The sequence below is a fragment of the Erithacus rubecula genome (genome assembly GCF_903797595.1).
Source record: "Erithacus rubecula genome assembly, chromosome: 11".
Taxonomy (NCBI): domain Eukaryota; kingdom Metazoa; phylum Chordata; class Aves; order Passeriformes; family Muscicapidae; genus Erithacus; species Erithacus rubecula.
Genome location: NC_136663.1, coordinates 14,632,748 through 14,776,926, shown reverse-complemented (window position 1 = coordinate 14,776,926; position 144,179 = coordinate 14,632,748). Strand labels below are relative to the sequence as shown.

At 41.6% G+C, this 144,179-nt stretch overlaps 1 protein-coding gene across 3 annotated transcripts; it reads right to left on the bottom strand.

Annotated features, from left to right (window-relative positions):
• Positions 1–61,597: 61,597 nt before the first annotated feature.
• On the bottom strand, positions 61,598–143,722 carry PID1 (phosphotyrosine interaction domain containing 1). 3 transcript variants are annotated; one of them, XM_079315629.1, is made up of 3 exons: positions 143,620–143,722; positions 111,062–111,208; positions 61,598–63,212 (listed from the first exon to the last, which is right to left on the bottom strand). In XM_079315629.1, the coding sequence occupies exons 1-3, from the start codon at positions 143,647–143,649 to the stop codon at positions 62,736–62,738; spliced, it is 654 nt and encodes a 217-aa protein (XP_079171755.1). In that variant the 5' UTR covers positions 143,650–143,722; the 3' UTR covers positions 61,598–62,735. The 3 variants fall into 3 exon arrangements, with proteins under 3 accessions (XP_079171755.1, XP_079171756.1, XP_079171757.1); XM_079315630.1 differs by lacking the exon at positions 143,620–143,722 and adding an exon at positions 139,995–140,205; XM_079315631.1 differs by lacking the exon at positions 143,620–143,722 and adding an exon at positions 112,974–113,062.
• Between the last annotated feature and the right edge of the window lie 457 nt (positions 143,723–144,179).

The window sequence follows — 144,179 nt, the reverse complement described above, 5'->3', positions numbered from 1 at the left end:
CTCCTTCCATGGAGTACATGGTCCAGGAGTAATGCTATGCTGCTTATTGCTTTCCACTAATGGCACCCAGTAATGCCCTGCACACTGTGGGGCTCTTTCCCCATTTTTCTTCATTAATTTCCTTTTCTACCTAATTAACAACACTTTTTTCTGATGAGAAAGTTTAGAGAAAATGCCTTGTCCTAAATTGTATATTTTCTTTGATTTCTCTCAAAGTTATATCAGCATACCAAAGGTAGTTATTTTTCCTTGCAACTCTCAGTGAGAATTCCTTATTTCAGTGAGTGCAACAGGATTTCAGTCTGTTTGCATTTGATCTTGACATTTTTCTGTGCTTTCCCAAAACTACTGAGAATAGAGCAGAAAACTCCAAATCACTATTTTCAGTATTTACAAGGGGTTTTTTGTGTAAAGCATGTGTGTAAAGCCCAGCTAAGCTTTCTCCTCTGTCATATGCCCAGTTTTAAGCAGAGAATTCAGCTCAGGCTGTCAAGATGGAGTGAAGTAGATGCCAACCTTTGGCTCAGGTGGATTGGAGAAATACCAATGGGCAAAAGAGAAAAGCCACACTATCATGGCTTTTGAAGTTAGAAACTAGCAGGATATTATTTGTCTCATGTACTTTTAAACACTTCACTTTGCTTACTTTTAGAATGGCTATTCCATTTTCAAAGGATGAACGGATTCAATTAAAAATTAGATTTTCCTGCACCTCTAACTTGACAGAGAAATTCTTAGTTTCAGCACTGGCAAACTTTTCTGCCTAACAAAATAATTCATTACAAATTATTTCATATAACCTGAGGAGAGTTGTAAGACAGTAAAAATCCTGCCTTGAAAAGTACAGTGTAGCATCCTCTCTCCCAAAAGATTACACCAGGATGTGTTTGACAGCCTCGGTTTATAAAATCATTTCTGGTAACACTTATATGTACAAGAATTGTCAAACTTGATGTTACTAGAGGTCAATTGTCATGTTCTCACTTAATACAAGTGTAAAAAGAGGTGACAAATTTCATTGTAGCCTGACAGTTTTAGATGTGCAGTAGATATAATATCAAAAGTATGTCTTACATCAGAAGTGGCATTTTTAACATTTCTCAACTGAATACACATCCTTCACAATGTTTTGATCTTTTTGTAGAAGGACATGAAAAATGCACATGAGAAAACTGTCTCCTGCTCTAGCAAGCTATTTCCTATGAGCCAAATATTTTAAGTGCTGCATTCTTTGTTATTTTGGATCAGTGCAGTGACAGGAACAAGCCTCAAGAGAGCTCTGGCAGATTTTGGGACAAAGAATATTTCAAGAAACTATCAAAATACATGGTTTTTATGTTAGTATCACATTTTTTTATTTCCATTTTTTCCCTCTTGCATTATGCTGTAACCCTATTAAATGGTATCCTGGCTCCAGTTTCTTGTTTTCATCCCAGCAGCAGGCAAGGATGAGCTCAACTCTACCTGTATTCATTTTCATGATGGTGCTCTAGTCACCTAAAGAATCAGGAAATCCAATAAATTCTCAGACAGGAGGGATCTGAAGAGTCCTTGCATGCTATGTCTGCATAAGCTCTCCAAGAGCTGTGGAAATACCAATGATAAATAGATATCTTCCCTTAGAGGCTTTTTCAAGGCAACACCATTCTGTGAGTCTAAGGCAAACTGCAGAGCAGTGGCTTACAGATAAGATTCTGTAACTTAATCTCTACTATATGTGATGCACTTGTGTATACACACACACACACATATTAAAGATTCCAGAATTATTGACACAATTAATTACTTGTCATATTCTAAGTGATTATGACTTGGACAACAATGTTGTTCCTCAGAAACTTAACATAGGAGTGAACAGTATATCTCCAGGAATGGTTAAAGAAAAAGGTTAGATATTTCACCTCTTAGATAGATGGAAATCATGCTGCTACCCAAATCCCAAAATCTTTTGAAAGTTCTAAAGGGAAAGAAATGCAAAATCAGTTGTACAGCAGTATGATATTCTGTTTTATCTCATATTTTTACTAGCAAACTGTGAAGAATATTTTTTTTCATTTTGTGGTGTTTTTGCATCTTTCCCCACGTCTATATTCCAAAAATAGTCAGTAAAGGTCTTAGAGGAGCTGATTCCTGCACAGGGACACAGAAAGGCCCAAGAAGCTGCACTTTACACACCCTACACACTCAGAGCCACTCCGTGTCTGCCTGGGGCAGAACAGGCAGGGAAGGACAAGAGAAAGGGGCTCTGTCCTGAAAGAAGTGTGAACACTGTGAGTGTCCTTCAGAGGGGTGGCACAGCAAAGATATACAAAGGATTACTGCAGTCTTAATGGAGACAAATCAGGAGTTGGGAACTGTGAGCAGCAAAAGAAGACTTGGAGGCAGGCACACCTGGGTGTTCAAGCTGTGAGGCACCAGTTACAAATGAAACAACCCTCTTGTCTAGATTATTGCTGGATATCAGGAAACATCAGTCAGAATGAATTATTTTAGTCTAGAATCTGGGAAGGATTTTTCTTTTAACTACAGGGTTTTTAGCTAAAGTTGTCCATTAAAATTTCCAGCTTTGCTATTAATTAAATTATGTCTTTGTTATTAATTACAGCATGTGGCAGCAATTTACACTGTGGTACCTATATTTTTCAGGGAGGAAAAGAAGTCAGGTAATCCAGCAGAGCAGTGCAGTCACGTCCCCAGCAAGCAGCACTGCCTCAAGATTGTCTGTCTTGGTGGAGAGTTAGGGACCATCATTCAAGAGTCAGACAGTGGCTAAGCAAAATCCTTTAATCTTGTAAGAGCAAAGCAAACTTTTCAAGCTAATATTTGAAATAACTTTACAGAGAAGGAAAAAGAGGCAACAAGAACATACTAGCATGTTTTTGATATATATTTGCCAAATGAATGATTTATCTTCATGCTTTTTAAAAAGGACAGTGAGTACCACATCCCATTTTCACATTCAAAAGAAGTGAAGCATAGAAACTTCCCTTTGGAGCACTGAAATGATGCATTAATACTTACAAGACTGTTTTTCTAATTTTCCAGAAAATTATTTATAATACTTTGCAATTTTTCTCAAAAGAAGTTCCTTAGCCATTCACTGAGAAGTTATTACACCGAGGGGAGTCTTTTTGCAGCAACCCTGTCCCCTCAGCCACTGAAGCAGTGAAACCTGCCCTCCTTTTCAGCAGCCTAGCTCACTCCTTCCTCCCAGCTGAGGAAAGCTGTGTGCTCTGGACTAAGGAGTTCAGTGCATTTTTCAGTGTGAGCATTTATTTTCTGGTCTGTGCAGTTCTAACCTGTCTGCTCTCACGAACATTATGGGACTCTGACAATTTCTAATGATGACAAAGTAATTCAGCACTGTCTGTGTTTATTCCTCCAGGAATACACTGCTTTAGCAGAAGCACATTTGCAATGTGCATGACCCCTGCTCTCCTTCATAAATCTTTCTGACAAAACAAAGAGATGGGGTAGCATTTGGAATAGGAGCTGTATCAACTGCTATCTATCATCTTCCTGCTTTAGGAACTGGTAAAAAAATTCTCAGATGTATTTAATCCTGTATAAAAGACATTATTTCGATTTTTTAAAAATCTGAGATTATATAATACAGTCTAAGAGACATTATTTCATAAAGCTACCAAGCAAATCAGAAAAGCCCAAGAGAGCCAGTTCATTCACGAGGGAAAGCTAAAGTCAGGGCTAATTTCAAATGGAATTGTGGTCTGAGGAGGTCTCAAAAGAAACACAATCACTTGTACAAAACTGATACTTCCAGAAACATTGGCTCAGGTCCATGGGGCCACTGTGCCTGCAACAGGAAGGGAAGAAAAATTTCCTTACCATTATGTGTCTGTCTTTCAGAACTTCTGGGGTGGGACACTTCATTACTGGTGAAATACAGAATAGTCCCAGAACACTTCTGCCTCTCATGTCCTTTTAGACTTTCTGAACAGCCAAGAACAACTGAGGGACTGAGTAACAACCAGTATTTACAGCAAAATAAAATTGAATAATGTAGGTAAAAACCTTACACTAGTGAGTGGTACATGCTTGGAAATAATGGTTTTTGAAAATGCCACCTGCCATGAAGATCCAATCTGGGTCAATTTTGCACACCCATCTCTGCCACAGTAGGACAGGGATACAGCTGCTGCCAAGAATGCTAAAGGCAGCTTCTCTGATCTCCTGCATGGAACCTCAGCACCATTCCCTGGATGTTTCTGACATCATTCTAAAAAATTTCCTTTGTATCTTCCTGTTGAAAAGCTGAAAGGCTGAAAAGAAAATGTAATTTTTTTCTTATTTCTGCATGTCCGAATTTTGTGAGTGTGCCTTTCCCTGTTCCTGATGGAGCATGGGCTGGAAGTCTTCCCATCTCTTTATTTATCTGAGCAGAAGCAGCATTCATTCTTTGAGCATGAATCCAACCTCTTGCACTGAAGCAAAACAATTGCTTTTCTCTGCATCACAGAGAGAGTCATATTTATTCAAATTCATATTTATTTATTTATTTATTTATTTGGCAGGTAGAATAAAACTGAGAGAATAAAATAAAAATACAAATCTAGAGCCTGCAAAGCACTTCTTAGCTGAGGAGAGCCTCCATTTGTGTTTACACAGCGTTTTTTTAAAAGTATTTGTTATTGCTTTTAAAAAGTACTATTGATAAAAATTGCAAACTAAAAAATCAGACTTGAGTAGATTTCTGATTTTAGGGAAGCTTTGACTGACAATGCAAGATGTTGTAGACTGTCAGACCCTGTTTCCTTAAAACATTCTGAGAAGATTGAAGCATAAAAGCACTTTCAAGTTTGGATTCTTATGTTTGAGTTCTGAGCTGAATTTTCTTTTATGGATTTATCACTAATTACTATACTGGTGAGAGAATTTGAGGGGAAAAGGGGAGAAAAAAATCCCCATACATATTGAAAAACCAAATGCTTTGTGTACAAAAAGAACTGCAGTTTTTTAGCAACTCCTGCTAGTACAGAAGTATGGCTAATAGTGGAAATAATGTCTACACTGTGGTTACAAAAGCAAGCTGTTTTAATTGTTGCCATTGGAAGACAAGTATCAGCATACTACATCTTAAATCATCTGGAGAAATGTATTCCTTGGCTTTTTTTCCATTGAATAAAATGTTGTTTAAAACAGAGAAAACAATTTTACTTCCTGATATGTTTTTAGTGTGTCTTCAGGGCATTGCTATTTATTTTGCAAGGTCTGAGTAACTGAATGCTATTCATTTCCCTGAATTTTTGAAATAGGGCCTAGCATCTATCAATTAAAGTGACAGATGGACTTTTGTCTATTGTAAGCTACAATCACTGATATTTCAGAACTATTTGCTTTTGCATCAGTTCTCTAGTTGGCTATTTTTCTTAATTATGGCTTTAGAGAGAGAAACTTATATAATAAATTCTAAAATTCAAAAAGCAAGAAAAGGTCCAGATTAGAAAGTAACAATTGAGTAATTATTTTACAAAACGTAATGAAAGCAATTAAAAGCTAAAAAGCAACATTCGGGTTCACTCTAATGTCCCAATAGCAATAAAAAAATGAATTTCTCAGTTAAAAACATCCCCAGGCTTTTGATCTGAGCAAAATCTTGATGGCTGCACACTGAAAAAATGTATTTTGTTCATTTTTTGGCCAGGTTGTGTGCATACTGGAGAATTACTGAGAAAATGTTTAATGGACAAAGACTGGAAAGGTAATGATATCTCCATTGCATATTTTTTTAACATTTGGTCTTGCTGTGTTTGCCATCACAGATATTCAAATTGCCATTCTGATGTTTTTGTTCATCTAGACCTGCATCCCAGTTACTATTTTCAGGTTCACTATCTCAGAGATATGACTAAGAGAGGGCAAGGAGCCTGTCAGGAGACAGTGACTTGTTGGGGAATTTCTGGAAAAGCTGTCTCAGCAGAAACCTATTGTGCACATTTGGAGGATGTGGTCACTGCCAGCCCTGTGGCAAGTTCCCCTTTCACATCCTCTGATGTGGATAGTTTGAACCATTTATTTTAAGACTTATTTCAGTGTATTTTCCCCATCCTCAGTGCCAACAGCCTCCCCAGCCTTTAGTGACTGATAATTCCATAAAATTCCATGTGTGTGTGTAAATGGGCACAGTACAGAGGTGTGTGGGGAGGTCTCATGGTCAGCAATGCTGTGCTGCATTTTCTCTGGGCTAACAGGAGCCACACCTCTGCCCTAGATCCAGCAGCAGGGCATTTCAATGGGCTCCTCTGAGAGACACAGCCCATATCAGCACCCCAGGAGAGAGCAGAGCTGCAGATTGCTGGGCCTGATAGGCCATTAAAGGATTTTGTGTCCTACTCACACCTAAAACCTGGATTGTGGGTGCCAGCCACGCTGCTGATTGAGTTAGCCCTACCCTGGACAGATGCAGTAGCCCAGTTCTGCAGGTCCAGCTCCTCCTCCTCTCTACAGACACTGTATTTTCAAGCTTAACTCTGGGAAAAGATGAAACACAACACATTTGAAATAACACTTTTATCACAAAATGAGATTTCTTTTTTAGCACAACAGGTCCAATATCTGGAAGCTCCCTTTCCTCCAGTGTGGAGGACAGCAAGGGAGTGTGAACTGGATGAAATGGGAGGCTAGGCTCATGTAGTTCAAAAGGCTCTCAAATAACAGCCTTGCACAAATCCTGCCTTCTCCTGAGAATTTCTGCCCAGTTAGGATATTTGAAAGTTATATCTAGTGCAAAGATAATTTTAGAATGGTTTAACCGCCTGTGGTTTAAGCTCTGTTAGCCAGTCTATTAACTAACAGTGCTGTCACTGATGCTGAACATTTAATTAGGAGAAATTTCTGATTACTTAATGCAGTATTTGGGACCATGAAGGAGGTGATGTCCCTGCATTCCAACATGATACTTTAGGCAGTTTGGAAGCTGTGGGACCCATCCTCCAATTACACAAAGCAGGCTGAACAGCAGGGTATGAGAGCAAAATCCCCAAACCTGGCTTACACAGATCATGGGTACAAGATTACAAAATAATAAAATAGATAAAGAGGCAGAAGAGATGGCAGGAGAGCAGGAAACATCCTGAAACAGACAGATGCTGCAAAATCCATATTTTAATGTGAATTATATAATAAAAGGAAAAAGAAGCAGGAATAGAGTGATATAATGGAGACAGTGCACAGCAAATAAGGCAATAAAAATCCATACCAAAAACCAAATTAAGACCATCTAAAAGATGCTCTATATCTGACAGCTACTCAAATGCAACAAGATATGGGATGCATCTATGTGTAGCTGTTGGGATTAATCCCTGCATCTAATGTCAAAAAGGATTTTTCCAAGTGTGAATTGCTTTTGCACCAAGGCTGCCAGTGCATGACTAAATAAGTATTCACATGTTATTTAAAAATATGTTTTCTCTCTTGGGTAGCTCTATCCTGTATTACCATATGAATGTAAACCAGCTGACATTGTGATGGGTTGGAGGAGGTTTCATAGACATTTATTAGGTATTTAGATACATTTCCTATTTGAAAATATTTTCAGTGTTGTGCCTGGATTTCTAGGTAGCCAGAGAAATAGGCAGCAAACTAAGTCTAAAAAAAAAAAAACCAGTCCTCAATAACCTGTAAAATCCAAAGTACTACAACCTATCAAAAAACTCTACAGAATTCAGATGCAAAAGAAAATGATTTTTTTGATACTCAGGTTCTCACAAAACCAGCCACTTTAAGCCTACCTGGGGAGCAAATGATGACCTAAATGACCTTAACATTTCATAAATGGTAGCAGTGGACCCTGCAAGGGAGTCAGTACATTTGTAACACTTTTCCTTAGTGCAATATTGAAATTGAGAGTTACTGTAAAAAACACTGCTGGACTGGCAACTGTGCAATATTTTGATGGATTTAGATGAGATTTAGATTTAGAGAAAGCAAACTGGGAAAAGATGCCTGTGTAATTTAAACTGTGTTTGCTAAGCAGAACAACATCCCAGCTATAAAGCTGTAAAAGGAAAAACAAAGGTTTGGTTTTTCCCTCACTAGAAATATGAGTAGCGTGGGACTGAGGCAAGGAAAGAAACCAAACAATCAATTCAATATTCACACAAAGAACAAACAAATTAAAATTACTCTTTTCATGACACAGACCAAAATTTCATGGCAAACATGCTTTTATCATCTTGAAGTGATTTGAAGTCATAAGGTTCATGAAGATGAAGATGAAAGACAGCAATAAAAGCAGTTATCACTCAGACTCTTTGCAGGGGTGACTTGTGCTCTTCTCCCTCCCAGCTCCTTGTAGGCTTTAGCACAGCCAGCCTGGCCAGAGCACCTGCATGGAAAGGTGGGAAGAACTAAAGCCAGCTCAGACTGAGGAATTTTGCAGGTTACAGGGTTGTGTCAGAAGCCTAAGAACACAGCAACTGTTGTTGCTTGCTGGCCTGGGAACAATAAATCCCTGTCTAGCTCCACACTTCTAGCCATTGCCAGCCTGGATTAACAGATCCATCAGCAGTTTCCATAAGGCACATCCTCTGCTCCAGCAGAGGTGAACACATATGCCTGAGCTGGAATTCTAGCAACAGTGGAGGTGGTGGCACAGCAATACAGAGGAGGCTGAAAAGCAAAAAAATGCTCTTTATTTCACCCCATGCAGTGCCCCAGGCTGTCATCCACAGCAGCACAAAAGAGCATACACAAAAGAGCATACATTTTTGGCCTGTGTACTGTATATTTGCAATCCCAATTAGATTTTTTATCTCTGATTGCACCCAGATAAAACATCCAAGATGCAAACACCACCACAACAGCTAAACCTCCCTAACTCAGCAAATGGTAACATAACAGTGGACAGAAGAATAAATAAATTAAGAGAATTACTGCATAGCTTCCTTGCACAAAGACTGGGGTAAAAGTGCAGCTGACCAGTCTGCCACAGTTCCTGGGTTTTCCCTTGGCAAATTGGAAAGGGCTTGTGCCATGCCAGGGACTGGCTATATGCAGGCACCCAAGCTATTAAAGGAAATTCTCAAACTCAGAAATCAACAGCTTCAAGCAGTTGGCACGAGCCACATTTTCAATACATGCTGCTTGGAAATGAGAGCTATGAAACAGTGATTTATTGTCACGGGAAATTCTGCCTCCATGTCTCTTTCATTAAATAACTTATTCTGTCATTCTTTCTAGCAAGCAAAATAAGGCAAGATCAAATTAAATGACTTCTGAGGCAAAAATTTGTGCTAAAGTTGGGGGCTTTTTGTAAAGTGTGGAAATGTCCACTAAAAAACAATTGTTTGTCTGTCCAGCACCTTCTGAAGAAGACCTGCTTTCCTGCACATGCCAAACCAGCTAAGACAGTGAGGATCTGCTGAACCCTAAAAGAACAGAATGTCTTGTTCATTTACATACAGTAAACACATGTTTCATCCAAACACAATTGTGAAATAGTTTTGAAATCCTTCTTTCATTGCAGTTTGGAGACTGTTGGCTAACAAGACTCCCAGAGGTTTTATTGTCTCTTGTTTACATGGGAAGATCGAATTAAAAAAAAAAAAGTTTTGGAAATATAATTTGTGTTTTGTTTCCTGAGTACTTTATTTCTGTTGAATTAGTATTTCTAGGATTAAGCATCAGGCACCTCCAGGACCCTTCCAGCATAAACTTATGCTTTAAAGAAAGACATGCATAAAATCTGGCACACATAATGATAGTCTGTCTTTATCGCCACAGTCAAGATAAAATTTAGAAGCTGGAAACACGGCTGTCTAGCAGTCATAAATCTGTCTACATTTATCTGGCACCAGCTTCCCTTACTCTTTATTTTGATTCATTCTGTATTTTATTCTCCAAATATTTTCTTAGATTGAGTACCTGTAGTACTAATGCCTGACATGCTGAGTAATTCTATTTCTGGCCACTTAGAAGAGTGTGTGGAGACTGTGCAAGACTTCACAAAATCAAATCCAAAAGACAAAGCTGGCACAGATTGTAAAGTCATAATGGTAGAAGCAAAATTAATTTCCATGGAAAGATGTATTGGAGAAAAGTCTGTGTACATCAGGGAGTAAAATCTCGAAGTTTTCCAGCAATGGATGCTGCATAGCATTCCAGGAATCAAAGCATGCCTCAAGGAAAACCAAAACAACCCAAAACAAATCAGGCTAGATAGTAAGTTTTTCCTTAAAAAACAGAGTTTAGTTTTGAAATAGATGTAAGTGTAACAAGCTTGGTAGTGTCTCCTGGATGCCTGGGGTGAGGGAAACCCACACCATCAGGATCTGGTTGGACAGAGGCTGACCCTCGTGTACTCTTCTGAGAGTATCACAGCACAAAGAGAATAGAACTGGGAAGGAGGCAGGAAAGGACAACAAACAGCAGGAGATGCAGAAGGCACATTTTTCATCTTCAGAAGTAATGCTTTGTAAGTCCTGTAATGAATTTCACTGATGAGCTTGAAGAGATCTGTTAATGAATTCCTTAACTCGCATGACATCTTTCTGTCATAGCAATATTAAATTGATACATAAACAAGTAAACTGAAAGCTGGGGAAGCCCATTCCTGGCCAAACATGAACAGTCCAACGGGATGAGGGATGCAGCAGCACAGCATGGCCTCAGAAATGTGCTTTCCAGTGCTACCAGGAGAAAGACAACTGGGCCAATGCTCCCCTCTCCCCTTCCAGAGCTCTCTTGTTCATCTGCTCCCTTCAGGTCCTGCAAAGTTCCAGCTTTTGCTTTTGCATAGGCCAGAGCACCTGGTTCAGTGAGAATGGCACCAAGACTTTTGAGCATCAATGGTCCCTGAAGTATGTGTGTGATAAGGAGAAAATCCCCAGCCAATTATCATAATCAGCAATCATGCAAAAATCCCAAACTAGAACAATGTCAATGTGGAAAAAGAAATACTTTTATGATTTGTCTTTACCCAGATACTATGTCATGAAATAGGCATCAAAAATCATTTGTTCCTATTTAAGTTTTACTCCTGTCTTCCTTTTTTTGTAAATAAAGCATTCATTAAGTATTTAAGGAACATCACGAGTCAGAGGAAGCTTGCATGAGACTCTCAGTGTGCAGTACAGTACTATTGTTATAAAGTCATCAGCTTCAGAAGGATATCACCAACTTCCAACAACTTCCAAAGCCACAAAAAGTAGAATTTAGCCATGACTAGCCCTCTCTATCTACTAAAAATAATTGTTAAACTGGATTTTTTTATTCTAATAAATAGTAATCAGGAAACCAAAGAAATGATGGAAGCAGTAGCAATAGTTATGGTGTAAGCATAGTCATTGATTGATCAGATACAAAAATTATTCTGATCATTCAAGACAAGTGGGAGCCAAACAAATCAAAAAGAAATAGGAATTTTCAACACTTAATCTGGATGTGCAGGTCCTCACATAAGAATAGCAATTTAAAGACCTGTTACTCTCTGCTACAATTTCAAACTTGAGAAATCGGTGTCATGATTTTTTTTTTTTTCTGGAAAGGACTCTGTGTTGTGACTCAGTATTTGGTTCAAATTGCACTTAATTAGAGTAAATCATTACTCCAAATGTCAATGAGTTGTAATTCAGATAGAAATAATAAAACTCAATAGTAATTTGATTTACAGCTCATGATCACCTTTGGAGGTACTTTCTAGAAGAGGTCATTCCACAAAGTCCTTAAGGGAGTACTGGGGTTAAAGATTGTCTGAGAAATTCTAAAGGGGTTTTTTATTGGCAAGAGGTAGAAAGGTCAAATCAAAGAGGCACTTTTTGTCATAGAAATATTCTCAGTACAAAAGCTTCACTCAGAGAAAATAGTGTGGCCGTGTACTCATTCCCTAGCAGATCAGATGTATGGAACTGGCTCTACTGTTAATAAAAAACCAGTTTCATGACAATGGCTGCAATTTACTTCTCACAGCCAAGAAGCAATGTGGCCAGAGGCACCACTGTGAGCAGATAGAGCTCCTATCTACATACTTTCAAATTATTATTTTACTGCACCTATATTAAACAACCCCAAAATTTCAACCCTTGTTGTAGTCATATTTGACAGATAATGTTCAGGCCCTAAATTTAAAATTATTCTCAAAGAAAATAAAAGTTGGGAGGTTTTTTTCATACCTATCTTGCTTTACTTTTTAGACAGTGTTAACACTGTACAGCCACTTCACCATGGACTTGCTGAACCATGTACTCATCTGCAATGCAGCAGCTCAGCAGCAATTCATTTTTGCCTTACTTAAAGTCCAACGGTTTAATTATTTTTTTAGCCTGGCTGGACAGAAATAGAGCTCCATTCTATTTTAGAGACATAACAGAAAAGGCCACTTATTGCTCATACCTCAAAAACTGGCTAGTTTTGACTGACACCATAATATTGTTCAAATCTAAGTATTTTATCTCCCTTACTGGAATTCAGATTTACCTTTAGTTGATCTACCACTCTTGAAGCCTTAACTGTGCAGATAATTGTAGCATGTGAGCAAAAATATAAAACAAGGTAAAACTACATTGTATGTCAACCATAATATGAAAGAAAACCTCCAACTTATCTTACCATCTCTATGGCACATGAGAATACCTTATCCCTGAAGGGGGTGTGACACACACCCTGTACATCAAAGCCAAAGACAGGTCACCCGCAAGGTTCTGAAATGAAAGAGGTACCATATCGCTGATTGCTCATGCTCACTCCACAAAAACCATTGCTCAATATTATCACTTTTATTATTTTTATTGTAAGAAAAAGAGAGCACTTGCAATATCCCACTTGGCGAACAGCAGGCCCATGGGTGCTGGGTGCTCATGCTCACCCAAGTCTGAGCCTTTCCAAGTAACCCCTGCCACAAGCTTTCCCAGCCCTGCTTTATATAGAAATGTTCAGTTCCTTCCCTGCTTTTTCAGCTTCTGTTTGGTTTAACAGGCAAGCACCCTAACCTAACTCAGCTGTTTCACACCACTAGGGGCACAGAGCAGCTGGGTGACAGTCAGGGGGACACCAGCCAGAGCAGGTGTGCAGGATCACTCTGTGCCTGTGCCCTGGGGAGGCAGGCAGGGCACAGAGGCAGTGAGGCAGGCTCTGCTCTGCTCTGCTCTGCTCTGCTCTGCCCTAGCAGCTGAGCCATGTCTGAGAGTGGGCCAAAGCTCTCACTCAAAGGAACTCATACCAAGGAGCACGGGCAATTGCTTTTCTTGGTACATGATGCTTGCTTCTTGTGTTTTTTGGGTTCAATACCTATAATAATCTCTTCAGTAATTTGTTAGAGTGTCCTCTGAATTCTCTATTTTTTTATGGTTTTACTTATTTTTCCTCTAACTCTTTTCTCTTTGACTGTCTGTTTTTCAGTGTTTGTTATGGTATCGCAGGCGTCACCCAGAAATCAGTGTCTCACTCAGGCGTTACATAACAGTTACACCAGATATTGCTGAGCTTTCCCACTGTTTACAAAGCAAACACAGTTTGCTCTTCATGTTTTCCAGTACACAATTGTCAGCTTACAAATGAGAACTGAGTCATTTTTGCCGAGCCATCGTCTTTCCACCCGCTGTATCCTAGTCCCAGGGGACAGGGAGCACACAGCAAGAACAGCCTGACCAGAAAGGGCAGATAATCTGCTGCTGTTGAAGAGGGAAGTTGTTTTAACTTGATGTAAGTGGTTATAAGGTTATTTCAATGCTACTAATAAGTCTTTTAATTTAGCAGGGTTGATGCAGGGTTATTTTTTTAACTGGTTGTTTTCCTTTCAATTTCCAACATTCATGACTAAGGCCTAAATCTTTGGCCAAGAGACTCTAAAACTCTCTCTTCTCTGACTTCCCTAAAATTACACTGAATTACACATGCTGTGGCCTCCACCCCAAATCCATGGCCATGGATTTATTAAGGGTGCTTGCAACTAAAGTTTAAAAGTGAAAAAAGTTTGGTTTTGCCTCCCGTATCCTAATCTGAAGATGTGACAGAGCAGTCAGGTAGTGATCCTGAGCAAGATAGACCTAACTTCTGGACCAAATCCCATCCCTTCCCTGAAGATTTCCCTCTCTTATTCTGTCCTTTGCCAGCCCTGTCATGGTCCTTCTATGTGCATGTGCTTTGGAAAAGGGGCCACATGATAGACAGGGGAAGAAATTTATTCTTCAGAGAATTATTCTTTTGATGTCAGTATTTCCCAGTGTAAGCTGTAGAGACAAGTGGACCTGTTTCTCACACATCACAGCTCTCCCTCTTAAAGTTTAAAGCCATGAGCAATAATTTTCTCATGCAATACTTTTCCAGGCCACAGTAGGAGTCAGTCCAAAGAACCAGTGTGTGAATCTGCTCTCAGACAGCTCTTCACTCTGTCCTGTGTGTTTCCAACAGGCACAGAAATTATGCAGCACCAGCACCACTGCCATGCCCTTTGGGTGATGGATGTTAGCAGTCATGAATAATCACTGAATCCATGAGAACTAAGAGGAGCTCATTCCTTTGCTTTCCCAATAGTGTGTCACACCATGATCAAACTCTGTGTCTCAGAGAAATGAATTGGCCTTTTCTCTCTTTGTTCCTCCACATTACCAGCCATTAGCATTTCCCTGCAATGGATTTCATAACCAGGTTAGGTGACTATTCTTCACAGAACTGGTTTCAGACTTTCCAAGGCACAGTGGAGGAGAAAGGTTGTCACACAGACAGCTTCACTATAGCTGTAATGCCTCCTGGGCTACAGTGAACTGAAATGTCTTAATTTTAAAGACTAGGCTTTGAAAGAGAGATTTCACCTTCTGAGCTGCTAATGAAATAACTACATTCATGCCAAATAGAGACTCTGGTACTGCACACTAAAAAGAGACAAGGAACAGCTGTGTTTGACATTATGGCAAAAGGGTTTCCTTCTCAGCTCCCAGATCTTTGCACAAATAAGCAAAGCTGCAATTGCACAGCTTTGAGACTCCCAGCATCCTTGTCTGTTATCCATTTTTCTCAGGATTGCCCTAAGGCTGTATGAAGGAAAAATAAAGAAGCAGCAGATAGAAATAGATGTCTTAATTGATACTGTTCTTGAAGCTGATGACCAGATGTTTGAAGTTAAATGTCACTCCACCTGAGTGCTTTGTTTGGTTAAGTGCTTTGTTTTCTTTACTTTCCAAGAACCCTTGGATGACTTCATAAGATCTTACAAAAAATATATATAATCACAAGTAAATAAACAGGTCCAGTTTACACCCACACAATAAAAACTATATTAATGAAATTGTTCCTTTTTCTACTGTGGTAAAATTTATCAGCATCATTCTTATAAATTTCCATGTTGGACAAAACTACCACAGAGGGGAAAAATTATTTTTTTATAATTAATTAAGTATTTTGCCATTAACAGCAACCATATGGGGCTTTAGGTCATAGCAGTGTTTTATCTGGGTGACTCATTTCAATCTTCCTGACACACACTTCACTTTCTTCTCTGTTGTGTCTGAGCAGAATTGTTAATGGGCCTTTGCAAAAGGCCTTGAATATTTCCTAATGCATTTCCCAATGCATTTCCCCTGCTCCTCACCTCACTACTGCCCATTTTATTCAGCTTCAATTTATTTTTTTTCTCATACATGCTCAGAACATATTGTGAACCTTTGGTTTCTGTGTTCATCAGTGACATACATGGCTGAAATGCACTCATTTGACACTCTGCCCTGACCACTAACATCCAACAGGCAGCCATACCCTGCTGCATGCAGCTGTTGGAAGATGATTAAATTGCACTGCCTTATCTTTTCTCATAATCCATGTTGCAATTTTCTTTGTGGCACAGCCTCCACTCCAGCAGCTCCACCTCTGTAGTAATCCACTTTGCACTGCCCCCAAACTGCAGCCATAGCAAAGTTTGATTGCTGCCTGAGGTAACACATTAGGCAATGAAAATTGTGCCTCTCCTGAGCACTTCTGCCTCAACATCAGCAGTGTGTCCAGAATATTCATTTTTATGGCTTCATCTAGCACCAGATGAGATATGGTCAGTGTTTGCACATGGTCCACAGGGTTTCAGCTGACATGATGCTCTCAGGCAGTGTCACTGCCCATTTGCAGAAGCCAGAAGAAAGGCCAGCCCTGGTACCCAGCTGTATCACAAACAGGGTTGGAGGAATTTTTCATGTTTCATGAGCTGTGTTCAAGCTGCTTGTTGGATGGAAATGGTGAGCCAGCATTGGGCAGTCTCTTTAGGAATATCCAGGAACCTGAATACACTTGGATCAGAGGGTGGCTTGGGTGGTGTGATCATCATGTGGGCACTCACTGCAGTCTATCCCCTGTAACTGAGTCTGTGACCTCACAGCAAATGACTTTCAACTTAGTCTTCTCCTTAACTCCCATGAAATCATCCACTGCTTCTTACCAGTGTTTCCTGAAGATGAAGTAGTTCAGTCTAACAGAGCAGAGACTTTAGGCAGGAAAAAATATACTACTCTTTTTGCAATGGGTTATTCATCCCTTTACCTGCTTTCTTTAGGTACAATGATGGTCTGCAGAGCAGGGAGTGACAACCCCAGGTTTGGCAGAGAAGGCAGGAAATATAACCTGTGGTTTCCTCAAAAAAACGCCACTGGGAGTTGGGCATCAAAGCTGGCTGTCTATTCAGGCTTGCAGGCAGAGCCCATCCCCAGGCTGTTCACTGCACTGAGCCCATGTGGAGCAGCTATTTGATGTATGCAAATGGAAGCCCTTTTCTGAGTTCTGAACTTGATCTGTGAGTCTGCAGTTAAGTATCTTTCTCTTACAAAGGAAATTTTTCATGAAGTTTGCTGGATTTGCTTCACAGTTAAGTGCTTTTCATTTAGGATGTCTTTGTGTGTTGACAACCTTGTCTGAAGGTTATTTCATTGTATTCTCCTTGATCAAGTGTTATTCACAATACAGTGGATGTCATAACCCAGTAATCCCATTTAATAAAATTCAAAGTCTCCTGACTAGCTAGCAAAAGGAGGTCCTACTCAAATAATTACCAGACCTTAACATTGAACTTGTGACTAATATCAAATCAGAAATGGCTTTTATTTTTCCCCTTCTTCTCACCTTGAGTGAATTTGGGTTTGATTAATAGATCTAGATATCATCAAAGTCCTGAAAATCTGCACACACACGATAATAAAGGCAAAAAATATTTTCTAATGGATGCATTTATTTACCTCAGAAGGCATCCTGTTAATTCCCTTGTCTCTTGAACTATCTAAAGCTGATGGTGTTGCACATTTTTCTCCCTAAAATAATTAACTCTTATCAAAATCCACTATGCTTCCTTTACTCAAGTATAACAAGCTTGTTGCTCACAACGCACAGTTTGATATCAGAAACATTAAAATAAGGTGAAAAAAAGAGGCTCTAGATCCATAAAGGGCATGGGTCTTTGGACTGTTATCTCCTATTTCCCAAGGGTATTACTTAGGCCTGTGAATTTGTCCAAGAGCTTGGGTGCTGAAACTCCTTGATATGGCTTGTGCAGGACTAATCTGACTGTACTGGGAAAAGTGGAGCAGCTTCTGTGGTAGAATGAGTACCACAAGATTACCTGTAAGGAAACACTCTTCTCTTTAAGCTGCTGCACTTTGCTGAATATTAAATATTTATGGAGCTATGTTGAAAAATACAATGATACATGAGCTGCAAGGTGGGAGATGGGGGAAACTACTGGATCAGCAGGATGCTCTCTGGACTTCAGCAATAGCATGTCCAGTTTACAGAAGAAATGAAGATGCCCAGACACCCCTTTTTTATAGGAATTTAAGTATTCCAACAGGTGTAGGAGTTTTTGTGTGAGTTTCATGCTTACCCAGGTAAGATCTGATGTGGGTGAACCATCTGACTAGAGGGGATAACCAACTCTTTGCCATCACTACAGCAAGAGACCCTAGAGATTGCTCATGTTGCAGCCTCTGAAATGAGCAAAGGCTGCTGACTTTCCTGTCAACAAAGGCTCCAAGCATTTCTGGATGGGGAAAATTAGAAATGATGACAGCACAACATGTGTAATTTAATGCAGCCTGCCTTAAATACCCTGAAAAGTCAAAAGAAAAGGCATCTTGCACTTCCCTTTCTCAAGGATCACATACAGCTGCTGTGTGTTTCCAAACAGCTGCAGCATTTGTCTGAGGAAGATGCAGGAATCTGTTTAGTGTCTGCATATTTTTCTGAAGAGTGCTTAGCAAACCATGGGGATGATCAGCACTTTAAAAATGTACCTTGCTATGAGCCAATTCCTCCATGTCACACACTGCAGAGACCTCAAACCCACATCCAGTGTGATTTAAACCTAAATATGCATTAAGGATAATATATACAAATATCTAGCAGTACCCAGAAATACACTCACCACTGTGGTAAAAGGTGATAAAGCAATAAGGTTACTATGGGTTTTAATGAGAGGTCACAAATATCAGCAAAATAAAACATTCTTTCAAAAGTTAAATAAATCTAAATGTGTGAGATTTGAGTGCTTAAATGAAGACTTCTAACCACTTGGTGTTTTACCCTTTGGGTTATGTAACTGACATCTATATTTTACAACTTTAACAAATCTTTTAATGTTATGGTAGTACCTAAATGCAGCACATAATATAGATAAAGAAATAATTATCCTTGTATGTTGCAAACCACCCAAAACAGCTAAAACTAAAGCAAGTAATAAAGATATTCAAGATAAACACACCCAAAATAAACCAAAAATAAGGTTATTTATAGACATTAAGAGTTAGTAATGGCTTGATACAAGTTCCAAACTCTTAGTTAGAAAGTTAATCTGTAGATTTATTGTCAGCCTCCTTCCTCCAGCATCGCCAGAAAATTAATGGACATTTGCCTGATAAAATCATATATCTGAATCAAGCAGTTCCATCCATAAACCTGGTACAATGAATTTATATTGACAGGATCCCTGCAGTGTGACTTAATATTTCAGTAGTTCTCAAGCTGTTACAGATCCATACCTACAAAGTCCCTCTCCATCCTTCTTGTCAGCTCCCTTTATGTTTTGGAAGGCCACAACCAGATCACCCCAAAGCCTTTCCTTCTCCAGGTTGAACAATCCCAATCCTCTCAGCCTCTCCTGTTAAAAGAGGAGTTCCATCCCTCTAATCAACCTGGTGGCCTTCTCTGGACTTGCTCCAACAGGTCAATATCATCCTAATCTGGCTGAATTCTGGTTGTTGTTGTTGGAAGAAGGGATGGGACAAACTGGCTGGTGGAGCCACTCAGAACCAACCCAGTCCTTTCAGCTCAGTCCCAAGTCCTGGTGCTGAGCTAAGGGGGCTGTGCAGCACACAGGATCCCATGGCACAATCCTTGCACATCCACTGGCACCATTTCAGGATGTGCTGGGGGCTCCCAGCTGGGTGGGAGGCAGAGGGAAAGGCCAGGAGTGAGCATTTGTCCAGGCCAGCAAACTGTTCCTTGAGCAGCTCCAGCCAGAGCCAACACCACAGACAGAGGAAAGCATCCCAACTATCCCAGCTGGCAAACATTACTTTTTTCCTTTTGAGGAAAAGTAAAATACCATCAATTAGAGCATATTTAAAATATCATTCAGCATTTGTTTGGGTTCATTGTTATAGCAGCACTGTGTGGCTGATGGATCCCTGGAGTGAATGAGTCTTGCTGCTGTAGAAAGGTATTTCTGCCCAGCCATGACTTCCTGCTCTCTTGAGTGTGCTGACAGATCTAATCAGATATTTAATTGTGTTCTTTCAAAAGTGAACAGGAAAGGCATTCAATGGCCAGTAAAGATATTTCCAAAGGAAAATACTCTCTTTCTCCTGAAAAAAATATAAAGGATTATCTCTCCTTGGAACTATGTTATTGAGAATGAATGGCTGTAAATGTGGATTGCAGATGATTTGCTGTATATCCCAGGATTTGGGGGATGAGTTGTATTACTGTACCAGACAGTGGCTGGACAAATAAAAAAAATCTGCTTCTATTGGGAGAAAGAAATATATAGTGGGGGAATAAAAAGTGTTCTTCTGTACAATGCTAAAAATAAATACATATTCAAAAGAATTGTAAGACTGAATTTATTTATAGCAGAAAAAGAAAAAAAGAAGATGCTTTCATGTCTGGATTTTCCATACTTGTCTATGTAACAACTACATAACATATGCACATTATGTTTGCATTTTATTTGTCTGTATGCATATATAAAAACAGTACAATTTTGAAAACTTATGTATTGTCTGGCATGCCCTCAAGGCCTAGATCACTTCTGGACAGAAAGAAGGCAAACCCTAGAAATCTGCTTACTTTGGATCTGGCTTTTGGCACTCTTTGATGGATAACAGATAAGCGTGTAATTTTTAAGAGGCCTTCAGCTGAGATAAAAACCTGTATATTAACTGCCATATTTCTGTACTACATCAGAGAATATAAGAGACAGGGTTTGGGGAAAAAAATAATGACCCCCTTGCCATGTGCTGATATCAAGGAATATTAAGTATTTTCTTCCAGCTCACTGAGCCTTCCCAGATTTAAGGCAGACTAGTGTAGCTGTCCACAGCAAGGTAAATTGTGGTGCAGCCCTTTGTGGAAGAAATCAAAGAGACAGACAGCCTGAGGAAAAATGCTGAGCTAAATTCAACACAATGGTACTGTGCATTTCTCTGCTCATTGAAACAGACTTGGAGAGGAAAGTGAATTTAAGCTCTGCAGTGTGTGAAGTGTATATTAAATAAGAAATTGAGTCAAGTGACTGCTTATTAGAAAGTACAGCAGGTTGCATGTACCTAACACCTATGTACCTATGATTCTGTGTATCCTAAAAGCAGTCTGAGTGGTAGGAATGCCACTTCAGGCAGCCATTAAAAGCAAAACCTGGGATCTATGTTTCCAAATGTAAAACTGGGAGGGGGGGGGGGTGGGGAGAGATCAGGATGCTTATAAAAAAAGTAAGGTCCTTAGTATGCAACTTCTTGAATTATTCTTCCCCAGTGTGAAAATTGCCATGTCATTAGAAGTAATTCAGATTTGTGAACAACTGCCAGCCGTGCTTCACTCAGAGTAAGGAAAAGCAATGCAGAATCATACTCCATCTTTCACCAGACTGTTTCAGCTCTTTTACTTAACTAGGATCCCATCATGGTATTACAGAATACTTTAAAAATGTTCTGTAATTAGTTTCCAGAAATAAATTATCTAACAGTGAATGAATCACACTTTTTTTCCTGCACACACCAGGCTGATCAATCCTCAGAGATACTTGAACCTGGAAAAGTCACAGCTGAAGGCAGTGTTACAGCCCTGTCAGCCTTGTACAACTGTCAGGTCCTGGCTTTCATCCCTTCTTCTTGCTGTCTCCAAAGAGATACACTCCCACTGGCATGATACTTGTCTTGCTTTTTCAGGAGTGATGTGGAAGTAGAGCAGAATTGTGCACAGCTGAACTGAGCTTCCAGCTCCCTTTGAAGTCAAGGAACAACAGACTGTTAGAATGTTAGAGTATTTCTTTTATTGCATTTCCCAAACCAGCACTGCTTGTGAGCTTGCCAACACAAAGCAGTTGTTAGTTTGCTGCACAGGAGAGCAGCAGCTGCTGGGCACATGCCAATTCTTTTTAATATCCACAGCACAGCAGAGCTAAGGAGGAAAATGCCACAAACTTGTCTTTGCATTTCTATCCTGTGCTGCTGTGGGCAGGCTGCAATAAGCCCTGCAAAACAGGGCTGACAAGAAAGTGACTCTAAACATAGCCAGGAGCAGGGCAAGAACATTGCTGGGGCAGGGAGAGGGGCCAAGAGAGATTTCAGAAAGCATTTATGTGCTTGAACTTAAAGATAGGAAAATGCTACTCATCTGGGACATTCAATTCTTGGGAAAATCCAGGCTTAGTTATCTTTCTTTTACTAAGTTTGAAGATGTTATTCTGACTATTTGGTTTTGGTTTTTTTTTTTTAGAAATAAGGTCACATCTTCTATAAGAATTTGAATTATCTGTGTGCCTAATTTGTTTTGATTATCTGTGTTATGCCATGAAAATGGATTACACATTCAAAACTCCCCAGAGAGCCTGCAGAGTTTTATGAAGGTACAACTGATACGATGCTGCAAAGGCCAGCTGGTTTCCACAATAAAAGATGATCTGAGATGAAAAAAAGTATTCATTTTCCTGAGCTCATTCCTATTTTGAAATAACTATTAAAAGGCAGCTCCAACACTGTGTTAGAAAAGTGGATGGTTGAATACCAAAGCCATTTTCCTCTCTTTATGAAAGCCTGTTAATAAAAGGAAAAATGTAGGCAGTAAAATACAATACAACCTAAATAATATCCCTTCCCACCCCCCAAAAAAAAGATGTTCCAAACTTATAGACAGTCATGCACAGGTGAGGTTGGCTTTATATGTGAATGTCATGATGGTACAAAAGAAATGTCATACAGAATAGGTGATCCACAGGTTAAGTAGGCTGTTCTTTCAGGGGGATTAAAAATTAAAATTGAATTGAAGAAGATACAGGAAATAAACGGGGCAATAGAAATTCCATAAGTGAAGGTAGTGAAGCAATAAGAACAGACACTGGCACCCTCTGCACTGTTGGCAGCAGTAGGGACAGAGGACTGAAGTCCTTACTTGGCATAATAGTCCATATCTGTCATGCAGAATCGAGTGGTGGGAGTGAGGAGCTGGGCTAACCATAGTTTGAAGTTTAAGGGAACAAAGAGCCTTTGGACAGCTGGGGTGCAAGGGCCCATCTATGGTGTGTGTCCATCCACGGGTGCCCCCCTGTTCCTCCAGCCCCCATCAGGAGGGTGAGTGGGTGCTGTGTGTCCCCAGCCACAGGCAGGCTGCACAGCCCCAGCTGCTCATCCTTCCCAGAAGGGCAGTCAAAGCCTTCATGGAGCACTGACCCTGGAGACTGCAGGTAAATATGTCTTTGCATCCCATCCCCCAGCATTTTTCAACCCATTCTAGGTAATTTCCAGACATGAATGTTCAACTAATTAAGAGAAAACAAGACCTGATTTGATTTCCCAAGCTGAGACTGCAGCCTTGTCAGATTTATTCTGCTGTTGGTAATTTCTGTTTTCTTTTGGGTTGTTTTATTCCTTTGTCTGGTTTGAGCAGTCTGCAGGAGGGAAAACAAGTCCACTTGGAGGCTGTGTCTGAGGTATTGCCTCTAATAGTCTGGATCCAAGTCTGTTTACTCTAAGAGGCACCTTATCTTGTTTTAAAGGCTGACACGTGCAGCAGATAAAATCCTAACTAAAGCCCTTAACTCTTTAAAAGTTTGTCTACTGTGGTGTTGAATTTACTGTGAAGTTTCTGAGGTGTGCTGCCAATGATGGATTCAGGTTGTAATCTCAGCAGGGGAGATTTTTTGAGATTTTTTCTGTATGTAAATTGCTGACAATGTTAACGGCCATCAGCAGGAAACAAATACTCTTCTTCATAAAGCCAGTTTCCTGTCTTTATCACAAGCCATGCTTAGAAAAGTGTTGTAAACTGAATAAAACAGTCTCATCTCCACCCCCATTTATGTAGAAACATTCCTCTTGAAGGCTTTACTCCAATTAAAAGGTTTTTTTTTTTTCCTTTGTAGAGAAAAGATGTTCTACCTAGGGATGTATGTGCATTATCAGACTTGCATATTTGCATGTCTTTGTTCTTAACTTTTTTGATTAAAAAAAAAAAAATTTCAAAATTACTCCATTTGAATAGGAATTTTAGGCACTTGAAATATATTTTTTCATAGAGTTGAACTCCAGAAACACTGGCCATGTAGTTATATACACAGCAGGACAGATTTTTGTCTCACAGCACTCACCCTGCTCACTAGCTGGGAATGCTTAAATCCCTGCCCATCACTAACATTCCCCAGCTTGTGTCACTGACTCGTATTACAAAGATCACTGTCTCTCTTCATGGTCCATCAAGTTTGAAGGTACCACACTGAGACTACAGGAAAAATAACACCCTGCACTAATCCTGCTCACTTAAAGGAGATTGCTCACTGGGAGAGAGACTATTGGTATTGGGATTATGCAAGTAAGTAAACCCATCTGTTCTCACTAGTTTGGTAAAACTTACAATAAATAATAGTCTCAAAAAAATTGAATGTCCAGAATTTGATACATATTATTGGATTTTCTATGCAATGTTCACAAATACTGCCTGCTTCAGGTAATTAATAGTGATTTTCTGAGAAATGGATTGAAAAGGTTATGTTTCATGGCAACAGGCTGAGGTGCAGTGATCTGATTTCTCTGTGTGCATTTCAGCTCTGCAGTGGCAGCTGAAGGATAGAATGAATTCTTAGGTGGTTGTTTTGGTACCAGCAGCAAGGCAAAATTTATTGCCTGCTGTCATCCATTAAACCATACACATTTAAATAATAGAAAGTACCTGAAGATGATTAGCAGAGTAAATTACCTAAAGTAATGTAGTTAGAACAGTTCTGCAGTAGCTCTACAGCATGTCAGTGTCACTGAGGAGAGTGCTATGAAAAGGAGTGGAGTTAATGAAATGCCACTTCACTGACAAGTGCTGAAGCACCATGAGAGGAAGGCTTGTCAGCACAAGCTGTGGTGGTGGTGAATGGGGAAACAGAGAGAATGGCACTGACACACAGGACCCAGCTCTGGCTGTGATCTGTGCCACCAGGAAAGATCAGATGCCACTGCAGTTCCTGGTGGTAGCCTTCAGCACATTTTACCAAAGCACCCCAGGTGACTATCAAAGCCCTTCTTGGTCACAGTGGTGGCCAGAAAACATGGCTAAGCACGGGAAAATAGTCATCCATGTCTGCAGTGGGCTTCCCTCTCCCTGGCAGAGCTTTTCTCCAGGATTTCTTGCCATATGAACCCCATGGACTCCCACAGGCTCCCATCTGCAAGTTTGGCAGTATCATTTTTTATACTATTTTCATTGGCTACTTTGTGAAATGAAGACCATGAAATCACATTTCTGGGCTTATGTTGTCAGCAAAATACTCAATAATGACACAAACTTCTCCCTATGTAACAATCTCAGGCTCCTCCAACCCAGAAGACAGTGACTTCTCCTCAAAGCTGACTTGCTTTTCTGGCAGGTAGCAGAAAACTCCCAGTGAGATAAAGAATTATTTCTGTGCTCCCCACAAGGGGCTCTCTGAGACTCAGGGAAAACAACAACATAACCAGACCTCTGAAGGTTTGGACCATGTTATCACAGATCCCAGGAAGGGCTCAAAAATCCCTCAGAGAATCTCCCTGTTTAAGCCTTTAACAATATTTCAACAACCTATTCTCTACTCTTACAGAATAAAATCCTCCATCAACTAATTTTTGGATACATACTTAGGAAATGTGCACCACATCCCATCAGAGAGCTGACAGAACTTTGTTTTTAGCATGAAAAAATTATTTATATTAACCCAGAGTGGTGCAGCATCAGCAAGAAGAATGAGTTCTGCAGGCTGGGAAGGAACCTTCCTGAGCTGGGCTTCAGCAGTTTATTCATTCTGCAGATCATTTAAACATTAAGTTATCAAGGACTGTAACACTGGCTGTGCTATGTAGCTACATTCCTCAGAATGGTGTCACCTAAAGACATAAAATTGCATAATTGTGTGCTTACTGTTCTAGGTGCTACATTGACAAGCAATATACTTTATCTCCAAAGGAAAAAAAAAGAGAGAAGTGATCATAAATGACCCCATCAAATCAGGTAACGAGCAGCAGGAGGACAAAGCAAAGTGTCTGTTTTATTACAGTGATGGAGGAAAAGCCAGAATTCCCATGACCAGCCAAATGCCACTGGTGATGAATGGAGGTAACTCTGGGGCAGGTACCCAACAAACCAGGCACAGGGGTTAACAGGGCATTCCAAGATAATGAATGTAGTCTTTCATTTCTCCCTTTATATAATTTTTCTTCATCTCTCAGTAATTTTTAGTTGTTTTTTTTTTTTTTTTTCATTTTGTTTTTATTTAGCCTTTCTGCTCTTTCTACACCTTGATGGACTGGTGAGAGTGTGAAAAGTGACCAATCTGAAAAACTCCCATAATTTCAATAAATTATGGACATATATTCTGTATAGGGTCTGGGGATTTCCTGTTCACTGTAAGTAGCATTTTTTGGTTTATTCCTGCAAGGCTTTACTATGCCTAGAAGCAAGAATGCTTTTGTTTTACAAGACCAAAGCCACTCCTTGAGAAACTGTTTGGAAACAATAATATTAAACTGCAAACCAACATGTTGCCTTCCTATGTTTAATGAGAGCTTCATTTTTCTTACCTTGCCAAGCCTGGAAAAACGCTTTCAAATTTAAATGTCATTCCTGAGGCCTAGAGATGTTCAGGTTGGGTTGGAGCCAGACCTAATTGAATCAGAAATTAAAATATTTATTGAGATGTAGAATTAGAAGTAGAAATACACAAATTCTTCCAAAACCATCAAAAGTCTTTCCAAAGGGAGCATCAGATTGTAGCAGGCAGAAGCAGAATATGGCCAGAGTGTATTTAAACAAAATGCAGAAAAAACCATAGAGAAAAAAAATCAAAGCTTTCCTTGAAATAGACCTTGTTTGATTAAATACACAGCATGGTTATTTTGGCTTTAATTCACTGTGATGTTGAAATCTGAGTGGTTTAAATCCTAATGCAGGCTTTCCACTGCTGTGTGCTTACAGAGTTATTCACACCTTTGAGAAGTATTTTCAGGGAGATAGTAACGTGGCCCCAAATTCAAATGTTTTTGTTACTTCACCTCCTCTGTTAGCAAATGTGAATATGTGATCACAGAATTGTGGAATCACAGGATGGTTTGGGTTGGAAGAGACCTTGGATGTCAGTGGGTTCCGTGCCCCCTTCCACCACCCCAGGCTGCTCAGAGCCTCCAGCCTGGCTTGAACATTCCAGGGATGGGGCAGCCATGGCTTCTCTGAGCAGCCTGTTTCACCACCCTCACAGTCAAGAATTAGTCCCTAATATCTAACCTAGACCTCCTCTGTTTCAGTGGAAATCCATCCCCCTTGTCCTGTCCAAGCTGTTCAGCCCTTGCATGGTGCTTTGCTGGCAAGGCCTGGCAGGAGCAGGGGGCAGAGCCACATTCCCTTGCTGTCCCTGCTGTGGGACAGGCTCGGGATGGGGGCACCTCCCCAGCAGGGAGAAGGAGCCAGCAGCCCCTCTGCAGGACAGAACGAGCAGCAGCAGGGAATAAAGCACACTGGGCCTTGCTCCTGTCTTTTCACTGCACTGTGAGCAAAGCCCTGCTCCAAGAGAAGGCAAAGCTCACCAATGCAACACAAAACATTGGTGTTTTCTGATGGTAAAGCCATTCTTAAAGTCCCGTGGGTGCTGCAGAGGCTGCTGTTGGCTCTGGCACAGGCACGGTGCCTCTGTGGGGCTGCAGCCAGGCCGGGGCCTGGCACCCCACAGCTCCCTCCGGGCTCCAAGAGGCTCCTTGGCTATGAACACGTTGGAGGCTTTCATCCTATATCTGTCCCTGCTTGAAATGATTTTACAAGTTTTGAAAGTCTCTGTATAACCTTTATCCACAAAAAGGGCTACAAACTTCCTCAAGTGCAGCACACTCATTGATTATTCCCCTCAGTATCTGGCAGCAGCCAGCTGGAGGCCCCGTCCCTGCTCTCTGCTGCGCAGGTCACTCAGTGCCCTCAGTGCCACACAGCTCCCTGACACTGCCCTTCTCCGCCACACAGATCCATGGGCTGTGCCCAAAACATAAATAGACAGAGAAAACAGACTACTGAACACCATGGGAGTGCAGCAGTTTAACTCTCTGTTCTCACACCCCACGGCTCCCAGGCTGTCCTGGTTCTGTGGCAGCACTAGAGGAAGAACAGCCTTCAGCAGCTGCAAAGCATCAGCAGATATGGAGCTGCCAGGGCTCTTTCCCTTTCTGTTTTATGGAAGGACAGACACATAGCTGTGCAGTGAGAAAGCAGGACATTCATCCAGCTACTTTTGCAGAAGAATGAAGACAGCTCTCAGATGAACTCTGTAACATCCAAATATTAGCAACCACCACATAACCACTATTCAGGCATGTCTTGGAAATACTGGTTTAATGGCAATGTTTTAAAAGAAAAGCTGAAGGTCTTTCTGTCACAGAAACAACATGCTTCAGAAGCACACAGCATCCGGAAACATGCACAGGAACACACAAAGGGGGTCCCCAGTGCTGCTGGCCAGGGCTGGAGGGTGCTCAGGCTCTGCTGAGTTACATATAACACATCACATTCACCAGGTCAAGTGCTCCAAAGCCCCAGGTGAGATCAAGAGCCAAGACAATGCAAGCCAAGGGCTAGGTAGTTCCTACTCTGGATGCTGCCAGATCGGGGAGCAGTGGAAGCATCACTTGTCCTTAACCAGTCCCCAAAGAACCATGACAGGGAGAAGGGGATGGCAAACTCTATTTTCCTATGTGGAAAATCAAAGCAGAGTGAATTACTGAGGCTTCCAGGGGAGAAATCTGGGAAAGAGCTCAAAATTGCCACCCCATCTCTGAACTCTTCATCCTGATTCTGAAGCAGACAGCCACAAGGTCTGACTGTCACACAAGCAGGGACAGACAGCACTGCTCTCGTTCAGTGCTGCCAATTGGTTTGATACAACACTTAATTTATTTTCAGAAACTGAATATTCTAGGAAGAAATTAGCTGTCAAGTAGAAAGAAAGGATGATATTCCCTCCAATACCTTCTGGAATCTGGAAAACACTTCCTTTTTTTTTTTTTTTTTTTTTTTTTCCTTTTTTTTTTAATTACTGTCATTGTAGCTCCTTGAAGATTTACTGCTAAATGTTCAAAAATCAAGAGCTGATCCTTAGACCAGACTCAAATATCTTGTTTGTGCAAGACTGTGAATTACATTGGCCAAATTCCCTCTTTCTGATACAATTCAGCTGACTTAGAGAGAGTTACTCACACTTTACAGCAACAAGAATGAGAGGAGATTCAGGTTCAATGCTTCATTTTCCATCCACATCAGAAGTTAACTACCAGCTTTATTCCCTGATCCTGCTGAAAAAGCTGATGATGGTGGGACACAAACAAAGGCGCCTTGACATGCAAAGAGTTGGGTATGTTGTTGCTAAACAAACAAGCCCATGTTAACTTCAGCCTCATTGAAAATACAAGACAAACATTCATCCTGGGATCCCAGGCAGGCAATTGGTAATAAAGGATGTGTTCTAAGCATCAAAAAACACACAAAACACTCCAAAACAAACAGGAAAAAACCCCACTGTAATTCCATGGTAGGTAAACACTCAAAATTATAAACCCTAAAAAAGAAAACATATTTTCTATGTCCTGTCCAGCATGTCTTGAATCTTGGATAAAAAGATTTAAAATTCTTTTCATTCTATCCACTTTTAATAGGAAAATCCAGGTGCAGATGTGGACTTGATTCCAGTGCCAAGATCCCTGCTCTCTTCAATAAAGAGTTTAATGCAATTTAATTTAGAGAAGTAAAGAGCCCTAAGATACCAGTAGTAGAGATTCAGAATCCTAATTAATTTTCTGCTGGTCAGTTGTTACAGAGATTCCCTCAGTTGTGCTTTTGCTAACATGGTTTAAAAAATATTAAATCTAATAAACTATGAATAACTGTGGATAAATCAGTTGCAATTCTTGGTGAATAATTAATATTTATACAAGAAAATAGAACATAACCAGCCCAAATTATGCTGTTATCTCCTCCCTCCCCTCACTTCACCCCTGCCCATGAGATTGTTCTATCATTAATAAAGGGATAACCATAAATGTATGGAAACAGCACCAGCTGAGTCTGTCTCATCATACACTGCTGTGCAGGAGCAGAAAGCAGAAGCAGATGTTCTCACCATGCCAGCAAATCTACAGGGAAACATGACACAGGGACCTTTCCACCACAGGAGGTTAAACAACTTTGGGTGGCTTATGAAGATGAGCAGTTGATTCAAATTTCACAGAATCACAGAACGGCCTGGGTTGGAAGGGTCTTTAGAGATTATCCAGTTTCAACCCCCCTGCTATGGGCAGGGACATCTTCCACTATCCCAGGTTGTTCAGAGCCCCATCCAGCCTGGCCTTGAACCCTTCCTGGGATGAACTAGTGACATTATTTTACAGGAAGCAAGTGCAAGCCATGCTCCCCTTGGCCTGGAAGGAGTAATTGGCAGAGAAGCCATTGATTATTGTACATGCAGCTACCCAGGGTCTAAAGCAAGCAGCAGCAAAATGGCCTCAGTGGGACATGCAGTGAAGGCACCAAGAAATTCACAGCCCAAGATGTGGAAAAGTTAACTTGGACATTAACTATCGTAGCTACAGGAGCTTTATTGCCAAATTCTAAGCATAGGGAGAAACAGCCTTTCATGGGGGGCTGTGCAAGAGGCTGTTCCAAAGAGAGGAACACATCTGCAGTCCCTCCAGGTCGTGTCTCTCACTCTTTTGGAGTGAGCAGCAGCTGCCTGCCCTGATGAGACTCAAAGCAGGGTCCAGGGCAGGGCTGGCCACGTGTCCAGCACACCTGGAGCTGCCCCAGTGTCCTGGACCCACCCCGAGGACATCAACATTTTCAGAAGCACTTGGTTCCTAGGAGCACAGACCACACATTGATTGCATTTCCTTCTGGACTAGGATGAAATTCTGATTAAGAAAAGCACTGACAGGAACTCAGATAATGCATCACAAATTCAATATATTCAATACAAATGAACAAACACCAGGATTACTGACCTGTAGCCACAATATCACTTTTGTAATATGATGACACCATACCAAGCTATTTCCTCCTGGTTCAAGAGCCAAATGCTATTTGCTGAAAGCCAGTTCAGTTTGTCTGAACTTAATAAAATATCCTTCTGCAACAAAGCATAAGGATTTTCTTCTCAAAGAAATTAATAAACATTTGACATCTTAAACAAACTGAACCCTGCTGAAACCCTTTAAGGCTCAAACATATTGATTTTTTTTTCTTCCTCCCAAATCACAGATTTTAATAAATGGCAGGAGTACACCATGTTTTACAAAGGATTGTTATTAAGTAGATTTGGGAAAATATTGATGTTCTGTGTCTGCCTGCTCAGTAAAACTGTTCCAATTGCATTGATGGGCTCTACCAATATAATTTTCACTCCCATTTAAAGACACCTGAGACAAAATGAGTAAATGAGTTCCAGTGAAGGCATTGATAGTGATTATATGGTATTCCAAGCCACGAGCAAAGCAAGAGCAAGAGAATTTATGCACAGGATGCCCCCAGAGCTGGAGAAAACAGTGAGACAGTGGTGGTCCCATGGCTGCAGCAATTCTCTGCCTTGGGGGTTTGGATATTCAGATGTTCTTTGTTTGAAATTGTTCAGCTCTTGTATTTGCTCCGTCCTCTGCTCTCTACCTTCCTGAGATGGCTGAAGAGAATATTTTTGCAAAGATCAAGACTACCAATAGTGTCATAATTAATTTGGCATTAATATTAAAACTATTGCAATGTGGTTTTACAAAAAGTTTTTTATAATGGTTTTCAATGTGAAAACAGAGCAAGTAGTCAAGCAAAAGGCAATTATACAAGCTGATTTCCACTACTGCAGCAAAGAAGCTTAGCAAAAGAGATCACCATATTCATATTTTTGTATAGTAAATTACACAGTTAAAAATAATAATAATTAAAAATCAAAAAGCCGCTTAGGTAACTGATTTCAAAAATTATGCTGGGCCCTGAGGAATTTTTTTAAAATAATGCAGTCTTTCACAAAGATGAGTTTTAACCCAGCCTCATGTAAATGCTGAGGTGTTTTTTAATGACCACAGTAGTGGAGCAGCCTCTGAGTGAGGCGACAGCTGAGTGCAGTTGAGCTGCCCAGCAGTTCCTGTAATCACTTAGAAAAGTGCCCTTGAGACTTCCTTCTCCCGAAAAGAATGTACCTCTACAGAATGGCAAACTTGCTTCTCTCCTTGTCAAAGGGAAGAATTATTCTGTTGGTGACAGAAATCAATGTTTTCATATTACTGAGACAATTATACACAAGGATAAAGTAATTCATTTTGAGGTTTCACTTAAGAGACAAAACATATTAAAATAGTTTTTTCCCCACTGATGTCTGCAGCCCTCTGCCAGAGCGTTCAATGTCAGCAGGACTGTGTCTCTCTTTCTTGCAAGGAAAGACTCACTCTGTGATGATTACAAGTGGAAAGACTGAATAATACACGCTGCTGAGAAAGTCCCATGACTAGGAAAAATTCCTCACATCTCCTGCTGCTGCTGCTTTCCCCATCATCATCGAGGCAGTTCCATAGCCCAGCGGCGCTCGCAGGGCGGGCAGTGCCCAGGGACAGCACTGCCACTGGGGGGAGGACAGGATTAACACAAACACAGCAGAATCAGGGCTGGAGGCAGCAAGGGACAAACCCTTGCAGTGATGGAGTTATCACAGCTTGGCTCTTTCCCGGTTGTAATTTCCTGCAGACATACAGGGACAGTGGGAAAAATCAGCTTGTGTGTGTTCCAGTTAAAACCACTGTTGTGGTCTTTATGCCTCTCAGGATGAAAAAATAAACCTCAGAGTATCAGTATCTGAACCCAGGAATGCGTTTTCCTCCTAATTGCACAAGATCTCCAGAGCTGCAATTACTCCTGAGAATGTTTGTTTTCTTGGTCCCACCTAAGGATTCAGCAGCATTCACAAGCACATTGAGTACTTCACCAGGTTCTGTCTGGGCTCAGTGACAGCATCCCCCAGATGCTGGGGGGAGCTGGGACAGGCTCTCAAGGAGTTGTGATCTCTGTTAAGCTAACCTCCTCCACAGAGTTTTTCAAATAATCACTGTTTTAAACATGATATTTCACCAAGAGTTCTTTGTAGTGATCTAGTGCTCTAAAACATATCAGCAGATGAGAATTATCAGCAGAATGCACTGAAGTGCAAGAACCAGCCCACTCAGTTGCTTTGAGAGCTGACAGGAAAGTGAAGATGCAGGTGAGTAAGTGACTTGCCTAGCTCTCGGGTCAGAGGTGAAACCACAAGAAATCAGGTGCCTGGGGAATAAAAGAATACACTGAAAATAGCACCACCTTGACATGTGGGTGAGGATGTCTGAAATGTCTCCTTTCATTTTGATGTCACTTTCCTGGGCAACTGATGTTTATATGTTTAGGAAGAGAAGAGTCACAAGAGATTAGCTATTGTTTTTTCACAGGAAGAAACAAGTCTAACCCACAACAGAAATCTTTCTCTGTATTTTCATCATAGTGACAAAGTGAGTCCTCTCTTTTCATTAACAATATTGTAGTTGTCAAGCAAAAGTCAAGTCAACAAATAAGAGTTTCTTGAAATGTAAGATCTTGACATGTGAGGTCTTCACTTCCAGTTAATGGAAACAGGCCACCATGAGAAAACTTGACTGTATCCTCCTAGTGTCACTCACCTCAGAAACTGCTGAAAGACACCAATCTGTGTGAGTGGGAATTCACAGCCTTTGGCAGGCTGTGCAGGCTTGGTCCCTGTGGTGTCTCACAGGATAAAAGACATTGCATTCTTGCAAATTTATTTGCAACATTTTGTTTGCTCCCTATAAATTTACTTTTGTTCTTTCACGCTTACCCACTAGTAGCTAAAATTTACCACTAAGGCTTATGCAAAGGTTTGCTGTAAAAAATTAAAGGTACACGTGAAAAAGGGATAAAAAGCTATTTTCCCATTGCTATAGATATTCCATTCCAGTGCTCCCCGAGCCACTTTCAGGCTTATCAAAATGGGATAGAAATGGTTTCATCAGTGCTCCCTCAGTCACACACTGACCTTGGGCAGGTAATTTATCTGCTCTGTGCATCAGTTTTTCCTTCTACGGAAAGGAGGAATTGAATTTTACCTTATAGGGGCATGCTGTGAAGCTGCAGAGTTTTAAGGGTGACAGGAGCAGACCTAATAAAGGGAGAAGATACAAGACCCTGAGACAGATCCAGCTCTTGGTTTCATTTCCCAGGACATTGCCCGTACAGTGCAAGGTCAAAAGGATTTATTAAAAAAACCCACAAAAAACAAAACAAAACAAAACAAAAAACAATAGATAAGTCCTCATGAAAGTTAAGCATGAGATTAGCTGCCTCTCAAAGTCATAACATTAAATTTAAAACTTCTAAATTACGAGAGCTTTCAGATCAAAGTGCTACACAGTAGCTGAAATGGAACAGAAATAAAAGGCATTAATATCCAACTGCCCTCCTGCCAACCACTCCTGCGCAGGCTGGGCTCAGCCTCAGTCAGCAGCTGCAGTAAACACAGTGATTTTCCAAGCTGCAAGAAACTCTGCTCAGGAGCTCCCAGCAGCTGAGGGTCCCTGTGCTGTCACCCCCCCACTGCAGCTGCCAGCCCAGCAGAGCTGCAGCCCCTGCAGAGCACTCTCAGCCAGCAGGGGTAACACTGGCCACTGCCAGCACATGAAAACCCAACTGCACTGCTCTGGCCAGCCCAGACTGCCTGCTCACTGCTGGACAAGGGCACATCAATGCACTCCCCACAGGAAAGGAGAGAGCAAGAAATACAAACTGGGTTCAATCCAGAGAGCCCCTACTCCTGATTTGGGTCCATTCCTCCTCAGGACTATGGGTATATGTCCACACCCCAGCTCTGCAGCCAGGGAAACAAAATGACTCTGAGACATCTGTCAAATCCCTGCCCTCCTCACTGGTTTTCTGGAAGATTTTTTTTTTCTAGATTTGTCTTTTTTTTTTGTTTTTAATTTCATTTATTAAAGTCTAAATTCATTCAATAGCTTCTTTACTTTCTCTCTGAACAACAAGTCTAATTATCAAAACTGCCTTTTAGAAGGCAAGAGGCCCTCGAGGTGGGTCCTGCAGGTGTGGGACATTGTCTGACAAGGGCAGAGGGCAGCACATGACAGATGGGATGTGCCCATGGCCCAGAACTGCCAGTGGGACTGCACAGCTCTCCTACTGCATTTCCTACAGGACTGCACAGCTTTCCTACTTCCCTTCCTCCAGCAGCAGCTACTGGGACATGCAGAGCCACAAATCCCAAATTTGCTCCTCCTCCTGCCATCCCTCTCCTCTCAACTCTCCGGGTGACCAAATGCACTCTCTGAGACAGCAGAAGATTCATTTATGGCATTTTCTCAAGCAGCATAGCTTGCAAGGTATTATTTGTGTTAATTAAGCTTTTTGGCTGCTTGATATGCCAGAAAACTCACAATTTTCTACACTTTTTCACCTGCTTTTGAGTTGCTGTATTTATTCAAGATGAAAGCCAGATGTTATATTAATAAGAGAACTGCCTTTCCTATAGGGAAACATTCATCAGGGCAGAAGCAGACGTTGTAGCTTTGCTGTGAATTATTTAAATTCCTCCTTTTTTTTTTTTTTTTTTTCTTCTGAACAGGAAATCCAAGAAGATGTATTTGAAAGCAATAGTATTGTGACTGCAGAATAAAAGCCATTTGCCCTAATCCCTTTAAAAGCTTTAAATAGGGATTTAAAAGAAGTGAAGTTTAAAAATGTTTAAATTAGAAGGAAAGACAAATATAAACCCAAAATATTTTGGGGGGAAATGTTTGGATAATTTTTATAGCAAATACTTTACAAATCCAACAACAAATAATTGCTATCAAACTAGCTGGGTTTTTTTTATACTCAGTGGCAGTTGTTTTTCCTACAGAGGTTTTTTTCGCAAAGCCAGGGTTTTAGCAGAAATGGACCTAAATGACATTTTGCTTTATTCTGAAAAAGGACACATTCACAACATCTCCTCTGATATTGTGCTGAATAGGTACACTGTGATTATTTTCATCAGGAGGACTGGTGAACAAATCATTTGTGCAAACATAAACTTCCCCATGGTACTGCCCAGGTGGTTCTTGGGCTGTTTCGCATACCTGGGTTTGGCAGTTGTGGAGCTGTGCTGGCTGTGACTCCTGATCCTGTGCTGGAGGTGGGAAATGCTCAGTCTGTGCCTATTTTTCCTCTCCTCCTCAAATTTGTCTTCACAGTGGCTGGAATGACACCCATAGAAAGAAGGAGAATGCAGTGTTTTCTCAGTATTAAAATTCAACTGCAAATAAATGACACTTTTCATGGAAAAAATAGACTTTGCAACAGCCTCTGGCACTGCCTGACTCCTTGACTCTGCTGTTGTGGGCATGTTGCTCACACTTACTTGTGATCTGCATCCTTTCTAGTGCCAAACGTGGCTTAGAAATCTAACTTTAGCAGCATAACTTTTTAAACAAAGATCCGAGCTTCTCACACATCCAAATAAACCCTTTGAAAACATCTCTCCCATGTATAAGCCATAGTCTTTGATATTCAAATAAATTATGTATATATCAGAGATTTCTAATACCATATATTCATAAAAATAATAATAATCCTGAAACCTCATTTACCTAGTCTTGAAAAACTTTTTAAAGTTGTAATGAAATTATCTACTTGTATAAAATGTTATCTCTTTATTATTAAATATTTCCATTATGCCATTTCTAGAATATTTTTAGAATCAATATAATTTGCTGTAATAAAAAGAAGAGCAGTGGCATAGCTATTTGACAGAATGTGTTCCAGTTGAATGAGCTAATTAGCTTTTAATAATGAGATCCAGCCCATGGACTTACAAAGCAAGCTACTGGAGCCTAATGATTTCAAAAGCTATCACATTTACAAGTTAATGTAGTATAAATTATTCATGAGCATCTTATAAATAAGTGTAATAAGTTATTTGCAGGGCCAGTGTTGCCTTAAAATCAGGTTATTCTGGAAAGTGTCTTTAGAAACAATGTTTCTTTGTGATCCACCCTGTTCTTTGGTACCTCCACATGAAGCTGCAGAAGTTGGGATGTTGACAGTCATTCACCATTCCCTCAGCCCTCCTCTCTGCTGAGCCCTGACAGTGCCCATGGTTTGGGGGTGAGCAGAAGCATCACAGGCACTCAGGGCAGTATCCAACTTTCTTGAACTCTGCTCCACTTACTCACTGGTTACACAGAGAAGATGTTTAGTATGAATTTGAAGGAGCAGATGTTCATTAGGTGTGTCAAACTTGAAAACCACAACTATTTCATTATCAAAGTTCATTTGCACGATCAGAGGAGAGAAGCCTGACTCAGAGGATCTCTTGCAAAGTGGGTTCTGTTTACCCTGGGTGTCAGCTCAGGAACATGGAGTCACTCCTCAAGAGATGCTAATTATTACCAATAGGCTCTGCAGCTTCCTGTATCCCTTCAAACTGCATTTTAGCCCTGCTTTCTCCATCAGGAGTATGTAGCTACCATAGCAATCTGGGACAGAAAGGCAGATATGTAGGCACAAATATCCACATATGCATGACTTGCCTCCCCAACACACAAAATGTTACAGAGGTTCAAAATGTCTCCCCACAGGGAAAGGAAATAAGAGCAAATATCAGCCCACTATTATTTAAGAAAATTTTACCTTTTTTAAAAGGGGAAAAAGCAGCACATGAATCTGTGATGTCTTCCACTTGGGGATCTTCCCTCAGCTCACCTCAAAGTTCATCCACAAAGTTAAACCCCAGTTTTGCAGCAACAGCAAACAAAGCTGATGGGCCAGATGGTCTGCAGGAGGCTAATAGGGATGGCAGCAGATAATATACTTCTCTGTATTTGTGTAAGAGGTATGAAAAAATATTCAATGCATACTCCTCAAATAAACCAATATGGATATTCAGTACTTTATGAACACTCTGCTGTCAGCTGGGCTTTCAGAGGGCACCCCCATGAAGCTCCAGTTCAAAAAGCAGGTTGATGTGATCCACTTGCAGGTTTCAAAGAAATCCTACCTGGACAAGCTATGATGAGGTCCTTGAGGAAGAGACAAGGGGCATTGTCAGTATTTGGAACCTATCAAAGAGTTTTCCATAAACACCCCACACTGAAAACAAAAAATTAAAAAAAAAATTAAAATTAAAAAAAAAGGAAACCATTTTCATGAATCATTGAAAATTACTTAATTTATGAAATGTTGAAAAAATTGCAGATGTTTGCAGACATTTCTGTGCTCTGTTTCTTTTTCTCCTTTAATTAGTAATTTATTGAATCTTTTAAAACTATTAGGGTTTGGCAAGCAGTTCCATGAAGATAAATCCTTCAATGAGTCCATGAGTTTTCAGTGCAGTGAAGAACAAATGAGCAATGTCAACAAGACCTTCAGCTAACAGGAACCAGGTGGGGTTCCACACAATATTTTCAAGTCATGCGTCATCATTGCATTCTTGAGCCTGGTGTGACTTCCTGGGAGCAGTGCCAGGGTCAGGCAAATCATTATTTACAATTAATGACATCTTGAATATTGCACACGCCTAAATTTATCTTGTCCTTTTTTCTTATGAACTGCCTCTGTCTTCTTTTGATTCTGACTGCAAGCTCTTTGGAACAAGGGTTTCCAGCACCTTGCAGTGTTTGGAGAAAGGCTGGAGTCTCCTGAGATCAGCCACCAGAGCTGCACTCAGCAGCAGACAGTGCTGGCTTCACAGGCACACGGAGCAGCACTTTCCCCTCCCCAGCGAGTGGTTTTCTGTCACCCAGAGTAAGGTCACAGGGAGGATGAGGGATTCCTCACCCTGCAGCCTGGCTGTGGGGTTCATTCCCACAGCAGCTGCTGTGTTTCTGCCCAAACTCATCTCTCAGCACTCAGGCAGTTCCTGGTGCCTCTCCCCCGTGCAGAGCCCTGCCGTGCACAGCCCAAGCCCTCTGTCCAAAGCTCCCTGGGCAGGCTCAGTCTCAGCTGCATCCAGCGTGGTCCCTGGGGCAGACAGAGCCAGGACCCGAGCACAGCCTCCACCTCCCCTCCCCAGGGTCAGGGCACAGCTTCATTTCCAGATTCCTGGTGCATTGTATCTGTAAGATGCAATTTTCTTATGTATTGAGCCATCAAAAAAATGTCACCAGCACTACATCTCCCATCTGATACAATCTTACCTCAAAAACTCAACCTTGTAGCTCATCCTCTTTCAGACACCTTCAGTGGATCTCTGATGACACATACCAGCAAATCCAAACCCACTGCCAGGTCACTCCACTCATCATTCCCACTCCAGGCAGAAATTTTGGAGCTTCACAGGCAGAAACCTCTGTGGTTTTTCCCCTTCATCTCCTTTGTTGATTTAACATCTTGTAACAGATAACTTTAAGAGCCTTTTGGACTGAAAGGCTTCCTGGGTGCCTGCACCATTATCCATTCACAGTGAGCATCCAAAACCATCAACAGACAAATTAGACTCTTAATTACTGCAACTGGAAAATGAGTTTTACTATTAAAAAATGACAATGATCTCTTGGTGGAATAAGATCTAAGAAACATTCAGAACATAGAAAAGCACCAAGTGAACATAGAATCATAGAATCATAAATTTATTTGGGTTAGATGGCACCTTAAAAATCATCTATTTCCAACTCCCCTGCCAAGGGTAAGGACACCTTCCACTAGACCAGAATGCTCAGAGCTCCCTCCAACCTGGCCCTGAACACTTCCCCACATGCTTCAGTGTAATTTCCCTAATTTCTGGTCAAAGATGGACTGTTGATACATGTTTTCCTTTTAAAAAGCACCTCTTAAAAAATTTCTCCTTATCTTTCTTCCTAAAAGTCTCCAACAGTTTGCCATTTTGTAATTATTTTGTTATCTCCTGCATTTGTAGTTCATCAAATCTCTCATTAGTTGCTTATCCACCAGGAATTGGAGATGATTATCGCTCTGCTGCTTTGAATTTATACTTTGATATGATAATTTGCTGTCTGGATTTTATCAATAAGAGCCAGAGGAAGCAGCCTGAACACCCTGGCTGTAATTTGATGAAGGATTTGTGGCCTTACTTGGCAGTTCTTTAACCATCGATCTTGCTCTGCAGGGACTTCGCCTAATGCCCCCGTCTGCCATGCAATGAATTAGGTTCTGGTGCAGGGGGAGAAGTGATTACTCCAATATATTATCTCCAAGTCAGAGTGTCTAAACAGTGTCTACAGTATGTATGGGTAGGGATGGTTATAAACGACTTTTTTACAGCCCTGGATGCACACTTCTCTTGGAATTTATTAAGTAAGTAAATAGCCTGAGTGGTAGTCAGAGCTTGCGTTTTGTGTCCAGTTGTAATTCAGTTGTAACTCCACTAAAAACATTGTCAGCAACCTTTGCTAGTTCATTGTGTATATTTGAGGGAAGAAAGGGGAACTTGTTCTTCACTATTGTTCATTCAGTTATTTATTTAATAAAAAGCTAACTCCAGACAGGCCTCCCTGCTAGCACTAGAACTACATCTGAGCAGAGCAGCAGCAGTTTGCTGGTTGCCCAGTCTTTGGGAAGACAGACACATTTCTTTTTTGCAGAAAACAAGAGCAAAATTCAGCCATTCATCTGAGCAAACATTCACCCCAGGGTGATGGTCCCTGCAGGGCCCCTGGAGCTGCCTTTGGTTTAGGAACAAAGGCAGTGTGGGATGTGCCTCTGCACAGCTGATCCCTGCCAGCCTTGGGCACAACCTCCCGGTGAGCTGGCACTGCTGCAGAGACACCCCAGCCAGCACTGCACCCACAGGGGACTGCTCTGGGCCCACTGCAAGCCTAGACTAAAATAATTAAAGTCCCTTTCAGCTGCCTGGACAGAATGTCACTGTCACCAAAGCCAAATTCCCATAGTTTTACAGCTCCCCAAACAGGCTGCCAGCCTGCACGTGAGGCAGCATTTCTATGAGACTGCACCAATGCTGACTAAATAAATTCAGAAGGAAGATGATGACAAACACAAAAATTGGAAGCAACCATAAAGTTCTGCCCATTTGTATTTTTGAAGACAATTCGTGTTTGTAAAAGTTCCCAGTTCTTGGACTCCTTGGCTCAGCAGCTGCTTGCCTGTTGCATAGCAACTTTCTCTCTGCTTCTGCTTGCCAGAATCAAAGGGCCATATGTTGCATAAAATAATTAGAGTATTTCTTGGCTCAGAGGGACTGAAGTTCAAGCAGGCTGGCTGGCACCTTGCTGGCTACACTGCTCTCTGACACCAAACTCCCACCTTGACAGTAAGTGATATTCATGGGACTGAAATCACAGACCTATCATTTGCCTCTTTTTATTCCTAAGGGCACAGTATGGTCCTTCCTGTCCCTGGCCATCTCCTGCTCTGAAAATAAAGATAAAAGGGGTCTCTGAACAAGAAGAATATTATTCAGCAACCTTGTAAGAAAACATGGTTTCAGTACCATCAGGATTAGAAGAGCCAACACTCCCTTGGTCTTCCATAGCGAGATGTATGAGGCTATTTAATACTTCATACAGATGCAAGACCTGACTGTGACAGCATCTCTGGGTGCTAGTTGTGAAAGTGGTGGCAGTCAGCTCTGGACACTCAGTCAGAGCCATGAAACACACACCAGCCCTGGCTACAGCCTGGCATGGCCACAGCCCACTGGAATATTATTGACAAAGCCTTTGTTGGCTTTAGGACAACACCAGCTGCATTTTATCAGGAGGCTGAAGCAAGGTGAGATCTCAGGGTGCCTCACCAGCCGGACTGTGTTCTGGGAGGTTGCTGAAGGGACACTGTTCTGGTGGAATTTCGTGTATTTCTGTTTACTGTGCATTTCCTTCAGGGCTGTAACCAGCAGAAAACATGGCCTTTCTGAAACAGAGACCCAAGTTGTGCCCCACATCACTGCTCTGTTTTATGCTTTGTCCAAAAAATCAGTAAGTCTAGGCAATTACCCCAAATTCTTTCCAGCTGCCACAAGCATAACCATCTTCAGGAGCAATCCAACTTTCAACAGAAAAAAAAAAAAACCACTCTAAAAAGAGATGTTTTATAGGATCTTTAGGGCAAAAACCCACTCAAGCTTAAAATGACAAATGAGTGCCTTTGATGGAAATGTGCAGATACACACACACAGGGATCCAGCCCTGCTGTCCTGTATTGCTGCTGTTACTGGGAAATGGGTGCATGGATTTAACACAGTTCTTTAATTGACCATAAAACTTCCCCAAGTATTTTTTTTTTTTTTTTTTTTACATCTCATAATTCGCAGAGCACAATGTCAGCAGGAAAGAAATCACAGAGAACAGTCTCTCCATCTCTGTGGAGCAGCTCTAGCTCTGGGTTACATGGGCAATCCAAGAGGGTCCTTACTGTGCATTTGGGCCAGGCCACCCATCAGCAGTACCAGGTTTTGCTGACAAGCAACAGGAAAAGGCTCTGTCCTGGCAAGCAGCCATAAGAGCTCAGAGCAACCCTGGTCAATGCCCAGCACTCTGTGGGGTCAGTTGGGCTGTGCACACTCAAAACCTCCGTGGCTCAGGGAAAGCTGCTCAGTGGATCAGCCCAGCAAAGTGCTCAGCAAGCAGCTTCTGAGCATCCTGACACTCCCTAACAGCTGAGACAGAATTGTCTCTTTCTTCCTCTTTCCAAAACCCCACACTCCCCAGTTCTTCTCTGAGAGTCCAAAGTGGTGGCTCAGATATAAAATATGGGAAGAGAATCAGCCATTTCTTGCATCTACCCATATCCTCTGGTGCTGGTCCTGCACCAGCCTCAGAGGAGTCATGCTTTATCTACATGACCCTGAAGGAAAGGAGAAAATCTGGCTATTTTCATCATCCATCCCCTTTCCTAGACCATAAAAAGCAGCTTTCCTTGCTGGAAATATGTTGAAATCTCAGGTTTAAAGGACCTAGGAACTTCCAAAGATAAGACCAGTGCTGCATTTGATCCGAAATGTGCAATTAAGAAAAAAAAAAAAAGGGCAAAACTCAGATCTTTCTTCTCAGTCTCTGTACAACACAAAAATAAACATTTTTGAAGATGCTGTTTGCATTGGTCTCATCCTAATTCTAATGTCTTTTCCCCTTAATCACCACAACAATTTCCAGTGAAAAAAACACTGTCAATTTCCCCAGTCCCATAAAGTTATCTTCAGCCCTCTACAGATTAAATCTGAAAAGAGTGAAGGCAGAGACAGGTCACCTACTCACCTTACTGCAGGGTCAAACACCCACAAGGGAAAGCCCAGCTGTGTCTGGCCCTAGAACAATTGGTACTCAATAGCACCAATTTAGGATGCTAATTGATCTGCAGGCAGGTGCCTCCACAACTGCTCTAGTTTCTCAATACTGTCTGGAGACCAAGGCATCTGTTTGTGCAGGGCATCAGAAATATGCAAATTATGTATATATGTGTGAAGATAAATACATGCTAATTAGCAAATACTGGTTTTAGGGAGAATGAGATATTTAAAATTTTTTAAAATTTGGCCTCAGCTGAAGGAAGTAGTAAATACTGTGCTCCAAATATTTAGCAATACATAAAAAGCTGGTTCCTGATCATTCTGATTTGAGATTACCCCAGAAAGAGTTTGTTTTACTAAAAGCCAATCTCCTCCACAAGACTCTTTCCACCCACATTTCTTCCTAGCTGTCTGATGCCTGTAGAGTGTAAGTGCACACACAGAGAGTGGGCAGGAGGCTGGCTGCAGCTTCTTGAGAGCTCAACATTTAAATGAAACATTTCTGAAATCCTTCAGTCATCTTTCCAACTCAAAAAAATACAATTATCTTTCCTCTTGCTATAAAGCTTCCCCTCCCAAAGAATGCTTCAGTGCTCCAGTGCCCATGTTCCCTTCCTGCCATCCCATGTGCTCCCAGGCCCCCCACAGCCCTCCAGCCCCTGTGGTGCCAGACTCTGAAGGAGGAGCACACTCAGTCTGCTCTCAATCCCTGTCCCAGAAGGTGCAAGGATGGATCCTGCATTCCTTTGGAAACTGTGTGCAATCTGATGGAGACTCACACACAGGCTGGATGCTTTCCTCATGTTGTGATTCTACCCTAAATCCCCCTTACCTCCTGTAAATGCCAGCATGATCCAGCCTGGAAGGTGTGCTGCAGCTCCTGCTGGTCCAGCCAGTGATGCCCAAAGCAGGTGACAGCAGACACAGGTGAGGAGATGCTCAGCTGAAAGAATCCTCAATTTTGGCTCTTTCACTGGAACAAAAACAACCACTGAGCAATTTGTTGCTCAGGTGAGCAGCTCCTCTCTTCACACAGTCCATCTGAGGAAGAAAAGGGCTTTTTCTCACTCTGAGAAAAAGACATTGTATTTTCTGTGTCCCAGATTTTCATCCCCCCATGCTCACACTGACACAGCTGCTGGGTTATGGTGCTCAGCATCCACAGCCATACTCTGGGCACGAGTTGGGGCTCTGGGCAGTGAGCTGGGCTCCACTCTGCTGCTGCCTATTTGCAGTCTAAAAACCCATCAGGGAGCAGCCAGACCCACCCCCCAGCTTTGCCATTCAAACACATGCAGAGGTTAAGTGGGGAGCATCACCTCTGTGCTGCTGAGCCCACCCAGTGTCACGGGCAGCTCCGAGGTTTCCGTGCCCCTGCCTGACTCTGAGCTCCCAGCCTGTGTGGGATCCATCATCAGAAATGAAGCACTGCCTGACCAATATAATTTCCCTCCTTTTTTCTTCTTTAATGAATGCAACAATGACAGCACAGTTATGATAAAAGGTTCCCTCGGGCAACAGGATCATAAAATAAGAATATGATAGACCTTCTGTCTGCTCTGAGCTGTATATTGGCTCTGGCATTTTTATTTTTTAAAAATTCAACTCCAAAGTACATAAACTTGGGCTAAAGCTTTTGGAAGTTGGTTTAGTGATCTTGAATAGGATTTGCTCCCATGAGAAGTTTGTTGCAGCTCCTCCTACTTCACATTGTAGAAATAGACACAAAAATTGCCATTAAAAAATACAGACACTGTGAATTCTTCCTAAAAACTTTCCCTTGATGACAAACATTGCTGTCCTTCGGGTTTTTTTACATTACTTTTAGAAAAACCAAGCAGTCCAAAGTTCAAGAATGTGAAACCTAAGGCTACCTGGACAACTTATACCACTGAATGACAGACATACTGATTACAGACACATTTGGTGATATTAGCACCAAATGTTCTTGAACATCACCTCAATGCTTCAAGAGAAAACATCTCATTAAAATCCCTATGACAGTGTGAAATGGGAGCTTTTTACCCTCCATGTGGAGTCCTCTGTGGTGGCAGCTTTTGGCACAGTGGCAAGTACAGCAGAGGTCAGGGAGGCTTTGGCTGTGCCCAGCTCTGAGGATGGTGTGACCTGCTCCAAGAATATGCTGTGGAGATGGTGCAGATGAGCACTATCACCTTTCCATCATGTCAGGTTATGATGGAAAAGACTTTTTAAAGCAAAAGGCCTTCCAGGAGAATATAAGAACAGCTGGACCCCTGGTTTTCTGGTATTGGTGTTTTCTTCACCAGCTGGATCCTTTCAGACAGAAATGTCTCATCTTTGGCTTCCATCCAGTCATGTGGAACCTCATCAAAGCCATCAGTATTACCTCAGCCACTGAACTGGACCTGAAAAGGAAGTGAAAACCCCTCCACACTCAGGAAATAGGTCTTTTCTGTAGGACTGTGGAAAAAGCCCCATTTACCACCAACAAACCTGGGTACACCTGAGAAACTCATCCCAAAAGCAATGCTTGAGCTCTGTTCCTAGCTGATGGAAATAATGAATATGTGATATACTGATAAATCTTGTCTATGGTGCAGTAAATATGTCCAAAAATTTTGTAGGAGTTCCCATGCAGTGAACTCTTTGGCAATAAATCATTTCAAGTCATAGAAACAAGACAAAGCACTGAAGATGCTGTCACTGAAATGCAGAGAAGAAACTAATTTCCAGCAAGTATTAAGTTTATAAAATTATATATGCATAGTGCATATAAAAATACATATAAAATATATATTTATATAGAATGTCATTACAGGATATGCCAGGCATGCAGGTTTATGTGTAGAGTACACATGCTACCTAACTAAAAAAATGTTACACAGTGATTTGTTGCTTTTAGCAAGTCTGCTCTTAAAACCACAGTTCATAACCTTGAATATCCATGTTTGGAAATGGAATGTTTATAGCAGGTTTTTTTATATGGTAGTTTTCTCACTTGTAAAACTATCTGTATATTTAACATGCCTATGAAAAAATATTTTCTTCCATTGCAATTGAAAATGGGTATTCTTTCACTAATTGGGAAGAGCTATCTATCTGAAATACATTAATTTAATTGGTTTGGCAATTGTTTGTGAATTTGCACTCTGACAGAATAAGTAATTTGCATAAATAAATACTAAACCTCTGTCGACTTGGCTGACAAAAGTATTCTCCCTTTTTTAATTCTAAATTGCAGCATTTGCATTAAAAGGGACAAGCTTGATAAAAACAAGCCATAAAGAGATAAAATTGCCTTGGAAAGGAAATTTGGAATTCACTTAAGCAATTTATTTGTGTCAAGACCACTCTTTGCAGGGTCTTGTGTCACTTTGTCATGTTGGGTTTCTGGTGTGTGCAGGAGAGTTTGACAAGCACAGAGGTACCAGAGGGAAAGATCCTGATTCTCAGCATCACAGAAGCACTGCCATGTCATACCTGCCAAGCAAACAAAGAGATTTGCAGTGAAATCCAAATGGGACTTGTCTGGGAGATTTAAAAACCTGACAGAAGAGTAGCAATAGTGCCAATACAAGCATTAACCTTCTGTTGGGGTTTCCAGCCAATGTCAAATGGGGTATTTGGGATATGAACTCTGATGTGAGAGGGTGGAAACTTTCCACTCCTTTCTTAGCCCTGTCTTGGGTTGTGCACGGCATTGAGAAAGAGCAGATTGGCTGTCAGTGGCAGGCCCCCATTTGGGAGTGAAGAAAAGCCTCCCCTCCCTTTTTCTGTGAGTTAATGAAGGGATGACATTCTGGGCTTGGTGGGCAGCTGCTCAGGCAGACAGGGCACTGACCAGCAGGGCATTTAGCACTGCACAGCCAAGGGAGCCCTTCACTGCTGCTGCTCCCCCAGCACAAGCATTGTGTGCACATCTACTAATTACAAACTGAAAGCACACACACACTCAGGATAGCTGCAACATCTTCCCCAGGAATGTGGGAGATATTTGACATTACCAGCTTCAAAGAGGGGGAAAGGGAGAGAAGGAATTTGATCCTGCTTGTGTATGAGGTAACATCAATTCCTTCCAGTCAGGAGACTGGGGCTTAATTGATATCATATGGCTAACAAATGCACTCCAAAGCCAGCCTCATTTGATTGCTTTTTAATAACTAATAACTCTCGGTGGGAGTCCAAAATATGTATGTATGAAAAAGAGTACTGGAGCAGCCTGTGCTGTCTGCCAAGATCACTGTTACTGAAGCAAATCTGTACCTTTTGCAGTCCTGGAATAGATACCAGCAGTGGCTGGACACGTACTCTCTCAGCCTGCCAGCCAGGAGTGTCTGCAAGAGCTGCAGAGAAGCTGGAGGGCAGGTCCCTGGTGGTGGCAGTGGTTGTGCACCCTGAAGGAAGGGTTAAATGCCTCCAGGTGTCCTCCCTTGCCTGCCCAGACCAGCTCCACATGGGCACACTTGCCCTTGGCTGCAGGGCACATAAAGTTGTTGCCACTGGGCAATAATTCTATAAGAGATCATTTTTCCCATGGAGTTCACTGCCTTGCCAAATCACAGATGCCAAAGCAAGGAACTGTGTCCTCTGTGATGGGGCAGGAGAATCACCCAGGTTTGGGCTGCTAATCCCCTTTGGTGGCCCCACATCACCTCCCCTGGTGCTCAGAGTCTCCCTGCTCACTCCCCAGCCTGGGCAGGGTCAGCAGACACCAGCAGTGTCCCTCAGTGTCCCTCAGCCCAGGAACTGCACAGAAATCAGCTGGATTGCCCTGAAAAACCCAGGGTGGATAATTAATGATGAAAACAAAATTATATCCTACTTAGGAAGAAAACAAACACATTCAAAGAGTCCAGGGGTACTTCTGTGAATAGAAACTGATGGCTGAAGCACTACCACTATTCCTGTGAAGCCCTGGCAATGTATCAAAATTAGTAGAAAAATCATGAGCTTTAAAACAATTCCTCAGAAAAGCATAAGTGAAATGCTAAAAATGGCTATTTTGTGTTGGAAAAGGGAAGAAAAATTACTGCTGTGTCTATTGCCTTGCTATTCCTCCACTATTCCCCCATTTGCAAACCAGCAGAGGTAACAGACACATCAGAACACATCTGCCCACCCCACTTCCTACAGAGACACAGTGGGACCAATTTATAAATGTCATTAATGGAAGCAGTGTCAGGAAATATTATGGACTGTTACCATTACAGTGGCTGGTGGCTTTGTTTTACACACATGCATGCTGATTTTACTTCACCTCTATAAATCTGCCATTCCCTAAATTTTCATTAGGACTCACTAAATTGCAGAATAAGTTTCCTTTGGCTTTCCACTTTCCCTATTGCTCTTTGTCCATCATGGCTCAAATTGCTGTTTTTCATTCTTGAGTGCTAGATAATGAAAAGACACTGTAATTTCATAAATGTCCAATAAAAATAAGCAAAACAAAATCAACCCAAACAACAGAAAGCAACACTTATTGAAATGAAATTGCAATATGTTGTTCTGAAAACAGGTAGTTTAGATTTCAGCTTCAGTAAACACAGTTCATCAAGGCTCAAAAGAGCTACCTTACAGCTCTTAAAAGCAAGAGTGGTGTTATTCAAGTTAAGAATGAAACAACACAGTTGCTAATTGCAGCAGATGATTTGGGGCTGCTTCCAAGCAGCAGTACAGTAAGAGTTGCTGTACCTTTACACAGTACAGATAGACTTACAAAACCAACCTAAAAACCCCAAACCTAAACCAAACAAACCAAGACTGGTCCCCTGTTACAGGAATGGTGCTACTGTAGGAAAGAATTATAAGAAACAGGGTTGATGTTCAGGCCTTTTATTAAAGAATGCAGGTGCTCAGCACTATGTGTGACAAGATCCTCAAGCCATTTAAAATGCAGATCTCTTGACTCCTCTTCCTCATGTGGGCTGTTTAACCTCTACCACTTCATTCTTAGTCACTTAGCCATGGTATTAGTAATAGGAATAGCTTAGAGTCTCATGGAGATATAAAGAATCAATTCTTAGGGTTTATGCAATTAGAGGCTGCATCCTTCACTATTTATTGTTACCTTTCATCCCAAAGGAGCATCAAATCCTGGTAATTTGGGTTTTTTTTCTGTCTTCTTCCTATCTCTGCACTTCCTTAACATCACCATCAATGCAGCAGTGCCAGATCCTACCCTTGGAAAACTGAGGTGGCTCCTTGGCCAGTGCCTTGCACCTGCCATGTAGTGCCCCATGAGAGGTGCCCACGGGCAGGTAAAGCCACTTTAGCTCTGGTGAAAGCCACCTGCAGTGCAAGACACACCTGGCTCCAAGTGCTCATCCCAGGGATCCACGTCAGAGCCGTGGGGAGTGTCTGTCACAGCCCTGTCCTCGGTGGGACTCAACAAACCTATGATGGAGCACCACCATCTCCACTTCATTGTTTCCATTTCACAACAAGAGGATACAAAAATTCCTGTGTCTCAGCATGCAAAGGTGCACATTGAAAAGTCTGTTAATTTTTATGCCTCATAAATGTAAAACACTCTTTAAGTCTGCTGTGAAAAGATTCCTTTTAAAATCTGAGATATAGGACATGGAACAAATAGGATTACAGAATAAAAGCCTAGTTTCTATTATCTCAAGAATTCTATTATTGTTAATTAATAATTCTGTCTTGCCTTTCTTTGTTTTCAAGTCTTTTCAAGGCACATATTTCTGAAGATCTGCTGCTTTACTGCTCTCCTTTGATGAATATTTTATCACATAGTAATGAACATCTTGTAAGGCAATTGTACAGTTTACAACTGCTACACAGTGAAACAAAAAGCAAGTTGGGGAAGCAAAAGCTGAATGCTATTAAACGTTTAAACTTCTAGAAAAGCTGGAGTGACATAATATTAATTTATTCTAATGCCAGGCAGCATTTTGCCATTCTTCTCCTGCCTGCCCCTTCCCTGGGTGGTGGGATTTGGCTGCCTGTGTGTGATGATGGTGCTGCTCACCCTTTTGGAAGAGTGGGAGCTGTGGTGCCAGCGAGGCACAGCCACACTCAGGCTGGAGCACAGAGCTGTGACAGAGCCCACACCAGCCTGTGCCTCCCTTGGGGCCACTGAGCCCTCTCCCTTCCTGATGGTCAGGGCAGCTCATCCAGCCCTGGATTCATTTCTGCCTGTGAGGAGCAATTTGAAAACCTGGTGGTGAGTTCTGTCTGAGCATGAGGCCAGTGCTCCTCAGTGGCTGTGCAGGGCACATCCCACAGACACCCTCCTGATGCACAACACCAGCTCTGGGGGAAAGCACTTTCAACAGACATGATTTATTTACAGGCTGACAAAATGTAGGCCTTGGGGCTGAATATTAATGTAATAACCCTAACTGCAATAAACCAGCTGCTTCTCAGAAGTGCTGCTCTCCCACAGCTTTCAATATCCCTAATTTCCACCCCTTTATTCCTCACTGTTCTAAAAAGCAGACTGCTCTCATTTCCCTCTACAAACAGTCTTGTGCCCAGCAGCCTTTGGTGTCACTGTTTTGTTTCAGGAGTGATTCTCATGCTCTGCTGAAGTCAGAGGCTTGCACACTGTTTGTGATACTGTTTTGAAGGTTTTGGGTTTTGGGGGTTTTTTAAACATTCATAAGAACAGCACTACATGCAGCACTCCCCTGAACCACGTGCTGGTATCACAGATTTGTTGTCACCATTACATGACACCCCCTGGGCAGCTTCACACAGTTCAAATGCAGGAATTCTTTCTGGTGGAGGAGCACTGGCACATTTTTGTGGTGTGCATCAGCCATGATTTGCTAAGTTTTCTGTTTGGGGCAGACATAAGCACAAGGACACATATTCAGCTCAATAACACTGCCAGAACAGGAAAGAACAGGGTGATTTTATCCATTATCACTGTAGTAGAGGGTAGAATTTTGCATGGGGGTGTAAACAGATTTTAAACAGCTTTAAAGATTTACTACTGATTTTAAAAAAGTTGCATAGCATCTGCATAACCTATTAGCTTTGCAACATATTATCTTTGCATTCAATTGTTTGATAGGGCTCACATTCGAATTAGGCAGAGGAAAATGAGAATATCAGATGGCCCTAATGAGGCAGATAGGTTTAAAAGATGTAAATACTCAGATTTCCTTGGAGCAAAAGCCACTTCCAAAGACACAACAAAGCCCAGAATGGAGCACTGCTCTGCCTGCTATGGTAATTCCCAGTTCCTAAAGAGCCTCATACTACATTTTACTGTGTCCTTTTACACAGTGCATTTACAGCTGAGAAAAGATAGTGCTTGCTATCCTTAAAGTGCACACAAGAATTTTTAGCTGCATACCCACACATAAGTAGAACTTGGGTTTCCTCCTTGCCTGGCACCTCTGAGCTGCTTCCAGACCAGCATTCCTGACTCACTGCAGTGAGCTGATGGTGAGACCCAACACACTGAGCCTTGGAGCTGTGGAACACAAAACAGTTTAGGAAATTGCTGTCACTCTCTCAGCATTCCAGAGGGCATCAATCTTGAGCCCAGCATTATTACTTTATCTCTGGAAACATCCAAAATCCAGTGCCTTGAAGCCCATTTCTTTCACAGGCTTTCAGTGGGGCCCACGGGCTATCAACCTGAGCACTGAAAATCAGGGTGGGACTAACCAAATGAAACCTCTCCTGACCTCCTCTGCAAGAATCCTTTGACACTTGTGTGGCCAGCAGCCCATCCAAAGGCAGGCAAGGCAGGAGCCAGCTCAGCACTGTTTTGCCTTTGGCTGTTCCAAATACTCTTGGAACGTGCCTGGCCACCAGTTTCACCACTCAGGGAAGCACCAAGTAGGATGAAAGTGCAAAGAAAAGAAGGGAAAGGGAAAGAAACATTTATTTTTCAACATTATAAGAAAATATTTTAAAAGTCACTAATGTTGGCAAGGAAAAATACTTGATTTGAGGTTTGCAAGTGAGCAATTATATTTTTAAAGCTGGCATGAAGCCTGCCCTTTGTCCCACAGGATCTAATCCAACACCAGCTGAAATAACTTGACCATGGACTTACAATTTGACTTCCATGTAAGTTAATACTTTACATAAAAACTCACAGATCAAAATTACCCAATAGAAATGTCTGTAATAGCTACCTTTCTATAAAAATAAGCCTCCATATTTTTAGGAGCATTTTAAGTGTTTACTATAAAATTTTATTATATATTAAACTTAATTACCCAAATTAAATTCTCAATTATTGTACCTGTGCATGCTATTTTATTCTTTGCTTCACTAATGCCAGACAGTATAGTGGTTTGATTGCATTTTGAAATTTTGATTGCATTCATTCAGGTATTTCAAGCTGGTAGTGAACTAATGATACAACCTGGCTAAGTTTTAGTATTGCTGACAGCAACCACACAGGCTCTGTACTGCCAATCGTGACTGGCAACAAACCCTGGGAGTTTTTGGAAGACACACAGCAGTGATCAAACAAATGGGACCGTCTGCTAGGTCCTAATGTTGAATCAAAAGCAGATTTCCATTTTGAAGCCAAATCTTTCTCAAAACCAGGTTTTCATAGATGAAAACATTACATCACCTTGGGGGGAAAGGGAAAGGATACAATAAGAAATTTTAAGGCAAACAAGCCTTATAGTTTGCCAAGTATATGGTTGGTGGCAATTAATTTCATTTATGTACTTGTGGAACATCTTTTATATTCTTATCTCCACCATAATAACCTCCTCCCCTCATACCCTGAGTCTCCACAGTACTAAACCACCAAAATAAGAAATTACATTCTTATTATTTTAATTTGAAATCTGAGTTCTCTGTTACTATAAATGTTGTAGCAGGCATATATTTTTTGGTCAACTCACTGATGAGGTCTGCTAGCCATACAAATAATACAAACATAATTCACTGCAAAGATATGCCCCTTTCAGAGACCACTTCCTTTATTCCTTGCAGTAGCTGAAAAATCCAGGCATGAAATCATGTTTTCCAGCTATGCTTTTTGTCATATTTATGGTCTCTTTGGTAAAATCAAAGGAATGCACTTCTGTGTAATGGGGCATAGTTTGAATGGGGCACAGTAACCATCACACCATAAAATTTAGAGTTGGGCTGCTTGATTACAAAAGCATGTTCTCACTTCAGCCTTTGCACAATGCAGCTGTTTAAATCACTGGGAGTTTAAAATTGGAGTCACTTGAGAGCTAAAATTGCATGTGATGGCAAAATGGAAGAAGATATTAAGTTCAGGCTGCCAATTTCAGAGCAATTGCTAGAAGTCTGAGAGCTTGCTGATAAAATTATGAGATGAAGAACATGCAGCAGTCATTAAGCTCCTTTTCTTTTGCTTGCATCATGAGATTTCATATCCCAACACCTTGCTGTGGGACTCCTTGGATTTAGAAACAGGTACCAACAAACAAGAACAGGGTAATGAGATTTTTGATGAATGGAGCCTTTAACTCCTGCTGGTTTTCTCCTGAGACATGCTCTCTGCTACTGCTCACTGGAACACAAATAAATGTTCATTCATTACTGTGTTGGACAAAATCTTGCAATCCCTACTTGGTTTAAAAATGTTCATGATGTGACAATCCCATGTAAATTTTCAAGTACAACATGCTAATGCAATGACCACCCTCCTTTTTCCTTAAGGAGATGGGCCTGGGGAATGCTTCTGGGAGACCTCACTGCAGCCTTCCAGTACTTGAAAGGAGCTTAAAAAAATGTGGAGAAAGTTTTTATACAGGCAGAGAGTGCTGGGAATGGCTTTAAACTAAAAGAGGAGTGATTTAGATTTGATGTTAGGAAGAAATTCTTCTCTGGGAGGGTGGTGAGCACTGGCAGATCCCTTGGAGAAGCTGTGTATGTCCCATCCCTGGACGTGTCCAAGGCCAGGTTGGATGGCCCTGAGCAACCTGGGCTAGTGGAAAATGGAAAGTGACCCTGCCCATGGCAGGGAGTTGGAATTAGATGATATTTAAGGTCTCTTCAACCAAGTTATTTATGAGTTGATGGTGAAGATTTGTACCATGGCTTAGTTTGGACAGTGGAGCCACCTCTGCTCACACCATCTCTAGAAAGTACATTTCTCTCCTCTGGGAGCATGAGACAGAAAGGGGAGGGAGGTGACACCTCACCAGGCACTGTAGGTGACAATAATTGCATTGTTGTAATTCCTACAGGGGCTTTTTTTTCCCCCTTGTATTTTTCATACTCCTCCACGGAAGCACCCAAACCATGTGAGTTGCCAAGGACACTCAGGATGACATGTGACTCATTAAAACTCAATAAATGCAGGTTTAATAGCAAGCTTTTGCTGCCTTTCCTAATTTCAAATGCTAAATAACCCTACATCTTTTTCTCAAGGTAATTCCCAGTTTTCAAAAAAAGAGAGAAACCACACCTCCCCACCCAAATATTACATACTGAAAACACAATCATTTATTTTCATCACTAATATCTAAGAAAACTGCGGTGATTATCAGAGCTCATGCCAAATCACTGTCTCCTCAGGATGACATCTCAGAGGTCTCCAGATCTCATGTCAAAGCATCAGTTATCTCCCATGCAGGGTGTTTTTTACAGGGCAAAGGCCAGTGCAGACTCTGTCCTCCACTGTTTCCTGAAGCTACTCACACACTTTCCACAGGAAATGCAGTTTAAGGATTACCAGACACCACTGCAAGTCTGCTCCTTCTGGTTTTCTTATATTAACAAACCCTCAGCCTGTTGCCAACAAAATGTTGGTAAATTCAATAGCTTCCAAAACCCTGTGGTAACTGTGGGGCATCTGCAGCAGCACAGGGATGGGCAGAGCAATCCTCCTTCTTTACACCTCAAAACTGTTTTATTTGGAAATGAGTGGAAAGCCATTGCTGAGCCAGAGCATCACAGGGAAATAAGGGTATCACACTTTTTCCTTTACAGCTGTTAAGTGGCCTTAGATTTTTTTCCCACATTTGCAGCTATTGTTTTCTCCTTTTTATTAAATCTGGGTGTATAGTACTTCAGATCCTTTTGGTTTCCACCTGCATGAAAATTACACACATCTTGCATGGTCTGACATCACTTAATCTGCAAGATGAGAGTTAATTCTCTGTTTTACCTGATGAACTCCACTGAACTGATCACACTTGCTTCTCTCTCTGGCTAAGATGCACACAGCTGCTCATCTAAAGCATACAAATTATCTCATAGCCTAGTTATGCTGCTGACACAAGGTCATGAAAAATGTGCCAACAAAACAGAATCCCCAGCGCTCCAGCAGACAACAATGAACCTCATATTTCACTATAACTTGGCAATTAAGTCAGAAGAAATACCTCAGGAGAGGAGCCATTCTCCAGGATTTCTAGCAGAACAAACCACTGCTGCTGAATTAGCTGAGACCCACTGCAGCGTGCAGGCAAAATGTGAGCCATGCTGAAATGCTCTGCTCTTAACCTTTATAATGGCATAAATTAGGATTCCTGTAAGTAAGGCACAGGGAATGGTGAGATCTGCTGCACAAAACTGGGCTCAGCATGGCTCAGCATCACTTCCCCCTGCAACCAGCTGCAGTGCCACTGCCCTGCCAGGCACCCCACAGCTGGTGACAGGGCTGTCCTGGGGGGCCATGGCAGAGCCAGCAGTGACAGGGCTGTCCTGGGGGAGCACGGCACAGCCAGCAGTGACAGGGCTGTCCTGGGGGGCCATGGCAGAGCCAGCAGTGACAGGGCTGTCCTGGGGGAGCACCCACAGCCAGCAGTGACAGGGCTGTCCTGGGGGGCCATGGCAGAGCCAGCAGTGACAGGGCTGTCCTGGGGGAGCACCCACAGCCAGCAGTGACAGGGCTGTCCTGGGGGAGCAGGGCACAGCCAGCAGTGACAGGGCTGTCCTGGCCCCAGGTGTGTTCCCAGTGCCCCAGACACACGTGAGCCCTCTGGCACCATCCCCCTGGCCCCAGGGCATTAATGGCCTGAGACAGGAATGAGGTGGATGCAGACCAGCAGACCTGTAATGAGTCAATTCCCAAACTCTGTGCAGCTATTGCCAGTGAACTCCTGCAGGAAGGAGCCCTTCCCTCTGCTCAGCACAGCCAGTGCAGCACCATGCACACACTTCACAGCACTGCAGGAACAATGTATTGTTCTGACAGGCCACGCAAATCTAATCAGAGCACGCTACCTGCAGCAGCCACTGCACTGGCCAGGGAGCAGAGAGGGCTCATTGGAAGTGACAGCCAGCTCCTCACAGGGCCAGGCAGAGCAGGACAGCCATGCCCAGCAGGGCAGTGTGCAGGGAACCCGCAGCTCCTCTCACACAGACCTGCTCCAGCTCACCCAGGGCATTCCTTTGCCACCCAACAGCAGTGAGAAACAGAAAGGAGGCACAAATGCTGCTGCTCTCTGTGCCCAGAGCTGACTTGAAAAGACACAAGGAAACATACCTGTAAACCCCAGAGAAAACCAGGTCCCAACCCATCCAGGAGAGCCTGGGCAGATGTGAAGCGTGGTCTATTAGTCAAGCACAGTTTCAGATTTCACCTGTTCCTGCACTGGAAGAGGTCTGACATATTTTATGGACTCAAAAATATCCCACAGTTGACTATCATCATTTAACCTCATTTTTCCTTTCTAGAAGAGTTTCCTTTGAAGTTCCTCTGTGTATTTCATTATTGTCTTGGGATCTGAAAAATCTGTTGTTACTTGAAACCATGAGATCTGGAATCCATTAAAGATGAGCCTGAGTCAGGGAGCACTGGCATGGTACTGAGCACTCAGCCACAACAATTTAACCCAACTGTACAAGGAAACCTTGATTAATTATATCCTCTGTAATTACGTCTAAAACTATTTCTACTCTCTAAATGAGAGGTAACTAAATTGAAATAACAAATTTGAAATAGGAATAGCACACTTCTTCACATTCACATGACCTGTATCAACTGTATAAAATTACAATTCACTAAGAATGAAATCCACTCCTGTCCATCATTCTCAGAAAATCTATACTGCCTGCAGGAAAACATACCAGCCACATGATGCATTATTCATGGGATTATAATGTTTCCTCTCATTCCAAGAGCAATAAGATTTGCAGGAATATAACAGGAAACATAAAGAACAATGCAAATCGAAGCCTAACAGGTGGAAGTTACCACCTAGTGCTTCTTCCCACTCCAATGGTACAAGCTGGGAAGGAGAGGGATGCTCCTGTTTGCACAGTAACAGCCCCCTGGGGAAGGGACACTGATTCTGCACCATGTGACAGGTGCAGTAATTTAGAGTGACTCCTTTGCCATCAGAGATGGGATCCTGCTGTGCCCTCCCACCTTCTCCCCCAGAATTACCAGCACATTACCAGTTCATCCTATTTGCAGCATACTCAGCATGTGCATCACACCTGTGCTTCCAACTCATCTCACAATCCTTTTTCAGAGAAGGCACGACAGCAGACACAGTAACACCTCTCCAAACATACAACTATTTTCAGTAAATCGTATCTGCCTTAACAGCCCTGAGCAAAATTAATTACAATCCTAACTGCAGAAATTCTTGCAGCACTAACACTGAACTGCAGCCACACAAGAGAGGGAGAGAGATCCCAAACTTGAAGCAAATGAAAGCAGACACTACCCTGCTGCCCAGGGACACAGCATCAGTGTCTGTGTCCTGCTGGGATGGGAGGGATGAACCCCCTGGACAACCCTGCCTTTCCCCAGCCAACGATGATCAATGGCACATTGAGAGAGAGGAAGCGTTTTAATGGAGTTTAACCAAAAAGGAACTTTAAAAAACACCCTGTATTGTTTAAAGTTACATTAGAAGAAAGGCATAATGAGGGTCTCTAAATTCACTAAAGGATATGTTCTCTTATTGTAAACTCTGGTCTACAGGACAACAACCATACTTTTAAGTAATCACTTCCCAATTACATGCAAATTAATAATTCACTACCACAGGGAAAAATGAGCCCAACCATGTATCATGAGCAGCTAATTGGGCATGGAGTGGGATAGATCTGGTGGTAAATGGTAAATAATGCATATGGTACATCAAATTTTGCATGTAGATAGACAACTTAATTTGCTTCCTACTGAAAAAGGGAGAACTTTTTAATAAGTAAACCATTAATATCAAGACTGACATGCAAGACTGCCTTCACACATCCTACTGTTACACATGTCCATCACACAGAGAATATTCAAAAAGCATCACGTTTCAAGATGTGTGTGTGCAGGTATGTATGAATAGCTATATCCATACATGTGTACACGGACACACAGAGAACCTTACAATTAAAATAAAATTCACTGTGAATTCACTTGTATAAAGGTCTCAAAACTTCTGAGAATAACATATCTAAAGTTTTCTAAGAGACTGATAAGGGGTTGCCACTGTATCAAAGGCTTCTCAGTCACTTACCATTTATTTGTAAGTTTTAGGAAAATTAAATGACAGTCATTGGCAAAATCCAACTGCTTTTTTATGTAAAACTGAAGTAATTTACTGCAGGAAAGCTAAGGAGTGGAACCAGCTGCAGAGGGTTTTGTTTGAGGGGGGGGTTGTTGTGTTTTTGGTTATTTCTTCTTTTTTAAACAAAATAAAACATTCAGCTGCTCTTAGGGGCCTTTGAGTTTAAACATGAAAGAAATTACTCTCTGCCTTCCTCCATCCCCCTGGGCTAGAACCCCCATGCAGATCTAAGCAATTCTCATGCAGTCCATGCTCACTAGTGCAGAGTGTTGCCCTCCCCAGGGCACAACCACCATTCACTCACAGCTCCACAGAAGAGTTGGTAGGAACAGAAGATGTTTAGACTTCAGAGTCTGAAAACCAAACAAATTTACTCTATACAGAGTAACAGTTTTTCTTTCTTAAGGTAGTTAAAAAAATTGTGAAAATCACCTTGACATAACAGAGGTGATGCTAAGTAGTGGTGCTGAGGCATAATGACCTAAATGCTCTCTACTTTTTCCACACTCCTAATAATGCACAGATACTCTGACCCTTTCCACTCTCCCCTAGAAGCACAAGAGGGAAAGAAATCCTTTACATGTTTTCCTGGCTGACACTGAAGGAACTCATCAACCCACAGCGGGATGCAGTGAGATCCAAAACTGGACTCTTTGTAGTTGAGTAGGAATGACTTTAGCCAACTGGAAGTTACTCCTGATGGAAATCGTATGATTTTTCTTTTCCAGCAGATTAATTGAAGGAAAAGTTTAACTTGATATTTCATTCCAGTATCTACTGGCAACAGATAATCAGTGATAACTGCTATGCTAGCAATTCAGGATTGAAAGCATTTCTCCTTCTTGCAAATGGCATCACACATTTGGAATTGATAATGCAGAGAGAGATTTGGCCTGAATTCCAAATTATCTAAGGATCCAAACTCATGATACTGATTATTTTTCAAATCTTATGTTTTCAAAGACAAACTGCAGTTCACATTCCCTCATGTTCCCTTGCATGTTTGAACTATTAGAAAATAGCTGGTTCATGTTTCAAAGGGTCTGATTTTCTAATAAAAGGACTAGAATTGTCTCCTTCATATTTTACTTTTATCGTGAAAAATTCTCAGCTAATCCACAGCCTCCAATTGCTAAGGAATTATCACAGATGCCACAGTATCAAATATCTTTGGGAGAACTCCCCAACTCGCTGTAAGTCAGTACATGTGTAAAGCAAAAATGTAGACTGTCCTGTAAAAGAAAATAAAAATGAAAAGACAACAGTAAACACCCCAACAAAGGCATTATTCACTCAACCCACACTGGCAGATGACTTAGCGAGACAGTGTCTTTTCAGCAGGTCCCAGCACATTAAGGAAAGATCATAATTAAAAATCAAATGATCATAGAATCATTCACTTGTTTAGGCTGGAAAAGATCTTTAAGATTATTGAGCCCAGATATTAACCCAGCACTGCCAAACCCACCACTACAACACGTCCTTAAGCCCCACATCTACAAGGCTTTTAAATACCTCCAGGGATGGTGACTCCACCACTTCTCTGGGCAGCCTGTTCCAGGACTTGACAACCCTTCTGGGGAAGAAACTTTCCCTAATATCCAATCTAAACATCCCCAGCAAAACTTGTCCTCTCTAGTCCTGTCCCTTGTTACCTGGGAGGTGAGTCCAATCCCCACTCTGCTACAACCTCCTGTCAGGGAGTTGTAGAAAACAGTGATGTCCCCCTGAGCCTCCTTTCTCCAGTTCCCTCAGCTGCTCCTCAGCAGACTTGTCTTCCAGACCCTTCCCAGCTCCACTGCCTCCCTCTGGACACACTCCAGCACCTCAATGTCATATAGTGAGGGACCCAAAATTGGACACAATGCTCAAGGTGCAGCCTCAGCAGGGTCCAGCCCTAGTGCTGCTGCCACATCACTGCTGACAACATTTCTGTGTCACTGTGCCCTGGCCTGGAGAGTGAGAAGAGCAGATTCAATGCCAGCCAGAAAGATCACACCCACCCCATGACAGGAAGACATCCCACTCTATTTGGATGGCAGAGCATCCAAACAACTCAGCAAACTAACATATGACTACAGCTCTGAGCAAAAGAAAAGAATTTGTTAAAAGTTGAAGAAAATTTGCCTAATCCTGCCTTTGATCAAAAAGGCAATTATACACACTCAGGACTCAGGTTTTTTTAAATTTTCTTTTTTGGACCAGCATATAGCCCATATATTACTCCCCACTTCCTAGTACACATTGTGAGAAGAAAAAGATAAAACATTTTTTAGATCTGTATTTGGAAACACTGGGTCATGCAAAGATTCAGAGAAATACTGCAAACTGTCAGCCTTGGTGGTGTATTCCCCATCCTGCCAGCAAATGCCCTACCTGAACCAGTCTGTGATTTCTGCAAGCAAGGCAATACTGCTCCCACTCAGCAGAGCTCATTTCAACTGGTCAGGTTGGGAGGGGAGGTATCTCTGCCACCTCCTGCTAAGCAGAAGTTATAAATCATGCCCACACTCCATAGATTAAAACAAACAAACAAAAACAACTGAAAAAAGACAACCCCCAACCAAACAAACAAAAAGCCCAAATCAGCCCAATATAACCAAGAAAACTAACCAAAAAAACCCACCAAAAAACCCATGAACCAACCAAAACACATAATCACTCCCAAAACCCAAAACAAAACCTCACAGCAATAATTAACCTAAATATGAAAAGAAAATAATTTTAAAATGTTAACAGCAATTCTCATGAAGACTGATGCAATAATTAAATGGCAACAAAATAACATTTTTCATTCCACTAAATGAAATAAAAACAGAATCCACACACATAAAGCCACAGAGACTACATTGGAAAGACAGCTTAAAGCTAAAAATGTTTAACTCAAAACTTTTTTTTTTTATTAAAGTATGAATGCATTTATGCTGGAGAACAGTTTACATACATTGTAAAGCAACAAGTATATTTTCAAGAGGTGTGGGCCCTCCCCAATACATCTCCATGCTCAATCTACATGCTTTACCACTGGACTCACACATACACTCTCACATACAAACACAGAGACACAAAACACAGACACAGAGCTATCTGCTTGGATTAGCTTTCTTTTAAGGCTTCTGTAAGGTGCCCTAGTGCCCCTAACATTACCATAATTACAAACAAAATTGTACAAAGGAGCAGCATTACTTGCAAACTATTGATCTGCTCTCAGCTTTAAAAAATATCAAGTGAAACAAGTTTTTCCTTTATTTGAGTTTTATTAAACATCTGCATTTAAGAAAGGCATGACTGTATATCTGTGAACAAGGAAAGACACGGGAATCTTAACATGAGGTTCTCAACCAGAACAGCTGTTCAACCCTGACTCCTGAGGGCCCTTTTCCTTTGTCTTTGCAGTGAGCTGTGTGCTGAGACTCCCAGCTCCATCCCACCAGGGTCACTCACCCAGCAATGGGGCAGTGGGGACACAGAGCTGTGCCCACCCTGCTTGGATGTCAGACCTGAGGCTGAGGAGAAGCCACAGCTCAAACACTCACGCCCAATGTCCCTCAGCTCTTCCCAGCAGGTCTCTTTCCTGCAGAGCACATCAGGGTGGGATAATGCACAGACAGCAGGGCTGACTTGCTGAACCCCCAGCCACCAGGGAGTGTTTCTGCCCACTCCTTTTTGGTATCCTGCAGTACACAGTCTGAAACTGCAACTACTGGTGTTGGGTGAAAGATGTGGCAGCAGGTACATTAAGAAAATAGGTACAATGAATAAAATAAAGGATAGCATATGATAAAATGTGTACATACAAGCATCTTTCATTTTTTTATCTGTGAAATGTGAATTAACTGCAGAATGCCAGGCCATTAGTCTAAGAGGCTATGTATGGCTGTCTTAGCCTACCTACAGTCAAAGGATTTGTGTGATGTATCACGGGGAAAAGATTCTTCAGGAATCATTAGGGCTTTCCAGGCCTACTTGCTCCTGTACATCAGCATCAGCCTGCAGCTAGGAATGCCAGAAAAGCAACTAATAAAATTGCCTGACCAGTCTTGTAAGACAAACAGGAATGACTGCACTTCATGGTGTGCACCTGAACTACAGAGACAGAAAAGGGACAGTGATGGGTGGGTGACAGAGGGGGGGGAAGGGAGATTTTTTTCTCACTTCTACAACAGCAGCAGATTGCAATGCAACGTAATTACTTTAATGATGCTTATCTGTAGGTACCAAATTGCTCTTCTGATTTAAAAAGCTGGTCAGACAAGTGTTTGGCAGTCCTTTCATTACCCAGTTTCAATTGTTGCTTATTCATCTATCAGCTCTCATTCCCTAAGCCATTTCTGCCTTTGCTGAACCGTGAATGAGCTCAGTCAGCCATCGTCAGATTCGAATTCGTGAGACACTTCCTCCGATGAGCTGTTCCTGTGGATCCGGCCATCGCTTTTCATGCTGTGAAAAGTCTTCTTAAAGGCCTCCATCATGGCATGGGCCAGCTTCTTGGCCTCCAGCTTGCTCTCACACTCCACAGCATGGCAGTCCATCTGGTAGGAGAGGTCGTCGTTGATCTCCCGATAGACCCAAGCGAAGATGTTGGGGCTGACGTTGTGGTCAGCAGTGCAGTAGGCTATACGTGCTACCTGGAAGGTATCCATGTGCACTGTGGCCTCACCTTTGAGGTCCAGATGGTGCAGCCAGACCTGGAAAGGGCGAATTTCCAGAAGGGCATTAGCTGGGTAAACATCCTCCCTGGTGAGCGTGTGCTTCTTCCACAATTCAATGACCGGTTTTTCTGTGCAGCCTGACAAAAATTGCATTCCAGTTGTGGAAACCTTACCCAAATATGTAACCTGCAAAGAAGAGCAAAGATAGGTGAAAACACAAAGAGCAGACTCTGGTGGTAATATCTGCCATCTTGGGGACTTTCATTGGGAAAATAAAACCACACACCTCCCGCCACAAACTCCCTGATTCCCGCATCATTTTCAGTAAAACAGTTTTTAAACTGCTTTCCAAATATTTGCTTTTGCAGATGCTGACTTCGTCATTCAAACCCAGAGATTAAAAATGCCCAAGTGTCTGAGTTTCAAGGCATTCCACTTTCTTCACCTCCCCTAAAAAGCCCAGTTTTAGAGCTCACGACTATCCCAAGCTCATCTTAGCAAGCACAAGTGCCACTGGAGCAGGTCCCAGGGAGCTGTAAATGCAAACCGCCTCTTTTTTTTTCTTCATACTCTATTGAGATGATTTATTTGTATCATATTTCAAACATTAGTATTAGGGAGATGCAGACAATCTCAGTTAGATAATGCAAGGCTGCAGGGGTCAGAAAAGCATGATCACAGCAGAGGATTTTAAACTGTTTGGATGTTTCTTTTCCAAAATGATCCCGTTTTTCCACCACTTTTGCTACTTCTCCTTAAGTATTAAGCCAGGAATAGCTCAAAGCTGTTCAAAACTTTATATATGAGTAGGGCTGAGATATTTATTACATCAATTTAAGAAAATATGCTGCTAAAAAATCTAGTAATAAATCTACCTAGGTTTAATCACATAATCTCTCTGCTTTCCTGTCTAGTCCTTTTGAGTAAATATCCTCTTAGCCAATCAGCACAGGAAAGCAAGGTGGTTTTAGTGCCCCTACAGTAATTTGTTCACCAAATATCAAATTCACTAGGAGGTCCACATCAAAATTCTGTATTCAGCCAGAATGCAGCTGTACAGAAGCATTCCCCTAAATCTGTGCAGCTACTAATGAGGCTTCCTTCCACTTACAGCTGAATGGAAGATTATTTTATCTGGGAAAAGGGATTTTCTCTAGGAAAGACAGGTCAATGCCACATAAATGCAATTATGCAGATTATTCTATTTATTGCTGTTTTCAGGATGGTGCGTTTAGGAAAAGCTATATGAAAGCAAAATTGTTCCTCATTTATCTCATGCAGCAATAACTGCTTGAGACAGAATCTTTTACCTCTTGCTTGATGTCTTATAACCTCCTCTACATTTTACTCAAGGCATTTGGAGGAAAAAACTAACCACATTCACTTTCCAAACTAATTTCTTCAAAATTATGCATTAAACACATAGTGTAGGTTATTTTTATGTTGCAAATGTGTTAAGAAATGTACAGAAAAAACACAGAATTTCCAAATTTAAGCACATTAAAAAAATCATAACCACAAGAGATATGGGATTTGTAATCCATGCAAACAAAATTTTCCACAAGAAAAATATTTTGCTGCAAGCTTCATATGTTTTGTTAAACTCAGAGGCCTAAATTAAGCCATAATTAAGGAAAAAGCTTACAAAACTTTATTGGAAGTCTGTGTGGCTTAACCATGCTTGCCAAAAAAGCAATTTCAAAATGGGAAGTCTTATTCTTTGCCTATAAATATTCATTATTTGCACTGGGAATATGTTGAATCTTATAAAGCTTTTTTTTTTTTTTTTTTTTTTTTTTGGAACAGTGGGAAACACAACAGCTAGAACAGTTAACAAGGCAAGACCTACCAGTGTTTTTGCCTTATTTTATTTTATTGGTGATGAGAGTGAGTTCCCTAAAGTACTGTAGAAAAACTTTAAAGAAAACCTCAGAGTTCACAGTGCCAACTAAACACATACAAACAGCACATACAGGACCAAAGAGGAATGTGTCTGCAGCATACTGGGGGGGTATTTCAACATATATCCAAAGTCAGATTGCTTTGAATAGAGCAAGACCATTGTGCAAATTTGCACATTCAATATATTCTCCAAAGGTTCACTCAGCACTGTTTCATACTCACAAGCCAGCTAACAAAAGACAAACACTGTAAACTGACACTTGGGGTCAAATTCAAAGCCCATTGCAGCATCAGAAGTCCTTCCCTAACTTCAAAGAGATTTGCACAAAGACTTTAAACCCCGAGGAACAGTGAAATAGCCTCTTGCTCTTGCACTTTGTCACTGCCCAGATACAGCTTGGAATCCCTGGCTGCAGGAGAGAGCTGCTCCACTGCAGCATTCTGTCCCCCACTGCTCTTTGGAGAAGCCCAGTGTCACCTGGAGAACACAGCAATCAGCACCTCTCACGAGTGCACAAGAGGGATGCAGGGAATGGTTTCACCACTGCCTTGGTGCTACCAGCTCATGAGCTGCCCTGAGCAGCTGGGGAGAGGGGAGGGAAGCAAAGGCAGCTCCCTCCCAGGCACTCAGCATTGCTGAGTTCTGTGCTGCAAATTCACCCCAGCACAGAGCATCAGCTTCTGAGCATGGGCAGCTCCCAAGTGATGCTTGGACACCTTCAGCAGCCAAGGAGCAAGATCAGAATAAGCTGTTAGACAGCAGCATAAACTGAATTTAATGTTCTCTTCTGTTCCTCTGCAGCAGCTAACTGCAACCCCCTGTTGACCGTCAATCCATGTGTGGCCTGCTTAAGACTGAAGTTACAAAAAATAATGGATTTTCCTAAAATAAAGTAGTTGTATTTTAAGAAAAAAACAACAAAAACCAGTGAATTATTCTGTAAGCACCCAAAACAAAAGTAACTAATAATAAAGATGGAATTCTGGCTTGTTTACCAAAATGGGATGTACTGGTCTGATATACTGTCCCAGTTCTGTCACAGTACAACTCTGTAGGAATCTTTGGAAAGTTGCTTCTTTTAACATCATTTTGAACCTCCATTACATAAACCTCATTTTCCTTTGAGGACACACCATAAATATTTATAAGGTGCTTAGACATTACAACAAGGAGTTCACAAGGAAGAATAAACAAAGCCTCAACTTTAGAGTTTCTCCTCCATTGTGTCTCATATAGAAAGATCTACACTGACTAGAACTGTTATTTTGGGTTTTGTAAATGAATGATCTTTTTCTTTCCTAGTTGAGATGCAAGTATTTGGCAAGAGTAGCATCACTGAAGCTCTTGGTGAACAGATGTCTAACATTCCATCCCATCATGGTCCCCTAAAACAGAACAGGGATACAGGGCTGGTGAGACATCTCCACTCCTTGACCCATGAAAAGGTCTTCTCCCTGAGCCCATTGTTACAGGGTTATTCCCCAGGCAGTGCTCCCTGCATTTTGGCTCCTGCCTCAACACATCTCACAGTGTACCCACCTTTGTTTAAATGCTCAGAAACCACTGACCACACCATTACACTGAAGCTATTACAGTACAACTGTCTTCCTTTTCAATTTCCAAGTCTGCCAACCAAAGGTCAAGGAACACATCATTCCTTTCATTATCAGATGGAAAAGAAAGCTATTTTGAGGCAAAAATTTCCACTGGTGGTCTTTCCCATCAAAATAATTGACATCTCATCAGTGTGAAGCCAGCAGGTATTATAAAAGGAAGAGCCCAAAGCAAAACAATTTCATACTTTAATACTCATAAGAACCAGATGTGAAGGGCACAGAAAGACATGAGTGGCTGCAGTAGTGATGTTACAGTTCTCATTGCAGGTACAAAAACACACTGAAGTGCCTGAACAGCATCAACTCCACAGCTTTACTGACCAGAGAGTGATCATAGACAAAGACAGGCAAAGCCACAGTGCAGGCTGAGAGCCACATCTGTGATAACACAGCTCTGACCACCAGCAAAAGTTCACCAGGACTGAAAAATGATTTTTCTTCCTCTGAAACTCTAAGTTACTTGGCAGCAAACAACAGTCCAGGAAAATTATTTACTTGTGCAATGTGGCACAGCCTATAGCAAGTGTCATGCTGCACACAGTGAGGCCAGGAGATTTGTTCCCTCCCCTCCAGGGCTGTTAAACACTGGAAAGAGCTGCATGGGGAAGTGGTGGAGTCACCATCCTGGAAGTTTCCAAGAAACAACTGGTCATGGCACATAATGCCATGGTTTATTTGACAAGGTGGGATTTGGTCAAAGGTTGGATTTGATGATCTCTGAGGTCTTTTCAAATCTTAATGATTCCATGATTCTATGATTCCAGCCTCAGTGCAAGGTAGAGTAGCTACAGGTTGGTTTTAACAAGTAAATTATGATCAGCATGTTGCAACCTTTACTTGTTTTTTGGACACTGTATTTTAAGTGAGAAAATGAATCAAATTCAGCTCAATGCCACTGTGTTAACCTTAAGCAGTGAAGGCATTTCCTATCATATCTTCTACCAGGGATAAGAGTATATTTCTTTATGGTCCTTTTAGTCCTTTGCTTTGTGTGTTCCATCTGTCCCACAAATTTCTTCAAGATACATATACCTCACAAAAATTTCTTGTGCATATTAAATATTATCCACATTCTTTCCAGCCTTTCTATGGCAAATTTCATCCTCTGGCAAGCCACTGTCACCAACCATGACATAAAATACACTTGAGGCTTCAGCACTTCTTTGTTTGCCAGCATTCAAACCTTTTCTAAAAGCCAAGATGTTCTGAAGAGCTCCTTATTTCACCCTAGAGATCTGCCAATACCAGTGTCAGTATTTGGCAAAACTGTCCTCAACTGAAAAATGCGGTGCCTTTGCCCTTTTGTAATGCAGCTACACCCATGTGACACATAGAGACATCTCATGTCAAAGGACATGAAGAATAATTGATGTCATTTTTCATGTCAAATGATGTCATTTTTCATGCACTCTCCTGGAAACACAGAAATATCTGAGTATTTTGACATTGCTGTTTTCAGCCCCTTCAGTCCAATAATGTATAGTGAAAATGTCTTTTAATAACTATGTTCAAGAACTTACAACTTTGAAAGGACCAATAGAGCAGCTGCCATAGACATTTACACTTCTAGCACAGTATGATTTGTCAGAAATAATAAGGGTTTTTTTTCCTTTTCATACTTTCCTTTTCCTCTTTCATTATTGATCTCACATTTTTCATTTGCAATTCATAGGAGATAAAGAGCAGCTCAGCTCCTGCATGTGTGGATCTGACCTCAGATCTGATGGATCATATGTCCATACTGCTCCTGTCTCACAAGCCTCACAGGCACCTAAAGTTAGGCAGTCAAATGACTTTTTCTCCTGTTCCCTATCCCCAGCTCACAGACTATCAGTGCTCCAAGAAAGCAGATCCAAGCTGTAAAGACCCACAATTACTGCATTACAGGAGGACAGATGCTCTCTTGGCACAGGAGCTTGGCACAGGAACACATACCTCACAGGACTCTGGGCTCTCTCACTATTCAAGACCATGATCAAAAGACCATATGTAAGATTAACTCCTTGGTTATTTATTTAATATAAGTATTTCTTCCATACCAGATAAGGAGGGGTTTTGTCAGCAAATTCAATGCAGAAAATGGAAAAAAATATTAAAATGGAGGACTGATCTTGAGCCAGCAGGTATTTACTCTGCATATTTGCAGTCATCAGAGGATGCCTTAAAGGATCTTGAATCTTGGGCAAATCTTAGTAGTAGATTATTGTCTCTTTAGTTGATCAGTGTTTTACAATAAACATTCATTTAGCCTCAAATTTGGTCTAGTTGCAACTGATTAGGTTTGATCAAGACAGTAGATATTCCTCACTTAAACGTGAGGCAGAGGTAATGAGACATATTCTTCCTGAAAACAGAATTGTTCCTGTGGCACCTTCAGGAAAGAAAGTGACTGTAAGGGTCTGTGTTGAGATGCACAGACCCTCCAGTCAGAAAGCAAACCATCACAGAATCCTGGAAACATCAGGATTGGAAGAGACCTTTAAGATCACACAGTCCAACCATCCACTCAGCAGCACCATCACTGCAACCCCAAAACACATCACCCAGCACCAGATCCAGGCACTTCTTAAACACCTCCAGGGATGGAAACTCCACCATCTCCCTGGAAAACCTGTTCCACTGGTTGAAGTTTGTCAGTTTGTCCCAGCCAAGCAAGAACCACCAGTCTAAAGGCTGAGCAAACTTGCAGAAGTTTTAAAGAAGAATACAGAGGAGATTTGAAGAGGAGCAGCCAAAAGCAGGTTTAGGAGGATGTATTCATGTCTTGTTTAAAATTGCTGCAAGATGTTCCCAGGGTTTGCAGCACAAAAGCAGATGCAGGATCACAAAGTTCAAGCTTCACCTAGACTCCAGGCACATATTGTTGAGGCCAGAACACAGTAAGCTTCATCTCCACATCATTACAGGGTTTGGAAACCTCTGCACAAAGTTGCTACTCAGGAAACCTGTGCTCAACTTCACTGCAATGACAGTGTGCACAAAGCCCCCAGTGGCACCTCCAAGCTGAGTGGCTGGGGAAAGTCACCAAAGGGTCACAGATTTGATGGCTGAAACTAGTTTTTCTTTTATGCCCAGTGGAGCTGGGATACGAGTGAGACAGGCTTGCAGCATGCTGCCCAACAGCTCTGTAAGTCCTGGCACAGCCTTCATGTCAATAAAAGCAGATTTAGCTGTAGAGTCACTTTCAACATCCTTAATTACCACATCGGGCTCCAGGCGCAGCGGGAGCGCTCTGTGCTGGACAGGGTACCAGTCTCACACACCAGCCCAGCTCTCTCACCCTAAAGCACAGTGACTCAGCCTCAGGCTGGCAGCTGGGGATTTAGAGCCAAAAGCTGCTTTTTGGCTCTGAAGGAAAAACAAAAATATCCCAGACATTCCACTGGATCACTGAGCAAATACCATGAACTGCATTCAAGCAACGTTTGCTTAAGACCCAAGAAATAACTCAGTCAAGTAAAAAGGCTGCACAGTTTCCCTCTGCCTGTCATTGCTTCCTCACCCACACTGCTGTGTCCAGCCAAAGCCTTGCAGCATGAACACGAGAGTCTTTGTGGGAACAGCAGGTCTCCTCAGCACACAGAAATACACAGTAAATGCAGTAATGTGGCTTACAGAAATATGTGAAGAACTGTTTTATTTTTGAGACAAAATTCAGAGGGAGAACAGACTGAACTATGTAACTATTAAATGGAAAATAATCCTCAACTCTGAGGGCTGCCCACTGGATTATAAGGGAAACAAAAAGACATCAGTAGTTAACATCTGATTTATTCCAAAGAATCAAAGGATAGCTGCAGAATAAGCTGAAAGCATCAGCCCCTCTTCAACAGTTAAGTCAACAGCCAGCCTCTGACTCCTTTTGTGGGACCAAAGCTGAACTTCAGTCTTAAAACAATGCTGCAATTCCCTCTTGAAAACAAAAATAATAAACAAGCCCAGCAAGAAATGCATCTGAGTCTTTACATCTTCAGAACTCCTAAGGAAAAACAACTGCTGGGCAGCAGCTGCTCCAGCTGTCCATCTGTCCCCACAGCCATGCTCACAGCAGCCCTTTGCAGGTGCCTTTATTTTCCCATGTGTTTCTCAGCTGTGACCATGCAGCACACCCTGCCTTAGCTGCCCCCCAAGGAAGGGTCACAACACAAGCAAGGCAAAAAGTGATAGCACAGAATAGTCACTTGGGATATAATTCCACAACTAAATACAGAAGAGCTCTCATTCCTTTTAGTCCATCATTGTTCTTTCAGGTTTTACATCCTCCATGCTTCTCAGTAGCTGTAGCATGGGATGGAGAAGCAAGAGCTGAGTATTTTCAAGAAAATACCTCTTCTTGAAAAATGCTCTGCTCCAATAGAAAGAAAAACCAATAATAATACCAATTTCAGTGCTTCTGAGATTGCCTAGGAAAGCCCTTTAACATGGTAACAGGTAGAACAGGTGAGTTACTGTGATTCAGTGTGGGTGTCCTAACATCCAGTCCAGGGCAGCATTTTGGGAACGGGGCTTTTCTGAGGGCAGAGTTCACCCAAGAAGAACTCCTCACTTCTCAAACACCATGCAGGACAAACACTCTGGGAACTGCACATGTTTGACATAAAAGTGCAGGGTACATCTCTGAGATCCTGTCCCAGCTCTGAGCAACACACCCAAAAGCACACAGACATCTCGGAGCCCCTCTTCATGGCCAAATAAACCTCTCATCCTCCCAGAGCAGAGCTCTGCCAGGCCTCCCACTGATGGCACTTGGGGACAGAAGCAGAAGGAAAAAAACCTCTGCAGAATGCCCACAGGAGTGTGTGATCAGTCCCATCACCAACACTACCCCACACTGCTTGAGGAGGACATGGGAAAACTCATCAACATTCGGCAAGTTTAAGATTTAGTAAATAAATGTACTGGAATAGAAAAAATTACCCTTGATGGCTTAATTTATAAGCTCTGAGAGGAAAAAAGCCAACAAGAAAAGGTCCACTGAGTCCACAGGCCAAAGAGTCAGTATGGGGTAAATAAAGCAGCAAGCCAAATTGTCCTTCTGGAAGGCAGTCCTGAGAAACACAACGATCCAAGCTTTTCACCTTTCATTACATCAGGCTGCTGCTCAGCAAGTCTCTTTATAAACTACCCCAGGTATTAAACTCCTGCTCTCAGTTAGACCTAAGAGCATCTAACTTATATCCAGTGACCAGGAGTCTCTGCCTCACTGGCAAAACAGTTAACCAAGCCCAAACACAACATCAGCAAGAGCCAGCTCTGCTCCCTGCAGCCTCCCATTAGCAACAAAAGCATTGCCTCTTGCATTTCATTCTCCACTGGACAGGAAGCTCTTTTTGTGGTTTGGCTTGCGGGGATGAATCTGAAATGAAATCAAGTGGAACTGGCAAACTGCAGTGAGCCTGCAGTCAGAGAATCTTCAGTCCTGGTGTGAATGGAAGATTTACACTGCACTATTTAAAACTCAAGAAATCAATTTCATTCTAGCAGCAATTTTAAAATGTTGTTGTGCAATACATAACTGAATGAACAAATACATGCATCACACACAGCCTCAGCAGGGCTGCTGGACACCCTACTGTACAAGTCAATGATTACTTTTATTCCCAAATATTTTCTTTATGTTGCTATTTAGATCACTTTCCTCCTTTGTCTCCTTTCATTGCCTCATGTAACTTCCTCTCTCTGTACTCAGTTACCACTGGGTTGAAATTAATACTTGGATAAGCCAGTTCATTTCCCTTTGTCCTTCAGGAGTCTTCACAGGCAAGGAGAGAGGTGGAGGCAATCAGCAAAGTGAGAAAACCAATCCACTCTGTAGTTACTATTGCAATTTCTTGATGTTTCCTTCACACAAAATCCTTCCAAAACCTTTCCTCTGCTACCTCAAAACCTCACCGAGAGCATCTCTTCTGCCAGGACAATGTGGCATAAGTTTGCATGAGCATGATCTCTCTGCAAATAGACACCTACTTTCATGTTTATGTTCAAAGTGCACACATTTTTCACTACACATTCTATACTCACATGAGGTTGAAACTGAACATGGAAATCTGATTAAGCACCTCATCATGTTTCTGAAAGGTTTTTAGTCCTGAGCTCCTCACAGCTGTTGTCTCACAGTAGAGGGAAGGAGCCCATGGACACAGAGGGGAGCAGACTGTTCACTTTTACTTTGTTCCCATTCCTTTCCAACCCACAGAAAATTAACTTTGGCACCAGTCCTACAAAAACTTTGGTTGTACCTCATGGAGCATGCAAAGAGGGAGTACAGGAACAACTACATACTTCAGCCACCTTTTGCACTGAGGCACCCCCAGAAAGCCATGCAGAATGCATGTTTTTCACTATCTGTCCTCAAGGCTCCCTTCTTTGTGCATTCCCCAGGAGATCCTTGTGTTTCTCCTTTAGTTCTTCCTTTCAAAAAAAGATGTCAAGTAATAAAATTGAACAAAACCTCTGTTACTAAGACATTCAGTTCTGGAGACCAAATCCAACTGCACTTGATTCCTGGCATAATTGACAACACCTGAAATTAAGAACAAAAGGGATGGGAGCCAACTTCGAGAACCACTGAATATGACTAAAAATTTGGATTGTATATCAAAGGAAGTGTCAGGTCTACATCACAAGAACAACAGAACTAGTGCTCATTAAATGATTTCAATTCTTCCTCCCCCAAGTGCTATAAGATCAGTATTCAAAAAAGGAGAAAAAATTTCAAGACAATCCACGGAGACTCCCAGAAACAGCAGTGCTTGCTCCTTCTCCTATCATTCACACACTGCAAATGAAACACATTCCCTGAAGAGCACAGGGGAATGCAGAAATATCAACCCCATACAACTACAATGTAATTGTACCCACATCCCGCAAAGTCTCCAAATAAAATACTCTGTCTGTCATTACTTTTACATCTCCTTCATGAATCATTATGTGGAATGAGTTCCATGACTTAACAAAACCCTTTGAGATTTTTCCAGCTCTCACAAGTTTTAGCATCTCTAGGAAAAATCTTATTTGAAGGCTGGAAAAGAAGAAGTACAGTGCCTACACTGGGATGGAGCACTTACATTGCAGCAATGAAAAACAGACCTTGCATATTTCAGCTTAATAAAAAGCACTAAACACATTATGAAGAAGAAAATATAGCTAAACAACTCTTGTTATTGCTAAATGAGTCCTTAGATAAATATGCCTGATTTATCATTTGTTTGTGTTATCAAATTCTGGATCCAGGCCATAGCAACACAGGCTCTACATAGAGAAGAAAGAATACAAGCTCACTGCCTCTAAGGTTTATGACAGTCTATCACAATTAAACCAGAAGTTTCCCACTCAACAATGCAACAGTATGTTAGCAGACTAAACAAAAGACTTTAAAGGAATAAATAAGTCCCAAAGACTATAATCATGGAAGACAATCGTGCCATACAGTTTTTAATTCATTTCCAAAGCCATGGTTCACAGTGCCTCCAAGGTCCTGTTCTCACAATGGATTTAGTGCTTGTCTGTGTCTTCAATATAGTCACTCTGCATTTAGATAATGCCTTTCCAACCAGCACAGAAGGACCTGAAAATGATCCTCAGGCTCTGTGAGTGAATTGGGTATTCATCAGGCTCTCTGGACTCCAGAGATGCTCATCTCCTGAGAATTTCTCTCCGAATCAGGAGGCTTTTCACAGTGTCACAGGGAGAGCCTCCTTGCTTTTCTGATTGATTTAATCACAGTACCACCCAAGCACCCCTCCCAGAAAAGCTACACTGTCACCAGCCCATCTCTTGGCAGTACTTCAGCTCTAAAATGATGAGCCTACAAGGCAGCCAGAAATACAACCCTTAACCACCTGCAGCAAAAACTGAGACGTGGAGATTTCTATAGTGCTCATTTCAGCCAAGATGAAAGGAAACACTAAACCTAGGATGGGAGAGCCAGGAAAGCAGCACTCCAAAGGGAAGGACTGTCTGGAGGAAAGAAGGGGATGGGGGCAAAGGTCCTCTTCTCTGGGGACAGCTCTACTTATCACTGCTGTGATTTATGTCATCTATTACAGCAACTTGCCCCCAGTACCATTCAGATGGCTGCAGGTCAGACTGATCACTATTCACACCAGTTGTACAGCAAGCTCCTAGGAGCAGTTCATCTCTCTGTATCGCAGAGGTCGTGGCTTTTACAAAGGGCAGAAAATTCATTTTCATAGTTTGCACTGGCCCTGAAGTTGACTTTGCAAAGACAAAATATACAGCAAGTAGCTTTGCTATTGATCTGTTCGGTAAAGGACAAACTGGTGCAAATTTTAGAGCTCTAAGGAAAAAAGAAACTACCCATGAAGATAAAAGAAATCCTTCACTGGTTTTCTTCACATTTACCATCTTTATGCAGTAATGAATAAAAACAGCCACAAACATCATAACTCTATCTTCTACCTCCCAGTTTGGAGTCACTGGGCCATGGCCAAGCCATAGGGAGCAGAGAGCCCACCAAGGGCTTTGTCACTGACACTCAGACACCTTAACCCAGCTGCTTCTTGGCCTAGCCAGGGACAGAGGGCCAGGATAAAGCTACACTGACTCTGAAATGGCTCATCAGCATGACAACAGAACACAGCTTCCTAAAGAAATTAACATTACAGGATGCCTGTGACATTCTCTTGAGGCAAAATGCATGATATGAAGCACAGGCCATTCTGTAGCAAAATAAGCTCAGGAGGTCTCACCACCCAAAAAATCAAATATGGCTATGATTTCAATATACAGATGATAAAAATCTCAGAATTCTTATTGCTGTTTTCTATATAAACTATTACTCCAACATTTTCCATTGACAAGTGTTTCGCAGCTCTGGAACAAGCAAAAACTCAGTCTCATTTATCATCATCCTAAAGTTACAATTTTCCATATAGTTTTTAAAATTATTTAACAGAATAAACAAATCTTTTAAGACCTTAATCAAACTAAGAGTACAGCTAGTGCATAATACTTTCTCCAGCACTTTCCAGGATCAGACAGAAAGGAAGAATAAAGAAGCAATGTCCAAACTGACAAATCAGTGCCAAGACAGGAATAACTGCTCACAGAGGAAGGTTTCTCTTCTCCAGAGAGCAGAAACCAAATATTTTCAGGCATTTCTAGAAAGCTCGTGGGTTTTAAGTGCTCTCCCCTTTGCTTTGAGATATTGACAGAGAGATTTTTCAAAAGAGCATGGACAGCAGCATGTGTCAAGCATTTTAAGAAAAGCTGACCATTCTCTCAGTATCTAAAAATGCAGGCAGAAATTTGGCAAGAGAAATTGGTGGGTGCATTAAAAAATAAAGAATTGCTCATCCTTTAAAGTTCTGCAGCTTTCCCCATGTAGCCCAAAGCAAGCAGAAGCAAAGTGCTCCTTCTCCCAGGGAGCCCTATCCAGCACTGGTATGAGACATGGCTGTATTTTTACACAAGGATTAGAGCCTTTGCTGAGCTTCTTCTAACACTCTCATTTCCTACCAAAGCTGCTATTATTTTGGCTAAATGGTTTTAAATAGAAAATTACATATATTTTAGGTTAGTTTTGCATGAGCTTAAATATGACAGCACAATAGAAACCAAACAGTATTTTGAGTAAGAAAGAATTTACTTTACACTGAAAGTACAGATATTTACAGTACAGACACCCACTACATTGTTTCCTATTTTCTGCCTCTAGCCTTCTACTCTTTTCCTCTGCTGCCTCCTCATCAAAACAAATTCGTATCTCTTGTTCAGCCAAAACCAAGCAGAAGATCCTTTAATTACAGTGCAAACCCACAAACAGCATTAAAGTTCAAACCATGTATACAAAAATCAAATCTGAAGAGACCAAACTAGCTATTCCTGGGAAGAAATCTTATTTACAAGAAAGCATACTGCATCTAAAATAAATTAATGGGGGTAATTTTTCTTCATGTTTTGTCATTAGCAAGGTCAGATATTTAATTTTTTTTAAAGTAGTTATAAAACAATAGTCTCTCCCCTTCTCACAAAAGCACCAGAGAGATTAGAAAAATCTCCACATTAAAATCAACTACACCAAAAACAAGGCAGCCCCTCCCATGGCAGCAAGATCATGCAACTGCAGCACAGCCCCTCTGGGGATGAACTCGCAACACCCAGAAATGGCATTAATGCATCATATCGTAATGCCTGTCACAGCCTTAGGTTCCTGTGGTCCCAAATTGTTCAGCAGTGCAGACAGCTTCCTACCTGCATGCTTAAAGTGACACTGTGCCATTCTGACAGGCTATGACAGACATATAGATGTACTACAAAATAACTCTACTGAATAATTTATAACGCTTTTCTTCTTAAAGAAGCATTTAGCAAGATGTATCATTAAAATATAACCAGCAGCTGCCTACATGGCCGTGTATATGCCAGATTCAGAGTTTAAAAGGGGAGGTGATGAATAGCATTACTGAGGGAAACTGCAAGGGCAATTTACGAGGGAGCAGTGTAATTAACAGAACAGAAATTGGGCTCCAGGAGCCACACTCAGAGTGTTACTCCTGCAAAGAGACACAGCTTTCCAGCAACTGCAGTGCTTGGGACACTGCCTCACTGACAGCACAGTGTCATTAGAGAGCAGGTTCTGGCTACAAAAACACCCAAGAATAAACACAGAAGACAGGCACATATGAAGCAAGATAACTCCACTGCCTCCTTGCATCTGCTTTCTTTCCTGCCTGCCATTTGTTCTGCTTCCATCCTTTGCTCCCAGAAAAGTGCAATCCTGGCAATGGACAAGTGCCCCCCAGCACTGCCTGCCCTGGCCAGGGGATGGAGGTAGGTGTGAGCAGAACCTGCTTGGGACACAGCCCAGGCAGAGTGTGGAACCCATGGAAACTGCAGCAAGTGGGAACTTTATCTAGGGAAGACTGGAAATGTGTGGAACAGAGAAAGAGCCACAACATGACGTGGAAAAATCTCTTGAGGGATATGCAGCTGTTTCAAGGGCAGACTGCAAACCAGAGCACACCCATCACAGGGAAGTGCATGGATGTCCCTGGATAATCCATTAGGGTACTCATGTGCTCCTTACAGTCAGTCAAATGTAGTTCATGTGATCATGAACCAATGACAAGAATGAGCACTGTAAGGTTTACCCAGACATTTTTAATTTAAGATACTGGGATGAAATTTTAGAAGGTGAACAGAAGAAATTCCATGGAGTGGTCCAAAAAGTGCATCTCAAGGGTGGGTCATACAGTTGAGGATACCAGCCAGAAAGGTTAATAAAAACAGAGAAGCTGTGAGATCCCAGCAGAACTGCCACCTGTGCTCTCCTGGAGGTGGTCCAAGAGGATGACAGCACAGTACCACAGGCCAAAGCAAAATCTACTCTCCATTATATCAGGCTGTTGCCCTTTGGAAAAATACATAACCAGCACAGCTAGGTTTAGCTAGAGAGAATTTTAGAGAAGGCAAAAATCACTTTGGCTACTACTTATAGATTGGGTCTGGACTTGTATTAAGAGCTGTCTGGAAGACATCATGAAACCAAACATTGCTCTTTGATGTAGAGTCCAAACTGCTCTGGAGTTTCTTGCTAAAATGAAAACCTTCTTTTCCTTTTGTGCTTTAGGCAAAGGAGACATAACGTCCTTCACACTTTCCAGAGAACACTTAAAACTCTTACACAACACTGTCAGGTATAACCAAAATCTAATTAAATCAAGGATGCAATGGCAAGAGCAGGCTTCATCTTGCCTGTGTTTTTCTCCAACTCCAGCGACTAAGCTGCCACCTTCAGGAACCTACTGCTTTTCTGAAAAGAAAGTTAAGTAAGCACACACTGTAAAAGAACAGAAGGGAAATTTTTATCCCAGAGTGTTCAGCAAGTGTGGAAAAGGAGATAAAGCTCTGGACTTTGCCAAATGGCACAATCATCTAAAGCCTGGAAAAATTCTAAAAGAATCAACAAAAGACTAAAACATATCCTTCCACATAAATGGCTAAAGGCACATGGAGCAGCTTTCATAACACTCAAAGACCTTGACTTAGGTACATGTACAGTCATTCTCCTTTATCACTACCTAACCTGATAAGGAATGCAAACTCTTGGAATCACAATTCCTTCCACTTATATATGCACTTCTCAGCAGATGATTTTCAGATGAACAAAGCCCTAATCACTCCTGAAGGACATTATTACATGCACAGCACTGCCAAAACACCTAACACCTCCTATTCTGAAATCACAGTGAATTCCATCTGAAAGGAGCAATAGCTCTTTTCCAACAGATGATCATCTTGAAGTTACTAAGAAAGTAGTGGGGTTTGTGGTGGGGTTTTTTAACTAATAAAGATAGACTGGAATCCAACTTTTTAACAGCAAAGCAACGAAGAACAGGAATCCAGCAAGATCACTGAGCAGAACTGACCTTGGGGTTTCCAGTGCTCAATGCCAACCCATGTGAATTTACTGGGCACTTTGGCAGCAGAGCACAGCACTGGTCTCCCTGCTCCCTCTGACTGATTTAATGCAAAACAGCAGTAGCTTAAAGGAGAACAGAATTCTGACACCCTTGAACGGGAGATAATGTAAAAGCTGATCAGAAGAAAGCCAAGAGCAGAGCTGGGGGCTGGTCCTGGTAACTCTCGTGAGATAAAATACAGCAAATGACAGAGGGAAACAAAAACTCTTCTCAGCAACAGCAGTACTAATACTCTTCACAAAACTTTGAGTGCTGTGATATGGTCTTATTAGATCTGTCATAACCCATATAAACCAGCCACTAAAATGATGAAGCAACTGCAAAACCTGGGCTCTAGTTCATGACTCAAATACCAAGTAATTATATGGATATGTATCTGAGGGATTTCATCCTCCTGCCCCAAGTTATTCCTAGCCACTGCCTAACAGGAAAGTTGTTTAAAATTTGACCCACTCTGCACTTGGTCATCAGCATTTCTGATGTGGAAGAAACAAACATGATTTTAACCTCTGGCACAGAACACAGGAAGCAGAAATATAGTGGCCAGCACAGTCTCCAGGGCACTGGTGTCTGTCCCTTGTGATGCTCTGCTTTAAACCTGTCTTATAGTTCCACTACTAAGAAAAAGGAACATCACAGTTACAAAGTTATTGCGATTATCAGCCATTAAGGATGAGGCTTATAACGTAGAAGAAATCCCTTTTAAAATGTTATAACTACAGGTGATGTTTAATTTTTTCTCTATTAAGTAACAGCCTAGAAAGTATTGGCCTTCTTTGCAACTCAAATACAAACCAGAAAGCATATAAAGATTTTGTTCTTGAAGTCTTTGCACAGTAATCCCTGGAGTATTTAATGTCACTCCATGGGTATCCATATACAGACACAGTCACATACGAGGTGAACTTCCATAACTTAAAAAGAATCAAAGATTGCTGAAAATACCAAGTCAACAGAAAAGGCAGCTAGCAGACAAAAAAACCAAAAAAAAAAAAAAAAAAAAAACAAAAGAAAAAAACCACACACAAAAAAAAACCCCACAAAATCAACAAAAAAAGCCACCAAAAAAACATAAAAAAGCTGAAACTCTGAAATTTCAGTCGTGGCTTCCCATCTCAGGAAGCTGACATTTAAAAGAGTTTTAAAGCTTAGAGAAAGTTGGATGATGTCTGTGCCCAATGCCAATCTGTAGCCACACAATGTCACTGAAGCCACAGTCATTTATCCTTCCTGGGGCTGTGTGATCACTACCAGACACCATGTGAAACAAGGAAACAATCAGCAGTGCATGGGACCAACTTTTCCCACTTTTTCAAACACAGTCATTAAATTTAACAATGGTCTGTGACACACACAACTCCAGAGGGAATCGTAATTCTTTCTTAGCAGCAGAGATATCTCGTCTTCACTAGGAATTGGGCTCTATCAAGTGCATTTATTCAGAAATATTGCTAAAGTTCCAACAGCTGCCTTCACAGTAACATAGGCAAAACAGTAGGCTGGAATCACCCATTAATTGAACAAGAGAGAATTAGGCTGATATCACATAGTTTGAATAGTAATTATAGCATGAACTAAAAACTGTTCACAGTAATAAAACTTGTTATAAACAGTTCTAGATCCACAGAGTATGATGGATGACTTATTATGACTCTGAATAATGTTTTAAATACTGCACTGCTTAAATTCCAGTACAAAGCACCATATTCAAATGTAGGGTGACTCAAAGTTGATTCACACCAAAGGTTTGCTTGACCTATAGCATCTCAATTTAGAAATATGGGTACAGCTAGTTGTCCACAAATGGTTTTGCCAAGAAAGTCAACAGGATGTTGTATTTGAATTCTGCATTATTAAAAAACAAATCTCAAACTACTGAGAGCTTTTTGTCCTGTAAACACAGCAAAAATCTCAGTCTTGAAATGAATTTTGGAAGCATCACTACAGCTGGATGAAAAATCTATCACTGCCCAAACCAAACTAGGTTATATCCAGCAATGGATGCAGCAGCTTGAACACCTGTCTTCAACACCAACACTCTTCATAATGGCATCTTCTGGAGACAAAAATATTCTAGCTACCCAACCAAATACCACTTTCAATGAATATTTTTAAACTTTAATCTGCCTTTGGCATCCCACTATTTTTAATTATTCCCCCTACTGTTTTTCTGGAGTAAAAATGATGGAAATATTTTGGTTTATTTTTCTTGCTGCTTGACAGCTAATCAAATTTGATATTCATATTGTACTGGGATAATGAAATGTCAAGATGGATATTATAACAACATTTCTGAAGATAGTAATTTAACCTTCAGCAATCCAATTTGATTCGATGGTGTCTACATGCGTGCAAATGTATTTTAGAGCCTTGAACCCTGATGGCAGAAATAAACCCTTCCCCTCTTAGATTGCTGGGTCTGGAGTGCCACTCGGTGGCCAAACACAAACACTCCCTAACACGAGTCAGGCCATGGGGTAGAGTCTAAATTTGGGGTATTCTGGATTTGGAAACAGTCATTCTGTACTTGCATGATAGCCTAACACAATGAGGAGCATTTTTATTCCTCCTATCAACTGGGGTCATGAAACCCTGGTGACAGTCAACACATCCTCAGTGAGGCAGAGAACCTCCACCTCAACAAGCTGAATCTCTCACCTCTCACTTCAGAAAAAAATCCAGCTGTAACAAACATGTCCCCTGTGCATGACACACAGAGAGACCTGCAGCCCATCCTTACCAGTGGATAACTTTGAATCCTTAGCACCGTTAAGCTTATACTTATTCAATTTTTAAACCTAAACAATTAAGTTTATTTACATAAACAAATATGCCTATTCTAAGAAAAAAAGGAATCAGAAACTAGGGTGAGGCAGGCAAACAGAACTTCATAAAGGTGGGAGAATCTGTACCACTTGCACACTACCATCACAGGAGAATAAATTACTATTTATTTATTAGCAATATATCATAACTCTATGCCAGTGCTGATTTGCATCATTCTGACCTGGCCAGTTTCAAGGCCAAATCACTTCCTGTACCATCAGAAAATCTCCACTTCCTATTACTCAGCTGCCTCCCAGACACTGAGATGCAACAGGGATTTTTGTGTTCCTACTTGTTTTTATTACAACTGCAACAGCAGCCAGCAACAGCACTCACATTCAGCATAAAAACCACACAGGCAGCTGGTGGTTAAGAAAAGATGGAGAAAATTAGTTTATGCATGACTAGCATCTTTCATCCATCAGAGAATAAGAAAAAATTCACTCCTAAATTTAAGAAGTTCCTCACAATCAGCCGAGTTAGTTGCACTGTTCCTTTTCCTGTTAGATAGTACAATATATAGGAATAGAGAGTAGTGATTATCTTGCATGAAGAATCTTAACTATAGAAATGAGATTTCATTATTTCAAAAAATATCCTTCTTCATTATTAATACTTTTACTGTAAACTTTCCAAATTGCTAGCCAACTTCCCAGAACATTTTTTTTTTTTGCCTCTTGTTTTCTCTCATGGTAAATGGCACATACTGCATTTAAGAACTTTAATCATGGTCCACTTTTACATTGCTATCTGAATAAATCCCAGTTAGATCAAATTCATGTTCTATGTTCTTCAATAACCCGTCCACACTGGTTTAAAGAGAGGAAAAAATACTACCTGATTATTACCTGATATCAGACCAGAAACAACTGTCAAACACAACACAAGGCAGGAAAAGACAATGCATTCTTCATTCAACAAGACATTAACTCATCCTGCATCAATCCACACCACTGGGCAAGGCTCCTGCTGGGACATGACTCATGCATGGGCATCAGTCTATGGGAACAGCAAACTGCCTGTAAGGACAGAAGTTGCTGCATGGGAGACTTCTCCCCATGAGGGCAAACTCAGGCTCAGGGCTGGAAGGTGTGCTCACACTGCTCACTTCAGCAGAGCCTGGGATGCAGGAAACACAGGGATGCAAAGTAAGGTCATCACAACTGTGCCTGCTCTGCAGTACCAAGAATGTCTTTCAAAAGAGGAAAAAGGAAAAAGAATAACGTGAAGTCATAACAAGAAAATAAAAACCCAACATGATTTTTGTATGAAATATGTGAGCTCACTGTTCCCTATGATTTCATTGCAAGAGGTGCCATGAGAAGCAGCCCTGGCATGCACAAGATTCTTTGTAGCACCATTTTCTCAAACCAGAAAGTGACAAACAGTGATAGTGTGCTGAAAGCAGATCATCCTTACACAGAGGAGGTGCTAGCAGGGTCCTAAAGGATGCTAACATTTCCATCAAATCAGCTACAAAACCATCACCTGGTTTTGCCCTCAAAGTTATCAAAACCAGTATATTCCAAATACCTTAAATCCCTGTGTTCTAATAAAAAATGTAGTCCAACCAGTCAACATCTGCAGGCAGATGCATTCTGCATTATTCAGCACTTGCAAATGAAAAAAAAGGGATATGATTTGCTGAGAGCAGGTGAGCTAACACACCTGAGATGGGAACTACACACCTGAGACATGTGCCACAGCTACATTTCAGGGAGGCTGACACCCAACCTTTTCCAACTGGAGGAGGCCAGTGCTGGGCTGGGATGATCCCACAGAGCTCCCTGCCATGGGAACAAGAAGCTGTGCTAAGCTGGTCAAGAGCCCAGGCACCAAGCTGAGCTCAGCAGCTCCTTACACTTTTCATACGACTTCAGTGAAGTGCTTAAGCACAGGAATCTACTCCACACTCTCTACATAACAGGAAACATTGATTTTTGTGAATGATTATAAACAGAAGGCTCTTGGAAGGGCTTTACTCTCCAACAGAACCCCTTAACAGAACCCCTGGGCTGATGTACAGTAAGGACTGTTCACTGTTCACATGCATGCCACACGCCCATAGCACATGGCAGTGCCACATCTGTCACAGCAGCAGCTGCTCAGATGGCAAAACATCTGCCCCCAAGTTCATTTGCAAATAAGCTGCCTATATTCTTCCCTTCCAGGATACAGCTCAGCCATCATCTCAAATGTCTCTGAGCAGCCCCCCCAGAGGATGCAACTCTGCCCTCCATGCTCCAGCCTTCTGCAAGCAGCAGAAATAACTCACTGCAACAGACAGCTCTTAAGCAGGGTTTTCTTGTTGTTTTTTTCCTCCAGGAGCTAAAGATGGCAGTCAAAAGAAGCTGCTAATATAGCCCTTACACCCCTCCCAAATGCAATTCATATCCTGGTAAGCAAGAAACCTAAGACAAATTAAATGAAAATATGGGAGGAATAAGATAGGGACATTTGAGTAATTTCTGTGACATGACCAAAGCTTTTACTAATTGCAAAACTGTACTATGTCCATTCACCCATTTTTCAGCTTTTCATTAAGACAGAGAGGCAGACATTTAGCATAAGCAAACAAAAATCCTGAAAATTCACAATAGGTGGTTCCTGTTCTGAGACAGCCCTAGTTTATCACTTTTTTTTCTTTATTGCTATTTAATGACTCATATCATGCAACTCTTTCCTCATTCCTAATGTCTGCTGCTGAAGTCTCTTCTAGAAAGATAATACTTGAATGCCTGAGGGAAAGTCAGAAAGAAAGATAACGGTAAAAAAATCACGGGAGTCATCATTTCCTACGTCTGCATTGAGACAGATAAAGCTTCCATTGCCAAGATTAGTTCATATGGTACAATATATGGAGAGATGGACAGATCTCTTTACATGGGATGATAGGATGAATCTTTCCATCAGATATACATGCAGACATACATGAAATAGCTTCTTTGAAATCAGCTGAGTTACTTTTGATTCACAGCCAGAAATTTAAGGTCTGAAATGAATTTGCTCTGTGACTTTGCAGCTGGAAAATCCAACTGATTGTCATAGAGAAGGTGCATCTTCTTTTGGGATAAAGCCAAGAACACTAAGCAGAAAAACATAAAGCAGATGTTATCATAGTACATTGTTGCACACAGACCCATTAGTTACTAATTTCATGCACAATAACCTGCTAAACTAAAGCTGTAACTGTCACCAATGGTGCTATCCCTATTTCACTGTTACAGGTGATTTGATTCACCTTGGCTAAATATGAACCATACTGCAATTACTGAACAAAGTTGCTAACCCAGATCTTCCTTTCCATACATTCCCTAAAGAATGCACAGCAGTCCTAAACAGTTTGATATGGACTGGTTTATATCACAGCAATGAATATAGTCACCTCCTGCTCTCAAAATTTTAAGTAATAAATCAGTGTTCAAGAGTGTGTATTATCTCATTGCTGGCCAATATCCCTGACAGCACAGGTAAGTGAAGATATTTTATACCTCACATGATGGGAAATCAGAGATCTATCCTGTGAAAATCAATAAACCCCACATGATTTCACAGCTAGGCTTGCAGAGATTCCTCAGGGATTTCCATGGAGAATCATAGCTAAGGAAACTGAGGATATTGTAAAACGAATACTAGAGTGTTTTCCGAGTGGGCAGATGACTTAATTTAGACCATAACATTGCTATGACTTAGTAAAACATATGCTGAAGTTAAGCAAAAATAGAAAGTTTGTTTTGTTTGTTTTTTTTTTTAAATGAGCCTGCACCAGCTCTGCACAGTTTTTGATGCCCAGCCACAAACACTGCTATGACCAGGTGACATCCTTCCCTTGTGCCCCCAGCCCTGCTGTCCCCCACACATGCTCTGCAGCAGCACTGCATCCACCTGCACTGGCTGCACAGCCATGAGCTGGCTGCAAGGCACTCAGTGGTGGGTCACAGTGGGGACAGCCTTGATCCTCTAATCCTGTGCCACAGGGCAGAGGGGGATGCCCAGGTAGCAGCCTGCAGGAAAACTGGAAAGAGAGCTACCTACCAGCAAATGCACAATGAAAGAAACTCTGCAAAAAGCAGAAAATAATTTCTGTGTTTTCTATCCTCAGGAGACTGCAGAAGTCACACACAAAAACCTTGGGCTCCTACTGAGAAAAACTAACTGTGCTCAGTAGATAATACCTTTAGAAAGAACTGCAGAGAAATAGGAATACATTCTGTTGGGCTGGGGCTGCAGCAGCTCATATTGAGGCTCGATGAGCTGCCATAGGAAATGCATTGCAGAGGTGAGCCCCAGACTTCCCCCCTCTTCTTGCTGGGAAGAGTCAGCATGCAAGGACCACAGACCACATGCTCTGCATTCCTGATGCTCCATTCATAACCTACTCCCTGTGCTGCATGGAGGCAGCACTGAAATCTGCCAGGATCAAGAGTTTTCCTACAGTCTACTACCCCACATTTCAAAATCCAGCTTGGTTTGATTATAGGTACCTAGTTCCCCACTGCTGCTGCAACTCCCTATCCAGAGTAGTGCCTGCCTAGACACAGACAGAAAAGAAAGAGCATCCCTCCCTCCTCCAAGGACCAGCTGATGCTGTCTGTCCTAAGCAGCCAGCTAAAGCTCTACCCATGCAAAGCCTCCAACAGCATGATTAAAGGATTCCTCAGCTAAGCAGGAAAGCAATTTATCCTTGCAATTATCAGAATGCCTCACAAATCTTCCAACACCCTTCAAACAGCGCTGGATTTGCACAGACAGAAAGAGCAATTGATTCCACGCCGGCAAAGGTGGAAAATCCAGGGACACACCAGCCTGCAGTTAATACAGCAGATCCAGTGCCCTCAGGAACACCCCTGGTCCTCTCTAGCTCCAGGGACAAAACCATCAATGCTTCCCAGCTAAGCTGCTGGAGATGAGCTCCTTGAAGTGCAGGTCTTTCATCACGGATGCCTATTTGATAACTGCCAGCCCCAAAGGTAAATAATGGATTTCCATTTCAATTGATAAGCATCATTTACTGTGCATCAAAAGAACCTCTGTCAGTAGAAGGGATTAGAAAACCAGGAGGTGCCTCAAGAAGGCCTTAAAGCTTTCCCCAGATGAATTTCTTCTCCCAAATCTCCATATTTTTTTTCATTCCCATCTCCATAAACAATATTATTTTATCCACCAGGTTCTGCAAATTCAGGTAACTGGTAGCAGCTCTTCTTAGGTGGGGGAACCCTGGTCCAGGGTTAAATAATGCTTTGCCAGTTTTGTAATGTCATTAAAAACCAAGGAAAACATTTGTGTTTGCTACGACTTTGATGTGAAATGCATTTAAATGAAGTCATTTAGGCTGAGCTTGGGGCAAAATTAAAAGCCCCACATGGGACACAACCACATAGGAAAGGAAATTCACTGAGTTTTGCAGAAATCGTTACAGAGATCCAAGCAAAAAACCCATTGTTAACTTACTGTAAGAATGGCTAAATTACAAAGACAACACTGAAACATTATAGTCAAAACACGTAATCTTGAAAGAATTTAGGATTTTTCCTTGAGGCCACTGCAGCCCAGGCCCCTAGTGGGTCTGTGCACAGAATTTCTATCATCTTCAGCAGGAGACTTTTGTATGGAAGAATCACTAACCAAAAGATTATTTCATGCCACTGAAACAGGTTTTAAATGTCTATATTATATACAGACATATACACAAACACACGTCTTTTCAAAAAAATCTTAAAAATCGGGTATTATAACAAATTTTCTCAGTCATGAGAATTGGAAAGGGTTCCCTGAATTGTAATCAAAAGAAAAAATAATTTTCTAAAAATACTAAATAAGTAAATTTTTTTAATTACTTAAAGAATTCTTCCAGAATTCAGCTCACCTGTTAAATACTCCTATTTTTCTTTTTTCTAAATCATTTGAAAGAAAAATAGCCTACCTCCTTTCCAACCCAGTGAGCCAGCCAACCATCTGTGGCATATGTGGCAACACCTATCCTTATATCAGAAACCATATTCCTCTTCATCTTGAAATACAACAATAAAAATATAAGTTGCACACCCTTACTGTTTAATGCATCTGGGATGAAGCAATTACACCATTGTGATCCATGGCCATACTTAAGCCACAACTTGGTGAAATAAAACAAGAAAGGAAAGAAAAGGGGGGAAAATACAAAAACGAGAGTTCTAAATGTGGTTGCAATTGGTTAGTGACCATGATCCAAAACTAAATGCCAAAGAACATAGAGAACTGACAGCTCACGTTTGCAACCTGCACCTTCCAGCAGCCAGAACATGTTGAAATAGAAATAGTACAAGGTACTCTAAAAGAAGCTGTTCTGCAGGCTTGTTTCACCTCAGATTCACACAGCCTGCAAACACTACCTCTTCTGAGTATATGATGGCCACTTACCCTACAAAGCAAAAATCCAGAGCAAGGAAAAATGGAAGAAAATGCCCAAGAATAGACAGAGAAGCTCTGGCATGGTGTCATGTCCATACTCTTGTCCTTGGCTATATACAAGTGTGGCATGGAGAAAGTACCACACATGTAACTCAGACACAGATGTAAGAATAGTTAGTCAAAGTCATAATTTTTCTTAAAATACTCACTATAAAAACAAATCTGCTTTATTCTGGGCATTCTTAAAAATATAGCACAGTGGAAGATAAAGCAAATTAGAACAGAATCATGAAAAGGATCTAGAAATAGCAGTGTAATTCCATTTCAGATTTTGATTCAGTTACTGTGCTGGAACAACTCCAGGTTGCTACCATCCTCTAAGGCTATAATTTGCTACCACATATATGAAATCTTCCTCTGAGTCAGTGCAAAGAAACTCTACAAAAACCTGAAAAAGTCCAAGAATCTCAGTACAACACAAGAGGTTCAAAGGGTAGTCCAAGAATCCTAAGTAAAAATATTTTGCTTTTTCCAAGTATGCACATGTGGAAACAGTGCCTCTGAAACAACGGCAGTTTGCAAAACATCAGCACACAGAAGTGCTGAAATTACCTTTCCACCCGCCAGCAAAGTGTTTGCAGCTGCCATACTGAGCTCTGATCAGTTGGAAACCTGTGTGCTGCATTCCCTCCTTCTCTCCTGAACCTGGAGAGGAGGGAGAAGAGTCATGACCCTTCTGTTTGCTTTTGGTTTCTCAGAGCACAGTATACAAGTCTTTCATAAAAAAAATAAAAATTAAAAAAAAAAAGAGCTGCATGTAAAGAACCAAAACCTCTTATTCTTGACAAACAATTGCTTCCCATGAGTGGCACAAAGATTCCCTCCTCCTTACTAAGGTAGCTCCATAAAGAAAGCTGTATTTTAATCAGCATTTCCTACCCAGACAGTATTTTTTACTGAGCACTTCTCTCCTCTAAAAGACTCCCCAGCAAGAACTACCAAAAATTTAGTGTTTTAAAAAGAAGTTTTCAGGACCATGAGATACGATCTTAAAAACCTCCTGTTTCTGCCTCCAGTCTGTCTGGATGCCAACCTTGGCAAATGCAGTATTCAGCAGGGACAGGCATGGAGACAAACAGTTTCTTCCTGGCTGGAGCAAGGCAGGAAGAAATCCCATAAAGCTGACTGTAAAGCCCACACCAATAGCCACCCTCAGCTATGGACTGGGCAGGCAGCCCCAGCTCTCCAAGCTGTGTCACTGCAAGATGCTCTCACCCCTGGTACCACAAGACTGCTGCTCTGCACCAAATGAGTAACCTTAAAACAAGCTTAGAAGGTTGTGATATTTCTCTGGCTTCTGGTATCCATGTCCACAAGCAGCAAAGGGCACTTTTCACACCTCTGCTCTCAATCTGAAAGCAAAATAGACAATCTCCAAAGGAGAGGTGCAAGGAATGACCTACAGCCACATTAATCAACCAAGAGGTTGGTAGAATACAGGAGCCAGCCAAAACTCAGGAGGCATGTCAGATGTGAGGGGCATATTCTGCTCATTTCCAGCCCCTCCAGTCCTGACCCAACCCAATGCCATGAAAGCCAACTCAGCAAAAAAAATGAAGCAATGTGACAGCCTAGGTGCCCTTGTTGTCCATCCCTTCTCATTCCATTCATGAAAGCCATCTATAATTCAACACACCCAGATGACAGCAAATCAAGAAACACAGCACAAGAGAAAAGCAAAGGACATTTTCTCAAATGAGACAGATGTGTGTAATAATAGCAGTAATAAGAAGAGACTGTGTATATGTGCTCCAGGTTAACAGACTTCTGTGTGAACTCCTTCCTGCCACTATTTATTTTCTGTAGGACAGGAATATGAAATTATCCCAAAGGAAACAGTCATCTCAAAATGATGATGCCCTGTCAGTTGTCACATAGCTGCAGAGCCCTTTCCCTCCATGTGGGCACTCAATAGCTACACTCCTGTTCTGCATGGCATCTAAAGCCCTTGCACAACTGGTTCATACTTATGTAGAAAAGATGGGGGTTTGCTTCTATAAATCCTACATGTTTTACAGCTTCTCTTGTTCTTTCACCCTTCATCATCAGATTGATTTCTTCCTGTGCTGCTTCAGCTAAGGGGCAGGGAAGAGAGTGGAGGAGAAGGGTCTGGATTTGGCTCCAATTCACCTCTTCCAGAGAAAACAGCCTGAAAATGCTTTGGATCCTGCTGCAATAGGTGCTGTGGAGCTGAAGTTGCAGGACTCTTGGAAAACAAATTCTTTCCAGATCAGTGTGGAAACTTAGCAGCAAGACCCATCATTAAAATCCCCAGAGCCTTCCACTCAGTAGAGATGTGTGTACCTGTAATGTGGCCCTCTGGGATCTCATGTTGGGAAGTGTATTACTGCATGAGAGACTGGGAGCAAAAACATGCTGTCATCTGGACTACTTATTAAAAACTCCTGTACTTATTCCTGCTGCAGCCCACTCAAAGAACACACAGCACTGACTGCAAAAGTGAATGAATTGCACAGTGGTGTCCCTCATTCACAAGCCTTACACAGTGAAGTCTACAGCCAACACCCATGAAGGATCTTCTTCCCTTGCCTGATTCCCAGAGATTTCCTGAAACTGCATTACTGAACTCATACACCAGACAAAAAAGCTGTGCCTGCATGTGAAAAATAAAATCTTATTAAATCATTAGTCACACAGAGCCTTAGGAGATGGGAGAACAACATAACTTATTTGTAGCTGTTTCATAGTTGGACCCTGCCTGTGATCCAAGATGACACTTTGGGCCAGTGCTGGGTGGGCCAAATTCTTCCATGCACAGCACAGGGGACACCACAAGGCTGAACACAGCCCATGGCAGAGCAGAACCACCCCACCATGTTCCCTTCGAGGGGCTGAGACAGCACCCCCTCATACACTTGCCCATGTGACAGTGACTGGGGTAAAATCTACAAGGACTATTTTTAAATGTACTTGTTATTCGTGCTCAGTGTATCTTTGCTTCTCTCATCTGCATGGAATTATTGCCCCTTTCAAAATTGAAACTTGGTACATTTTATTTCAAGATGACTTTACAAGGCCTTCTATTTGATATTCATTTCAACAGCTCTCTAATATTGCACAACAGTCATATGATCCAGTGTGTGTGTTTTATGAGACAGACATGACACATGAAAATTAAAAACAGGTTCCTTGTCTGGAATACTGAGAGGGACTGGAGGGGAAAAAGGAAAAAAACAATGAGAGTGTGCGCCCAGAGATCAGGGTGGAGGGAAAAGGGGAGGAAAACAGGATGAGACGTCAGAGTCATGTCATCCTGCCCAGAGTGAAAACAGCTTTCATCAGTATGAAAGACAATTAATTTGCATAAATTTACTGCACAATGCAATTGAACTATGCTGCTGTATTTCAGAACTGACACTAAAGATTTCTGTGTCTATAGCCTATATGCCTACCTCATTTATCAATAATTTACAATGTTCCCTTCTGCAAGCAAGACTTTGTAATTGACCTTGCATTTCAAATGACATTTTCTATAGGTATTAACATTCAAAGAGTGCTACAGAGAACCAGGTTTTAAATGAACAGGACTTAAAGTTTATTTTGTAACTCATAATCTAAGCCCTCAGTAAGAACTCAGTAAGGAGGTATTTCCCATGGTCAAGAGCATCCTTCTACATGTGCTGTTAATCACAGAGGATTCAGAGGTATTTCAAATATCTCAGTGCTGATTTGAGTGCATCTCTCATTCAGCCTCACCCTCCAGACTGTATGACTGAACAATTTACAAGATCACCAGAAGTTGTAGTCATATTGGTCTGTTTAACTTTGAATGTATTTTTATTGCCATGTATGCATCCTATATTATACTGGGAACAGGAAGAGTGCATAGCAGATGTAGTCTCTTAAGTTTTTGCAGAGGTCACAGCAGGAAAAATCACTTTTACTTTGTCTGGCCTGACATTATGGGCTGAGACAAAGAGGCTCCCTCTTTTAACCAAGTGTACTTCCTTGGTCAAAGGATCATAAAATGGGCAATTTTACTAAGTTAGGTAACACAGCAGGTGTTATATTTACAGCTATGTGAGCATGAACAGAAAGACCTGAGGTAATCAAATCTCATGCTTCAAGGATAAGAGGATTCACAAGATGATCACCAGCTGAGATCAGGATTTATTCCACACCCATTAGACACTGAGCAATCAGCCAGGTGCAAATGTCTTTTTGTCTACTTTTCAGTTTCTCGTTCTTCAAGGCCTCTGCTGCTGGAGGTCAAATAGAGAACAAGAAGATGATCAAGGTCCATTTGTTTTACCCAAAGTGCAGATGAGACACAAATATCTCAGCACACACAAGGAATGGGGAGGCAAGCCTGGACTAGCCAAAATGCTTCTACTTCTCCACATATCTCAAACACATACCACAGGCTTACACAAAACCAAAAGCACTCCTCCAAACATGTGAGTGATTCACTTTTGCTGCCTCTCTCATTGGTAATATCCCCAGACAGAGTTAGCAACATTCTTGAGGTAAACATATGCTCCATTGTACAGAGATTGCCTATTTCTCAAATGATTTCACCTCTGTGGATCTTTTGGAACATGTAATTTTAAATTAATACCATCACAACCATATGCATTTTATGACAACCTCTCTTGAAAAAAAATATTTTTAAACATAGATGTTGACTTTATGGGGAACTGAGTGCCAAGAAGCAAATAAGTAAAAAAATATATAACGGAAGAACAAAAACATTTCCTTTGAGTGAGAAAAGCCATCAAAAAGGAATATCTAAGAGCCATTTATAACTTCTGTTCCACAGCCTACTCAGGACATGCAATACACAAACATCAATTAGCTCTGCCTGTACATGCCATTACCCCAGCTGTGATTGCAAGGGAATATTTCCATCAGTAAACAACCACTACTGTGCCTGTTGAGCCTCTCTGCACACACAAATATCAAAAAATAAACAAGTATCACAAGAAGTATCCAATCATTGTGAATTTTCAAACTGCCTTTCTCTGCAGCTTCTTCTTTTAACAGCTTTAATGAGCTATTTATGTTTGTTTCTTTCAATATTAAAAACATGGCAAGGTCAGCAATCTGCTTGTCAAAGGTATGTATTTAAAGGATAAAAAAGGAAAAAAGCAAACAAGTCATAATATGCAATAGTACCCTTCAGCTAAATCCAACTGCTACCAGTATCAAAGGAATTGTCATCATGAACTTCAAACAGGACTAAAAATTGTATCTAAAACTATGGTTTAAAAAAGCAGCTTTCAGACAATGAGAAAGTAGGAAAACTGACTATATGAATAGGAGAAAAAAAATGTAAACTAATTTACTTAATTTAATCTACATTCATTGACAACCAAGATCAGGACTAAACTGATTGCTTCATACTCTCCACTGCTGCTAGCACAGAATATCACAGAGGAGCAATCAATCTCTGTTTAATCTAAAGTAAATGACAGTGAAATAAAGGCAATAATGGATTTTCTTCATGGTATTCTGCAAAGAGGAACAAAAGGGCCCCAAGATATTATTAATTCTGTGGGCTTAAAAAAAAAAAATCCTTATAAGGTTTGGAATTTATTTTAGGTTTTTTTAATACAAAATAATTTGGAAAATTGTTTGTTTGAGCCAATCTTTTAGAGAACTTGTTAAAGGACTTGAAAGTAACATTTCCAGCCAATGCTACTTGCATTGCATGTTGCTCACATCCCTGCAAAAACACTCTGTATTTGCTTTGAGTTGTCTTGAAGGATGTTAAAAATGTCACCTAGTAAACTGGACTTGTTTTTCATACATACATACATACAACTTTATATCTGACCCCCAGAAAAAAACATAAAACCCGATTAAACTTTGTGCTTAAATGTAGGCAAGGCTAAGTATAATTTTGTCTGTCTTACAAAAAAAAATAAAGAAGGGGTGGGAGGGGTGGACAGTGCCCACTTTTGTCACCCCCACTTTACCACGTAAATCCATTCTGATTCACCAAAACTTTGGTAAAATGAAATAACTTCATTTCTCACCACAGGAGAAAGGAAACCATGAGGGTTTACTAATGATATTGATGCCACCATGTTCTGCTATCTATCCAGTAGAGCCAAGTATAATCACTCTCCTAGTTTTTGTCTCTACAAAATAATTCAGAAATGGCCAGGGTCTGTGTCCTTAATCCAAAATCTCAAGTCTAAATACTAAGAGGTGGTTGGCACAGAAGATTTGTAGGGACACACTTCTAACACTGTGAAACCTTCAACCACCTTCACACCCATCTCCTGCCCAAACTATTGATGAATTTGCAAGGTAACTGGAGCCAGGGAATATAGGATATAGGCATTATCCACATTTTATGAAAGCATCAGAACAGTGGCCAACACCATCTTACCTTTCTTTTATGTTTAGAAGGGAGAGAATGAAACACTGGATAAAGTTAATATATATTAACTGTGAGGAATGCATGCTGTTTTGGGGGGTTTCATTTCCTACTAAGATTTTTGAATTTTACAGTTGGGAATAGCAGCCTGAGCTACAGCTTTTTTTATATGCTGAACAAGCATCTTAAATATCTTATATACATTTTGATTATGTCAAACTGTTCCAGACATGAAAAGACCATGGCTTGCTTTGTGCTATACAGCAAAGGCCACAATCACTTATATAATCTGGACCCTCAGTAAAAGAAATCCAAAACAGATTTCACATGGTAGAATATGAACAATATGTTTTCTATATTACACAAAATGTAGTTGGCTTTACATGCAACACTCCTCTCATCTTGGAGGAACTTACAACTGTACTTTATATTGCAGTGGGGGAATATCAGAGAAATTCTGCATGTTTAGTGCAGTTGCTGTGGAGTTATACCTCTCTAAAATGAATAGGGAATATGCTTATGAATATATAGCACTCTATTAAAAATATATTTTAATATCTGTATAATCAGGCAGCACTTTCACCATCACCTGGCACATGCACCCTAATACATTTCATGTTATTCAGCTCATCAGCACTGGAAGAATTAATTGAAAAGATAGCCCTGAGATGTGAACCAGCACACCAGCTTAACCAAATGCAGGGTTAAACCACAGGGCATCTCCAGCTCATTCACAATGATGAGTCTCATTTATACCTTCTGTCAGCTGGAAATAAAGAAACACTTCATATCTTGAGGCTACAGTCAGGCATGACTACAGGATAATTTGTCTATTTACTGTCTGATTTCCACAGCAGCATGAGATACTAGGGAACCAGGCAGCTTTTTTTCTATTTATTGCCTGCTTCCTTTTTAACAACCTTCCTGGCGTAGGGGGAAAAAAATTAAAACTCCTCATCACCCTGGAATTTCATAGAAAAGGAGCCAGTGCTTTAGGGGTGACATTTGTGACACCTTCCCCTCAACCACAGCCTGGAGTCTCACACCTCCTCCCCACCCCACATGTGACAAGGGCCAACAACCCACACACAATGGTCAAAGAAAGGTACCAACCTCTCATCCAAGGGTCCAGTCATGCACCAGGAACTATTGAGTTTACCACATATTTGCATGTTTCAATTGCACTTTCTTGGCCTTGGAAGACTACAATGGAAAACAGGCAGCAGCTTGTTTTAAGTGGGTGCAAACTTCAGAGAAAGTAGTGAAGGACATTTGCTCATTTCACACCCTGGGTTGAATTTAGCATGCCTACTCTCAGAAGAAGAAAGGGTTTATTTTTTTAAAAATCTAGTGTCTCTGTCTTGAAAAGACAGCAAGGCTTTCTCTCATGTACTGGGAAATGTCATTCTTTGTCTACGCAGTTATACAAAAACATAAACAATAAACAATGAACTTGAAGCAGAGAAGTCAATTATTGTACAAATGACTTAATCCTTTGTAGTTGTCCTTCATGTAATAAATTTAATTTCTATCCTAGACACTGTTTAAAGGCAGTGCTTTAGAAAGGATATTCTAAAACATAACACATAACCATTGCTGTAACTTGTACGTTGTTTTTTGGTTTTCCTTATGAGAAAAGGTAGTGCTGCCTTGCAAAGACAGATAAGATGGGACAGAACTGATTGACTCTGCAGCTACAGATTAGTCACTTAAACCTCCTTAATTTCCAGTCTGCCCATGTGTATAATGGGGCGGCTCTGGCCAGGATTGTTAGGAGGATTAACTAAGGCACTGAAAGGCTTTGAGATCTGCCCAGTAAAAATTATTTCTATAAAAGTGCATGTGCATAAAGTGCTAATTGATGCCAGCTGGCCTTTCATACTGGGCAGCAAAAACAGCTTCTTACCACACACACTTCCTTTAGTGGGCACCAGGAGCATATTTTATTTCTCAGTTCCTGGGGTTTGCGTTAAAACATACAAACCACTTAAATTTCAGGAATTCTCCATTAGGAGATTGATACAGCAATGTACTTCAGAAATTACCTTGATTAACCTTGCACAGGCAATAAGTGCAAACATTTTAACACCTTTCAAACTGAGAAATGAGCTCTATTTGCAGTGCACAATTCCAGATTGAGCAATTTGCATCTTAAAGTCTGCAGGGCCCTGTTAATTTCCTAGAAAAACCTGATAATTTACAATGGCCCTTGAAATGATGCAGAAAGCCACTGTTCCTGACCTGGCCTTATCTGACAAGGCAGCATCAGATGAAGATACATAAATAATTATTTTTAATTTCATTTCCCCTGTGTGCTGCAAACAGCCATGTTTTCTGGAGCCCCTCCCTCAGCTGCAGAAACTTGGAAATGCTCCACCTGCTTATGTTTGCTGATAGACGCCAGAGGAATTTTCACTTCATCTGTTTCACAGATGCTCAGACTCTTTTCTCAAGACATCATACAAAAATGTCTCCAAAATAATTAGCAGGATTTTAGTCGGCATGACTGTATGGCTGCACGTAAAGTAAATTTCAGACAGCTCTTAAGAAATGAAGCTCTGGAATGAGTGTCTGGGACCTTAACAGCACTTATTTAAATCTTCCTGCTTGACACATTTATAGTTTTTCATGTAGTCGAAAGGGCAAAGGGGTTGGTATGCAGAAAGCTGCTACAATGTGAGAAACATCATGAACTTCTATAACCTCTTGTACTTATACTGACATGAAAGTAATAGCCAGCAGACAACAAACAGGCAATCTAATTCAAAGAGTGGGAAAAATTAGGCAAAGATGTCTGCAATCGTTGTCTCTATATCTCACTTCAAAATGAAATTCACCACCTTACTGAGGAGCTACCCAAATAAAAACAATCCTATGAAATATGTTGCAGTATTATCATATTTAATTGGAAGATGCCCCTCGTTTGGCCATTTTGGCAGAGCAATCATCAAGCAGGGCTCTTGACCATCCCAAGCCGGCCCTCCCTCCCTGCTCCTCACCATCCCCAGCAAGGCCCCCACCAGGCAGCACATGAGGACTCTGCAGAATGAGGGCACCCTAACAAATCTAAAGAGACAGCAGCAGTGCCTCGTGATGGTCCACAGGGCTCACGCTACCAGATCAGGGGATAAATTACCTCAACATCTCTGGTTGCACACTAGACTCCCCGAGAGTCCTCTAGTGCCACAGTGAAGGATTCAAATTGCACCCCTTTTGTCCAAAACAATAGGAATTTAATTCCCACTTCACAAACTCTTGTTGAGAATATTTCAAAGGGCCACAAATCACCAATGTCTGATTCAGGCCTATTGTCACATGCAAGTGTCCTTAAAAGAGACAGGAAGGGGGATCTAAGGAATGGAATGGCTGGGATGGCCAACCCTCCACCCAAAGCCACACCAGAGAGCCTTTGCTTTCTTTTGTTTCTCTTTGGAGTAGGGAGGGAATATTTTGGCTTGGGTTATCAACATGACAAAGGCTCCAAAAAGCTGCTGTTAGCTCACCCTGTAGCCCACAGGAACAGGCAGCTGCCCATTTCAGGGATGCTGAGATACCTGGGAGCACACACAGGAACCTCAGGACCTGTCCCATGGGGCTCTGGCCCTGGTTGGGGACACTGCCAGGGTCAGAACGAGAGCAGTGGCCAGGAAGGGCCCTCGAGGGCCAGAACAAAGCCACACATGTCCTCACTCTCTTCTGCACCCAGACAGCAGCAGGGGCCACCTGGCCCTAAGGATGGAGTCACCTGAAGGTAGAAGATACACAAAAAGCATCCCTGGTCCACTCAGAAGGAACAGCAGACACCCTCACTACAGCCCTGAAGCAGAACCCAGGGAATGGCTCTGGGAGGTGACAGCCACACTGCCTGGGGCAGCCCTGGGACCAAGAGGTATAGTCAGCATACTAGGGAGAAACACAGATATTCCAAATCTATGGCCTGATCAATTCCTATTTATTTACTTACTTACCTTATTTAACCCAGGCTCATTTGCTTGTGACAGTACAATACACAGAACCTGAAAAGTTGATGTAACTGAGGCTGCTGAGCAGGACCACAACACAGAAACCCCACCAAGTGTCTTCCTGTCCATCTTTTATTTAGTGGCCCACAAACAAAACAATTTTTAAAAAGTTCACATTTCCATCTTAGGTAAACATGCCCAAGAGCACTAAGTGGAGCACCACAGCAGCATGAGGCAGCACAAAGCAGCCGTGCCCAGGGAGTGAGGGCTGGGCAGGTCAGGCCAGCGAGTTCCTCAGGGGCTGCAACCATTCAGAGAATCTCCATGAGAGGCATTATGCTGCCTAATAATGCTCAGGGGCTCTGGGGTGCCATCCAGGCCCCTCAAGGCCTCTGGTGGCAGGGCTGGGAGCTGGGATGCACAGACATGCACAGGCACTGCCGCATGGGGCTGCCTCTAGAGATGTGCAGTGAAACCCCTCCAGGGCACAGCTACAGCAACAGCTGCACCAGTCCCTTGCTCTGGGACACGTGCCACTCTGAAGACACACTGTCTGCATAAAACTGATGGCATTGAACAAAACCCTACAGACGCAGATAAGGAAAGTCTTGCAGAACGAAAACCTTAGAGCAGTTCATCAGTAAGGCACTGGCAATTAAAGTCATTCAATTTATCCTCACTATAAGGAAGTGCTGTAAACAGTTCCAAACTTAAATTACATATACAATATATTTCTTAGAAGTATATCATTTTTCCCATTTGGGAATGCAGAGTGACACAATTTATTTGGCCCTGTATGAAGGCCTGCAAATGTAACTTAAGGCAAAGCTCTGGGTTGAAAACACACCTTTCTTTAAATTACTACAACACTGTTTCATAAAAACCATTTCAATAATTACTTAATATTTTTAACGTTTCTGCCTAATAACAAATGACAAACAGCACTGATTCCCATAGACTGTATTCAATTACTCTGATTTTATTAACAGACTGCTTTCAATCAATAGGAACTCCAAGCCACATGTCAAACTAGAACGCCAGATTCTGAAATGATATAACTTAGCATGGCAGTACAGTCAAAGGAAGTATGCCAATTTCCTACCATAGCAAAGCCAACCCAAAAACTGCATCCCATTAATAATTCCCTGGGGATTCTGGCCACTGTGGTTACAAACAGCTGACAAAGCTGAAGTGTATTATTGCACTATTTGTAAGAATGAGTCAGACATCAGCACAGAATTACTCCCAGCCTACAGACAATTCAGTCAAAAAAGCAGCTTTCATAAAGAATGAAAACCAGTTTGGTTTTCTGTTTATTCTGTTCCAGAGAACACTCAGAATCAACTTCAACAATAATCTCAAAATAATCACAGCACACATATTACCTTATTTTGTTTTCTATTTCCCTTATCATGTCTCCCAATTTACCAGTCAACTGTATCAGTCTTTAGGATGATCTTTCTCTAATCTTGGAGATATAAATCTAAACCTGTTTCTGACTTGAAACTTGCCTTCCCTCCCTTTTGAAAAGTAAGCTGGGGGATGGGGAGACCCACAACAAACACAGAAATAAAACAAGTCCCCAAGGATGAAAAGAATCTCATCAAATAACTACTCATTGACAAATGTCTCTCAGCAAACAGTCCAATGAATCTTCAGTGAACTTTAGAAAGTACTCTCATAAAGACTCTTTCAACTTGTTCATCTTCCAAAATTTGCACATTGAAGCTAGTTTCCTTCTATTTCAAATGCTTGTGTATGGACATCTATTTTTTTAAATGTAAGGTTATCTGCATCTCGAGTTTGGGCTTATAAAGTGCAGGTCACTGCTATGCCATTTAAATCTTGAGAGCACTTTAATCAAAAGATCATGTCATCATGCCCTAGCTGATTAATTCAGTAATTCTTTTTCCTCAGTGTGCTATGCTCTGGCACTCAGAAAGCAACCCTAATATCTAACAGGCAAATAAACATCAGCTTCCAAAAGGGATGAACCACAGCCTCAGTGGGCATTCTGTTTCATCAAAATTATCAGGGTACTACCAATTCAACACTAGTTTTTCATCCACTGATAAAACACGATGAACTTAATTTTAAATTTACATTGCTGTGAAATTCACAGCAATATGCGTCATTCAATAGGATCTTGCTGTGAAAATACTATAGGTGAATAACAGAGATTCTTGAGTTAGCAATACAAGGGAAGCTCAGTACTTATTTTCCAAACCAGGCTGTAAATTTTAAACTTAAATCTGTCTTCTTTCTTAGAGAAAAAATTAACAAACACCTTCATACTTTTCTTGTACCCATTATCCCTATACAACCTCAAGTCCTAAAGAAGAAAGCTTACTGAATTACCACCAGCCTCAAGTCAAATATTCACAATAGTTTACAATAAAGGAAATTGGTCAGCAATAGAAAAAATGCATCAGGCCTTAAAGTTGCCCAGAAATATTGTGATGGTTATTGTTATGAACTCTTAATTAACTATGCAAAGAAAATATTTTTTTTATGAAACAAATAAAAAGTTATTAGTCTCAGACACTGATTTCCAAATCCTGGAATGGAAAAGTTTCTTTCTTTTCTGAGCTAATATATTTATACATCACACTGCATTGCAGAATATATTGCAATTGTAGAAGGAGAACAGGATTACTTCTGGAACTAACACAAACAGAGCTGGCACAAAGGACCTTCCTTTCTCTTATGGCATGAAGCATTTTGGATTGCAACGTTAATCTACATTCCAGCAGCCTGTGCACCTACAGACATGGCCACGGGTACCTCATCTGCAGGAGAATGGATCTGTAATCCAATTTCAGTGCCTGCTTGCCAGTGTCATTTGCTCCAGTGAGAAGCTTTCAGCACACAGGACTGGCCCCAAAATAAGTACTGCTGGGTTTGGGCATAGTACAGCTGCAACCAGAGATTACAAATTCCCAAGAAGGCTCATGTTGGCTCAAACTAGTGTGGGCAGTGGGTACTCAGTGCCAAATGCAAATTGTGCAGTATTCTAATGGAAATCAAAGAAACAATATCCATGGCTTCAGGGGAAGAGCCACACAGAATACCTTCACAGAATAAGCACACATGCCTTTGTTGTGGAAAAGCACATCTGAAAAGATCTGCCAACACCTCTCCCAGCACATTTCATGCTGGTGAGTGGGGAGGTGCCCATTGCAACAATACGAACCGCAGAGGCAGAAGTTTCTGATTCTATTAGAAAATCACTTCATGTGCTATGAAGAAGGGTCCCTGTGCCTCCCAGAGCCAGCTCTCAGCAGGGTCCCTAATGCCCCGAGGGCCATGGAGGAGCAGCAGCTCCCTGAGATCTCCAGCAACACAACCCGGCTCCATCCTTACTGCCAACAGCCACAGAGATGGAAACATCTCCCAAGGACGCACCAGAACAAAACAAGTGACAGCGACTGCAGCATCTGCTCAGCGTAGCCAACGTAATAAATTTCAATCTCATTTTAATTTTTATATGTCTAAAGCTATTAAGTCTTAGATATTTGAACTTTAATTATTATGGAAGCAATTAGATCCTATGACCAGAAGGCTTTGCCTGAACAACTGCAATGAGCACAATATTTTCTACATCATTAAAAAAAAACCAAAAAACCCTGACACATCTGTAGCTGTCTAGGACCTTGCAATAGCCACTGTGGTTCACACTGGTGTCCTGGCTTTGTGCCAGACTGCAAAAGCTGGAGCTTACTGGCATAAGTTATATGACATTGTATATATGTGTAATTGAAGATTATCTCCTAAGGTATTCTGTAAATTTATAATTTCAAAATTTAAATATTTCCTGCTGTAGAGAGATTAAACTATTTTGAAATTTAAATATGCTTTCAGAGAAAACTATTTTGGTATGTTATCTCCAACAAAGACAGCTATAATTAAACAACAGCTCCTAATACCCTGGAAAGTGGTATTTTTTAAACTGACAAGACAACTTACATTTGTCTTTCAAGATACAGAAGTATTCGGTGGAGTTTTGTGCATCAAAGGAATTTCATTTATATTGCTTTTCAGTAGCTTCATTCATAAAATGCATACTTAATAGAAGTATGCATTTTAATCCTCATCATCTTTTTCATTTTCTCCTTGTGTGTTTTATGCACAGTTCAGTGTGCCCACACAGCTTTCCCCTGAGCCCTGGTGAGCTGATCTGACCTCTGCAAACAGGACTGCTGGCAGAGAGCAGAAGCTGAACAGCAGGGAACAACAAAGCTGTTTTAGAAGGGGCTTGGGGATCTTTCTGGTTCAGAAATACTACAGAAGTACAAATCACTCTCATTAAAGAGTGATTGAGCATTCACCTGCACACAGTGTCTGGTCTCCTCAGTACCTCACAAGTTTCCCTTTGCTTTTACAGGCAAGGGTGGAAATTCAGGAACGGACAGTGCTTGTTCTTAACAAGAGCATTTTTAATTCCTACATGTTGGCGTTTTACACAATGCTCTTTGAATGCCAATCACTATCTATTCCATAACTGAATGACATATAAACTGTTCAGTGCCTTGTTTTACACTAAAAAGTTTGATTTAGATACTTCTGCTGATAAATACCATTTGCTAACAAAATCAAGGGCTGATGACTTCAGTTTTTGTTGAATCAAAGGCAACTAATAATGTCAAAGCTCTGAAGCCAAAGGAAGTGCTAGATTCCAACCAAAGGGATTTCTGTTTAAGTTAAAAACATTTTCCCAGGCTCCACATCATGCATTGTCACCCACATTCTTCACTGGAACCCAAAGCATCCACTACAAGGGCAGAACTACAGCAGTAAGAAGAAATTTAATGTACACAATTGTTGTGCAAGTGATGAAATACATGTACCAAGGAGAGGAGCAAAGCACAGCATGACAATAGATGCTGTGACTTTTTATAGCCTTGCATTTTCAAGGGGATTTTATTGTTTAGGAGTTGTTTTCTACAGCCAAAGAAAACAGGCTCGGACACACATATCTGAGCAAAGTCTGGCTTAGCTGGTCCAACCTTTCTGCTCTTATTTACCCATGCAAGACGAAGCAGTGCTGGGGAACAGGTCTGTCCACAGACAAAGCCTGGGATCCTGAGCCTTGCTCAGAGGAACTGAGGAGTCCCCTCAACACAGACTGTCAGCACTGGGGCAGGGGCACCTCCCTCCCCAGGTCTGCCTGCACGGGCCACTGGAGCCTTCCCAAGCAGCCCAACAAGCAGGGACCACAGTCCTCCTGGGAGTGCACATACACAACTATTTTCAGCACATTTTCACACATCTCTATGAAACAACTCACACCCTGATCTTCCTAATGTGCCCAGCTTTGAGCTCCCTCCCTCTGGAAGCAAACCCAAGGGGAACCACATGGAGAAAGCCCTGCACCCAGGGTATTTCCAGCCTTTGCTGGCCACAAACATGCAGGGCAGCTCCCAGAAATCCTCCCTGTCACCAGCACTCTCCTCCCAAGGTGGAGGTCTTATTCTTTTCATGGAGCTCTTTAAAATTATTTGAGACACACTTTCTCAGTGAAAATCCAAAAGGAAACAGAAATAGGCAAAACTAAAAAAAAATTCCTTTAATTAATATACATATATTCAGAGCAAGGTTGCTCCACCGTACAGAGAAAAACAGACATATATTTTCTTCTATGAAGGTAGTTAAAGCAAAAATATGAAGCTGACTGCAATATTATGATCATTTTTAGATGGGATGTAAGAACTTTCTGAATAATGAGATGCCCTTTACTTGAACCATGGCTTGAAAAACATCACCAGTGCAAATGCTAAGGAGAAAACAAATACCACCAACATATCTGACAGGACATAAGACATAACTTCCACTGCTCTCAGTATACATTATTTTTACAATGCCACTTAAGCACTAAGCAAATAAAGTTATGCCAAAATACAGCCAATACAGCAAAACTGAACGCTGCAGAAGATACTATTTAAAGCAGGCTCAGTTGAAGATTAATTCAATTGCTTTACCCAATTTATATTCTCCACCTAAGACTCCTGGACATCAGTAAATGAAGCATTACGATGCTTTAACAACCATCTGCACTTGCATCTACCCTTCATGTTTCTATTGGATCCTCTGCACTCGTTTAAAGTATAAATTCTCACTGACATAAATGGGTTTTCCATGCATGTAATTAAAAAAATCATATGCAAGAGAGACTCCTTCCTAAGCTGAGAGCAGCCAGTGTCAAACACCCTGCAGTGAGTGCTGCCTGGGGGCTGCTGCCATCCTGCACAGCTCATCACACCCTGCTCACAGCAGGCCCCACAGCAAAACTCAGCAGCTTCATAGGTACAAGGCAGGACCTTGCCATATAGGCATGTTTTGAAAAAGAAATGAGCACATGCAACTCTTATTTTCAATGTTAGAACAAGATTTAGCCAATAAAGTAATGTTTCAAGGTTTCTGCAAGCAGTTTACTCTTCCACAACTTCAGAATTCATCTTTTTTTTTCTTTTATTTCTATAACACTAAACAAATAAAAAGTAAAAAAAACATACTCCATCTCTATATAGCATACTTGTTGGGTTGTTAGTTTCCTTGATGCACTTCACCTTTGGAAAACACATCATTACAGCCTCTGTATCTCCCACCAGCCAGCACTATATCTATATCTAAATACAGTGAAGCTACTAAGTTTTGCCCCATGCAAGAAGTCATGTGTGTCCTTTTGATTCATTTTACGAGGGGAGAAAAAGCAGAAAAATCTTTCAGTTCACAATACAAAATTAATAATGCTTAAGGATAACAGTAGAAGGCCTGAAGAAGACATGAAGAAAAAAATGCTCTGTGCTTCTGACCCAGATGAAACACAATGGAAAATAACAGGCTGGGCAGTGATGGTACAATTAGCTTTTCTCATTTGTTCAATTTGTTTCTTTATTAAAGTTAATGGTCATCTTAATGTTACAGGCCTACAAAATGGTAATGAAGACCAGGCAACTAGTGGGACTTGTATTTACAGCTGCACTCAAAACAATCATCCTTAGCCACTCTATAGATGCAAAGAGAGAACTTTTATTAAGTTTTATAAAGGATAAAGTGAGGTGGTTTTAAGAATATGTGCAGCTTCCAAACAGCTATGGTTTCAGTAGCCAAAAGAGCAATAAATGTTCAACAGGAGTAGGCTTTTTGAATTATTTGTGGAAATTTAAGTAAAACACAAGATTTTCTAGTACCCATTTAAATCATCTGTTTTTTACCATCCCAGAGAGACTATGGATGTATTTTAAGCCATTTTGAGTCAACAGAACATAAAACCAGTAAAGAGCACCTTGGTCTCTGGGTACTGACACGAGGGACAGTGCTCTTGTTGCATTGTCTGATTCAGTGTGAAGACACAAAACCAACCCATAACAGTAACACAGTTCCAGGGCAGCAGAGGGAAGCCATTCACCCACACTTCAGCCACCCAGAGCTAAAACTCAGGCACTGGGGACCAGTGAAGGGGACGAGCAAAGAGTCTGGAATTGCCACCACCCAAACCATGCTGTATGGGCTGTTTGAAACTGGGAGGATAGCTCATCAATTTAAACATTTTTTGGATGCTGAAGAGCCCCCAGGCCCAGCAGATGCTGTACCCCTGAATGCTCAAGCAGTAACAGATTTGGCCAGATTGGCCAAAACAGATGGGACACCAGTGGAAGAGGTTGCATAGGACAGAAATGCTGGAGAAAACAGCTTGGGAAAGCCTGGTTTACAGGGAAAAAAGTAACAACATTGTAAGTTCTAAAAATGCAATGACCAATAAAAGCAACACAGCATTACTAAATTTGCTATAGAGGCATGTAGGGTAGAGCAGAAATGGGGGTGTTTTGCAAGTATGTGGTAAGAGACAGTCCTGCTGCAAGGCCTTTGCAATCAAAATTAACAGGGCAGAAAAACAAAACCAGGCAGTAATATCTGAGAAGATATTATTCCTAAATGACTCCCTTACACAAGGAATTAGAATCAGAGGAGAGCAATTTTAAGACAATGTTTCAGGTTTTTTAAAAAATGTATCCCAATGAGAAACATTAATTGTAAAGATAACAATTAAATCTCAATCTTACTCTCTATGCATCCTATAAGCTTATCATGAGCTTTCCCCAGTGTCCTAGGGTGACTTGATGCTGAATTGTATCACCATTCATCTGTTTAGCCCTTGCAGACCAAACTCCCAGTCTCTGCTGTACATCCTGTTGCACAAAGCACATGAGACAATTTCACCTGCATGGAAATTGTTAAGTAGGGCCCCCAGGTGATGGAATTGTCTCTAATGGTGAAAACTACTTTTAAGAAAAGAAGAAAAATGTGAAAAATACAGAGAGACAAAGGGAAAATGAAAACTGTTGGCAGCAGTCAGTAAAGCCAGGAGAAGAGCAGGAACAAGGACAACAGGCTGTGGGTTTGCTGAAGGGGTCAGAGCTGCTGCTGGAGGGCAGGCACACATCAGAGCATCTCAGGCACAGCCCATGTGTCCCAGAAAACACCCCAAATGCAGTTCATAGGTTGACAAACACATACAGCATCAGGTGTGCCCCAGAGTTGCACCAGTCAAGTTTTGTGTCCAGCTGCTGACACTCCACTGGTGCCACAGAAGTCCTTGGCCCCACTGCCATCACCAACCTGCAGCCAGCTTAGGAGAAGAAACACTTTCTTTTTGCTTTGGGAGTGAAGCTATTAAGCTATTCTGAAAAACCAAACTCCATTTATTTACTTCTTGTCTACTTTTAAATCTCTATCAGTATGTGCAAGACTTGAAACACTATTACCCTACATATGCTATTTATACAAATTGTAAATTTAAGATGGATGAAAGTCTTAATATACACCATCACAGAAATTTCCACATCATACCTTCCACAAAGCCTGAATTAATATGCTCACCAAATCAATCCCAATAAGACAGGCAAGCAACAAGTATCATTCCTGTAAGTACCATATCACTAAAATATATTTTCCCATTTCATTAAAGCATCCTCTAAAGAATACAATCGTTTGCACTGTTTATGCTCCTCTCAGCCTCCAGGCTTCTGAGAAAAGCTTGTCCACTGGTGGGAACTGGAAGAATAATATTTCCTGACCCACTGACTTCACTTTGAAGAGTCTTCCAATCAAAAGGAAAAAAATTAAACCTACTACACCACTTTAAAATTGCAGACAGCATTTTTAACCTCTGTCCTTTTGCATTACTGCACCAGTGCCTGGAAAAGCTATAGCAGGGGAGAGGAAGTCATTTAGGCAACTCCCTTCATGCCACCACCATGGCTCAAAGGGACAGAAATCAAGAAACATTAGAATCAATATAAGCCAATTAGGACATTAAGGAAGAATAAACCACACAGAGCTTAAACAAAATCAATTAAAAGGCATGGAAAAAACAGGCATTTCTGACTAGAGTAACTTATTTTCTGGAGAGACTCCAGATTTTGTGTTTCCATCTGGTGGTACTTAGTGCTGGGATAAGCAACAAGGATGTTTCCAGCTGAAACACAAGAGTGCCCATTTGACATGAAATACCCACAGGCAGGACAATGCCAGTCTAATTGAAATCCTTAGGATCTGAAGAAGAATGGACACTTTTTTATATACACACATATAAATCACACTCATACCTGAATGGAAAACATGCTCTACTAAAATAAAATCAAATCAGAACCTTGGACTCAAAGTGTGGTTCAGTTACTAGCAAAAGATTTATTCTCATTTTTTTGGTCATTCCTCAGGAATGAGTGGTTAACTTAAACTGAGACTTGCCATTTACAGGTATTCAATAAGCCAGTTGGGTTTTTTCATTCTTTGGAGCAGCTGCTGACCTTAGCCCTTGGTGATCCAGCATCCCTAAATGCCACAGCCACTGCAGGGAAGAGGGAGGATGCACACAGGTCTCCAGTTGTGTCCCAGAGAAATGGCAGCTCTCTGGCACTGCATCCCAGTCCCTGCCTTGGCATCCTCACTGCAGGAGGATGAGAAGCTGCAGACCCCTGGGCTGGGCTTTCCAGATTTGGTGGGGGTTCCCCTAGATTACTTCAAACTAGACATTTCTCTGCTATTCTTAAAGCCATCCCATTGAATTACTAAATGAGAATAGATCTCAGGAAAAAAGGCTTTTTCTTCAAGATTCAGCAGCTAACTCAAATGAAAGCAAAAAGGGAAGCCTGTGTTGTGATGAAAGGACAAGTAAAAGAGCAATCACATCAGAAAACCAAAGCCCAGACCTCTAAACAGCAAAGCAATTGTATGTGTCAAGTTCCCATAACAAGATGGTGCCAGCTGAGGCTTATGTTAAAACTGTGCAATAAAATTAGATGTCTGGAGCCTCTGTCAGACAAATGATGCTATCTCATTAATGGGATTACATAGAAAAATTGGAGGGATTTCAGTCAAGAGGAATAAAATGATTAAGGATCAAAAAAGCGTGACTCATGAAAGCAAGTAGAAACTGGATGCTGTGCTCTTGTCTGAAATGCCCAAATCTCAGAACCAGACTGGCCTGGTGGTACCAGCAACACCACAGCATCTCCTGCCTTACTGCCAGAGTAACAAGAATATATCAGACTCACCAGAGCAAAAAGTCATATTATAAAATTATATTTTTTTTATGGCAACACTACTATTGTATCAGTTAGCAAAAAGCTAATAATCAGAGGGGAAAGAGGACAGGAAAATTAATTATCTATTAGCAGCTGGCAGGAAGAACACATTTAGTCAGGAAAAAAAAGAGGGGGAAAAGAAAGACATGGTGACTACAGAGACTGGGTAAAATTGAAGCTTTTCAGCTATTAACAGGAGGGGATTTCTTAGCCACAGGAACAACATTCACATGGAATCATCTTCCCAAGGCAGATACTGAAAATCAAAACAGCTGAATCACCTGCAGAGGGCCTAGCCACCACCCCAAAATCACCATCATAAGACTCCAGCACTGACAGGAGGTAAAATAGCTATAGGGGAAGGGGGGAAGGAGAAACAGTGCAAGAAGGAAAATGGGTGTGTTGTAGTAGCAGATGTTCCCTAGTCAGCACTACTATGCTACAATGCAGGAAAAATAAATGAATAAATAAAAGAGATCTAAGTATAGAATGAAATTCTCTTCTGAGGATTTCAACATCTCTCTGCAATTCTTTTCCAATTGAAGGACTGTAAGTTGAATAAAAAGCTTCATTTAAATTTTATACACATTCACAAAGATAAACTGATTTCAGAAAGGATTATTATGCCTGACCTTTCTAACTGGGGGTGAAAGCCAGATACTTTGTGAACCATTTTGATGATAGCTAATATTCCCTAAAATTAATTAGATGCCAACATAAAGGACAAAAAGTATCACCATGGAAGAGCAGATACTGCAAGCTACCATACAAAGCATATTAGAGTTGCTTCCCCAGCATTCCTCTGCATCAGTACAGGGCAGCTCTGCTTCAACATCCAGCAGCAGAGTCCTGCTCCTGGCTATTGTGGAGGCCAAGAGTCAAATGTGTGGGAAGTGGCACTTCCCAAGAAGAAACTTTGCTGAGGAAGTGCCAGGCCTGGAGGTGCCCAAGTACAGTACAGCAAGAGAAACAGAGGAAAGCCATTTCTTCCAACCCCACCTCACTCACATCAGATCCCCCAGCAGGGAAGAGAGTGTGTGCACATTTGTGTACATACTATGGCAGGGAAGGGGTTTAGGACATTTAATTGGATCTTATCCAGCACACATAGCATCAAGCAACAGCTCTCCAGGAGTTAACATTTCACAGGGCAGGGGAGTCTGGAGCCCAGTTCTCTCCATTTTCACCGAGACCCTTGAGGGCAGGTGGACATCCCCTACAACTGGCAGTCAGGCAAGGGGAATTGGTTGCCAAGCCCCAGCTGGCAGCACAGGCCAGACTGGTACCCAGTTCAGCCTGCAAGGCTGCCCATGGCTCTGCAAGGCCAGGAGAGCTCTGTGACTCCAAGAAAAGATGCAAACAGAGCAGATTTGTTTCCTATTTTTATATGGTTTCTTACCACAGAAGAACACACTCGAGGCTCTTAAGCCATTAAACTTTTAAAAAGAGGAATAGCCTTTGCAGAAGCTCTGCTTTGATGTTAACTGGGCAAATTGATCTTGTTGCTTAACCAAATAAAGACGTAAGTCTCCTGCCCCCCTTTTCCCTTTTTTACCTTAAAATACCCAAACAAAGAAAAAAACCCAACCAAACTAACTTCAAGTTTTAAGCTGCAACACTAGCCCTTACAGAAATGTCTATGTTTACAAGCAGCAGCTCATTACAGGCTGTTAGAAGTCCTCCACAATTTGCATCATGACACAACCCAAACCTTTTCCTCCTGAAGCCCAAAACTTCTGGTCAGAAATGCTCAATGACTTTTTTGATTCAGAAACTTTATAGTAATAGCAGCAGTTAATGGAATTTCCAGAACTGTGCTGGTTACTTTGGGCTCTTTAGAGCTCACACAATCATGGGACACCTCCCCAGTGGTCTCAGCCCAGTTTGCACTTCTGAGTACCTTGCATCCAGTGTGAGTCCGGGTCTTCATGAGGGGGGTTGTGGTGCACAGCTCAATGGCTTCTGGCTCATGGAAGATCACTGTCGGGAGAGGCTCTTTACGAAGAGTTAGGACATTCAACTTAGTCTTTAGCATGGTCTGAAAGTGCTAAACAGAAAAAGAAAAGAAATTACCTCCAGTTCTAGTGCAGAAAAAGGAGAGTTAATAATTGGAAGCATCTGCATGTCGCTTGCTTGTTCAATGCTTCACAAGCTTTCCTGCAGAGAGTTAACAAGTTCTGTGACTTGAGAGCATTCATTACTATCAGCAATGTGGAGATTATTTTTAATTTTAGAAGATATACACACACAAAGTGGAAGGATTCATTGCAATTCACATATGTTCCACAAAGGGTCTAAATTCAACCTCTGATCATTTGCAAGTATATAATAAAGCTGTTCTTGCACCCAGTTCCTCTAGTAATGTCCACAGGGAGGAAGAACAGAGATCAAAGATCATTAAAAGAACTATGGATTCATCCATCCTTGTTGTCCTTCCTCTGTACTTAAACCTCATCCCACAGACCTTTGTGGATGTTACCATTCCCACTGAGCTGAATCCCTCATTGGTTTGCCTTTGTCATGTGAATTTTATATTCTCTTTGTAAGCAATACTTTCTGTAGTCTCAAATGTAAATGTCACTCGGTACCAATGAATTGATGTCACTCAAAACTTCTCACTTTCTTAAACGACTCCCCAGGCTTAGGTGAAGAACTATCCAGTGGACAGTAAAGTCATCAAATTAAAAGTTTCTCAGCAATTTCTTAGAGTGAATAAAGTCAATACTTGAAATGCTTCCAAATCAATTTTGAGGAATCAGGGGACCAAGAGAAATTTTTTAACATTTAGATGTTTCTTTGAACCAACCTTCATTTGAAAAACTGAACATTTTCACATGCTACTACTTACCTAAGGGAGAAAAAAATGCAAATATGAACTAAATCAAGGTAGTAACATGCCACAGCACTGTCTAATGAAATATGACTTTATCAAAACTTCATAAATTGACTCTTACCAAGCAGCAGTCATTAGATATATATGCAATGATTGTTCATCAAAATTAAAGCATTTGTTCTGACTTTTGATAGGAGATTCTTAACTTGCTTTGCAGCCACCCCTTTTCTCAGTCTCCTCGTTACCTCTGCAAGGCAGACAAGCATTACAGGGTCTGGCTTGCAGTAAAAGAGATGCTAAGTGATTTCCCAGAACCGTGCTAGAAGCCTCTATTGGAGCTTAGAAAATCAACACAGGTCCTTGTTGTTCAGTCCTGTACTTCAGATGAAGAGAGTGTCTATTCAATATTTTACTTATACACAGGGGATAAATCAACTATTTAGATACTATTCCAATTTTCTATGGATTTTTGTGGATATGAATATTCCTTTGAAATAAACTTCCTACCAGATCATAAGTACTTTATCATGTGCCAACTGAAAGGCTGTTGATACACTTTCGTAACAGTTTAGTCCTTAGTTTGTCAGTTTTTAACTCTAATAATTGTTATGCTACTGGAAGTAGCAAAGATTCTTAGAAATACATTCAAGGCATATACACTTACAGTCTGTGAAAATAGTACTTGTTTACCTGTTTCACACATGAAGTTACAGCCTGTTAACAGCAATACTTTAGGGCCTCTCTGGTGTTTGTGCAAGCATTCAAGTTTTCATCCCAGTGAAGCACTCTACTCATACAATTTTTCATCTGCTCATATTACACATTACTCCACTCACTCTCCCAAACAGCTCCAGCAAAAAAGTACTCTAGCTAAGATGATTATACATTAAAGAACATTCTCTGAAGTGTTTCTGAAGAGAACAGAGCTCTTTGACAGCTAGGATTACTAAAATGACTGAGTAAACCTACTTCATTTTACCTTTAGGTTGCAATTTACAGCCTTTTGTTTGGAATTTCCTAGGTCTCTCCAGTGGAGTTGTTAGCAAAGGGTGAAGAGCAGGTAAAAATCTGTGAGTACAAAGCAAGCAGGTTTGAGGTGCTGCTTTTGAAGGAGCACCATTGATTACCAGCTGCAGTGCTGGGCTTACTGGTCCCACTGACTGACTGCTGTCTATACAGCAGACTTGCTTTTATCTGCAGGCTCTAGGTCTGATAACCTGATGCTGAGTTTGTATTTCTGGAGGAAAAAACATGCAGAAGGCAAAGGGTGCTGGAGCTCAGGCCCAGCCATGCACAGGTCACAGCCATTTCCCCTTTTGAAGCCTGGGGATGTGCTGCCCCCAGAGCTTTCTGCTGCTGTCTAGTGCATGCAGGGGATGGGAGAGGAAGGCAGAGATGCAAAAACTGTACTATTAACCTCAAGTTGTACTATTTTCCAAGTGAGCCAATTTTGGATAAATAGAGACAACGGTTGTGAAACAATCAGGTGAAGAACCTGTCCTAGCATTTAACTTTTCCCTCCTTTGAGTGCTGAAAGAGGTCTATTTCCATAAACGATCTGTTTACTGGGCTTCTGCAATAAAGAATGGTGCTTCCATTAGACAACAGAAGTAAAAAAACTCCATTTAACCCTCCTGAACAGTGAGCCTGGACCTGCAAAATAGTTGTTCTCCTCTGCTGACATCTCTATAAACTTTAATGAGACTACTGTCAGAAAGGGCACAATTTGACCAAAATGAAGAAAACTTCGGCAATGATCTTTTTTTTCATGTCATAACAACCACACATACAATCTTAAACAAGGAAAAGCCTACTCTGTGCCTTACAAAGGCAATTCAATACTTGTATGAGCAGCAAGTTGGAGTGGTTGGGTGCCAAAAACACGAGAGCACAATTGGCAGCAAACAGCTGATGAGTTGCCAGAGAAGAGCAGGAAGGATTGGGGGTGGACGCAGAAATAGCCTTCGCTTTGGGCTAATGCAGACCATGCTGAGCTCCCTGCACAGTCATGTGATGGCTGCCATAAGAAAATCAAATCTCTGCCAGCAGACATCACGCAGGGAGCCCCCAAATAAGCACACTACTTAAACACATGCCTAACTTTCACTGTGTGAGCAGTCACAGTAAAGCACACGTGGGTAGTCAATGGGATTATTCATGTGCTTTAAGCCAAGAACAGGATAAAGTGCTTTGCTGAACCCATTTCTTGGGTTTACACTCCAAACTGGCATCTCCTGCAGAAACTGTTGGCAAAAGCTGACCTATAACAGCAGCCAACATATTTTTTGAGAAGAGGCATTCACTCTCCACTGCTGTGGACTCAAAATATTTCTTTAAAGTGCTTTAAGTTCACAAAGTTCTTGAAAAGCATGACTTTGGCAATCCAGTGCATAAAGTTTCAGGGAACATTATACAATCCACATTTCATGTGCCAGAACCACTAGGTTCATTTGGTGGCCCTTATACTGAAATTCATCATCAGTAGACAATGGCATGAGTATGCCAATAGCTCAAAACTACACATCACTCATTCTTTATCCATTTAGATGGTGCTATTGATATGACTTAATATTTGAAAGAAATGCAAGGAGTAATCAAACAATAAGAATTTGGCAGTGAGTTTAAAAATACTTTGAGCAAATGAAAATACCTTAAATGCCAAAGAAAGCATCAGACCTGTAATTAGTATTGTATTTTCTTAGTTGCTAGAACAGTTGTTTCCTAGAACATTATATCATTCAGAGCAAAATTTAGGTAATGCTGCTGACAATCATCTTAATTCAAAACCATAGTTTTGCTTGCTCAAGGATTCAGGTTTCATCAGTCTATTTTGCTTAGTTTACCCATCTGAATGGCATCCTTTTCCCCTGCAGAAGAAAACCAAATGGTGCATAATTGGCAGCCTAAGCCCATAACAGACTGACTGTCACTGCAGAGGTACTGCCTCTTGCCTCCTTGGTGACCCTCAAAATGCTCCCTATTTCAATGAAAACCCTGCCATCACTAACACTCTCAGCTACCAGTTAATTGAACACAAGAATCAAGAACTTCTATCTTGTTTAACACATATTTTGTTATCAGCTCAACAGTCACTCATTAGGTCTAGACTAACTAGTTCAGAACATTCAACTTGCAAATTTTACATGCTGCATATTTAGCTCAGGCACATTTCTGTTGCACTTAAAATCAAAAATTAACAGCACTTGGGTTTCGGTTTAGTTTGTCAGCAAAAATACAATCACTTCCAGAACTCAGGCCAAACATCTTGGAGAAAATAACTATGATTCCATGCAAGGAAACATGACTTGGAGGAGAAAATTATGCACTGACATTTGTAATAATAATGCTCTTCATCTTCAGGTCTTGACAAAGCAGTCACTGCTGTTCACAATATTGAGTATTCAGCAAACAAACCTAGTGGATCTTTTAATTTTCTTGATGGACATAAAGGCCCAAATTCAAAAATCTAAGAAAGGGTTATACATTGGATAGGAGTATAAAAAGAAGTGTCAAGAAAGAGGGGACTGTAACTCATTGTAACCTGTAATCCAGCAACAGGAGTTAGCAAAATAAATATATTTTACAGGTTGATTTGGTTGCAACATGGTGATTGAAAGAAAAGCCTCCATTACCTTAGCCCTCATCCCCCATTCTCTTTTAACCTCAGCATTACAATCAACACGACTGTATAAACTGCCAGCACAATTCCAGATGACCTGCACTTGGCCAATTCTGCCAAAGATGTGCTTTGAATCCAAACCCAAAAACGATAGGATGTTAACTTACGAAAAACAGTTATTCTAAAGGTTCAAAGACACTGAAAGAGGAATCTGCCAGAACAAGAAGCAGTCCTCTGGGCAATTCATCCTTCTACAGAACCTACAAAGGAATTCCCAGATGAAATCCATGCTAGTGCATCAGCAAAAGATGAAAGGGAAATTCAAAAATAATCTCTATAATTTACTATTTCAGCACAAGTACCTCTCTACCTCTGAAACCTATTTAGTTCTGGAATGAACCCAGAACTTTTCAACAGCATCCAACAGCAAGACAAAGCAGCCTAGGAGAGAAAAGACACAACCAAGTGAACTGCAAGAGAATTTTAGAAAGTACAAATGTTCCTTTTCACTGTTTCCAGTGGAATTTGACTACAGCATATCCAGTCTATAGGTACAAGAGGAGATGACAATACAATAGATCTTTAGTACTATGGTTACCCCATGAGTTACATGAGCACAGCTGTGAGATGAGGACCACCCAACCCCAAGGCTCCAGCTTTTCAGCAAGGAAAGAATTCTGATCTATATGAAAACTGATCCATTTCAAGACTTTGTTTTGTTTAAAGCCAATCTGTCCAGTAGAGATAAATGCCATCTCTGATCCATTTCTTGTTAAACAAATATGCTAATTCAGTTTAAATACTTTCCCTCCCCCACATTAAACTATATCATGCTTTATTTATTTATCCTTTAGTAGCAGTTCATATAAACATTGTACTGAACACTGCAATAAAACCCTCTACAGAAGGGATGGAAGCAATTTATCATGATAAAGTCAGAAATCTTCCCATCAGCAGCCTGCTCTGTAACACAAAACTGACTGGCATGTACAAACCCAAGAACATATCACGACTATACTCAAGCAGATCCATCCCAAGCAGCTTTCCTGAAACCAATCCAACTCCGGAAATCTGGTTATTGAAAGCTTATCTCATCTAGCACCTCAAGACCTATATTTTGCCAGCCTATCAAAACAAATCCATCCAATCTCTTTCAGGTAACAGATGTTCCACAGAACAAAAATGGAAGGGAGATGGGGTGGCAGAGAGAGTTTGGGCACAGAAAGGAGTAATCTGCATTTGATAGGATAAGCTCTAATCTTTATGACAGGACAGCAAGAAGATGCCATCAAAGCAGGCAGGGCATGAGACTGGGGAAAGGAAAGCACCAGGAGAGGCAGCACTACAAGCAATGCTGCCAGGCAGGGCCTCTCCTGGACTTCTCCTGCCAATACTGAGTGCAGTAAGGGAGTCAAGCATAAAGCTCTGATGGAAAAACCTGTAGTATACAGAAACAATAGATACATGAAAGGAAAGGGACATAAGACTGCAGACAGAAAAGGAAAGTAAAGTACATAGGAAACCAAAAATCAGCTGAGTGTTAAAAAGCCTTCCAGCAAAGATGCTACTGGATCTTTGCATGCAAGTATCAAGAATTATTACACCTCACTCTGACACCAACTTCTTGGGAATATTCTTTTTCCAGTGGTGGCAAGACATATCTCTTAAAAACACATAATTATCAAGATTTCATAAACAGAACTGGCACTCCCTATCAATAGCTGTGATCACACAGCTGCCTGTGTGACAGTGCTCACATTGCCTTGTTTTCCTACAAGTTTAAAGAATTTCTGTTTCCTCACAATCTAATTCATGTGAAACGTTTTGTTCTCAGAGCCTGTGTACTTGAAGTTTGCTCTGGCTGGATGTCCCTGCTCTGCTGCCAAGCTCATGCGATTCCGATCAGCAGGATTGCTGCCCAAACAAAACCCAGCCCCAGATACAAACACCCTCCAAACTGCAGGGAACTGCAGAGCCAGATGAGAATGTCATTACTGATCCTCCAACATCTCTTTACCATCAGTCAAACTAAACCCCAACCTAAACAAATCTAAGTGTACAGGATATTCAGAGACCAAGTTCCCAGTTTAGACACAACTGCCCAGAACCTAAAGCCTCAGCACAGAGATTCATATCAGAATAGGAAGAAAGAAGTCAATAATTTAGGACACTCAAAATCATGAAAATAAAATAAGACCTCCCTAAGACATGAATGGAGGAAGAAAAAAAGCCACAGTATCATAGTAAAATATTCCTTCATCAGTCTCTACACTGCCTAAATTCCCAGGCTAATATTTCAGTGGAAATTTGGCATGTTGCATAGAAGATGAACATCTAAATATATCTGTTTGGATTTGGGCTTTTACAGTCTTTTACCTACTGATGACTGTTAAAAATATTTTGAAACAAGCTGTAGTTTCCATGCCTTGTATTCATGGTGTATATATTTTATAACAGGATTTTTTTAGCATCAATAGAAATAAAGCATAAAAAACCTTCACCAGTGTATCAATAGAGCTGCTGTCATAAATAACTACTTCCAAAATTTTGGCCCTAGAAATTACTGTTACCTCTCAAATTCTAATAATTTTGTCACAACTGAAGTAGTTCGGGAATTTTAAACTAGATTACAGTTTCAAAGATATCAGAATTTCTCAGTGGAAGCAGAAGAATTTATCAGCTCCAGCATTTTTCAGGACAAATGGCAAAAAACAAGTCCAAGACAAGACAAATGGCTTAAAATAAAAAAGAAAAAGTAGAAATAAATTAAGAAATAGGAGCTGACAAGAAAAGAAGGAACAAAATAGAACACACAGCAGCATAAATATGTCAAGTTCATTCACTTTGATTTTGAGCTGACCCCTAAGCTGCTTTCCAACATATTTTCCTCCTAACATGAGTTTCCAGTACATGTATTATTTGGTATAGTTGGCCCAATATTAAAACAATGGAATCCTGCAGCATGAAGGCAGCTGTTGCTTTTTCAATTTGCCCTTGGAGACTTCCCAATAATTTCTGTGTCAGAGGATGCTTTAAAAAGTTTTTTCTCTTTGCTCTGTGCCTGGCACAACAATCCCATCTCAGACAATACCTGCCAGACAGACACTGTATTCTCCAATTTCTAAACCAGTGTTTCACTCTGCCACTCTTCTTCATTTTTTTGCAATAAATCAAGAACTTGGCAAGCAGTTATGTAGTTCAGTGACACCTCTCTTGCCTTGCTAAGACTTATTTTCTGAGACAGGGATACCGACTGGGTGACAAAGGCACCTGCTACAAACAAGGAATCTGCCCTGATTATTGGCTACAAGTAACACTGTGTAATACTTTAGAGAAACAAAGTGCACAAATTCTTGACAAAAAATGCTATGTATTGCTTAAATGTAAATCAAATTGATTTCTGGTCTAATGAACTGCTGCATTTACAGCTGCAAAATAAAAAGAATCACCAGATTCCTGAGGGTCTCTGAGGAGTCCTCCTATTTCCCATAGACACACACCAAGGGAATGGACCTACATCTTTAGCAAATCAGCCTTTTTGAGAAGCCATCATCAGGGTGTACCCCTCAGGCTTGCAAGGGATGAAGAAGCAGCCTGGTGGCTTTAGCCTCCCCTCCTGCCACACATCCCCAGGAGCACCACCAGTACCTGCCCAGAGCATCCCCAGGGAGCTGTGTCTGCCACCACTACTACTCCACCACAGGGAACTTCCCCAGCCCTGACTACACCCACAGGCACTTCACCTCCTGCAACACCTCCAACAGCACATTATTCATCATGGGAGAGCTCTGCCAGGATTTATAGCTATACAAACCTTTGAGAAGATAATGCAAAATATAGATGAAAATTGGGTCCCACTGCAGTGCAGATATGTAGCCACTACCCCAGGGCAACTTCACATAGTAGGTCTTTCCATTTCTTTAAGCCATGAATAAAAATAGTACATTAGAGACCCTACATCAGAAATAAGGGATTCTACAGAAAATGATCAAAAATACCTTTCTACAAAGCGTCTCATTAATTCAACAAAACTTTAGAGTTGGATAATTGACAGGATTTGCACCAAGAAACCCTTACAAAAGAAAAAATACTCCAACTCATCTACATTCCTGTTTCTTCTGCAACTACCTTACTTGTTAAGCTGAGCCAAAACAGGCAGATGCAAAATTACTCTGCTTTATCCATTTCAGAATGAGGCAAATAAAACAACTGAGGATGGTGCTCCCCTTTGTTAAGACCAGCAGGGCCCATGGGCAGGACAGCCCTCTAATATCCACATCCTCCAGATATAAAGGTTAAATCTGCATAGTGTTTTCAAGGTTTTGCCAATAGTAATTAATCTTTTCTTCCATTTTTTCTCATTTACAAAGAACAATTCCTTAGCACTTGACAAGGCAGAGATTAAGCTTCTGACTTCTTGCAATTTAATTGTTCAAACTCGGAGATATTCAGAAACTCCAGCTTCTCTATAAAACTTCAGTTTCTTCCTCTTTACTTGTCAGCAGAGTTCAGATAATTTTGCAGAAGCCTAACTAATCCCTTAGCTGAGTATTAAGTTTCAAAACGCTAGTGGTTATACATATACATACATATCTACAGTTGTAAGAACAAAGAGTAGGGGAAAAAAACAAGGGAAAAAAGCAAATCCCTCCAGAAAAGAAATAAAATATGCACCATGAGATTCAACCAGATGCCCTTATCCCCTCAAGGCATGGTTAATATACTATCTGCCAGGACATATGGGACCAATTAAAAAGAGCTAACTCCTCGCACAGGCGCTGCAGCGTCACTCCGGAGGAACCCACAATCCATTAAACAAACTCATTCCAAGCAATTCCATTCTGGAAACACGTGCTCATTCACAACCAAATCCCAGCCTTTAGGAATCTCATATGCCATGGAAAAAAAACACCCTGCTTCCACAGAAATCACTGGCAAAACAATCTGAAGTTCAACAAGAACAGAACTATCCTCATCTTTACTGCTGCTTCACATGTGCTACTATCTGCACCTACATGAAGAATTACTATCACTTCTTAGAGAAGTCTTGGTCTTACACTCCAACACTACTAATGAAATTAAGTGCACTGAATGATGGAAATAATTAATTGTTTAACTAAAGGAAACAGAAAAGTTCAAAACTCTCCAAATGTTCCCTTCCAGCAAGACCAGCAAATTGGAAGATTTCAGGCATGCACAAGGATCATCACTCAACCTCTTTACATTGTGAAAGCTACTTCTTCTGTTTCCAGTAATTATACTCTTACTTTTGTCCAATCTGTTCCAAACTTTTTTCAACACAGCAATGACTTACAAGCTTCTATACACAAAAGATCTACAGAATAAATAATTCCACTTAGCAACAGAAGAACATCCCTATTCTCAGTAGTCTCAACTTTCCTCCCCCCTCTACTGATGGCTCATCACCACAAACACCATCCATTCTCGTCCACATTACAAATTACATCATTTTGCATTGAAAAAGACCTGTGTTTTCAAGTTTGGGCTCAACTCGGAGAAATGAAGTTGCACAAGAAAGAGGAATGTAGATGAGAGAGTTTGTTGGAGAGGAGGGGTTATTATTATTGTTTGTTCATGCAAACCCTGTCAATTATTGCAAGCACTGTTTTAATATGTCCTAAGCTTAGAGCAAATGAAGTAATATAGAACATCAAGATCCAAGGAAGGGGACCTGGGATGTTAAAGCCCTGAGCTCCTCAGGATGCAGATCTCAAATTCATATTTTGTAATCCAAGGTGGAAATATACTGAATACCCACTACATTTACAGACCCCTGTCTGCCTATGCCAGGCAGCTAGTTAAACAGATGTGAAAGAAGTAACAAAATTAAAATAAATTAAGTGCCTGCCCAGCATTTCCCCACTGTCTTCCTCCTTTGCCTCATTCAATTTAACTTTGCAGCATTAGTGATGCAGTTATTCCAGCAACCTTCAAAGCACACAGAACTGTAATTCCATAGGAGATGTTAACAAGATGGCTTTTATCAAAATTGATCCAGCTGAAATCTAAATTGTTTACCCTGAAAGAGAAGGGAATAAAAGAATTTAAGGCCCTCTGATAAAATATTAAAGTACTGAATCCTGTGAATACCTATTAGTCATTCCTCTGGGGAAAAAAGTATCAAGACAAATATTTCTTTTAATAAAGAAAAGGCATATATTTGGCTGAAAGAAAATACTCAACTCTGATGCAAAATGTTTGAGCAGCTTTACAAATTCAGTCCTCTATAATTACATTGAGACTGCTAAAAATTCCACTTTCATAACCACCACCACACATAAATAAGTGTCAAATCTAGTAGATTATCATGCAAAAATATGTCCTTTCCAGCTTAATCTCGAGATAATGCTTTTTATAGCATGTCTTTCTGCCCAGATTTGCAGCTCTTGTTACTTGCATTCTGACCACTAAGCACAATGGTCATCAATATTATTAATTTTTTTCATTAACTTATTCATGCTGCAGCCTTGCTGATGGCTTCTCACCTCTGCTTATCTAAGGTGTTTGCATATAGAATGGTGATACACTTCTTTGAAAGATCTCCAAGCCATACCCAGTGTTGTCAAGAACAGTAGTTTAGCAAAAAGAAAAAAAGTAACCCAAACATTTAGAGGTAAACTGTAAATATAAGGCAGGTGGATGACCGTACACAGGGATTCAATGTGAATCAAAACTGGCCAGCCTCAATTTTGCAATGAAGAATTCACAGAAGACTTTTCAAGGGAAGCTTTGAAGTTTCCTTCTTCCATGAATACTTTTAGGAAAAGTAACTGTCAAGCTCCAAGTGTTTAATGTTGTTTCTTATGCTTGGAAAGCAAGAATCACTTAGAAAGCAATTAAAGTGAATACCAGTCCATGGCTGGGATGATCAAGACTAACCAGTCTGAATGAACACCATCCTCAGAAGGGAACCACTGTGGAGAGCCTTTATCAGAAGAGCTGCCCAGCAGCCAGGGCACAGTGTGACAGCTCCACAAGACTTGTGCCTTGCCACCACACACTTTCCTCAGAGCTTCATTGCAGCTGCTCAGATCCCTAACACTGCCCTCTGCAGAGCTGCTCTGCCTACACCCTAACCAGGAACACTCAGCACAAAATGTTCCACGTGGGCACAAAATAAGGCTTTGCTTCTAGGTCTCCACTTGGGAAGTCAAAAGGCAGTCAGAGCTGAACACTCAAAATGAACATTTTGCTTGCTGAGGGGTAATTCTGAGCTCGATGACAGATGGCTGTTTTCCTGCTTTCCAAGTATTACCATTATTTAGAGGAAAGTCTGCAAAAATGTTTGTACTATTGGTAAGTTACTTGGGAGACCACCACAAGTAAAATATTTTCGTTTTTAAAGAAAGCATGTCATTTCAGTTCAGAAGCAAAGCTTGAAACAGAACCTCAAAAGTGGAAAGTCTTCGGCAAGTTGTTAACTGAAGTCACAGATTTTCAGAGGGGACTTTAACTCCACATCAATTAATCACCACTAGTTCCCCTCCTACAGACCAACCTTTAAGCCAACTACATTATTTTTAGTGTGAGATGGCTTGAGGAACAGAAGGTATCCTTGTTTGATTTTTTCAATTTTGGATCCCAGGTTGTCTGACTGGAACAGATTTTCAGATGACATTAGAAAAGCCTCTGAAATAACATCATTCAAGTTTTGCATGCACAGCTATTTGCACAAGCCAATTCTACGGTTTTACAAGACAATCGGCTACATAAACATCTGGCTGCTCCATTCCCAGCAGCTGATGAGCCAAGGGGACCTTTGATCATTCAACAAAGCCAGTTCCCTCCTGGGTACAATCCAGCAACCACCACGATTCAAGGGTTCCAAGTTTTGCTGTTTCCCTGTCCTGAAGCACACACTGGATATCATGTGGATCTCAGTGTCACCCACTGCACAACAGAGAAAATCTGAGGTTGCAGCCACAGGGACTCCCTGCAGAAACAGGGACCCAACTACCTCCACTGTCTGTGGTTCAAACCAGAGGAGCATATGCCATAGTTATCCACACAGGGTGACCTGAGAATGAAAAATGTATGACAAGGGCATCTGCTAAAACACTGATTTTTTTAAAAATAATTTTAAATATAGGTTAAAAATACTTTGAAAACCATTAAATTACACAAGGTGCTCCTTCACTTTTATAAAGATTAAAAGAGGAACAGCTTCAACCAGCACATGAAACAGGGCTACGTGTTATGATCTATTTTCCCTGTAGCATCTGTAGAAAGCTGATTAGTTCCAACTCATGCTCAACAACATGAGCACTTCCACTTTCATGTTTTATCACCATTGTAGTCAGAAATTAAAAGACTCTGGTGGCTATCACTAATGTTCCCAACCTGGCAGAGTAAAGCCATTCCTGAAGGAGATTTGCAATTGTCTTTTCTGCTTATACAGTAGAGAAATCACAAATGCAGTTTACTGTGAAGTTGCCAATATTTAATAGCGTTTAATGGTGAGGTATCTGAGTGGAAAAATGGTGCAAGTGTCTATCTAGAGAACAAATTAGTTCATCAGCTCCCATTGAGTTTCCCTCTTTGCCTTCATCCCTGAACGTGTGATGCTGGGTAGGAGTATGGGGGCTATTTATTTGCTGAAACACCACCTAATAATAGAGATTATTCTAGGGAAGAAATGAGAGGTAATTCTGGAAACAGAGGCAGCAACATGTGCACCATTGAAGAAATAACGTAGGCTGGACACAGGGGTAGATCTCAGTGATGACTTGGCAGAGGCTCCCAACCTGCCTGACAGGGAGCTGCTGCCCTAAAGCAGCTCAGGCTGCAGCCAGCCCAACCAACCCCCACAGCTGCTTCCTCATCAGGTCTCACAGAGGATGCCTGCCTTTCCATTCCTTTAGCTCTAAGTGCATGCACAGCAGAAAGAACAAGCAATACAAGGTTCATTTTGGCCCAGCCCATTTGGTTAGGAAGATATTCTTCTCCAGTTCAGCACATGAAGTGTTCTGCCTTCAGAACACTTTTCTGTTTGGCATACAATCAAATCATATTTAGAGGAAATCAAATTCATCTATAAAAGTTGCATCTCAATATATTGTGACTTACCTCTTTTCCCTATCCCCATTCAAAGGGAGAGTGCACAGCACAGCTTCAAAGTCATTTTCATTTAAACATTACTTTCCATCTGTACATTTTTCAACTTCCAAAACTGCACTCGGTATGAAAAAAAGAACAGCAAAGAAGCAAGGTTGTCTTACTGTATTATATTCACTTAATAATCAGAAGCAATTTCTCAGAGAAGTCCTCCAGGCACAGTTTTAATGTTAAAGCAATTCTTGCTTCATTTTAACCATCCACTGATGCAGAGCTGATAGCCCAGCTCATTAAAAAGTACAGGGCACTATTTCAAGAAATGTCATAATTTATCAGGCAGAGTTAAGTCACACTGCACACTGCAGCCTCGATGCACAACACCAACTGCCTCTGACACTTTCTGAATCCAGCTCTGGAGTCCCTCTGCTTTGGACTCAGCTGCCCATGTTGCATGAAGTCACACAGCAAAGCAAAGCTTCCTGCCACAGTGTCATCTTTTTCAAGAGGCTTAGCAACATTTAAAAATGCATGAATCTCACTTGAGTGACAACCCATTTAACCAGCTGTAAAACTCATTACAGGAAGGATGGTTGGAGAGAAGATAAACATTGCAATCATTTCCTTTTAAATTTTAGCATGGAAAGTCCCACATTAGGTTGACTGAGGAGTCCAAAACAGTGACAGAGCTCTTACTTTGTCCTGTTAAGACACCAGTTGTTGGTCAGTAGATTTGTCATATCAGTGATTAGATCCAACACCTTGACTTTGCAAATTGTAACTGGCAATGCAAGGAATCATTACCTGGGATGAGGTTCAATTTAGCCCTCAAATTATTCTTTTGGAAAATTGTGTTTCTATTCTCTCAAGTACTCCTGACACACAGGACATAATTATCAATCTTTGGACTCATGTAAGATGATAATGAACCACATCCCCTGTCTATCAAAGGGTATTCTTCTAAGGAAATGGGCATTAGAAGAAAGCAGTAAACCCATCCCAAGTCAGGAAGGTGTGTATTTGGGACTATACAACATACCAGAGACAAAGTGGTGACTTCATTGGAAAATTCAAGAGGCTCTGTTGAACCCAGTGCTACACACAAGTGAGACTCTGCAAATACCTTCCTGATCCACCCTGATTCTGCAAACATCACACTGCTCTGCTTAAGGATTTGTGTTGCTTTCTGGAAGAAACCCTTATTTTTAAACTAAAGCCCACTAAAAGAAGATTAACTGCTCTTAAAAAGTACTTAACTACCTCTTTGCTTGTTATCAAGTGGCCCATACATATCTGTCAGATGAGCACCATTGATGATAATGCATTAAATAAACACTTCTGCTTAAAATACATAAGTTTACTTATGAGTAGTCTGAGACACACAAATATCTACAGATTATTCAGTTGAAGAATCCTCTGCTCTCAAAATGTCCATTCAGCAGCCCTGCCAGATACTGTTTCACAATACTACAGGCTCACTTATTCATAAACAAATCATTAACATTCTTGACATAAATCCATAGTGTACAACAAATCCCAGCTACGATAGTGTTTTACTACATTTGCTGTGCCCATCATGAATGGGAGTTCTGTTTTCACTAAAAAAAAAACCACTCCTAACAAATAAAAGGCAAATTATTCTCTGCAAGAAAACCACCAGGATGAAATGCTTATGCATGGATTACAAACTAATTATCAAGTTCATACAGCAATAAACCTGATATTCAGTTAGTGAAAAGGGCTGCCAAAATTTATGCAAGAAATTTTCTTCCTAGAACTCTAGTAACTAAGAAACTCTGAAGGTAAAACACACCATTATAGACTTTCATATTTTCCTCAGCTACCCAAGAAACCTTTTATACCTTTTTTTCTTATTTCTCCATGCATGGGAACAAGAATCATTTGAGAAAACCCTTCAAAAGCCTTTTGGCTTTCACTCATTGCCTGGGATTTATTTACAGCCTTGGATAAGGGTTTCAGCCAATCCCAAAATGATCAAGGCCATTTTTACATACCTACACCACAATTTAAATTTGGCTAATTAAAAGGAACAGAATAGCTTAATGAGTGCATCAGGACCAGGCTTCTTGTTCTCTCTGAATATATTCCACATAGATGACAGCACAGGGCAATACTTCCCAAAAAATACAGTCCACAGGTGAATTCTCTGCAGGTACCCAAAACTACTCAATCATGCAGGTAGCATCCCCCTGTGCCAAGGGGCATGGAGGGTATGGCAAGAAGGGATTCCCTGCTCAGAGCTGGTCCACACAAGGTGGGGGACAGCACCTCCCAGGACAAATCACACAGCATCCAGCCATTGGCAATGGCCAGCCACCAGCAAAGCTTTGGATATCACAAGATTAAACCCTCTGCCCTCAATTTACTGATACCTTCCTTGCCATATTTAAAGAATTAAATGCTTCCCTGAATGGCCATATTTAAGTAATAAAAAATAAAAAAATAAAAAAGGGTGGAAGATAGTTAAGTTACTATTGATGTTCTTGGCAGATGAGAGATATGCTCACAGAGCTGACTTCTCCCTGGACTGATAAACATAAAGCAGACTGCCTTCTGTGCCAGCTCAGCCTGGGGAATAAAAGATGTTTTCAATTCCGGAAAAGATCCATGTGCATTGAAACCCTGAACACTCAGCAAGGCCTCAGCCCCTTACTCACAGTGCACAGGCCTGTGGTGCCAGGGGCTCCTCAGAGTACATAAAAATATGCATATGGCAAAGTTTTGTAGAAATTAGACCTTTGTTATTGTAAATACATGCAGATTTTCATAGCAATTACATTGCAGCATTTTTAGGGGCATGACTCGTCTTTATTATTTCCATTGGCATGGCTTTTCCATTTCAGCTTGCTTTAGTTCCAGTTCTGTGATAATCTCATGGCAGTACAGTCATGTGTGAATATATGCAGCATGAATGGCTCACCATTTTTAGGTGCAACTACTGAAGATTGATTCTGCAATTCAGAGAGCAGGTCTACAGGATCTATTTATGGGTCTCACCCTATACCCAGCCTTTGAAAACATTTCAGATCTATTTTTGCCAGAGAACACAGCTACCAAAAATCACTGGGGTTGTCTAATATGGCTTTCAGTATCACAGAGCCCACCATCCATCCCTAAAGTTCTTGCTTTCACCCCTGATTGCCTGAAGTTATAACATATCTGGAAACCATCACAGCTGAAGGAGTTCAAGGGATGAATAAATTTAGGAATCTTCTCATTTGCCTCCAAGTTTTCTGAACACCTCAATCACAGTTTTAGATGTTGTCTGCAACAGTAACAGATAAAACCTAACTTTAAAAAAAGAACAATTTAAGACAGAAAAACACATGTAATCACACATCTATAGTAAATGAAGCACTACAGAAATGCCAGACTATGGAGGAGGCCAGACTAAAGTGATACATTATTTGAAAGAAGGCAAACAGCTCTGCCAGGAATCAGCAGGGAAACCAGACAAGTTAATCACTCCTTTGCAGTGTGACACAACAGCCAAATGACACTGAAACCTCAATGTCAAGTCACCCAAGGAAATGTCCACAGGCAGAGCAGCCCGGGAAGCCCCTGCTTAGGAATCACAGACCACACGAGCTTGCTGAGCACAGCTGGGAAACTGCAGGACTGGAAATAACTAAGTAGTACAGAAAAACTCAGAAGATGCTCATGATCTGAAATAATTTTATCCTCCTGAGTTACAGGTACATCAGAGATCTTACAGGTCAGCTCTCAAAGAGGGAGTGATGCCTGTGAAATGCCACCTGCAGTGTTAAAAGCCCCTGTGCTGGCCCATAGAGAACTTCAACATGAAAAGCTAAGAGCCAAAAGCAAAAAAATCTGAATTAACAGGGAGGCTGAGCAGAAATCCTGAGGACATAAGTGTTTACCTTGATAGCCCATTTTCTGGAAATAGCAGTAGCTCCAATCCCACCTTTTCTTTGCTGACCAGTAACAGCACAAAAAACATCAAGTTCTCCAAATGAACAGCTGCACAGCACCTGGTACTGCTAACAGCTCTTCACTAACCTGGTTTGGAAGCTGAAATAAACACTACACTTTTGTTTCTAAAGGCAAAAGTTGGTCATCAAAACCCATCTGTCACTGGCTGTGCTCCGAAACACATCCCATGCTAAAGCCCAGCTTGCAATTGCACAAAGCACACTCCACTCACAGGGCTCCAATACACACACTGACCAAGCACTTGTCTCCTTCAATACACTAGTGCTGCATTTTGCACACTGATCTAGTTCCTGAAAAAGGGGAAAAAAATAAGATAAAATAAAAAAAGGAGTGATCCCCTGGCCCCTGATCCAGAAGCAGTTTTCAGTATTTTAACAGTTATTTCAAAAAGGAGCAAAGCCAAGCCTGGATCCTCAGATTATCCTTTGCAAAACCCAACATCAGCATTAGCAAATTAAAAGGTCAAATCAGTTGGCTGAAACAGACTGTAATTTCTGCACCTATATTTATTAACACTAGGTACATAAAACTGAGGAAAAGTAGTGCTAGAAAAACACAGTGATGTTAACCACTATGGTGAACTGAATGTACCAATCCTTTTCTCCAGCCAGGAAACATTTTCAAGCTGCTTCTTTTAAGCTAGTCACTGGGTAGGAAATGCTTTTTAGACAGAAAAATATTTTCTTTTCCAGAAGACACCATAAAACCCAGGCACAGAGTACAGTATATGTTTTGATGAGAATTAGTTACTTGTTTACCATGGTAGTTCATTACACAAGTAATCCCCACACATGGTCTAAACAACTTATTTCCTCCAGTGAGTGAGGAAAGGTCAGCATAAACAAAACAGTTTAATTTTTTCTAAAAAGGAAGATGCAGAGCATTGGCAGCACATCTGCAGGGTGTAAAAAGCTGAAGAACAACATTAGAGGATGTCCTTTGAACACCTTCCAGTTTTTTCTAAGTGAAGGTATTCCAGAATGAAATGTTACCAAATATAACGGAATTGAGATGTTCCAGTATACAAAAGTATTGTTCTAAACCAAGAGCTATTAATTCTTTAGAGCTGTGAGCTGTAGTTTATCATTAGCATCTAGAAGTGAAGGATGGTTATAACAGATTCCATTTCTCCCCAGTGACTAAATCATGTACTAGCTAAATCATTTATGAATGTCAAAGGGTGACAGTTTTCAATTAGGATAATGAGATTCCAGAGGCTCTGGCCATCTGAACCCTGTTCATGGATTTTCTTGCCAATTAAAAAAAAAAAAAAAACCAAAACAAAACACAAAAGGAAGCAATCTCAAAACTGACTTTACTTAAACTGGGTACTAACAATTCAGCATTAATCCTTACACATATCTGCTAGCTACATATACCAAGAATAAACATTTATACTAGTCACCACATGCTGTTAGGCATTAACACAGGGTTAAGAAGATATTAATGGAATAATGGACATTGGAAACTGAAATAATGTTGCTCCCCTTGTAACTCTTCAGCTCCTCAGGCAAGGACCCAGCCTTTGTACATACAGCATCTCAGCAAATGGACACAGCATCCAACCTGGCTGCTCTAGGAGAAGAGGGCAAAACAATCAAGGGAGAAAATCAAGAACTGCTCACTCTCACAGCAGGAGTGGGCAGCCTCCCCAACATCCAAAATGCCTTTCTGGTCCTGGGTCAGGTCCAAATGAGGTCAACCTACCCATTAGACCCTTTACTGTTAACTTACATGGAGTATCTAAGTGCTGGTAGCAAAAGCCATTATTCTTTTTAGCCATCTCACACCCATTATTCAAAATAATTCTACTAGCCCACTAGTTTTCAGAAAAAGAAAACCAAAAAAAATCAAAATAAACCATCAAGAACAACAACTACACAGTGAAAGTGAAGATAAGCTTCTCAGAGTAAAACTTCAAACTCCTGCAGAAGTTCAATAAAGTCAAGTCAGAAAAGTAACACCACCTCAGTCTTGTTGGTTCAGACATTACTAAGCACTGGCCAGACTCCACACTTTCTCTTTTTATTTCACTTACAATTAGCTGGCAAGAGACGATGATTAGCTAGAAAAACCACATTCCCTTTTGACCTCCAGGTGTACAAAGCAGAACAGCATTAAGTATTTCCTAAAGCAAACCCTGGATCTTTAGGCAGTGTGCAGTAAGGCTTCAAGCAGGTGGAGCAGCAAGTCACCACACAGTGTTTATGGCACAAACTCTCACCATGGAGCCCTGTAAGCTCCTGGTCAGATCTACCAAAGCAGGCTCTGAGAGTCAGGGCAGTGTCAGACAGATACCTGCCTCCAGACTCTGTACAAACTGCTGCACACCTGAGAACTTACAGAGGACAAGATTACAGCATGTTTCTGTAGAATAGTGTGCACTTCCAGCTCAACTCCCTGTTCCACTGGGAATCTGGACTTCACCATCTCTGTTCCCAGTTCACACCCATACTCTGAAAGAATTAGAAGGGCCAAAGAGTGCAACAATGTCAGGTGTTGTGAACCACCCAGGAAAAGCAAGAGGTGTTACTGTAGTGCAGGCAGCTCTGTCCCCATACAGCACACAGGATCCAGCCACCTTGGCATTGCTGGCCCTGAAACCATCTTCTTCCCAGTGGAAAAACAGATAATGTTTAGGAGGTGATGATACACTTGAAAGTCATTCCTCCCCACCTCCAATAGACAGACAAATTGTGCTGTGTCAGTTCCTGTTACAAAATAGCCCCCAATTCCCTTGGAGAGCTCCCAACAGCTCTGCTCCCCCTCAGCCAGCCCATCCTACTGGCATTGCAAAGGAAGCCTCTACCTGCTCCTTTAGCCAGGGAGCTCCAATTTAAGGGCTTTAATAAAACTCTATTTTAAATAAAACTACCGCTGCCTGATGAGACCTACTAACTGGATACTAGAAAAACCAACTTTTGTGGAAACTGTTGCACAGCCAAAACCACCCTGCACTGAGGCTCTGCAGCACAGCTGCAATTGTGAGCAGTGACTTACACTATTATCTAGAACTCCTCAAACTTACATTACTTTACAACCAGTATGGGAAGTCACATATGGCACTGGCACAGCAGTATAAGGTCGTTTTAAAGCAAACACCAAGTTACAGAGCTCAGTGGAGACCAGATTTAAAAACCTCCCAGACAAGTGTTTAAAAATTAAAAAGAGAAATTTTAAAACAGACAGATTTTTGAGAAATGAGGAAGAATATGACTGCACATGTATGGATTTGAGAGTAAGAATATGTTTGAAACAGTTTTTCCTTTTCCCAGGATGAAAAAGGCTGCTCTTTAACTTCAGTTTTATAATGATGGCTGCTGGATAAGAAACATTTGCTTGTTCCTGAGAAATGCTGGAAAAAAATAAAAAGCAAAGTGGACATTTTTCACCCTTTGAAGAAACAAATACATTACGTTTTCACAAGAAAATGTGAAAGTAAGAAAAGATCTCAGAAACAGACAGGATTCACAAATAAGAAATACAGGTTTTGGCTGAAAACACAAAATATTTCCTGAGGCTTTGGAGGTGCGTCAGGCTCTGGCTGGCCATGGCGCACCAGGGCTGGTGATGCTCTGAGCCCATTGCCAGCCAGTGCTCTGCTCCCTCCCTTCTGAGGGGGACCCACACTCCCTTTTTCCCCCCAGACAGAGGGGGAACTGGGTGACTGTGAGGCTTATTAACACTTCCATAAGTATTCTGTAAAGCAGTGTTCCCCCAGCCCCAAGTGAGTGGGCGGTGCGCTCGCTGCGTGACAGACGTTCCTCTGGCAGACACAGAGCAGCCCCTGATCCAAACTGCATTAGGGCCTGGGCCAGGATGACCTCAACAGCACACACTTTCCAAAAAGAGACATACAGAAACATTTAATTCAGCTCTCTTAGACATTAAGTCTTGTCTCATATAGCTACTCCCAAAAAAAAAATAAAAAAAGCAAGCAAAATTCTGACTTTTAAAAAAACAAATGAAGTTTCTTCTCAGTCATAATAAAAGAAACATGGGGTAACTCCACTGGCATTAGTATTGGCACTTAGATTTATGCCAACACTCTCCAAACCTGAATTTGGACCAAAACCCAAACCCACATATAGACAGGGGCAAAGTTTATCCCCAAGTGAACAAAATAACATCTCTTGTAGACATTAATGGCTTCTGAAACTCTCTAGCTTGATATGACATTAGTGATTTAAATGCCAAACCACATTCGCTCTGTTTATCTTGAGAAGCTCCACATCCATGTAAGAACACCCTCAGACCATAACAGAGGAATGAAAGGTCAGGCTGTTGCTTTCAGAACCAGTGCAGTAAACTTGAAGAAGGTATGGGCATTTTCCTGGTCAATGCCACCCACTGCAGCCAGCTATTCATCAAAGATCATGTAAACAACATGAATAACTTCTGATACAGATAAATAAAAAACTCAGCTTGAAGAAAGCAATATAAATACATTCTGAAAGTAATTTAAACCAACCAGAAGTGAGCTATTTCAGTGCAAGGTTTCTGCAGACATAGCTCCTGGGCCATGCCAGGTTACTCATGAAGCTCTCAAGTCCCCAGCTGATAACCTGCTCCTCCTGCACTCAGAAGCTCCACATCACTTAACTTCATCTACAGCTCTATATAGCACTTCATCCAAAGCCTCCTTAGATTCTGTCTTTCTGACAAACCCACGTAGATACCTTAATCTATACAGACCTCAGTGCTCCACATGGCTGGATCCTGCTCTGCCCTGTTGGAGCACAGCCCCAGGCTCAGAAAAACTCTCAAGCTTGTCCAGACACAGGGGTGAAAACCCTAAGCTGCAGCTCTGAATGTCTCTTTCCAGTTGAAGATCTGTCTATGACTCATTTCAGCTCACACTTGCAGCTCAGCATCTCTGAAAATGTGACTTTTCTTTAGGGGAGATGAACTCCATCACTTCTGCAGCCTTAAACTTTTTCAGCATTTTAAATGTGAGCAGGATGGGGGAGAATGGCTTCAGGAAAGGAATTATTAAGCATTACCTAGAATTTATTACTAGAATAAGTGAATATTTTTCACTGTTTTCAAGTTCCAGGGCTTTTCACTACCCTTGGTTGCAAAAGGCAGTCATCTCATTCATTTAGAGATGGGTTTCAGGCTGGCCACAATGCCCAGACAGGCTCCCCTGTGCTTTGGCAGAGCCTGCAGCAAGGCTGGTATTTCTGACAGGGCTACTTCCCACACCTGGCAGCCCCACTTCCCACTGGACACCCCCAAGGAAATGAGCTGAACTCTGTGCATGATGGCCATTGAGAAAAAAAATCCTAAATCTTCACAGCAGGTTAAATCCTGGGAACTCTGTGTCCTGCTCCCAAGCCAGAAGCTGCAGGACTGTGAAGGGCAGGGGCAAGGAGTCACACATGACCTGAAAAGCTACGAGAAAAAAACTGACTATTTCAACACCCATCTGTGGGAAAAGGCAGAACCTATCTATGCTACTGTAACCTTTCAAATTGTTCAACTCCTCCCTCCATAGCAGCTCTGTATTGTAGAGGAACAAGATTAAAAAATTGCCCTTTGAAAATGTTACAGGTCCCAGCACCAAGCTTCAGGCTCTTTAATGAAAAAAGAGCCTCTAAACACCAGATCAAAACAAAAGTCAGTCACAAACAAATGCTTCCTAGCATTCCTTAGAAACAGAAAAGTTACATTGCCATGGCAAGATAAAAGTTAACAGATTCAAAGGCCTATCCCTACACACCAGGATAAGGCTGCATGCATAAACCTGAGTGATTTAACACTCGTTTATCAAAGTGAACTGTCCAATCTCATAGACAGTAACATCTCTTCTATAGCCTTCAGCACTGATGCTCCATCAACAAGAATGTGACAGGGAGGCTTCCACTCCCCCATCACCATGTATCCCAAGAGCAGCACTGCCCATGGCAGCACAGCACAGCCTGAGGGGAGCCAGGGCCACAGATCCCAAAGGATGAACCTGAACTCAGCTCAGTCCCTATGCCTTGCCTTGGCTGGAGGATCTCAGGGCTTTGGGTGTCTCAGAAATCACTGACAGGTTTTTTTCTTTGTTATCTACCAGAATAAAAAAAGCACCCAGCACTCTTCAGCATCATTGCACATCCCTCCAGCAGTTCATTCTAGCAGGAGGCACCAAAGCTGTCTTTACTATCAGGATTTTCTCAAACACACAGAACCAAGCTCAATAGGCCCTTTCAGCCACACTATCAAGAGGGCAGACATAAAATTTTCAAAATATCCTTCCTTCTAATTCTAATCCAAACAACAGAGCACAGCTGTGAAAACTGAAGCCTGTACAGATCTGCTCTGTACAGACTCCTTCTTAAAAGCACTGGGACACGATTCAAGCTTCTACATTTTCTGATTCAAATTTATAGTCAGGCACAGAAAATTCCCATGGACCAGGAAAAAAGGAAAAATGCTTAAGCTGACAATTTTCTGAAAGATGAAAAAACTCACTGCTATCTTCTGCTGACACACTGTGCAGTGAGCTGGGACAGAGGTCCACACTATGCCCTGACAAGCAGGCAGCTCAGGGAGCTGCCAACTGGTGTTTGCTTAAGTTCCAAAAGATACTTTTCTGGTCAAAAACCAGAAAAAATATAATAAATGACATATGGAAAAGTTAAAATTGAGCAAAAGGTTCGGTTAAATAAATAGCCTCTAATGAGGGGAAAAAGGATTAAAACCCTGTTTTTGAAGTCTGATGTATTTTCTTTCTAACAATTTTGCTGCTTGTCTTTTCACTCTCCAGCTCAGAGCCAAAGCCAGAACAACCAGCACACCATAGCACAACTCCCAGTGCTCCTCTCTCCAGCAGAAGGGAATACTAGAAAGCCAAGGACAAAATTCCTTAACATTACCCAAGAAACCAAGTTCAGCATACTAAGCTGGATGGGACAGTTTTGATGAATAATAACAGGGATTTGGTTATGCCTCTTTTTCTTAAGCAGAATGACAGGGCAGGAGGGAAGGGTGATTTCTCCTCCCAAGAAACTACCATTTCCAGGTCAGTGTCACTGTGATCAGTTCAGAAAGCACAGATTAATCCTGACAGCAGGAAAGCTGGTCCCCAGCTAGAGGAAAGCTGCAGAGCAGCTGAGACTTGCTCTGGAGAGCCTCTCCCTGTAGCCATTCAGAGAAGGAATGCTGCACCCAACCCTCCCTCCTGTTGCTCAACACCCAGACTCAGGGAGGGAAAGGAGAGCTAGAAATTTGCAGGTTCAGATGATATATTTGATGTTGCCACCAGCAGCATGCCTTGGCCCCTCACAGACCCCAAACTCCTCCTGCCTTCCAGTCAGCAGAATTACTCAGAAAGCTCCACAGCAGAGAGAACTGCTCATTTTAAATGAGACTATACAAACCCTCTGGATCTCCTGTAACAGACCAATGGATGGGTTTCCTGCTCTGCTCTTGAGTCACCAGACTCAAGTTGGTCTGACCCAGTGAAGTTTGGATCAGATCCTATGCAAGATCTTCAGAGCAGCTACTTCACCAGTGGGACCAGACTGAACACCAGTTCTCCCCTCCAGACATTCAGTGAGGGGGTGAGTGTTTACAAGGGCACAGTCCACCAGGTAAAACACTCTCTGAAAAAAACTGGCCCTCAACAAAGCTGAATACAGCCAGCCAAAGACTTGAAAACTTACTCCAGGGTCATTCTGCAAGCTTCACATGAGATGTATGGAACAACCATCTCTCAAACCCAGAGGGAGTTTGGCATGGGAAGAAAGAGGTGGCCACAAATCTGAGCTTCAAGACACTTAATTACATTTCTATCTGCTCTCAGTGTTCTTGGCAGCTCCCATCAAATATATCTGGAGAAAATGTTTTCATGTGAAGAGACACTTGAAAATTGTCTGGCATAACCAGACCCAAGGGCACAAAGGGTGATGGTGCAAGGACTCTGACAGCCCTGGTGAGATCCCAAAGCCAGCAGCACTGTGCTCTCAGCACAGCTCCATCAGTAAAACTCACCAGCAGCAACCCAGTTAGAAATGTCCCTGCTCACATTGCCTGGAAGCAAAACCAGCCATTAATCTGTGAAAGGGACACTCATTTAAATGGTCCCAGTGAAAACACTTATGGAGGTTTTTCAAAGACCAGCACTCCAAGAGTCATCGCCAAACTGCCAAGGATTCAATGCAATGAGACCACCTTAGTCATTCTGAGGCTAGGTGTAATCTTGTTCAAGCAACATCATTAAAAGAGTACTAAATACTGGCAATACACAACTTTTTATTTTTCCTTCAGATTCTATGCAAAGATTTATATTTGCCACTCCATATTTTCAGTATTTCAGCAGGAAAAACAAACCATGAAATGTTATATTAGGTCTTCTCAGGACACTTGTACAAATTACCCACATTTAACATCTTTGATCAAAGAAAACAAAAACAGCTCAGAAGACTTAACACTGTCACCTGTAACTTTTTCAGCTATTATATGAAGTGCAAATAAGTTCAATTACCATACATGAAAGCACTATGGGGGAAAAAATACTATAAGGACTAAACATTGCTTAAAGGGACTTCTCAGCTACACATTTACCTGTCTCTGGGTAATCAGTCTCTCCTCTTGCCTGCACAGAGCCACATCAAAAACACACTAGTGCTGTAAGGCTGAGGACACTTAGCCCAACACCTCAGCACCAACCCGAGGGTGTCTGCTGAGAACCCAGCCATGCCTGGAAGGAAACAGTAACATCTGGGCACAGCACTGCTGACCCTGCTGGATGACACCAGCGACACACAGAATCTGAAACAGGCACTTAAAATTCTGAATTACTTAGATTGAATACTTTCGTTTGCCCTTCTTCAATGAAATCACTGCTTAATCTCTTTTTACTTGGTCATCAAACAGGCTGGCAGTTTCATAAACAGAAACTAGTAGTACACTATAAATGAACCCTGAAGATCATTTCCCAGGGAGTTTTCCACAAGGCGCTCACTGATTTTGATTTTCTTTTGGTCATAGAATGCTTCCCAAAATTAACATTTTTCCAGAGCCATTCATTTTCAACAAAGAATAAATAGCATAGAAAAAAAGGAACTGCCTGAACTAAGTGGTGCCAGATGAGCCTCCTGGAATCACGGGGCTTTGTTTTAGAGATTCCTGACTGCTGTAAAATCATAGCAGCAAGGGAGTGCAAAAACTCTGATGCCTTGAAAGATATCCCGAATTTATACAGTGCCAAAACACCGGGCTGTAAGACTTCAGACATCTGCAGCCACATGACTCAGGCTTAAATTTCAAATACTTTTCATTTTTTCCTTCTGACATAATATTTAATGAAACCAGAGTTCAGTAGTAGTAGCATTCCTGGTATACATGTCTTGCAGTGTTTTCTACCTAGACAGCTGTTTGTGTCCTTACAGCTCGCTTGTTTGGTTTAGAAAGGGTTTCCATATGCCTTAAAAATTGGAAAGCTATTGCTTCAACGGACTTGAAATGTATGTTGTATGCTGTATTTTTAACACACATATACATGTGAACACTGAAAAGGGTTAGAAGCTCATTTTGAAAGCATCCATAGCACCTAAAACCACATTTCATCTGAACACATGCAAACATTTGCCACCAAACCACAGTGGCTGTGATCACCTCAAAGCCATCACACATCTAAGTCTACCCAGAGCCAACTTCTTTTTAGTAAAAGAACTTTTCAATGCTCTTGATATGGGAAAGGCATTTGATGTGTTATACTAGTGGTACTGGCTGCATGTAATATACATGCATTTAACAAGAGTCTACAATCACAAAATTTAAAAGCATAAAAGTAGATTGAAAATGCAAGGCTACAGGTACAGTAACAAATTCCTGTAAAACAAGCAATATGTTTATGAAGCCTTGGAAAACTGTTTGCAGCCCAGCCCGAAGGTGAGCAGCAACACCCCAATACTGCTGCTTTCACTTTTTCCCTTCCATTAATAGCTACACTGTTGTTTTACTGCTGTATGGTAATGATGTGGAAGTACATTACACCAACAACTCCAAAATTGGTACAGCAACCTTACACAATCTTATTTCTCACGGACTTCAGAAGAGCTGCACAAGTTACATGATGGCAGAATTAAGCCCTGGGGTTCAGGAAATCAAACTTGCCCCAGTGAAGGACTTGAAGCTTCCTGCTCTTCATCACCCGCTTCACTTCATCTCATCTTGCCCACCTGCAGCTGTCCTGCACAGTATTTCACAGCACATTAGGAGAGAGGTGGAACTTTACTTTATGAAAGAAATAAATTCTAACAATATCAGAATACACTACAGCCATCCATTATTAAATCCTTGCCCAAAAATGGCCCCAAACTGTAGGTTTCAATAAGAATATTGAACTTCTAGGTGAGCAGACAGAGAGCACTGAAGTCCTACTGTGAACACTTGGCTATCTGCATGCCTGTATGAAGCCAAGCAGTGTCCAGCACAAAGCTCCATGACATGGCACCCCCTCTGTTCCCCTCACCCATGTGAGCCCACCCCCTGTACCACACTCAGGAGCAGAGTGAGACCTTCTCCAAAAGGAGGGCTCACGAGCATGGCTCAGCTCAGGGATGCCAGCAACACAGCACGAGGCTGGGCAGCACCAGCTCTACTGCTCTGGGGGAAAAGCTCTTTGGACATGGTGATCCCTATTACCTACATGTGTCAAGAGAAGCAGGGAAGCTTACAAACAGGGCTTATGAACAGCACAACCTCGGAAACTATGCACGCACTGGGATTCATTATCTAGAAACAATGTTTGGCATCAAGTTTCAAGGAAAATTTAGGTTACAAAGCAAATAGCAGCCACCTCTCAGGCTGTGAGAGCACCTTGCTTGTTTTCAAATACCGCTTCAGAGTCCTCACGGGAGCATCACTGGGACCATCAGCTCCAAAATCCCAGCTTTGCTGCCAAGGGCTGCTGAACCAGGCCCAGAGGATACATTTAGAAACAGTTTTAAAGAAAGATTTCACAATATTTTTGGCATCATTTCAACAAGCACCACTGCCACAAACATCAAACCACAAATCAGTGCCCTCTGCTTATAATCATTGATAATGTCTGCTGCAAACATGGCAATGCAAACCAGATCAGGCAGGTACAGTGAGCTCCTGACTGGAGTCTCCACATTCCCAATGAGGGGAACAACATTTAAATACCTGAAGTAACCTTGGCTGCTGCTCCAGAGACGACTGGGAGGTACACACATGTTCCACATGCTAACCTGCACTTTACTTAACACAAGCCAGGCATGTCACCACAGAAATTAGAAGTGAGCAAGTCATCCAAACAGACACAGTCACAGATCATCTCTCCTACAGGAAGTGTGAATAATGATAATCCTGTATTACCTGCAAAATCATTATCTTCTTAGCACATCAGAGACTTGCTGATCCCTGTGGTATATTCCTGCAACATCCAGATGTATGATTTCACATGTAACTGCCTATCCCACTAACTTTGGAGAAAACAGAAGAAACTTCCATGTTGCTATAGGTGAAAGAATCATAAAAAGTAAAAGGGAAGAAACAGCAAAAGAAAAAGCAGGCTTCACTGTATGTTTTCAAGAAGCCTCAATATCTATAATTTTCTAGCTTATTCTTCTAATCCATTTAATTCAATTCTATATATCTTTCAGAAACAGAGAGGCTTCTTCATTAAACAGCAGCAAAATAGGAAAAGCTTCCATCAGAGGGAAGCAGAGAACAGACTGACAAAAACAAAACAAAAAACAAACCCAAATCAAAAAACAAGCAACCACAGCTTATTCCAGCAAAGCCAGAATCCAAGGCTGTGGGAAGGGGGGCACATTTTAGCAGCAGATGAAGCTTTCAGCAGCAAATGGCCCCAGCAGCAGTGGGGACAAGTCCAGCTGATGCCCCAGCTCAGTGAGCTCTGCAGTCCAGCTGCTGATGACACTTCATTGCTATTGCGTATGCGTGAGCCTTGCTGCTGACCTCACTACTGGAATTGTACCCATCCACTCAGTGCCAAAAACTTCAGCACAAGCTATGAAACTTGACAGGACTGAGCACATTTGGAACAGAAGCAGATTCTGCGTGAACGGCAACAGAGCAGGAATGTGCAGTCTTGTTATCCATTGTGTGGGACTGGGAAAGGAGGCCCGTGAGCAAGAGAGGGCCATGGCACAGTTTGTCAGGACATGGCAGGAGCCCTCACACTCTGAGAGCTGCTGCCATTTAAGTTCAACATCCACAGCTTGCCTTAGCACTGAGGGCAGGACTGACCCATACCAACAGGCATCTGCTTCCAAAGGCAGTTCATACTTTCCCTTACTGAACCAGGCCAAAAGAAATATTCTGAGAGATGAAAATATTTTCTTTGCCATTTTACTTAGTACAGAGCTACACCACAGACTAACAACAGACCTGCACTTCCCCACAGCTGGGTATTGGCACAAGATACATCTGGGTCAAAACTAAGCCACATACCATGCACACATCAGAACATAAAGAGAGCTGGGCCAGCTCCACACTTCCTGCACCCATACGTCAGCCTGATGTAAAAGGCAGGGCTGTATCTGCCATTATACATCCCCTAAATATCCTACAGTAGTGACTTGGCATAACTGTAATCCCAGAATACATTAATAGAGACCATAAGGCATCATCTACTCTACCCAGTGACCACATACCACCCTGCTGCAACCAAAATCCCACACCCAGAGCCTCACAACACTTGCCTGTCAGCCAGGGAGAGAGCTTGTGATGCCAGGGACAAGCAGAGAGCCCCCCTTCAATGGGCCCCCCCATTGCACCATTTGTTTCACAGCAGTTACATGCCAGGAGGGAGGGAGGCAGGGACAAAGAGAGCAACACGGGACACCTGAAACTAAATTAAGATGTTGAGGGGGAGGAAGAAGGGAAAAAAGATGCATTTATACCTTGCACAAGCTCTCCTCAGGGGGCCAGGCAGCACTGCCAGCAGTTCTAGCCAGGCTGATGATTCACAACATGTCAAGAGGAGATCAGACTATTTGAAAGAATCAGGCTTCAAGAGTTTTTTAGGAGAAAAAAAAAATCAGAGGGGTTTGGGTTATTAGATAGTTTATTGCCCATGTAACTCTAGCTCATCTGTATATGGATTAGGATTAACCTTTCAGTTACAGAATCTCATCCTAGTCACCCCAGTATTCCTCCCCCTGCATTCATTTTGTCCACAATTCACTACATTTTTATTTAGCCCCTTGTGTGAATACAGAATTATTATGGGCTTCCTATGACTTTTCCAAGGCTTTCTCCCCATTTCAGGAGCTGGCACAAGCCCAAAGCATCCTTTAAATCTTCAATTTTCACCCCCCTGACTTCCTTTTTTTTCAGAGCACCTACAGTTATTCATGTACTTCCTCAAAAACTTCTGTTGGCAAAAAGTGCATTTACAGGCTCTCAGCATTTTGATCAGCTCAGGATGCCTGAACACTCCAGCCAGAGGCAACTAAAGTAGATTTGCACAAAGTGGCCACTGCTGAGAACTTTGGTGCTTGTGGCTTCCTGTCAAGAACAGGGAGGAACACAGGCTGCCCTTGCTCCAAGCTTGGGTTCTGTTGCAACAGGTAAATGAGAGGCCCAGAAATCAATCATCCCCACTCCAGACAGCCTTGGTTCCCCACAGCACACAGTCATTCCCACCCACTCCCTAAGGCCAGACCCCTAACTAGGCTAAACAAGGTTACACTCACAAGCTTATTCTGCAAAACACAAGCATTTGGTTCTCTTTAGCTTTGCATGCTCTTGTAGGCAGTATTAGGTATTTGCCATAATAGTACCTTATTATTTTAACACCTCCCTAATTCCACAAAGGGGACACAAAGCCATTCTGCACAATCCAGATCAGCACAACACCACTAACCTCGGCTTTCCCTTTCTCCTTCCCTCACCTTCTCCTTTGTCCCCAGCCGATGGCTGCAGTCTCACCTGAGGTCTGTCCCCTGCAACAGCATCTCCCCAGGGAGCAGCCCTGCCTCCACCGCGCCCTTAACTCCTTCACTCAGGACATCCAGCCACTTGTGTTTAGCAGAGAGGTTTCTGACTAACACAGGGAAAGAAATAACTAATAATACGCTCACATAGTTTTACCCTGGAATCCATCAACTTTTTACGTGGTACATCATTCCTATCCACTAAAAATCAAGCTTTTTATTGTAGAGAAAAGTACGGCTTTTTCAGACCAGGAATTATTCCCATTACTGGCTGGTGAAAATCAAAGCTCATGGGTCTCTCAGCTTGGCTCAACTATCAACTCCAATCAAACTGATGAATTTTCTGCTTGATGATATCAAAGCAAATTCTCAATTTGAATTGCAAAAGTAGTAATAACCTTTTCTTGTCAACTGCTGTGCCCATTGATTCTCATTTAAGATGTCCAATTCTCTCTCAGTCGACACTTGCTCTGAAAACTACAAGAAACCGACGCAGTGAACTACAAAGTGAGTTTTATTTCACCTCGCTCTGTCTCGGATTTCCCCGGACCATGCACACAAGCCACACGAACAACGGCGGAGCCGGCAGCGCACAGCCGAGCGCCGCCGGAGGGTGCGGCAAGGGGGTATCCCGGTGACCCTGACACCTCCGGGCGCGCGGGTGGCAAAGGGCCCCCACGGGATTCCGCATCCCCCGAGGGACCCCCGGAGCTGCCAGGTCAGGCAGGGCGGGCCGGGGGCGCCCCTCACCCGAGGGGCGGCGGAGAAACCCCTGAGCGCCGCGTTCCCCCCGAGCCGCCCGCTGCCGGCACTAACGCCGCCGGGAGCGCCGGGGCCGCGGGCAGCGACACTCGGGACGCGGCCGGGGCAGCGGCCCCCGCACCGCGCCTGTGTGTGTGTGTGTGCGTGTCCCGTGTCCCCGCACGCCCACCCTCCGCGCCGCGGGAGAGAGAAGTTGCCGCAAACTCCCGGTACGGGTGGGATGCTCCGCCGGTCCCGCTGCCACCCCTCGGCTCGGACCCCGGCCGCCCCCCTACCTGCAGCCGCTCCGTGGCCGGCTGCCACATGGTGCCGCGGCGGCGGGAGGCGCTGCCGAGCGGGGCCGCGCGCCGCTCTCTGCGGGCGCGCGCCCCGCCCCGCCCCGCCCCGTCCCGCCCACGCGTGGGGGCCACGCGCGGACCCGCCCGGCAGCGCCGGACCCCGGGCACGGCATCCCCGGACACGGCAACCATCCCCCGGGCTCGGCATCCATCCCCCGGGCACGGCATCCGCCCCACCTGGGCACAGCATCCATCCCCCGGGCACAGCAAACATCCCACCTGGGCACGGCAAACATCCCACCTGGGCACGGCAAACATCCCCCAGGCACGGCAAACATCCCACCTGGGCACGGCAAACATCCCACCTGGGCACGGCATCCATCACCCAGGCACGACATTCATCCCCCAAGCACGGCAAACATCCCACCTGGGCACGGCATCCATCACCCAGGCACGACATTCATCCCCCAAGCACGGCAAACATCCCACCTGGGCACGGCATCCACCCCCCAGGCACGGCTAACATCCCACCTGGGCACGGCATCCACCCCCCAGGC

What these genes read in the sequence shown, in the direction of transcription:
- PID1 (XM_079315629.1), bottom strand. Translation starts at nt 143,649, where the DNA reads ATGTGGCAGCCGGCCACGGAGCGGCTGCAG. An exon ending in CGGCCACGGAGCGGCTGCAG is followed by an intron (nt 111,209 to 143,619) that starts GTAGGGGGGCGG and finishes TTTTCTGTTTAG; the next exon opens with CACTTTCAGACCATGCTAAA. An exon ending in GGACTCACACTGGATGCAAG is followed by an intron (nt 63,213 to 111,061) that starts GTACTCAGAAGT and finishes TCTTCTTTGCAG; the next exon opens with GTTACATATTTGGGTAAGGT.